General features: G+C 43.6%; 1 long non-coding RNA gene across 2 annotated transcripts; it reads left to right on the plus strand.

Moving 5' to 3' along the window:
* Positions 1-20,622: 20,622 nt before the first annotated feature.
* On the plus strand, positions 20,623-69,101 carry LOC146404982 (uncharacterized). Of its 2 annotated transcripts, XR_014839837.1 has the most exons (10): positions 20,623-20,814; positions 44,304-44,502; positions 46,828-46,964; positions 48,543-48,700; positions 49,260-49,484; positions 57,667-58,010; positions 58,972-59,138; positions 64,248-64,325; positions 64,413-64,663; positions 67,537-69,101. It is a non-coding gene; the product is annotated as an uncharacterized LOC146404982 (long non-coding RNA). The 2 variants fall into 2 exon arrangements; XR_014839836.1 differs by lacking the exons at positions 57,667-58,010; positions 58,972-59,138; positions 64,248-64,325; positions 64,413-64,663; positions 67,537-69,101 and adding exons at positions 30,655-30,829; positions 31,281-31,376; positions 41,386-42,296; positions 42,873-43,786 and having other exon boundaries at positions 49,260-49,612.
* Positions 69,102-144,179: the final 75,078 nt, after the last annotated feature.

Consider the following 144,179-nt stretch of genomic DNA (forward strand, 5'->3'; position numbering starts at 1 on the left):
CTGCCATCCTGGAACCTTCTCGGATGTGCTGACAGCTCAGGGTAGGTGTGACTCTCAGGGGAGCCTGCTGGGGAAGGAGCTTCTGTGGAAACTGTTCCAAGCTGCCTGCACTGTGCTTCATCCTCATGGCTGGAGCCCCGTCTTGGTCAGAGGGGCGCAGCAGAGGATCAGGTGTGAAGGCCACCTGGCAAGCTGGCCAAGTCCTGCTCTGCCTGAGACGTGCAAACTCCCAGGCTGTCGGAGCATGATTTAAACAAGAGCGGGAGTTCTGGCCAGGGCACTGTGGGTTAAGAATCCAATTACAGTGGCTCCGGTCTACCACGGGCCTGGTTCAAGGATCTGGCATGGCCACCGCTGCAGCATAGGTTGCAGGTGCTGTTCAGATTCGATCCCTGGTCTAGGAACTTCCATATGCCATGGGAGTGGCCATAAACAAACCAAAAAAAAAAAACAAAAAACAAAAAACAAAAAACAAACAAACAAACAAAAACACCAGCAATGCTTGCAGACATACAGACAGAAGGACCCTTTGTAATGAGGAAGAAGCCACATAGATATGTGCTGGGCCAAATGGATGAGGAATATGGCTTCCCTGACTGTTGTGGGCATTGGGTGAGCAGGTTTCCCTTCCTGGGAGCCCGTGGTAACCAGCTTCCCCTCCCCCCATCCTGAGGGTAAAGCCAACCCACAGGTGGGTCTTCTGGCAGAGTGCCTTGCCTGGCCCGTATGAGACTCACTGGCTGGAAATACATGGGCCAATTATTAAATGAAGAATTGAATGGATTGGGGGAATAAAATAAAAATAAATGCTATGGCCACAAATATCAGTGGTGAAATTCTTGACATGAAGTGCTAAATAAATGGGTTTCCTCACTGCACTGGTTGTTTGAATGAAATGTGTGCTTTATTATTTTTTTTCCACCCTTTGTGTGCCTTGAAAGCTGTCCATCCCCTTCAACAGGTGATGTTCTGGGGATCTGTCTGAGCAGAGACTTAGGGGTTTTCACACTCGCGTGAGCGCCCACGTGCACACCATCTTTTTCAAGGGATTCCACAACCCTCAGCCATTTTCCCCTCAGGAAGATCAAGTGCTGTGTCTTAGTCATTAACTCTAGTACACACTTGCATGGGAAAACATAGTATCACCAATTTTTCCATAAAAGGACTGGAGCAAATTTGGGATACTGTTATCAATGTTTTCCAAAAAAGTCCTTAGGTGTGGGAACCCATAAAAAACGGGGTTTATTAAAAATATCTTCAATATTTGAAAATACCTCAGGTGAATCAGATATTTACTCATGGTTGGGCTGCAGACTAATAAAATCATTGCTCTCTGCACTTGGAGAGAACCGTGTACCCCTGTGTAGCCCCATCATTTCCTGTGAAGACAGCCTTAGGGCCCCTGTAAGGACAGATTTATTTATTTTTTTTCTTTTTTGTCTTTTTAGGGTTGCACCTGCTGCATATGGAAGTACCGGGCTAGGGGTCGAATTGGAGCTGCAGTGGCCAACTCCACCATGGCTCACAGCAACACCAGACCCTCAACCCACTGAGTGAGGCCAGGGATTGAACCCACATCTTCATGGATACTCGCCAGGTTCTTAAGCCACTGAGCCACAATAGGAACTCCAGTAAGGACAAACTTAAACTTGCACGTGAGTCTGTAGAGATGATTATTTTCCTGGTTTGAATGAGGATGCTGAGATTCTAGTAGGTTAGGTACAATGTCCAAATCTATACAGCTCCTTAGCACTGGGGCTGGAGACTAAATACATCCTGCTTTAAACCCAGGGCTCTTGGATACGCCACGTGGCACCTACACAGAGACCATGCCTTGAATACACGTGGAGGTATTTGTAAGGTACTTAAACTTTTTCATTCACAGTATCTGGGGGGTAGGGTGGGGGAGCAAGCGAGGGCATGACATTGAACCAGAAGAGGTTGTAGCCATAAAACGTTTCTAGTTGAAAAATTACAATTTCACAGCATTTAGGCATGTAGATGAAATAATGAGGATTTACTAACAAAGAATGAAATGTTCAACGTCCTTATGGGATTTTAATGACCAGATGACAGAGTCTGAGTCTCCATGTCTGACTTGTGTGGGATTCGGTGCCTCCGTGGGGCTTGGTCTGCTAGAACGTCTATCAGATTGACCACAACAGAAACCAAATTCATTTGTGTCCCTTGCTTTCTTGTAAGGGGTTGCGAGGATAGCAGGTTCTTCATAAAGAAGCACTGGTCAGACAGTATTCAAAGCTATCACCCCCAAGCACACATCAGACTCAGAACTCAACAGCTGCCTCCTTGAGCACCCACAGGGATGACTGCCTGTCCACAGGCTAATCCTCAGTTCGTCCAGGGGAAGGCAGGGTCCCTTGCAAAGTGGCCACAGATCCTCTTTCAAGCCCCTCCTGTGGATTCTCTTGGGTTCTCAGGCAAATATACAGTCATGTTTAAAGCTGCCCTTCACCCGCATCTCCCTGCCCTTGATTGTGTGGCTGCTCCTGTCTTTTCTGCCCTTGCTTTCAGCTTCTGTATCAGGAAATTTTGTCCTAACTGTCAGAGATAAGGCTAAACACTATCTTCCCTATAGCTTCCCTTCAATCCACCCACTCCCCACTGGGGGCAATAAAGGTTTTTTTTGTTGTTATTTTTGTCTTTTCTATGGCCGCACCTGCTGCATATGGAGATTCCCAGGCTAGGTGTCGAATCGGAGCCGGCCTACACCACAGCCACAGCAACTCTGGATCCGAGCCGCGTCTTAGACCTACATTACAGCTCATGGCAACTCCAGATCCTTAACCCACTGAGCAAGGCCAGGTATCGAACACGCAACCTCATGGTTCCTAGTTGGATTCGTTAACCACTGAGCCACGATGGGAACTCCAGGCAACAAACTTAATTGTTCCTTCTTCAGCTTTTCCATAACCCTTTAAGGTAAGGGAATGAGTCTTATAAATCCCTGTGTCTTATGCAATTGGTGAGCAGGAATGAGCCCATGTTTTCTTTGCAAGGTAAGAGCCTGGAGCAGGAGTTGCTGTTGTGACTCAGTAGGTTAAGAACCTGACAAGTATCCATGAGGATGAGAGTTCGATCCCTGGCCTCGCTCAGTGGGTTAAGGATCCGCTTTCTGCATAGGGTGCAGAGGCAGCTTGGATCCTGAGTTGGTGCAGCTGTGGTGTAGACTGGTAGCTGCAGCTCTGATTTGGCCCTTATCCTGAGAACTTCCATATGCTGCAGGTGTGGCCCTTAAAAGAAAAAAAAAAAAAGTAAAAGAAAAGGAAAGAAAAGAATCTGGAGCAGAAGGTTGCCTGGGGGTGGTGGTGCCAAGGCCACGGGGAGTCCAGGATCTCCAGGAGGGCAGAGACAGAAACACCCCCACTTCTCCCCACAAGAGCGAATCAATGCCAACTGTATTCTTTGGGTTGGTCCTGGCCCTGGAGGCAGGAAAGGGCGGTGATGCGCCCCGAAGACAGACTGTTGAGAACTGGGGCTGGCGGCTGGCGCCCTCACAGGCCTGCGGGGCTCCAGGGAAGCGAGGATTCTGCAGCCCTGAGGCAGTTGTCATAGCAACTGGCCCAAACCCGGTCTCTGCGGTCAGTCAGGGCAACTGAATCCAAAAAGCTGTTTGCCAGTTTTGGGCTTGGCCACCCCCAAACCCCCTCATCCCACCCGACTGAGGTCTGGCTGAAAGTTTGTCCTCTGTCACATCAGAAAGCCTGCTGAGTTGGGGGCGGGGTGTGAGCTCAGCAGTGTCAGGGTGGCAGCTGAGGCCACATCCCCCCGAGGCTGGGTCTGGCTCAGAGGCTGTGGCTACCCTGTCACCTTAGTGCGACTGGGCCACATGGAGCCCAGGGTGCCCAGGAGATGTGTGAGCTGACCCTCTGCTCTGTGAGCACAGGCTGGTGGGAGGAAGCAGGATGTAGCAGCCCCAGGGCCGAGGTGTGCAGACAACTGGAATAGTGAGGTCCCGCCTTCCTGGAAGGGAACATCCTGATTTAGACAAGGGTTTTGATTCTGTTCTTATTGCTTCTAGACCCCCGCCTGGTATCAGGACACAGCCACAAGCAGGGGAGGGGAGGGAAGGGCTGACACATCTAATCAGCTCACTGTCTCTATTTTCCAGGAATTACACATAGTGGGTGGTTTGGGCATCTCACTAGAAGTCGGTTGTCAGGGATAAACAAGGCTTTGTGTCTATATGCGAAATTGTCAAAAAATACTCTTAACATTATATTAACCATGAGCTTTTCTCAGAGGCCATTCTGTCCTAGTGTCTGATTCCACCTGGTATGAATTAGGAAAATTTTTTCTTAGTAAATTTTTTCTTTTTGTCTTTTTGGGGATGCACCAGCAATATATGGAAGTTCCCAGGCTAGGGGTCAAATTGGAGCTACAGCTGCCAGCCTACACCATAGCCACAGCAACGAGGGATCTGAGTCGAGTCTGCAACTTAGACCACAGGTCATGGCAATGCTGGATCCTTAACCCACTGAGAGAGGCCAAGGATTGAACCTCCAACCTCGTAGTTCCTAGTCGGATTTGTTTCTGCTGTGCCACGATGGGAACTCCCAATGAGACTTTCATTCAACTTTCATCCTGTGCCATCTATGTATCAGGCGCTGTGCTAAGTCCTGAAAATACAGAGACCTCTTACCTCCACACCTGCCTCACAGAGCCTCGTTCCAACAAGTGAGATGGGGTTCGTTAACTGCTGAGCCACGATGGGAACTCCCAGTGAAATTCTAAAATTTTACTTATCCCTGTTCATTTGGGGGAAACTCTTTGTTTTAGCATCAGCTGAAAAGCAGCTTTCCTGCTCCTGCTTTAGGGATTTTATAGAGAAAATGACCAGAAGCATTTTGTTGGACCTAGTTTTTGCAGACTTTTCTTGGGAAATCCTGAGTCTTCTCAAGTAGTCTCTACCCACCTTTCCTTGAGGAGAGTCTTCTTATCTGGAAGATCTTATCTTAAATTGTTTTTTTATTTTATTTATTTTGCCACACCCAAGGCATACAGAAGTTCTGGGTCCAGGGATTGAACCCGTGCCACAGCACTAAGCAGAGTCACATCAGTGACAATGCAGGATCCTGAGTCTGCTGAGAGCCATGAGGAAACTCCTTGAATTGTTTTAAGTGTGTAATAAAATGATCATGAACAGATTAGATACATTTAATCAGGGCAGTCAACTCAATTGCTTTCAGTGCCCAGAGGGTAGCTGGAATAAGAGAAGGTTCTGGGAGCGAGATGGTGGGGACAGAGCAAGAGAGAACATATCTTGTCTATAAACATTCATGTTTAATATTACATAAAATACAGTCTGGCCAAAACCTGTCTGCAAGCCAGAGGGCTTCTAGTCAATGGACCCCAATTGATTTCTTGCATTGCGTCCCTGAGATTCGGAGTGACACAGATCCACAAGGTAGGGGGTGCCTCTGCAGGCTCCCAGGTGCACTTCTCAGTAGATGGCTCTGGTCCTAGGGGCACAGCTATGCAGCCTGCTCTGTGGCCTCGGTAAAGCGCAATCAGATACCCAGGGCCAGCAGTGGGGGTCCTTGCAGAGGTGTGAGAACTAAACTAATGGCATGGAAAGGGTTAACTAGAGGTTAAGTCAGGGCTCTGGGCAACTTTGCCTCTGTTGACCAGAACTCCGGTTGAAGTGCTGAATCTTGCTTGTCCTCAGCTCCTTTATTTGGAAAGACGGGAAGATGTCAGTCCTTCCTGGGGGGCTTTGCCGGGAGTGTCAATGCAGAGATTTGGAGTCTGCTCTGAGCTCAGTGAGGAGCACCCCTACTCCTGGGGTCCTTCCTTCTGTGATGGGAGGGGTGCAGACCAGGACCTCAGAGCTGATGGAAAGGCGTGGGAGGAAGTTTGTGTTGAAACAAAAGGACTTCCAACAAGCCCTGGGTGGTTCTCACCATCCTGTGATGCCTCGGCTTCCTCCTCTGGGGTTTCTGAGCCCCTGCTTCTCTACTGCTTCTCTTCTCGACGACAGGATCCTGCCTCTCATCCTCACCCCACAGGCCCATATCCATCAAGGATCTGACACGGTATTTGCTGAGTGGATCAGGGAGCCAAGCAGAGGTGCCCCTGTGGGATCATGGGCTTACTTTAGAAATGGACCTTCTTCCTTTCCAGACATCTGGGCCCAGATTTCTCACCCTCTAAGGAAGAGGGTAACATCTCAGCCTGGTTCCTGGGCCTCACCTGCCTCCTTGGTTCCAGGGATAAACCAGCTTTCCTTGTTATCTGACCCTGGATCTGCTGGCCTTTGCAAGTGCTTCACGATTCCTGCCCCAAATTTTAAATGTCTTAAACAAATCACATCAATTTTCTCTACTCCTTCCACCCAGCCCTTTGGTCTGCTTCTTTTTTTTTTTTTTTTTTTTTTTTTTGTCTTTTGTCTTTTTGTTGTTGTTGTTGTTGTTGTTGCTATTTCTTGGGCCGCTCCTGCGGCATATGGAGGTTCCCAGGCTAGGGGGTCGAATCGGAGCTGTAGCCACCGGCCTACGCCAGAGCCACAGCAATGCGGGATCCGAGCCGCGTCTGCAACCTACACCACAGCTCACGGCAACGCGGGATCCTTAACCCACTGAGCAAGGGCAGGGACCGAACCCGCAACCTCATGGTTCCTAGTCGGATTCGTTAACCACTGCGCCACGACGGGAACTCCTGGTCTGCTTCTGCTGATGAGCATCCACCTGGCCCAGGCTCCCTTCACAAGGTATCACAGACCAGGGGCATAGACACCAAAGACCCCACCTCCAAATACCATCCCACTGGGGGTAGACTTTCAATATGAGAAGTACCACCCCATCCTTCTAGTCTGTGTCAACCCCTTTATCATCGCCATTTCTTTTTGCTCCTGTTTGGTGACACACAGCCAGCCTGCCTCCCACTGAGCCTTCCAGGTTGATCTCCTCTGTCCTAGTCAGGGCCACCCCCCATGCCCCCAGCAGCCAGGTATTTACCTTCTGCACTGGAATTGACCTCTTTCTCTACCTGCAGGTCCTCTCCAGGTGCTTGTATGCTGCTTCTCACATGGGAACAGTGCTCACTACCCCGGGAGGAACTTACAGACAGGTAATGCGCCATTGCAACTTCATGGAAAGTCAAGTTTAATTTGGGGGAGATGCCATGACACTGGCTTTAAATTAAGATGTATATACACACATAGACTATACTAGATTCAGGCAGTTTTTAAAAATAAAACAATGTTTGAAGAAATGTCATACATCTTTTTCCTGGTTTGGACTGCACACCCAGATTCTTATGACTGGCCATTGTCTCTGCTGATCCATTGGAAGAACTCCAGGGGGTAGGTATTCCAGAAAACTTGTGGAGATACTTCATCTTGAAAATTAATTTCAAAAATCAAAAACATCATTTTTCCAACTCTCCCCACGACCTCTAAGCTTCTCCCTGTCGTAAACCCTAGCTCCCGCCTTTGAGTCTCTCTGATGCTCTGTCGAAAGACATGTTTCTACAATATTTTCTTAGCCTCTTTGCTTCTATCTTCTACGCTGAAAACTCCATCTTGTCCTGCCTTACTCTACCCCATATTCCTGCTTGGAAAACTGTTGCCGTGCTAGTAAATGACTTAAGCTTAAGAACAAAGACCTAAAGACATAAGTTATTCATGTGGTCAGCTGAAGGAGGACATAATGCGTTGGTCTCGGCAAGCTGGACCTGTGCAGATTTGCATGCCATTTGCACAGCATGATATGTTCTTCAAAGAATAAGAGGAAGATGAGCTTCATGGCCCCAAGGGGTTTATGAGGGGTCCTTAGCAGGATGTGCATTGGCAAGGAGAACCGAGGTGCAAACCTAGGCACGCTGGGTTGCTGCAGATAGGCACGTGGTCTGCAGAAGCACAATGGTGATTCTCTAGATGCTCTGCATAGATAGCTGAGGCCAAGCTTCCTCATATGCTAATGATTGTTAAATGCCTAAAGGTCAGAATAAAAGCTTAATCGGCAACCGGCTATGTGACTTTTAAAACAATTTAAAAAACCCCTATATCCTGCACCTACAACCCGCTCCTCACTTGAGGTCATCCTAAAGAGCACAATAAAAGCAGTGGGGTTTCTTGAGGCGGCGCTCTTGGTCCCCGAGACCTTGAGTCCCCTGGTTCCCACCTTTAATTAAGGTAAATGTCTTTGTGTCTTGTTTTATGTTAACTTTTTTCCTTACGTTTCGCAGCCCCCGTTCTTCAGCCCCAACCTGCTGAGCTGGTCTCGGCAATGCTCTTCCTCTTTTCTGCTCACAACCTGTGGCAAACACTAGTGATTCTTTACCTTTCCATGTCCCTGGGCCCTTCCCGTGTCTTTTTCGCTCCCAGAGCCACCGCCAGAGTTCAGGCCGTCAGACTCTCACCCAGAGGATTGTTTCCGTTTCCTACTGGCTGGTCGTTCTCCTGCTTCTCGGTTCATTGCATCATCAAATTTTAATTCTGTTTTGTTTGAGGTTGAAATGAAAAGACCCACAAAGCACAGAAATACGTACTTTCAGATCTCTGGAGGAAAGGGCTAATGTGATGTTTTTGTTTCTCAAGGTTATAAAGTCCTACAGCTAACGCTCAGGTTTTAATAAAAAATCATGGTAGCTTATTACACTGTGATCCTCCAAAGCTGCTGATTAAATTTTACCACAGAGGAAGGGAGCTACATGGGCGTCTGTCTGAGGGCGAGAAAATCGTGGTGGCCAAGGTGACTCCCGCCTGCACCGTCTACTATAGTGCCAACCACACTCTGTGACAGTCATTGTGTCATTGCATCCAGAAAACTGAGGCTTGGAAAGGTTGACTCAGAGTTCCCATTGAGGCTCAGCAGGTTAAGAACCCAACGGAGTCTCCATGAAGATGTGGGTTTGATCCCTGGCCTCACTCAGTGGGTTAAGGATCCTGTGTTGCTGCAAGCTGCTGCATAGGTCGCGGATGCAGCTCAGATCCAGCACTGTTGTGGCTGTGGCGTAGGTCTCAGCTGCAGCTCTAATTCGACCCCTAGCCTGGGAAATTCTATATCTCACAGGTGCGGCTTTAAAAAAAAATTAGGATTTCCTGTTGTGGCTCGGCAGTTAACAGACCCCAGTACTATCCATCATGATACAGGTTTGAACCCAGGCCTTGCTCAGTGGGTTAAGGAGCTGTCATTGCTGTGGCTGTGGTGCAGGCTGGCAGCAGCTCGGATTCGACCCCTAGCCTGGGAATTTCCATAGGCCACAGGTGAGGTACCCAAAGGCAAAAATAGATAAATAAATAAATAACATTTTAAAAAAAGAAAGATTGAGTCCCACCACAAACTGTTCAATTCCAAGTCCATCATCTTTCCTTGAAACTCTACTCTCTCGTGTCTGGTGAGCACAGTTGGCTTGGCGCTCAGCTCAGCACTCATCCTATGGGAGCTGCCAATATTTGTTTACTGAATGGATAGTTTCACTAACATGGAGCCCTACCTATGAATATGGATATTTACCTATTTCAACTTAAAAATCCTTCCTAACAGGAATGGAAAACTATGTAGAGTCCAAGCTAGGGTAACTGGAGAAGAATAACTTCTTTTTTACTTAAAGAAACAATATGAAAATGACAGTAGAGACAGAATTCTTATAGACTTGTTCACATTATTCTCTGCTTTGGCTTTTGTCAAAAGCTTTAAAAATTTAAGATTTGTGTGTAGCTCATTCGCTCCTGACCCATATCTGCTTATTACTGTAGGGACTAGAAAATAAAATACAGCCAAAGAAAAGATCCCTAACCCGTTTTGAAAAGTAGCTGGTTTCTTACAGCAACATTGATTCCAAGGGTGCCCAGGCCATAGCTGGAGAGTACTTTGTCTTTGTTGGGCATTGGGAACTTGTTCAGTTATTTTGCCTGGTCACTCACACCCTATCACACCACTCGCTATTGGGTCCAACATATCTCTTTTTTAGCAGGAAGTATTCAAGTTTCCAAAACATTGGAAAGTAGGAGCTTTGCTATTAAACACACAATTCCACTGAATCTGCCATTTTGGGGCTCCTTGGGAGATGGAAAAGCACTTATGAAGCATGTAGTTTCAAAACCAAGACGGAAGAGTTCCCATTGCGGATCAGCAGGTTACAAACCAGACTAGTATCTGTGAGGATGTAGGGTCGGTCCCTGGTCTCACCCAGTGGGTCAAAAGGTCTGGCATTGCCGTGAGCTGTGGTGTAGGTCGCAGATGTGGCTCAGATCCTGCATTGCTGTGGCTGTGGTGTAGGCCAGCCGCTGCAGCTCCGATTTGACCCCTAGCCTGGGAACTTCTATAAGCGGCAGGTGTGCCCCCCCACCCCCGCCAAAAAAAAAAAAAAAAAAAGCAATACTGAATGTGTCATATTTTCTTGACCCATTTATTTCCTAGTGGGGTTATGGAGTCAGCAGCTGGAAGTGCCCTGGGTTGCACATATTTCTAATACGAAATTCTATGCTTAGTTTGAAGCTGGTTCCCACACTTTAAAATCATAGGCAGATTTAGAAGAAATACAGTGAAGTTGTAGTAGTGAGGAAAAAAATAGCGTTCTTCATGGCAGACTTTACGGTGCTTGTATGAATCATCCATGTTTATGCTCATTTTTTTCAAAGAGGTGGGGACCAGTGCAGTTTGCTTTCACTTGAGGCAGCCCTGCCGTGTCGTCCAGAGATTCCCTCCTGAATCTCTCAGATGCACAAGGATCCCTGGAGCACAGGATAGTGGCTTCATGTCCTGTCCCTCACTCAGAAGGGCCTCGGAAGGCTGTTGGGTTCTCAGCATCTCGCCCAGACTAAATGAAGGGACATCTCTGCTTGCATTATGATGGTTTCTGTACCCACATCAAACAGCCCCTGCTGGTCTTTCCGCACTCATCCGCATCCCTTTATCTTTTATTTGACTCTTTGCCTTCTTTCTTGGGCTTTACTGCTGTCCTGTGGAGCAGTACTGACCCAAGGAACAGAAGCTTCCTCTCTAGGACCTGAGGGTTTTTTTTTTAAATTTTTTAAAGTTTCATTGAAGTATAGTTGATTTACAATGTTGCGATAATTTCTGCTGTGCAACAAAATGATTCCATTATACACATACACACATCCATTCTCTTTCAGATTCTTTTCCCACATAGATGATCACAGAATATTGGGTAGAGTTCTCTGTGCTATACAGTAGGTCCCTGTTGGCCAATCAGTCCATATACCTCAGTGTGCGTATGACAATCCCAAACCCCCACCCACCCCTCTTTAGTAACCATAAGTTTGTTTTCAAAGTCTGCATGTCTGTTTCTGTTCTGCTAATAAGTTTAGCTGTACCCTTTTTAAAGATTTCACTTATAAGTGATGGCATATGATGCTTATCTTTCACAGTCTGACTAATGGCACTCAGTGTGATAATTTCTAGGTCCATCTATGCTGCTACAAATGGCATTATTTCATTCTTTTTAAGACTGAGTAATACTCCACTGCATTTATGTACCACAACTTCTTTATCCATTCCTCTGCTGATGGACATTTAGGTTGCTTCCATGTCTCGGCTATTGTAAATAGTGGTGCAATGAACATTAAGATGCATGCATCTTTTTAAATTATGATTTTCTTCAGAGAGATGCCCAGGAGTAGGATTGCTCCATCATACGGTAGTTCTATTTTCAGTTTTTGAGGAACCTCCATACTGTTTTCGATAGTAATCGTATCAATTTACATTCCCACCAATACTGTATGAGGGTTCCTTTTTCTCTGCACCCTCTCCAACATGTATTGTTTGTAGATTTTTTTGATGAGGGCCATTCTGGCTGGTATAAGATGGTACCTCATAATAGCTTTGATGTGCATTTCTCTAATAATTAGCAATGTTGAGCATATTTTTATGTTTTGTTTGGCCACCTGTATGTCTTCTTGGGAGAAATGTCCAGTTAGATTTTCTGTCTGGGCTTTGAGTTTTAGAGAAACCCACTACTCACCTCTCCTGGCTGTGCCTCTTCCCGCAGGGTAAGGTGGCCAATGTGTCACCAGGACCCCCCTGCCCGCCCCTTCTGTACAATGCTCTGAGTACCCAGGTTTCCCTAACCAAACACCGTGAGTCTTATTTGAGCATATGTAGCATCCGTCCCTAGAGCAGGGCACTCCAGGGCTGCTTGGGGTCCCACCCTCACCCTCAGGGGATGGCCGGGCCTGGGCCCTGCAGGCCAGGTAGTCCGCACACAGGCTTGTGGGGCCCCTGTGCTGTGAGAGGGAGCAGGGGTGCCAGGAGATATGGACCAGCCTGGGGCCGGCAGAAGTGAGGGCAGGCTTGTGCTGGAGGATCCCGCCGAGCCATAGCCTCTTGTCACATCATGCCGTCAGCGGGGCCTGCTCCCTGGCTGTTTAGAAGGGCCTGACCCTCTGGTCTCCCCAGCAGTCGACCATCTCCCTGGCACACCCTCTAGGGGATAAGAAGCCACCCCTGACCCTAAAAGATCATCCGAAATGTTGAGTCTTTCTGACTCCCTGGTCCTCCTCTGGGAGGGAAGCCCCCTGGGGTCAGTGCCAGGTTGCCCTAAGGCTTTTTCACGTTAGTGGGGGGAGTGTCATTATTCACCTATTTCGTTATCATTTCCAACTCTCTTTACCCCTGGGCGGTATTTACACACCTTGAAAGAGTGGATAAGGTCACACCCCGACTCCAAGCCCTGGCCCGAACACCCCATTTCACCTCCTGTCCCTGCATCCTGCACACACTGGATGGACACCTGAGGGGTCTGGGCCCACCTGGCAGCAGGGAGGGTCCCTGACGGAGACAAGCTTGAGTCAGAGAGATACCTCGGAAGGGGCCTGGGGGCAGCGCGAGGAACCGGGCAGCACAGGAAACACGTGTGCAAGGACCCTCCAGAGCTTCAGGGGCTCCATGCACACATCAGACTCTCCACCCGTCCCGGGCGGCCGGGGGTGCGGCTGGGGGCTTGCATGTCTCTCTCAGCGGCTGCTGCTGACACCTGGGGTCTGCCCTCTGCTCTTTCTCAGCCCACATCCGTGCTCTTCTCACCCTTCAAAGGACATGGTCCTTCTGAAATTCTCTGTGTCCCAAGACGCAGGAACCCACTTCTCCTTAGCTCCCGCTGTGCCCCACACGGGACCTGGGCTGGGGCTTAGGGGACAAGGCAATTTGTTACGGCAGGAGGTGTGTACTTCTGAGGATTAGAGTGAAGTAACCTGGGGTGCCCGTGCGAGCATACACGCCACACACACCACACACATATCACAACATACTCAAGACACACACACACTCACAACACACACTGCATGCACACACACACACTACACATACACACACACCACACACACCACACACACAGCACCCACCCCCCCCACACACCACACACACACTCACATCACACATGCACACACACACACACCACACACACCGTACACACCCCACACACCCCACATATACCACATACCCTGCACGCATACCCCACACACCCCCACATGCACACAAACCACACATACACCACACTAAACACACACAAATACACACAGAGTTTCTGGACAAAGTAGCTGTTGTTTCTCAGGTTAGGAGTATTGATCTTTTTTGGCCTTAATCAGCGTATTCGCAAAAATCCCAGGCTTCTTAGGCTAACATGGAAGTAAAATCAGCTCTAACTAAACTCTTACTTGGTTCTATTTATTGAGAACCAGGGTAGATCTTTGATGAGTCCAGAAAGAGTTCTGGCTACGAGGTCTGCCTTCTCTGTCTGTGTGCTGCCTCCTCCTGGCCCCACAGGGACCCATACTCTCCACTGACCTGACTATTTTTAGAATATCTTGCAGCCAGTCACCATGGGTGCCCACTGTGTGTGTGATGGGACTTTGGGGCTGCCCATATGGAATGTCATTATGCACCCAACTCCCTCCGAGGCAGGCTCACCACCCCAGACACCCCTGGGAACCATGGTCCCAAAGCTGTACTCACGATGTGGTTTCCAGAACGCAGGACTTCTCAGAGGGAGGTCATTGTGTGCGAGAGCCATCCGGCCTGTGGCTCCTCTCCCAGCCACATTTCTCCTGCATCCCGGGGTTGAAACAGAAGGCCATTCGCCAGCTTTTGGTCCTGCCTGGGTGAGTCCTACGTCTCCTCCTACAGATCTTTTGAGTACAATCAAGCAGAAGCTCAAATTTCTCAATCTCTCCTCGTCAGTTGCCAGTTCCCAAGCCAACTCTTACCTCATCTGGGTAATAAAGTCCTTGGAACCCCTACTTACTCTTCAGTGGGTCTCTGGTACCTCATTTCTCAAGCAGCATCTCAACTGCTGGCTGGCTCTTGCTGGCCATCAACTCCAGTCCCGACTCCAGCCCTCTCCCCCGGGAGGCACACACAAGCTGGACTAACTCCATGTCCTCCGTGTTTGTTTATACTTGGTAGGGGTCTTATCAGTGATCCAAACAAGCCTTCCGTTTTTACCCTCAGTGAAGCTGGATTCCAGGGACGCGAGATCCTTCTGCCCAATGTTTCCACAATGCGGTTGGTCTCCCAGTTGGGACCAGAACAGAGGTGCGTAGCATCCATGCGGTGGTACTTCCCTCCCCACTGGTTTGGGCGCCAGTCTCATTTCTGTGACTGATCTCTGCTCTTTCCTTTTCACATTCTGCCAGCCTCCATGTACATATTCCTGCTCTTCTTTGTCTCCACCGCCCCCCAAATTGGTGTGCCTTGCAGGACTCTAATACAATAAAATAGCAATACATAGATAGATTTTTAAAGGTCTGCAGGAAGAGGAAAGACAGATAAAATGATACGATGAAGCCAGAGGGAAAGTTAGTCATGGGGATTTATGTCATAAGGTCCTACTCAGTGAAACTAGATTGCAAGTTAATGGGGTCCCCTGGTGGCTCAGTGGGCTGAGGATTTGGCACTGTCACTGCCTAGGCTTAGGTTAGATTCTTGACTCAGAAACTCCTGCATATTAGGGGAGTGGCCAACAAAAATGCAAGTTAAAATATGGGCTTCCTGGCAACCAAAGCAAAAAGGGAAAATGTGTAGTTGAAGCTTTACACTGTCCATAAAAGAAAATATAAATTGCTCAAAAGACAAAAGCCTTTCCTGGCTATATTCTGCTGTGCATTTTGGATTTGTTACTTTAATTTGAGGACATAAAAGTCATGTCCCTCATTAAATGCTGTGTAAGGTTTTAATTTTTTGCCACCTGTTCCTTCCAGGCTGCTTCCTTCTAACCAAAGGCCATTCTCCTTCTTGGAAAGATGGTTTGCAACTCCTCTTTGGTAACTGGGCTCCAGAGCTGCCCTATCTGAGCCCTCCTTGCTTCTTCCCAGGGCTGTCTCCTTCCTCTCAGGGCTACTGCTTGAGACGTCTGCTGTGGTCCATCTGCGTTTTCCTGGCGCCTGAAAGGAGCAGCTGGACACAGGGGCCAGGAGTCCCCACTGCCAACATTGTCCTACTGCTTGCTGGTGGCTGTAGTGGAAGATGCAGCCAGGAACTGGGGTCTCCTGTCACATCCCCTCCTGCCACCATCCACGGTCTGCAGACAAGCACCTCTGGGGAGCCTGGTCCTCCTGCCTGTTACCAGGAGCCAAAGGTGGAAATGGCAGCTGGGGGGCTATGAGGGGAGCACAGATTGTCCAGCAGGAAGCAGCCTAAAGTGATTTTTTTGTTTCGTTTTTTCTTTTTTTGGCTGCACCTGCGGCATGCTGATGTTCCTAGGTCAGGGATCAAGCCCGTGCCACAGCAGCGACCCAAGCAGCTGCAGTGACAGCGCAGGGTCCTTAACATGCTGAGCCACAAGAGAACTCCCGAGAATTGCTTTTCTAAAATTTTGATGTACCATCTATTTTTATTGCTTTTCTCTGCCTATATATCATCCATCTATGCATCTCTTGCCTGTTTCCACAAATGTCATGAAGTGACATAACATTTCAGACAATACAAAAGGAGAAGGGAATGCCTAAGGGACCTGGGGGCTAACTTACTTGCTTAGCCCTCCTGTCCTGGTCCTGGTTGCCGAGATGAATGGGGACTTTGGGGTAAGTGGAGTTCTGTTTCCCCCTAATGATCAGATGCTCTGTTCCTTCTTTTTCTCCTGGGCATCTTGTGGATTGACAAGTGTTCTCTGGCTGAGTGTGTTCCTGTTAACACACTCAGCTGGCACACGCTGTACAACCAGCCAGTCATAACACAGTTTTTGTGTAAAGCTTTACAACGCTGACTAATTGATTCTTGGGGGAAAAGGATTACTTCTGAGAGTGGGGATTTTTGTGTCCTGTTTTGTTTTCTGACCTCTGTTCACCAAAGTCAGAGGATAGAGCCAGAGGACCTCAGGGTTTGGACATTGCCATTTTTTTTTCCATATTTACCCTAGCTTGATCAAGGATGGGAGGGTGAGGGAGAGAGGGACTTTTATTTATGCTCAGCTATGAGCATGCAGAATGATCTAGGAGTGGTCGCTTCACCTCTGTTTCCTTAGCTGTAAAAAGATGGGATGAATTAGATGCTCTCGGTTATACCTCTTAAGGCAAAGAATTCAGGAGTCTGCATACTTCCCGATCAAGACCTTTCCTGAAAAAAACACATTCCTCCCAGCTTGCAAATCTCAGGATTCTGCCTCACATTCAGTTCTCAGTCCCTGGGCCTTATACCATTTTTACAGCCCACTACAAGAGCTGAAGGGGCAAAAACAAAGATCGTGAAACACAAAGCAAGGCGTGAATCAGTCACTGAATCCCTCACTCCATACAGAAAATTATCGCCAGCTGTTGCCCAATTAAAGGCAGCAATCTCGAGGAGCTCCAGCGGTTCAAAGGAGAACGCGCATGCTGCATGCCTAGCCAAACCACTTCCACAAACACCCAGAGGATTGCAACATGAAAACACATTTTTTTCATAAGCTACGTTTGCATTTGCGTTAGAAGCATTCAACTCCAGGCTTGGTCAACCAGCGAAGAGCCCTCTCCCCTCCAACCGGCCTTCAGCATCCACCAGAGGGGGGCTGAAAAGGACCCTCTTATTCTAAGTCTTATTCAAGACTGTCTTAAGCACTTACTTGTACTCTGCATGAGGAACAGATAAAGGCAGCATCTTGCCTTCTTGTGAATTCACCAAACACTCTATGTCTTCTGTGCCAGGTAGTTTGCTAAGTTTCCGAGTATAGAATCAATTAGACAGGTTTCCTGCTAGGAGGGAACACAAAGTCTGGCATAACTGACAGGTGTGGAGGCTGTAACACAATATTCCAACATTATCAGAGGTTTTCTAAGGAAGTTCTTTCAAATTCGCCTTTGTTCACAGTAATATTTCTATCATTTTAGGAACTTGGACCAAAAGGACATCATAATGCTTGGAAGAATCAGAGAAAGCTTCTAGAAGGAGCTGTATTCAGGCTGGGACAAAGGTGACGCATGCATGGCTAGTTTCTAAATTTACAATAATCCTCTATGATTAGGGATTTTTTTTTTTTCTGGTCTGTGTTAAGGAATATTTTCCTACCTTAAAATCATACAGACAGTTTCAAGGGACAAAGGTAGTACTTTCTGTTATTTTATAAAACCTCTATAGTTTTGTCTTCTATGTTTAGGTTTATAATATATCTGGAGTTAATTTTTGTGCAGAGTGTAGCATTCCATAATTCTAAAAGATACATGCACCTCAATATTCATTGTAGCACTGTTTATGATCGCCAAAACATGGAAGCAACCTAAATGTCCATCAACAGAGGAATGGATAAAGAAGATGTAGTGTGTATATACACAATGGAATATTACTCAGCCATGAAAAGAATGAAATCATGCCACATGCCAACATGGATGGACCTAGAGGAGATCATACTGATTGAACTCAGGTAGTGAAAGATACACATCACATGATATCACTTATATGTGGAATCTAAAAAAAGGATACAAATGAACTTATTTGCAGGATAGAAACAGACACAGATTTTGAAAACAAATTTATGGTTATCAAAGGGGACAGGTTGGGGGGAAGGACTGGGGATTTGAGATTGTCATATGCACACTAAGGTTTATGGAATGATTGGCCAAAGGTGACATGCTGTTTGGCACAGAGAACTCTCCCTAATATTCTGTGATCATCTATGTGGGAAAGGAATCTGAAAGAGAACGGATGTGTGTACATGTATAACTGACTCACTTTTTTTGTATAGCAGAAATTATCACAACATTGTAAATCAACTCTACTTCAATAAAACTTTAAAGATGAAAAAAATAGAGGTCCATTGTCATTTTTTTTTTCCAATGTAGACGCCTTCCTGTCCAAACATCAGAGTCACTTTGAAGGCAGATAATGAAAGTACTGATTCCATCCAGTTGACAGCCTCAGAGGAAATCTTTCAGTATTTCACTATAGGGTGTTCCGTCGAGGCTTAGTGGTTAAAGAACCCAACTAGTATCCGGGCGGACGAGGGTTCGATCCCTGGCCTCATTCAGTGGGTTAAAGATCCAGCATTGCCGCGAGCTGTGGTGTAGGTTGGATCCAAGACACAGCTTGGATCCAGTGTGGCTGTGGCTGTGGAGTAGGCCAGCAACTACAGCTCCTACTCAATCCGTAGCCTGGGAACATACATCCATATGCTGCAGGTAGGGCCCTAAATAGAAAAAAAGACAAAACAATTTTGTTTCATTATAGGTTTTAGAATTTTGGTAGTGTTTTGATTGATGTTTATTATTAATTAAGGAAATTCTTTCAAATTCCCCTTTGTTCATAGGAATATTTTTACCATGACAGATAATTAAACTTCATCAAATTGTTTTGATCCATTCATCAAAATCATCTAGGATTTCTCCATTAATCTGTTAAAAGTGGTGAATTATACTGAAGGAATTTCTAGTGTTGAAACAATCTTGAATTCTAGATATAAACTCAGCTCGGTCATAATGTATCAATTCCTGTATATGCTACTGGATTTGGAATGCTAAGATTTTTTTTTTTTTTAGGAGGATTGCATTTATGTTTAAATGTCAGATTGCTCTATAATTTTCCTTTTTTTTAAATTTTATTTTCCCACTATACAGCAAGGGGATCAGGTTATCCTTATATGTATACATTACAATTACAGTTTTTCCCCCACCCTTTCTTCTGTTGCAACATGAGTATCTAGACATAGTTCTCAATGCTATTCAGCAGGATCTCCTTGTAAATCTATTCTAGGTTGTGTCTGATAAGCCCAAGCTCCCGATCCCTCCCACTCCCTCCCCCTCCCATCAGGCAACCACAAGTCTCTTGTCCAAGTCCATGATTTTCTCTTCTGAGGAGATGTTCATTTGTGCTGGATATTAGATTCCAGTTATAAGTGATATCATGTGGTATTTGTCTTTGTCTTTCTGGCTCATTTCACTCAGGATGAGATTCTCTAGTTCCATCCATGTTGCTGCAAATGGCATGATGTCATCCTTTTTTATGGCTGAGTAGTATTCCATTGTGTATATATACCACTCTTCCGAATCCAGTCATCTGTCGATGGACATTTGGATTGTTTCCATGTCCTGGCTATTGTGAATAGTGCTGCAATGAACATGCGGGTGCATGTGTCTCTTTTAAGTAGAGCTTTGTCCGGATAAATGCCAAAGAGTGGAATTGCGGGGTCATATGGAAGTTCTATGTATAGATTTCTAAGGTATCTCCAGACTGTTCTCCATAGTGGCTGTACCAGTTTACATTCCCACCAGCAGTGCAGGAGGGTTCCCTTTTTTTTTTTTAAGACGTAATTGAGTTTCGGTTATCAAAGATCTTCTAACCTCTTATTTGGGAAGAATATATTTTTACTTCTTTTTTCCCCATTTATCCTCTGGAAGACTTTGGGAATGATTGGTTGAATTTGTTGTTGCAGCCATCTGGGTCTGAAATATTCTTTCTAGAGAAAAATTTGGGTATTAACTTATTGAAGTTAATGGCATCCATTTTGTTAAGTCATAGTTTTCTAGGCGTTTGCTCATCTCGTTTAAATTTTTGTCCTTGGCCTAACGTGCTAAACCTCCTCCTCTTTCTTTCTGGATCATACTTTGTCCTCCTTGCTTTTTCTTCCTTCTTTCTCAACTAGTGTTGCCACACGTTTTCTCAAATATTGTGCCCTCTGTGCATGCCCTTCAACTGTCCCTTCATGGTTTGGGGGTTGTGACACTTTATCGATTGCACTCCGCACGCCCTAGGCTCTCTGAGCTCCCTTCTCTGCTGTTCAGTGATGGCACCTTCATTGCCAATTGGCCAACAAGTTGTCCAGTTCCAGGATCCCACTGTAGAGCCAGCTTCTTCAGACCAGTCCTGGAACCAGCTGTCATACATCAGGTTCCTGGAAAAGTAAACGCCAAGTTATAAAAAACGAGGGCAGGAATTCAATGGGGGTGTGTCCTTGGGATCAATATTTGTGGGGAGCAAAGCCAATAAAATTAAACAAATGGCAGAGTGTAACTGAAATGCAGTCAATGCAAAACAACCCCCAGGGGAGTTATTTCTATCATTTATTCCTGTTTGTTTATTTATGCCTTAAGAAGACCTTGAAGAGCAGAGAGGATTGATAACTCGGTGACGTGGGCTGAGCGGTGTCCTGCTCACAGTTGATATGCAGAAGCCCCGCCCCCCCAGTGTGACTGGATTTGGAAACAGGTCCTTTAAGAAGGTAAGTACGGTTAATGAGGTCACAAGGGTGAGCCCTAATCTCATGGGACTGAGTCTTTCAAAGAAGAGAAAGAGACACCAGAGAAGCTTCCTGCAGAGGAAAGATCACAAGAGGACACGGAGAGAAGGTGGTCCTTGGCAAGGCTGGGAGAGAGACCTCACCAGAACCCAACCCTGCTGGCACTTCGATCCTGAACTTCTGGCCTCCAGAACTGTGAGAAAAGATGCTTCTGTTGTTTGAGACGCTTGGCCTATGGTATTTTGCTATGGTGGCTTAAGCAGGATGAATTTTGGTGATTCATGACCTATTCCAGCCACACCAGTGTGTCTCAAGATAGCGGCCATAAAGTTTGCCTATATGGAAATGTTGCCTAGAAATACATGCATATGAAGGAAAGGGAAAAAAAGGCAAAAGTACTGAAGTGATAAAAATCTAATTCAATATAGAGGTTATGTCTGGGTGATTGCCTCTGATGATGGTAGAGGGGGATGGGGAAAGAATAGGTACAAGGTGAGCTTCAGCTGTAATATTTAATTTCATCAGCTGGTTGGTGTCTATATTTCCTTTTATGCCATTATATCATTCTGTATACTGAAGATATTTCATAATAATACTAGAAAAAGAATAGTAATATATTTTGAATAGTTACTGGTAAATTCAATACATATTTATTGCATCCCTTTTTTATAATACTGATAGAATAGAGGGAAGAAGAATCAAACACATGCTTGGCTCTCTTTGTCTTTCCCGTTTTCCAGCTTCTTTGGTATATTACTGACATATATATATATATATACATAAATATATATATATATATATATAAACTTAAGGTGCAAAATGTGATGAGTTGATACACACACACACACACACACACACACACACACTGTATATGTAAAGTGTCTTTAGGAGACACTGGGTACCAGCTCTTAGAACCCTTACTCCTGTTTCTTGCTATGACATGATGGATATATATGATAACCACAATAAATAAAACAGCCCCTCCCTCATATAATTATCATTTTTGGTGTGTCCAGTAATAGCATCTAAGATCTACGTTCTTGGAGGTCCCATCATGGCTCAGTGGAAACCAATCTGACTAGCATCCATGAGGACACATGTTCAGTCCCTGGCCTTGCTCAGTGGGTTAAGGATCCAGTGATGCCATGAGCTGTGGTGTAGGTTGCAGACAAGGCTCAGATGTGGTGTTGCTGGGCTGTGGTGTACACCAGCAGCTGCAGCTCCAATTTGACCCCTAGTCTGGGAACCTCCATATGTCGTGGGTGCCCCCCTAAAAAGACACACACACAAAATCTACTCTCTTAAGAACTTTCCAGTATACAATGCCATATTGTTAACTATGGTCATCAGACTTGTAGCTGGAAGTTTTTTCTCTCTCATTATTTTTTTTCCAGCTGTACACATGGCATGCGGAAGTTCCCAGGCCAAGGATCGAATCTGAATTGCAGCCGTGACTTATGCCTCAGCTGCAGCAACGCTGGATCCTTAACCCTCTGTGCCATAGTGGGAACTCCTGGAAGTTTGTTCTCTTTGACCAATGTCTTCACATCTCCCCACCAGTCCCTCAACCACCAGATCCTGGTAACCACCATTCTACTCTCCAGTTCTTTGAGGTTGGCTTTTTTAGATTCCACATATAAGTGAGAATATACAGTATTTACCTTTCTCTGCCAAACTTATTTCACTTAGCCTAAGGCCCTCAGGTCCACCCATGCTGTTGTAAAAGGCAGGATTTCCATCTTTTTTATGACTGGCTAATATTTCATTGTATATGTAGACTACATTTTCTTTATCCATTCATCTGTTGATAGATCCTTAGGTTATTTCTATGTCTTGTTTATTGAGAATGATGGTTCAATGAACACAGAAGTGCAGGCATCTCTTTGACAGAGTGAGTTCATTTTCTTTGGAGAGGTACCAGAAGTGGGATTGCTGGACTGCATGATAGTTGTATTGTTAATTTTTTGAGGAACCTCCATACTGCTTTCCATAGTGACTGCACCAATTTCTATCCCCACCAACAGTGCACAAGCATTCCCTTTCTCCACATCTGGGCCAGCACTTGATGTCTCTTGTATTTTTGATGACAGCCATTCTCATAGGTATGAGGTGACATCTCAGTGAAGTTTGATTTGTTTTTCTCTGATGATTATTGATGTCAAGTACCTTTTAATGTTTCATGTGTATCTTCTTTGGAAAAATGTCTATTCAAATTCTTTGACCTTTTTTTTTTTCTTTTTAGGGCCACACTCAAGGCATATGAAAATTTCCAGGCTAGGGGTCAAATAGGAGCTACAGCTGCCAGCCTACACCACAGCCACAGCAATGCCAGATCCCTAACCCACTGAACAAAGCCAGGGATTGAACCCGCATCCTCATGGATACTAGTTGGATTTGTTTCTGCTGCACCACAACAGGAACTCTCTCTTTGCCCATTTTTTAAATCAGATTTTTCTTCTTCTTTTTTTTTTTTTTTTGCTATTGAGCTGTGTGAGTTCTTTCCTTATATATTTTGGATATTAAGTTCTTTTTGGATAGATGGTTTGAAAATATTTTCTCCTATTCTGTAGGCTACCTTTTAATGTACGGATCATTTATTTAGCTATGCACAAGCATTTTAATTTTATATTGATTTTACTTTTTCAAAGTGGTTATATTGTCATTAACCCAACCATCCTCTCTGGATTGTCTTAAAGTTAGGCTATTGCTTTTTTGAGGTGACCGGGGTTATGTTGTGGGGCTTGCTTATTTGAAGGACGTACCTGCAAAGACTGTTGCCTCAATCAAAAGATGCACATTTCATGCAGAAGTTTTATTTCTGCCTCGAGGATGACCATCAGGGAGATTTTCTGCTGATTCCATTGCCCTTGCAAAAGGTTTCCTTCCCCATGATGCTTAAAATAATGCTAATTATACCTGACATTTATTAATAGCTTCATGATTATCACAGTGGTTCCAGAGGCCTTAATAACTAGCCAAAGCCAACCGTCGTGAGAGACTCTGTCACTTGGGCTGCTGCTGTCGCTGAAGAAGACCCAGGCTGGGGAACTGGACATTGCTCCCTTGGCAGCCCATTCCGTTCCTGAAGGCTCAGAGGAAAGGCGGAGCCAAACGGCAGAGGCTATGCCTTATAGGATGTGATAGTACCAATAGCCTCCGTCTTTAGTGATGTTGCTAAGCTGAAATGCCAAAGGTGATTGGACTGGATGATAAAAGCTAAACATGAATGTTTGATGCTGGGCATCGTATACAATGCAATGGAACTGCTGGGACTCACAGAAATCGGCTTTGAGCTCTTACTCTGGATTCAGAGTTTAAGCTGATTTTAACCAGCTTCGAAATTCAGGGAAAGTCCCATCTGACTTCGGGTCCCATGGACAACAGTGATGGGAGGAAAGCAGGCACATAGTGGACTGACTGTCCTGCTGTGAAGGTCACAAACAAACCCCAAGTGGGTAAAGGGACAAATGACAGTCTCCCCGTGGTGATGCTAGTGGTTAAAACCAAGGTTCCTGCCTGCTCTTCATTCCCCTTCTTAAACCCAAACGACCACCAGGGACAAGGCAGGGGCTGTGAAAACGCTGCTCCGAGGTTCCTCAGAGATTCTTGCAGATTCCTTGGTCCTCAGCAAGGAAGGATGGTGGAAAAGGAGAGGAAAGCAGATGGAGGCAAGAGTTGGGGTCGTGGGGTGTGAGAGAATGGTGCTAAAGGGGATTTTTCTCTCAGATTCTCCGGGCCCCCCATGGCATTTCCCAAGGCATTGTCTCCAACAATCAGCCAGAATCGCAGCCCTTCCCGGGGCCCTGCTTCCCCAATCAGCGCCAGTGATGCACTGAGTCATCAGCTCGGTGGGAAGTGCCCACATTGTAACGGAGAGAACATAATCCAAATAGATGGGGTTGAAAAGAAAGTCCTCAATGAGAACGGGAGTTTGCAGCATCGGAGGGAACTGTGGCCGTCGTCTGTGGGAAACCTTATTAACTTTGATTTAGGAGAAGACGGCTCGGTAGAAAACAAAGCAGATACAGGCGCTCAGATCGAAGGCTCTTTTATTTTCGTCATACTTACCATGTCTATGACCTAGAACTTACAAAATGATATAATTCTCTCAGACTATAGGCTTTGAAATTCTTTTATGACTCTTTTATGAAGACGACGAGGAATTTTCCTTAATAGAAGAGGTAGCTACTGGGCCTGCATTTGATTTATATGCTAAAAAAAAAAAAAAAAAAAAAAAAAAAGTTGTCCCTTAACTTCTTGTTTCCAAGGGGATTTTTTTTCCCCAGAAATATATTTCTTGTTGGAAACTGCTTCTCTAATTTTGGAGACCATATGTTCTAGGTATTCTGGGAAGGGCCTGGGCTTCAAATACTGTGTCCATTGTTCCCAGAAGCACAACAAACTTGAGAATCCCGGGGGTGAGAGTCGTCCCTGAGCAAATACATTCTACGTCCAAGGACTTACGAGCAGTAAGTCATTTATTTTTTTCATGGCAATTCTTGAAGTGGACATCACTGTTATTTCATTCTTATTGATTTGGAAACTAAGATTTGGAGACTGAGTTACTGAGTATCGCCCAAGTTGGCACATGGGCAGAGTTCTTTGGGTTTGGTCTGATATTTTCGTTTTGTCTTTTTTTTTTTAGGGCTGCACCCACAGCATATGAAGGTTCCCAGGCTAGGGGTCTGATTGGGTCCACCAGAGCCACAGCAACACCACATCTGAGCTGTATTTGCGACCTCCACCACAGCTCACAGCAACACTGGATCCTTAACCCACTGAGTGAGGCCAGGGATCGAACCTGCAACCTCATGGTTCCTAGTCGGATTCATTTCCGCTGCGCCATGACAGGACCTCCCAGTCTGATATTTTAACCCATGTGGGAGAATGATGATGTGCTTCCCTTTGATTGTCACATCATGTGTGGTGCGGCGATCAGCAGAGTTTTAAGATGACCCCAGGACCCTTCCACACCCCCGCCCTGAGTGGCAGGTGTAGAACCTTTGACTGAAGGTGGAACCTGGGAAGATGATGAGGTGTCAGACTCCTGTGATGAGACTCCTCATCAGATGACTTTGAGTTAATCAAAACAGAGATTATCCAGGTGGGTCTGACTCGATGGAGCCATCCCTTGACAGGCCTTAAAATGGAGAAATGGGAAACCTGCCGGGACCTAAGGTGGGGTCAACTGACTCGACCTCTGGGAGCTTTGTTCCCCAGACTGACAGCTAGCAAGCAAGCCAGCACCGTGCTTCCTCCTTAGCCTCCACATGAGGCTAAAGCTGGGAGTTGCCTTAATGTCAGTCCTATGACACCCTGAGCAAGGGACCCGCTAGAATAGGCCAGACTCCCCAGGAAGCTGTGTGAGGTGGTGAATCCGTGCTCAGGCACAGGTATGTGGAAATCTGTTATGTGCAATAGAAAATAAAAAACAACTACGCCTCCCTCCTCTTCTGAGATCACCTTTTATCTTTCCTCCTACGGAAACTTATGGAGCATTGACTATGTATTAGATTACATGATTATAAATTGATTATGTATTAGAATGCGGTCCGCAAAATCAGATGAGGTCCCTGGCCCTGGGAAGCTTACGATAGGGTGAAGGGGACAGATGCGAATCATGGCAGGAGGGATGGACTGGGGGTTTGGGTCTGGCTTGTGCACGCCGAGGCACATGGAATGACTGGCCAGCGGGGACCTGCTGTGGAGCCCGGGGAGCTCTGCCCACTATGCCGTGATGGTCGATGCGGGAAAGGGAAGGAGAATGGAGGTGTGCGCGTGGGTAACTGAGTCGCTCTGCTGTACAGCAGAGATGATGACAACCTTGTAGGTCCACAATAGTTCAATGAACCTTTGCAATTGGAAAGAAAAGAAATACATTTGTCATAAAAACAAGAACAACAAATAACCACGCCACAGCTGGGCAACCGTGCCTGAGGTTGTGGAGACCCCCCAAGGCACAGTGAGAGTGGGCGCACAGCTACCTACTTGCCTGAGAAGAGCGCAGGCGGCAGCAGTTAGGCAGGGGCTGAGGTGTGTGCAGTGATCGTCCCGTCCCCAAGGGGCGGGGAAGGGTATTATAGGTAGAGGGAACTGCGGGCCAGGTCCCTGTGCAAGGAAACACTACCTGCAGGACACTACCTCAGGACAGCCTGAGGCTGTAGGTGGAGAAGGAGATGGGGGATGCGGGGGCAATGGGTGGGGCCTCAAAGCCACAGGCACTGAGGGGCTTCCTCTGGCATAATGACAGGGAGGGAAGGGGTGGTGGAAGGAAGGAGGGCTGAAGGGGGAAATCACAGAGGTCAGCCTGCAGGAGGAAGACCAGGGTCTGTCCGAGATCTGTGGCTTAAGAGCGCACACAGGCAGGTGGCAGGGGGAGGGAGGACATAGGTGTGGGGTTCCAGGAGAAGCGAGTTAGCGAGGGCTCCAGTGTTTTGCGGTCTGGCCGTGAGCAGGAAGGAGGTGCAGAGGCCTTGAGAAGGAAGGGCTGGGTCCCGCTTCAGGCTGCGGAGTATCCGGGGGCCCTCTCTGCAGACTCAGAGCCAACGTTATGATCACAGACTTTCAATCCGCCGTAGAGGCAGCTGCAGTTATGAGAAAGAGTGGGATCTCTGGAGATGAGGACGCCCAGAGAAGAGGTCAAGGACAGAACTACCTGGGGACCAACCAGTTCCTTCTCACCTGCCTGGGCAACTCCCACGTTCTCCTTTGGAAATAATGGAAGAGTGGGTAGCAGGCCCTCTGTTCCTTTACGTATACAAATAATGGCAAATGTAAATCACATAAATGACAGAATATAAATCATGTTACAACACGTTTCTATAATTTAAATAACTGACTTTCAGAAGCTAGCATGTGATGTAATGGTTAAGACTATTACGATGGCCTCAAGACAACATAAATTCTCAGAACATTACTACCTGTTTAACTTAGGTAACTTTACTAAGTTTAAGTCCTTGGATTAACCAGTCAAGATCCAGGGACCTACAGGTGTACTGACTCCACCAGATACTCTTTGGTTTGTTTTCAGTCAAAATTCTCTGTATTGTGAATTTTTTATTCAAGCACATCTGGAAAAGAATTTTTAAATTTTGATTGGAAAATGCGTGAAGATTTCACATTTAATGATGGATACAGTGAACTCTTGGAGATAATTTAGGCTTTAGAAGTAAAATGGAAGGCTGTGTTCAGCCAGGAGATGCTGTGGCCAGGATCACTTGCCTCCTCGACTCCACGCCAATCTTTTTCCCAGGATATTTTCCATCTGGAATCAGACAGGATGGCTTTAGATCTTGGCTCTGTCACAGACCCTTCCTATGGTTCCATGGAAATTATTTATTATTTAAAATACTTAGCTCTTAGAGATTCACTGAAGGTTGCAGCGGATGAAATAAGCAATGTGTCTAGAAAATACTGACTGCTTGATAAGTGGAAATTTCCTTCCCTGGTTGTGTCTTTTTATCTAAAAGGGGCTGATTTAAACTCCAGTTTTAGGTCCATCCCCCCGCCTCTGCCCCAGATAAAATCCTATTCTCTGAAGAAGTAAAGAAACAAAAAAAGTGAGATTTTTACAATATTACCTAAATGCCTCCTCCTGGGAGACTGTGGATTGAGTGGGGGAGCTTGTAAAAAAGTTCCGGCATTTCATTCATTTTCAGCTGCTGTCTCTGACATATGGAAGGCTGCAATTTCACAAGGAAGTAAAAACTTACCTCCTACCAGGTGCCAATATATTTTAAGCAAAGAGATATCACAACTCTGGAATTATTGAAAGAAAACCTATGTTCTTCCTCTCTGCCTGCTTGAGGCAGACGTAAAAAGTCACCTTTTTGGAATCAGCGTATGACATCACTGGGACCCGGCTAGCAGGGAGGTGACTTGGTGGGCTGAGCAAATCTGGGGCAGAGCTACTTTTAGAATTTTGTTCCACAAGGCTATTCGGACGCTCTAAAATTTGTATAACACTCTCATCTCTCAAAGGGAACCGAGAGTTCATTGCCCTGCAGCCTAAAGTCTTCTTTTAAACTGGTTTTTGCTCTTTCCTTCAGTTCTCAATCTCTCTTGAGGTTAAAAATCAGAAGGCAAATTGCCTGTGCCCTCTCTCTGCACCCAATTCCAGCCCATTTTAAGGGTCCAATTGACTTAGGTAGCCTTCAATGCATCTTGGAATGATTTCAACCTAGCAGGAACATGGAAGGACGAATGACCTGCTGGCATAATAGCGTCTTCAGAAGGATTTGGAGTGTATGTGAGTGTGTAGGTGTGCACGTGAGTATGTAGGTGTGCACACATAAGAGTATGTGTAGGTGTGCATGTGAGTGTGTAGGTGGGCATGCATGCGAGTGTGGGGATGCACACACGTGAGTGTATAGGTGTGCACACATGTGAGTGTGCCCATGAGTGTGTGTAGGTGTGCATGCATGTGAGTGTGGGTGTTTACCTCCCCTGAGGAGCAGTGGAGGCCCCTATTTACTCCGATCTTATTTTGGCCCCTTGTCCCCCCTCCTGTAATGGAGCCCGCTGTCGTCTGATAGGACTTTTTGCACGCTGGATGGGAGGGAGGGCACATCCGGAGTCTAGACTTGGTGGCTCTGGGGGCAGGCTCCTGTCCCAGAGCTCTGTGGGCCCAGGGCTCCATCCCCCCTGGCGTCTGCTCTGCTGACAGAGCTGGGGGAGGGGGAGGGCTACCTCCTCTGTCTCAACTGCCTCTCCTCCCTGGACGCCCCCGCGACTCCACCCAGCCTCTGGCATCCCGTGTCGTAGCTCTGACTGTACTTGGGAGGAGAGCCACTGGAGGACCGCTCCCTGCTCCCTTCCATGACGCCCTCCCTCCCATCATGATCAGGAGGCTTTGCCAGTGGAAGTGAGAAGGAGGGAGGACTTTAACTCAGGGGTCGGCACCAATGAGAAACTTGAGGATTGGTGATTCTGCTTGTCAATTTGTTAAATCTGATGGGTCATAGTGAGTTCACGAGAAAGAGTTTTAATAGGAGAGAAAGAATCTGAGGTGAAAAGGACCCGTCTGTTGGCATATAAGATTTGGGTTCAAATCTTATACTCAGCCATCAAGCCAGATGTGTGACTTTGCAGGTTTCTGAGGTTCAACTTCATTATCTGTAAATGTGGGGAAAGAACGACCACTTCATAAAATTGTTGGGAGGAATACATAGGTCAGTAAAGGTAAAATTTGTTAAAGTGGGGAATAAAACTAGTTCCCCTCTTTCTAACATGTAGACCACACAGAGAGGCAAGAAAGTGATTCTTTGAGCCAAGGCAAGAAAAATAACCTTGAGAATTGCTGAAAATATAGGGTCATAGTTTGTCTGGGGCAGGGTAGGGCAGAGTAGGGGCTGCTGAAATCTTCATGTGAGATGAGGTGTTTTCAAAGCTGGTCCAACGGCAGTGCCTATTTTAGATGTAAGGTAACAGAGAAAAAAGGCAACCACATTCTTGTGGCTACAACATTTCCCATGTGGGATCTCTTGCTTCTTTTTATAAAGTGAAAGTACTGTGAGGCCCTGATAATGGGTTGGTGACTTCTATAAAATTAGGCTGGAGTTGAGCCTCCCCTGGCATGTCATGCTTGGCATCTGAGAAATCCTTCAAGCACATGCATGGCTGTATTTTTTTTTTTTTTTAAAGCGATGGGTCATTTTTAGTCTATTTCCTTCACACAGGTACTCTAGCAAATGTAATGAGTAGCCTTATCTGAACCTAATTAATTATACTTGTATTCTGGTGACACCTAAATAACTCTCCTGTGAAAAATAATTATTTGGATGTCTCCCCCGCAAAGCAAATCTTTGAGCAACTTTAGTTTTCTTGCAGAAAAGTTTTTTTACTATATTGAGGTCAGCAAACCAAGGGGCCTGCAGCCCACAAGACAGAAACTATGTATCTCCTGCCAAACCTAAAATATTTACTCTCTCACCCTTTGCAGAAAACATTTGTCCACACTTGCAATGGTATAAATACATAGAACTTAAAAGCATGGTTCTCTGCTTTAAAATAAGGAATATGTATCTGTCCGTATAGTCTTCTCATGGTACCACCTGACTGAAGAGACACCCAGCACTGTCACTCACTGCTGTCTTCGCTTGGGCTGCTGCAACAAAATACATCCGACTGGAGACTGAAAGAGTAGACACTGATTTCTCACAGTTCTGGCACCTGACGTCCAAGATTGGGGTGCCAGTGTTTTCAGGTCCTGGTAAGAACCCTCTTCCTGGCTTGTAGACACTGTCTTCTTACTGTGTCCTCACGTGGGGAAACAGCAATGCCTGATCCTTAACCCACTGAGCAAGGCCAGGGATCGAATCCACTGAGTGAGGCCAGGGATTGAACCCAAAGCTCATGCGTTGAAGCCCTCACCCCCCAGTGTGAGAGTGGCTGTGGGTGGAGGCCTCAAGATGGGATACGTGTCCTTATAAAATAAGGAAAAGCCACTGGAGAACTTATCCCATCTTGGGGCCTCCACCCATGACTTCATCTAAACCTAATTATTTCCCAAAGTCCCCACCCACAGTGACTCTCACACTGGGGGTGAGGGCTTCAATGTATGAGTTTTTTTTGGGGGGGATGCAGTCCGTCCATAGAAACCACACAGTAAATTCCACGGTGTAGAAAGTCCTTCCCTTCCTGATTATTTTTCTTCTTTTTAGATCTACATGTGTGGCATATGGAAGTTCCTAAACTAGGGGTTGAATCGGAGCTGCAGCTTCCAGTCTACACCACAGCCTCAGCAACCAGAATCCGAGGTATGTCTGTGATCTACACCACCACTCACAGCAATACCTGATCCTTAACACACTGAGCGAGGCCAGGGATCGAACTTGCATCCTCGTGCGTACTAGTCAGGTTCATAACCTGCTGAACCGCAACAGGACCTCTCCCTTCCTGATATTAAGTGGTCTTATTCTATGGCATGTGATGCTATCTGCCTTATGTTCCAGACATGAGTCCCTGTAAGATCCAACGGGAATAGACTTGAGGGAGAAGACAGTTTGGCCTGAGGTCATCAGAGGTGTAAGAGTGGAGTATATTTGACTTGGGTGCTGAAGGACAGTGGTGAAGGGTCCACGGGTCTTGGAGCTGGTAAGGCAGGGGGTGCTGTGGTGTGTCTGCTGCAGGAAACCAGGGCATCGTGGAGCAGGGCATTGGCATATGATGCCCATCTAGAGTCCCGGCTCTGCTCTTCTGCTCCCTCCACACCTGTGTTTGTGGAAGAACGTAGGTTTAAAGTGTCAACATTCTCATCTGTGAAATGGGAATAATGACAATACTTACAGTGTCTTGTAAGGGCTGTTGGGAAGGAGAAAAAGGAGAGAGGTGGCAACGTGCAGTGAGCACTCATGAATGTGAGCTGCAACTGCTCTGCCTTGACCTTGTCATGCACCATGTCATCACCTTCTGCTCCTCCACGCCCCCACCCCCATCAGAGCCCCCTCTGCACGTTCTGCCTGCTGCTAGAGGTCCAGCCCACAAAGGTCTTCCCGCTCCTCAGAATCCCCAATATGATGCTGTGATGCGGTCTCGCTTCCAAAACCATACAACCTAGGACGTCAGAAATTATAACCAGCGAGTTGTCGGCCTGCCATTTCAGTACAAATGTATGCTGTGGCCTTTGAGAGACATTTCAAATCCTTAACAGATTCCAACACTTTGGTTTGGGTTTGGTTTTTTCCCCTATCATTTTCCAGTTTGGTAACTAGTAGTGGAAATCCAGCAGGTTGACCAGACCTAGCATTTAAGCATTAGCAACATGAAAGTTTATGAAAGTGTCATCGCTCAAGGCCTAATGTAACATAGTAACCCCTTATTACGTTTGAACATCTCTGGACTGCACAATGAGGAGTATACATATATTGTAAAAATTAAGTGCTTTCAAAATGAGCCACCTGGGACTCTTTTTTAGACCAATAGGTATCATATATTTTAAGCCTGGAATAATTTTTTAACAGTTACAGTGAAAATTTTCTAGCACCTAAGCTAACCATTTGTTTTTATTTGTTTCTTTTTCATGTAGGTAAAACCTGAACATAAATAAATAAAGAGGTATAGAGTAGGGTTTCTTTTCACAGTCACAGGAATTTGCCAGTGTGCGAGGCAAAATCTGGATCATGAGGGATTCGGTGTGTCAACAGTTCAATGGTTGTGTGTGGATGCATCCGTGGATCCATGTGTATGCACACGTGTGTGGTGTGTGCATGCACCCACGTGCAAGTGTGCGTGTGCCGGTGGGTCTAAGTGTGAGGTGTACTGACACTTGCAGATGAGTAAATAGTTGAATGATAGCAGTGACACCAGTGAAGGTTTGCTGACTCAAGAGCTGGACGGAAAGTGGAACTCTTGTCCCTATTGATTGTGACAAGTCCCAGCATCCCCTGATTACACTCTTGCCTCTGGATAGAGGTCTTGCTGCGTTAGCAGCAGGATCTGATTTTGAGTCATGCGTTCTTCTCCCCAGTTCCTTCTGGGCCTGATGGATAGAAGCCAGAAGTCTACGGAGATCTGGCTCACACCACACTTATCTGTGACAAGCCTGTTTGGCACATGAAGTGGGAATGTCTTCATTGTCACCAGCCACGGTCACAGCAGCAGCAGAATCTTCTTTTCTGTGCCATGACCAGCTCTGCACTAGGATTTCTTGGGTGGAGTCTCAAACCAAACTTCTCCTCCCAGGGGCCAGTCCCAGATAAAATCAGTCTTTGGGGGGGTGGGGAGGTGAGAGTGGAGTTCATCAAGCAGCATTATTTTACAGATGAAGGATTTGAGGCTCAGAGAAGGGCTTGGCCCCACAGAAGGCCAGACTGCTGTTGGGAGAACCAGAAATAGAAATAGCATCACCAGACTTCGGTCTAGAGCTTTTTCTACCACTGCATGCTTCCTGATCTTCTAAAGAGACTGGTAAGAAGGTCGCATATCTTTTTCTTTCTTTCGATGGCTGTACCCTGAGGTATGTGGAAGTTCCTCATCCAGGGGCTGAATGGAGTTGCAGCTGGAGCCACAGCCACACCCACCGCAACATCAGATCTTAGCCTCATCTGTAGCCTATGCCATGGCTTGCAGCAACAGCAGATCCTTAATCAACTGAGGGAGGCCAGGAGCAAGCTTGCATCCTCACAGAGACAACAGTGGGCCCTTAACCTCTGAGCCAAAATGGGAACTCCAGAAGGTCACATATTTGAGCTGATTTTATACTTTGTGGGCCACTGAACATGGTATCTGTCATAGAATACACTTTCAAAAATTGTTATTTGAATAATTCTTTGAATTAATGAAAGAATCGATGAAATGATATTCGAATTATCTAGAGAAGCTAAGAAAAGGCAGATACATGTCCATGTTACCTCCTTCTATAAGAAGAAATAATTTAGATCTCACACCTAGCATGGCATTCAGTTAATGCTGGCCATGGTGACCGTTACTGTCAAGACTGGGCCTGTAACATTCTGCTGCAGTGCTGTCCTGCCTACAGCCAGCTTTGCAGTTGGCATTAGAATGAGAAGATTCTCAATGAGTTTTCTTGGTAAAAGAAGGTAGTGAAAACCAGGTCCTAGATTTGTCCCTGAAGCATTCACGGAAGGGGAGCTTCCTGCACGTGGCTTTAGGCTGCACGTCCCACATTCGGCTATGTCATCTTCCTTCATGGGGCACGATGACCTTTGCTACTAGCAAGGTGGGCGCCCAACAGAAGAGCCCATGTTTTCCCTCCATCTCCGCTGGCACTGGTGAACCCCCACCAGTCCAGAGCAGGTGACCAACGTTCAAGGTATTTCGATTGGGGAAATCCGAACAGCTGTAAGCTGATGTAGAACAGACTATTTTCCAGATCCCGTCCTTGCGTGATAATAAGTACAAATAATAACAAACATGAATTTTTGACTTGCTCCATAGTTTAAAAAAAAATGGTTTCACCCCAATCATCTCATTTATTCATAATTATCATGGGATATATTAATCCCATTTTACAAATTAAAAACAGGGCCTCAGAGAGGCTTTGATGAGCACAGAGTAGGGCCAATGTTTTTAGTTCTTTTAGTTAGTTTGTTGGTTTTTGTTTTTAGCTCTACTGTGTTGTCATGGTAAGCACGGTTCTTCCTGCTGTGGGGGCTGTTCTGAGATGGGGTCTGAGCTGATGGCGTCAGGAATCCACAGCATCTTCTTTCCTGGCACCTGCTCTGCTATGCACACAACTACCTGCTATTATATATGTTGCAATACTTACTTTATCTACTGAGATTAGAATGCGGTAAAGAGAAAAAGAAAATGGCAGCTTCAAGAGAGCAAGGTGAAGGGAAATTATTAGTCAAATATATTCAAGTTAGTGTACAGAAAGCTGGAGCTCCCATTGTGGCTCAGCAGAAATGAATCTGACTAGTATCCATGAGGACACAGGTTTGATCCCTGGCTTTGCTCAGTGGGTTAAGGATCTGGTGTTTCTGTGGCTGTGGCGTAGGACAGCAGCTACAACTCCAAGTCGACCCCTAGCCTGGGAACCGCCACATGCCATGGCTGCAGCCCTGAAAGAAAAAAAAAAGATGAAAAAATAAAGAAAGAAAGAAAGCTAAGTTCTTTCTTAGAATTTCCTCTTTCAATTTATTAGTTGTGTACAAGTTGCTTTCATTTCTACAGGAGTTTCCTCATATATATATATATATATATTCTTTTTATGGCTGCATTTATAGCAAATGAAAGTTCCTGGGTGGGCTAGGGGTCAAATTGGAGCTGCAGTTTCTGGCCTAAACCATAGCCACAACAATGCAGGATTAGAACTTCATCTGCAACCTACATCACAGCTTGCAGTAATGCTGGATCCTTAACCCAGTGAGTGAGGCCAGGATCAAAGCTGCATCCACACAGAGACAGTGTTTTGTTCTTAACCCTCTGAGCCACAACGGGAACTCCAGTTTCCTCATTTATACATCGAAAGGATTGAATAATCATTCAGGTATTTCAGCGTCTAGAAGCTCATCTTTCTATTAACTGCAGTAGGTACTTGGTCTTTTAAAGGTCTTTATAATATCAAATTGCATCTCATATCTCCTCTGAAACACCCGGCTGGGAAAATTGACATTTATAGAAAAGTTCAAGGCCAGATGCACAGTGGTTGCCACAGAGATGCCTAGGTTTCTGTTCAGCCACTCTTTAGGTGTGTGAACTTGGACCTGTAGAAATGAAATCTTTCTGTTCTTATTTTCCAATGCTGAAATTGGAGACTCACAACTTTAAAGAGCTATTAAAAGAATCGAAGGAACTGGGGAATGCAAAATTTGCAGTGACATCTAGCTCATGATAAGTGTTTTCTATATTTTAAGACTTTCTATGGTCATTATTATTTTTTTCATCCTATACATGGTAGATATCTCAGCCTGTAGCCAAAACCCAGCCTCTGTACACCAGTACCAATTGAGTCAGGGACAGAGTTTTGATTGAAGCAGGAAGAACAGCTTTATTGCTTTGCCAGCTAAAGGAGGCCACTGCAGCCTAACAACCCAAAACTGTGTCCTCCTTTGAGAGGGGAGAGCAGAGTTTATATATATACAGCTTATAAAAACAGGGCTGTTGGTAAGGATTAGGATATCTGCATTCTTCTCCCTCCATAGATCGGACAGGGTCAAGGGGGCACAGGGGCATTTTAGTGTTTCTGACCTCTAGCTCTTCTGATAAATTCTGAAAAAAAAAAAAAAATCTGACCTTTATCCCAAAAAGTCTGACCCTATATGGAGAACATAGGAGACAGAAAAAAACAAGTTTCTAAATTAGCCCCAGGATGTGGTGCTAGAAAATGGGCTGAGGAAAAGGGGTCTTTGTGTAAAATGGCCTTTCCGTGGTCAGAGTTCGTTGAGTTTAGAAGGGCGGTCGGGGGGTGGAGGGGGAAAGACCTCCACTGGATTCTGACCTGGGAAGTGTTTCAGGAAACTCAGACTGATGAAAGAACGGATGAAGTGGATGCTTGCAGGACCTGGAGGTATTCAGGACTCAAAAGGCTATAGGTGTTGAATTACGCATTGGCCAGAAGGAGGCTGAAGTCTCCTGCGACCAGAAGCCGGTGGCCACGCAGCCCCAGGGGTCAGTGCCTATGAGGTGCGGGGCAGCCACATGTGTCCACAGGAAGTCGGCAAGCCTCAGCTTGGCCTTCTGTGTCATTGAAAAGGTGGGAAAATAAACTCTTACTGTTATGTATTCCATTGCACTGAACACAAGGTTTGGGGAGAAAATATGAAGGAAGAAAAGCTCTGGGAGAGCCCGGAGGAGACGAGCTTGGACCAAATTTGACTGGGAAGTAGTGTGGAGAGGGTCTGAGTGGAGGGCACGGGAGTGGTCCTCAAAGACCACTTGCCACCATTGGGAAGCGTCGTGGGCAGGTGTGGCTTGTGGTAGAAACAGCAAGTCCACTGGCAGAGAAGAGGAATCCCACGTCCCAGCAGGGTGACCTTGACCACGACCCCTCTCCTCTCTGACCCTTTCTTCTTACATGGGAAGGGCGACGCCAAACTCTGAGCTGGCGTGAGGAGTAGAGAGAGTCCTCATAGGGCAGACAGTGTGCCTGCACGTGGGAGGCCCTCGGGGAAGGAGAACCGGCTTGTTCTGATTATGGCTGAATTCAGCTCGCCGTTTGGCACAGGAGGAAAACAAGACAGTGGAGGCGTGCGCTTTGCCCAGGGTGACCGTGCTGCTCCCGGGCACAGTCAGCAGGGTTGGGCATATTCTGAATTACACCATATGTGTAGTCTATTGGTGTTCCCTCGTGGTGCAGCCAGCTGAGGATCCAGCCTTGTCACTGCTGTGGCTCTGGTTACAACTGTGGCTCCGGTTCAGTCCCTGGCCTGGGAACGTCCACACCCCCACAGATGTGGCCAAAAAATAAAAGTAAAATAAAAATAATATACATGTATATATATATATATATATATATATTATAAACGTGTTGGACGGGAGCTCCCACTGTGGCTCAGTGGCCTATGAAACTGATGAGTATTGGTGGGGATGTGGGTTCGATCCCTGGCCTCACTCAGTGGGTTAAGAGTCCAGCTTTGCTGTGAGCTGTGGTGCAGGTCATAGACATGGCTCTGATCCCACCTTGCTGTGTCTGTGGCATAGGCTGGCTGCTACAGCTCCAATTTGACCCCTAGGCTGGTAACTTCCATATGCTTCAGGTGCAGCCCTTAAAAAAATAAAGCAATAAATAAATAAATAAATAAAATAAATGAAGTTGGTATAAGAAAAACAAATTGAGTGCAAAAGAGTTTGAAGGAAAATATATTTTGGTGTATTAGCTGAGAGTCTTTCCTGTTTCACGTTCAGAAGAACTGCATGTCGTGTGATTTTGACCTTCAGACCTTGGTGACATGGCAGAAAGTTCATTTTGCAAGAAAATATTGTTATCTGTACCATGTTATTCCTGCTTGAGGCTTAAAATTGAATGACGTTATAAAGAATTAGATGAATAATCTTCAAAAGAGAAGTAACAGGAAAAATCTGTTTGCAATTACCTCCTTCAGTTAAGGATAACTTTCCTTAGCAACTAAATATAAAACATCCTAAGTTTAGGTAATCTGCAGATTTTACTGCAGTCGACAAAAGCTGCAATCAATTCTTAAAACCCGGTCACAGCGTAGATATGTAGGACACAGGCTGGTGATGCAGGACGTATGGTTTGGTCATGCTGATGTCTGAACTCTTTTGTAACTTTGCACTTGAAGCCCCATCAGGGAGTATTGAGGCAGAAGCAGAGTGTAATTAACTCGCTGAGGTTCCTCTTAGTTGCAATTAGAGTTGCATCCTTACCCAACCGATAAGGATGTCTGTTGGGTGACAAGAAGAAAGCACATTTACATATTAGAATCCCATGGCCAAGGTCCCAGCTTTGCAGAAGAAAACTATAGAGAATTGCAGAAGGGGCTGCTGTCAACCACCCCGTAGCCTTCTTTAGAAAATGTGGACTCATTTGGAGGATAAGAGATTGTAGCAGAAGTTACCTTAGACACCATCAAAGTGGTTTTTTTTAAAAGATGGATTTTTTTTTTTTTTAAGATCAGCATTGTGCTCTCAGCCCAATTGAGAGGAAGACTCAGAGATTTCCCACACACTTCCTGACCTACAAGCACACGATCTCCCATGTTAGCAGCATTCTCCACCAGATTTGTTACAGGTGATGGACCTACAGAGACACATCATAATCCCCAAAGGGTCAACGATAGGGTTCACTCTTGGTGTGGTTGAGCCTATAGTTTGGACAGGTGTATAATGGCAGGTAACAGTCATCATGGCATCATGCAGAATATTCTCACTGCCTTAAAAAGGGTCTCTGTTCTGCCTGTTCTCCAACCCACCACCCCTGTTGACCACTGATATTTCAGTGTCTCTGTAGCTTTGCCTTTTCTAGACTGTCCCATAGTTGGAATCATAGAGTATGTAGCCTTCTCAGATTGGCTCCTTTCACTAAATCATAGGCATTCAAGTTTCTACTGTGTCTTTCCACAGCGTGATAGCTCCCTTCTCTGTGGCAGTGAGTGGTGGTCTACTGTCGGGATGTACTCAAGAAATCCCCTCTCTCCAGATCCTTTTCTTTCCTCCACAACCCATGGAAACCCGCTAACCATTGGTTCTACAAAGCAGACTCGCCCTCCTAGGAGTTCTACCTATTTTTCTCTCAAAAGTTTCATAAGAGGTTGTAGGGGAACCCAATTTGACATCCCAAAATGTCTCCTTGGCATGCAAATTATTTCGAGCTGAAATGTATCAAGGCCCAAAAGACTCAGGAAGAAAGCTTGATCTTCCCCTTCACTGTGTAAAGCCCAGGGTCACCCCTGCCTCCACAGTCCTCCCGCTGGGTGGGGAAGACCCTCAGTGAGTGAGGTCAGGGTCTTCCCAAGAGTAGCGTCAGTCTCAGAGGCAGAGGCTGAGACCCTGGGAGGACACCCATCCTCACCCATCTCTGCTGGACCAAAGGTGGGTAGATTCCCCTCACCCAGAGTGCCCGGCTGGCCCAGCATCATCTGCTTCTTGAGTACTTACACAATTACCTTGCATCAGAAGTTCTGCTCATCTCGGGGGCACTGGCCTCTAATTAATACAGCACCCACACTTAAGATGCTTCCAGTCTATGGAGATTCTAAGAGATGAGAGATGCCTGGTATATAGTATGTGCTGTGTAGGGTCCTGGACCACACCTCACTCTCAGTATCACCAGTCTTTTTTTTTTTCCTGGCTGGTGAAGCCCCTGGGAAAACAAACCTGTTCCCAGCCGGAGACAACAGGCCTCATGGAGCTAGAGCCCGGAGAGGAGGAAGCTTGTTTACTGGTGCAGGTGGTACAGTCTCCATCTCCCCCCATGCACACACCACCTGTGTTCTACTTGTGCAGACAAGGGAACAGAGCACTATCCACAAAGCTTATAGAGCACAATTCAGCTGGAAAGATCTTTAGACATTGGCTAGCAGGTCCTCACTACTAAATAGTACCATCAACCAAAACACACTCATGGTGAAATAGTCACAGTTTGTAGAAAGGATTCAAACACAGGTCCCCAATGCTTCCCAAACCTAACGGCGACACACAGGAGTTAATAGGAGAGGAGCACATGTCTTCGGAGACTTTGAGCTAGTGGGGTCAGCCCAAAAGCCCATTCCTGGACCTGTGCATCCAGGTACACCCTCTCTAGGATCCTGTGCTCAATTCCACCCCCCTTTTACCGAGACTTTTTCTACTCTCATCTGCAAGCAGTTTTGCCTGAATGCAGTTTGCACACTTAGTAAGATGTCATTATGTGATATATTTCCCTAAGGCCTCTCTCCCAACTCCTGGCAAGGAACAGTTCTGTTATCCTAATTTTAACCCATTTATTCCTCAAGGAAATTTTATAGTAAAGGTTTTATTGTGGATAGCTCTTGTATGGACAAGAAAACCAAAGCATCAGCACTAAAGATTTCCCTGAGTATTAAGAAGTGGAATTCTGGAGTTCCCTTCATGGCGCAGTGGTTAACGAATCTGACTAGGAACCATGAGGTTTCAGGTTCGATCCCTACCCTTGATCACTGGGTTAAGGATCCGGTGTTGCCGTGAGCTGTGGTGTGGGTTGCAGACATGGCTCGGATCACGCGTTGCTGCAGCTCTGGTGTAGGCCGGCGGCTACAGCTCCGATTCAACTCCTAGCCTGGGAACCTCCATATGCCGCGGGAGCAGCTCAAGAAAAGGCAAAAAGACAAAAAAAAAAAAAAAAAAAAAAAAAAAAAAAAAAAAAAGAAGAAGTGGAGTTCCGATAGTGATGCATTGGAAACGAATCCGACTAGTATCCATGAGGATTCGGGTTCGATCCCTGGCCTCACTCAATGGGTTGGGGATCCAGCATTGCTGTGAGCTGTGGTGTAGGTCACAGACACTGCTCAGATCCCACATTGCTGTGGCTGTGGTGTAGGCCGGCAGCTCTGGCTCCGATTTGAACCTTCGCCTGGGAACTTCGATATGCCATGGGTATGGCCCTAGCTGTGTGCCTCTGTCTCCTCCACTGACCCCATCAACTATGAGTTGCTCTGGAGCTGGAATCACCATGGCTTCTGTCTTTTCTTTCTCATAGCCCAATACCTGGTACATGGCAAGTGCTCAATTAACATTCAGTGTCAATTGAATGAATTCGTTTCTAATGAGAAGTGGCCTTTCCATATTAGTCTCTTGTTTTGTTAGATATCACTTGTTGTAAATTATTTATGAATTAAATTATTCGAATGTTTCCCTGTCTACCTTGCTTGGCTCGTCCAAGTCCAGGAAGGAAAGCAAGCTGTCACCGACTCACAGCCTCCGCGTGGGTTCTGCTGTCCTGCGGACGAATGGGAGATGGGATTTTAAAAAGGAGCAACCTTTCCACCCTGCAGGAAAACATCACTTCAAAGATTTCCTGAGTTGTGTGCCTTAAGAATACATGCTCTGGGAACCATCTTGGAATGGGAAGGAAAGATTCCGGGGCTGGGGGTGGGGTGGGGAGACTCTTAAGTTTTTGGTACAAGGGAGTTGGCTACTTATTTTGAATTTATGGAGAGGTCAGGAAGATGGGAACTCTCATGTCCTGCCTCCTCTCCTCCAACCCCTTGAATTCCCTCACCAACTTGCTCAATCCAAATGGGCAGCCGACATGTGCCAAGGCTCATGTGAGCTTTGGATCAGCGTTTGAACTGTGGACACTCCTTTGGCCAGTGTTGATAAGGTTATACAGATGTGTTCTCCCAGCACAACGGGTGCTGTGCTGAATTAGGCCATGAGTTGGTATTTAGACAAATTGGGCAGTATTTTCTAAACTTTCTGTGCCATATGTCCACACGAGAAAGGGATAATGAGTGCGTGTGCGGAGGCCGCGGCACTAGACTTCAACAAAAATAACACTTCCAAACTGGCAAGACTGCAAACATGCAGAAGGCAAACATCTCTACACCAAATTTTGGTACCTTCCCATGTGCTAAACTACAGCGTGAAATCATTATTCTCATTATTACATGATTCCTCATTTGTCTTGATTATCCCTGGAAATGAAGGAGTCTTTGTAAAGTGATTTTCAGATATAGATTTTCTATTCTAAGTAGCAAGGAAGGACTTCCCATTGTGGCTCGGGGATTAAGAGCCTGACTAGTATCCATGAAGATGCAGGTTCCATCCCTGGCCTTGCTCAGTGGCCTGAGGATCCAGCATTGCCAGTATTGCTGTGGCTGTGGTGTAGGCCAGCATCTGCAGCTCTGATTCTATCCCTGGCCTGAGAACTTCTATATGCTGCAGGTGTGGTGATAAAAAGAAAAAAAATGTATCAATGAAGACCTTTCTAAGTAATTTGCTGTCTTCTCTGCCTGCCTAGTCTCTGAAGGTAAAAAGCCAACGGTTTCACTGACTATTCTAAATTTCACGTTTACCCGGAATCTGCACATCAGCTTTAGTCAGTTCAGGCCCCCATGACAGAACACCATGGACTGGGGGGCTTAGATGCCAGATGTTTACTTTCTCACAGCTCTAGAGGCTGAAGGCCAAGAACAAGGTATCAGCAGGGCTGGGGGCTGCGAGGGCTCTCTTCTTGGTTTGTGTGCAGCTGCCTCTTTAGTCTGTCCTCACCTGGTGGAGAAAGAGTACCCTGGGGTTTCTCTCTCTCTCTCTTTTTTTTTTTTTTTTGTTTGTCTTTTTTGTCTTTCTAGGGCTGCACTAATGGCGTATGGAGGTTCCCGTGCTAGGGGTCGAATTGGAGCTGTAGCCGCCAGCCTACACCACAGCCACAGCAACTCGGGATCCAAGCCGTGTCTACACCACAACACTGGAGCCTTAACCCACTGAGTGAGGCCAGGGGTTGAACGCCCATCCTCATGGATACTAGTTGGGTTCTTTAACCGCTGAGCCAGGATGGGAACTCCAGGAGTCTCTTTTTCTTCCTAGAAAGACACCGCTCCTATCAGAGTAGAGCCCCGCTCTTATGACCCTCCTTTAAGCTTAGTTACCTCCCGAAGGTCCTCACCTCAAATACAGTCACATTGGTGGTTCTGGCGTCAATATTCGAATCTTGGGGAAGACACACTCCAGTCCATAGCAGTGACCTCATTTGGAAGTGGTGTCGTTGCAGAGGTGAGCAGTTCAGATGAGGCCATTCTGGGTCAGAGAGGGTCCTAACCTCATGGGTGGGGTCCTTAGAAGAACTGAAGACAGGTAAGAGAGGACCAGGAATGCCCCGTGAAGACGGAGTCAGAGACGGAGATGCCCCACGAGGCAAGGGATGCCCGGGGGGCTGGCAGCCGCCAGTAGAAGAGGCCAGGGACTGACTCTGCCTCCAAATTCCCAAGGGGACCAGCCCAGCCCACGTCTTGATTTCAGATTCTCAGTTTCCAGAACCGTGAGAGGATAGACTTATGTTGTTCAAAGCCATCTGTTTGTGGTATTTTGTTATGGCCACCCCTGGGGGCAAGCACCCTGACTCCACTGCCACAGTGGCCCTCTGCTGCCCACAATGGCAGCCATGGTGGTGTTGGCTGGGCGGGTTCTATGCTGCCGCCTGGCAGCACCAAGGGGTGAGGCTGAATGAAAAAAATGGAAACTCTTAAGATGTGTTTTCCTGGTTTGTGTTTGTTTTTGTTTGTTACTGTCCCCATGTCTGCAGGCTTGGAAGACAACTCATTATGCCTCTGACAGTTGGAAAGAATCTGTGAGTAGGACATAGAATAGAGAGTCCCTGGCACATAGTAAACGCTCAGTAAGTGTTAACTGATATTTCATGGAGTTGAGGTTGATGGTATTCTTTTTTCATTTGTTTGCTTCTTTTTTTTTTTTTTAGATCAATAAAATACTAGTTTTTTTTTTTTTTTTTTTGAGCACTTTAGAGTTTATGGCGCATTTTCACATTATCTCGTTAGAGCCTCACAATATCCCTGAGTGGAAGACAGGGCAGGTGTGACCATCCCACTTTACCGATAAGGAAACTGAGGCTCAAGGAGCTTGTTTTCTGATGAAGGTCACTTGGCTCACTGTGATGCTGCTGAGACGCAATCCTAGACCCCAGCTTATTTCTCTAACCTGCGTTAACAAGAGTATTAGATGAGATGGAAGAGATCTAATTCTCACTCCACCAGCCGTTATCTGGGCTTGCTAAGCGCTCTGCCGTCAGACGGGAAGCTCCCGTTTTTATGGATGTTTCAGTGTTTGACATTCATTTGTTTCTACAGGAAACGCTAGTCAGGTACATGATGTACCCACTGCTGCCTTAAGCACTGGAACTGGAACTGGGAGAAAGACACGGAATCTTCTTTCATGGAGCTTGTGGCTCACAGCGCAGACACCACACAGAGTCTAGAGAGGGCACAGGAACATCTTCCCGGCAAAGGGCACCATTCGTCCAGCATCTGAAAGTTGAAGAGCAGCTGGGTAGGTGTTAGGAAGAGTGAAGAGGCAGGGTCTATTTTGCTTGGAAAGAAAGAAGGAGGGATGGAGAAAGGGAGGATGGAAGGGAAGGAGGGGAGGAGGGAAGGAGAAAGACCCTGAGCCTCAAGTTTAGAAGGTGGCATGGGGTTGTAGGGAGATATGGAGCTTGTGAGGAGCTGGGCAGGAGAAAGAATCTGGAGGCAGCCCTCTGTATGGATTTACAGGCTCTGTAGAGTCAGGATGCGGTGAGCACCAAAGGGAGTTCTGCAGGGAGGAACCTGGAAGCCTTGCTCCGGGCTCTGGGTGGCGTCTGGGCTGGGATAGAGGCTGAGACAAGTCCATTGGCTGCCATGACTTTTAGTGAAAAACTCTGGGGACCCAGGCTGCTCAGTGACCCCAGGGAAGGGGACCCCCAGGAAGGAAGCGGAGGGACAGGACGGGGTCTTGCAGAGCTCGGGCGGAGGGTAAGGAAGCATCCAGGAAGATCTCTTCCTGAGCGAGGAAGCAGCCCACAGGCAGATTTTCCAATAAATTGTGTCTTCGTAACCACAGGAGCAAAGCGAAAAGGGGTTAGTGGAGAAGCGGGAATTGGATTCTATCGGGGTTTTTTTTATTTATTTATTTATTTATTTTTTATTTTCCCACTGTACAGCAAGGGGGTCAGGTTATCTTTACATGTATACATTACAATTACAGTTTTTCCCCCACCCTTTGTTCTGTTGCAACATGAGTATCTAGACATAGTTCTCAATGCTATTCAGCAGGATCTCCTTGTAAATCTATTCTAAGTTGTGTCTGATAAGCCCAAGCTCCCCATCCCTCCCACTCCCTCCCCCTCCCAACAGGCTTTAAGAGAATGAGTGAGTTTGCCTTTGCACTGTATGTCCCCTGTTCATTTCTTCATGCGTCTTATTCACACAGTTGTGTTTCTAATACTTCTGTATGGACTTTCTGGGAGGGGATTTGATTTGGGCTTGTCCCTAAGACAGTCCCTTTACGTGGAATCGTCATTTACGTTTTCCTTATGAAGACATCTCAGGTGTAGATGGCAGGCTGGGGCTGATCTGAACGCCTTATGAACTGAGATACACATTGGAGACAGGCAAGGTGGGGACGAGGACTTACCTGGGCGACAGACAATTTTCCTGGGGAGGGATTTGATTCCTTAAAAATGTCTTCTGGGACTTCCTGATAAGATTCATTAGAAAACACATTAGGGAAAGCCAGCCGACAAACAGATTTTATCCCCTGTGCACGAGAGGAGCAGTGTGATCTGGCCAAGTGAAAAAGACGCGGGGTTTGATGGGGAAAGGCTTTGGTTTGCGTCTTCCTCCATCGTGATCTGATCTTATAAAAGCTAGATAATTTCTCTGAATCTCCGCTCCTACAGCTATAAAACAGAGTTAATTGCATTCACATTAAAATTGTTAAGTTGAGTATAACCTGGTGCCTGGCACATAATAAGCTCTTCAAGGCCTAAGCATAATAACTCTTCACAGGATTGTTTTCCTGCATTCTTTAGATGCCAGAGGCATCTCCCATTTAAGACAGCATGGCCCCTTGTGTAGATATCTATCAGATGCCTTCTGGCGTTCACAAAGCAAACAAAGCAAAACTCTTCCTTAAGGGTGGAAACGTCTCCAGTGTAACTGAAGCCAAAACATAGATTTATTTTGGAAAGATTCTTTAAAAATGCATCAGGCTATTGTTTCTGGGGCTGGAGTTTGATTTGGTTTAAATTACGGCAGTGCCAAATAAATAGTATAAATAAATAACAGAGAGACCCTTTAATTTTGGAGCTGAGGAATCTGAGTACACTCTGTGCTGAATTTCTAAACAGCCGGCTGGTTTCCAGATAGGGTTACTGAGGCCCAGGGCCCTTCTGCTTGCTTCCGTGAGAAAGCCGGGCAGTGCAGCAAGAGTCCTAGAGTCCTAGAGTCCTAGAGCCAGCACCTGGCCGATCAAAGGTCACAGAACAAGTCCTACAGGTCCTCAAGTCAGAGTGTTACTGCACTTCTTCTGAGATATTAAACATCACCAACACCGTGCCGTTGGATCTAGTGGTCAATGAAGCTGGAAGGGGCCTCGGTGACTCTCAGATGTGGACCCATCATTGATGGCGGTTGAGGTTCCACAGCGAGTTATTCGTGGAGTCTGTGGTGCTGTCTCTTGCTTTGCCATTTGCAAAGGGTGCCCGTGTACCTGATTTCCCATGCCCTTCAGAGAGTCACAGTCCCCTGCTGGCACAGTGTGGGCGCTTATTTCATGAGGTATGTCAGAACTTCCTTCACATATATCCCCTCTCTTGAAATTATTCCCAATTTCCAGGCACGGGATGTTGGTGTGATCTGCCTGCCTTGTGTGCTGAGAACTGGGATGCCAAGACAGGGATTGAACACACCTCCCTTCCTGACTGCAAACCTGGTCATTTTCTCACTACAACATTAGAGTAAATTGCAGATAGGGTAAGTTGTTATTTATTTGCGTACTTCCGTGCTGCCTCCCACTTTAAAGCAGAACAAAGGAGAAGGAGGAGGAGGAAGAGAAGCAAACACAAAAGCAAGGCACATTGAAAATCTATAGCAGCTCACTGAGGAAGAAACTGCTGTATGGCCAAGAGGTGAGGTTAAAGCTAAGCTCCCAGGGGTGAGGACTGCTCCCCTCTTTCTGTAAAACTGTTTGCTTTTATTTCTGAACTCCTCACCTGTTTCCCCACTTAGGAATCTCTAGCTCTGGTGAGGATTTGCGGATGCTTTTCTTGGAATGTGCCCCTTCCCTTACTCAGAAATGGCTCAGATGATAGGACAAGGGTATGATAGGGACCAGAGGTAGTCCTGGGGTCCATCCCTGGATGGGACCAGCACGCAGCCTCCTTTGGTTTCTCCTGCCAACATATAGATAGGTGGGAGGGACAGTGGGGGGCAGAGTGGCTCTCTGCCCTTGGGAATGACATCCATGGCTCATGAGTACATGAACAACTGATGGGCACCTTGCTTGGTGGAAACTGATGGTGGGAGGTCCCAGCTGTGTCTCAGCAGAGCCCAAGGGCGATGCTTTGGGATAGTGAAGAATCCAGGTGATGGATGTCTGGCCAGGCTCCAGTCCGAGGTAACAAGAGAGGTTGGACTTCCTTAGCCTGGAGGTTCTGTAATCACCAGACTCCTGTGTGAAGCTGATTCTCTACAACAGATGAGAAAGTAGGGAAGCCTGGTGAGCTGTAGAATGGAAGGAAACATCTTGTTTACAAATGTCAGGCAGTAATTAGCATATTTTAAAGAGCAGAGCCACAACTGCTGGATTTTGTTAGTTGAAAACCTCAGTGCTTTCTTGTGGCTCTGCTTTAAGGGGCCTGGGTAGACATGGAGACTCTGAACCCGGTTCATAAATAGTTGATTTCATATTTCAAAATCTTGCACTAAAACTGTCACCCCCTCGCGTGGATCACAGATGGTGAAGAGCTAATTTGTTACTGTTTGATAACTGCTTTTATGTATCAAAGCTCTTATTTACTGCTCTGTGGGGGAAATGACAGACTAAGAGCGATTGGTGTGTTTTCTCTCCCTTTTTCTTTAACTGCGAAGCTTCTTGTTTCCCTGTCGCGTGTGTTTCATTGGAAATATAAAATTGTGAATCTTTTGCATATGCTGGCTTGATTGAACCCACTTTTGGGGGGATCTGAAGATGTCTCTTCCTGCGCAGACCCACGGCCTCCTGTCCTGATCCAAGAAATGTCCCAGGGCTGCATAATAACACGCAGACCAGTCTCTCCCTCTCAAGTCAGGGAATGTTTCTAATTAGAGATGTGTGTGGGGGGCTTTGCTTTTGAAAACTGTCGGGGAAATGTATGAAGGTGCAAGAACCGTCATGAGGTGGTTCCAGATCCTACACTCGTGGTTTCCAGGCAAACACGCTCTCCTTTATGTCGTTTCATTCATGAACTCATTTATTCATTCACTTACTCACTTTCTTTATGCAGTCATTTCTTTCCTGCTTAATTCACGTTTTCACTCAGTCAACCAGTGGAATGCTTTCCTTTGTGGTAGGAGCTTCTGGCTAGATCTGACCTTAGCTGCAGGTGCCTCGGAGGATGACCCTGGTATACACTCCAAACTGTCCTTACCCCTGACCTTGGGATGCCCGGGGCATAACACAGAATGTCTAGAAGATGGTTCAACAATCAGCTAGCTGCCAACTACAGCGCGTAAGCAGAGATTAATTTTTATATTTTCAAATGGTTGAAAAAAATCAAAAGATTTCCTGATGTGAAAATTACAGGAAAGGCGGTTTTCAGTTTGTTGGAACTCTGTGCCATGTGCATGTTGACATCCGTCACTTACGGCCACTTTCCCGCTACGGAGAGCTGAGTGGTGGTGATGGGGTCTGTGGTCCACGAGGACTGAAATATTTATCATCTGGCTTTTCACAGAAAAGAGTTAGGGACCCCTGAGCTAGCTTGCTCCCTGATTTCCTTGACACCATGGAAAAGAACTCGAACCACATCTCTGTTTTTAATTCAGGTGTATAGAAAACTTCCTGGTAATGTGTGTGTGTGTGTGTGTGTGTGTGTGTGTGTGTGTGTGTGTGTGTGTGCTCGTGCATATATGCTAGGGTGAAGCTGGTGTGGGGGGCCAGAAGAGGTGTGGGTATGATACCTCTACAACAGTAGAGCCTTTGTAGGCATAAAAGCAGAATTTGAGAGTGTGAGCTAATCCTTGAACTCAAATGAACCCATCTTCCCCACCCACTTCTCCCAAACACAGAAAGAAGCCTGATTATCAGAGCTGAGATAATTGTATCCTAGAAATCACGTTGCCTCTACTCTCAGACCTCAACTCTAGAACTCCGTCAATTAAAAGAAGATCTTTCTCTGGTGGTGGATAGAGGCCCACACCCCATTCAGGCAGCGTGGGGGAGGAAACCCCAAGCCACGCAGCGGAGAAGATCTGGGACAGGTGGCCCACGCATGGGAAAGAGTGGCAGCCAGGGTCGGTGACTCCAAAAGATTGAGGGACCTCGTCCTAAAGGAACATCACTTAAAGCAGGACTAACAAGCGGTTAAATTGAGGGGACTTTCAAGCTTTACACACTCTCATTAAACATGGTTCCAAAGGTTGTCCTAGGTGTTAGGAATAATTGAAGGCGCCTCTCCAAGGAGGCGCCTGTGGTATATTCCTTATTGCAGGAGAAAAAAGATGAAATGCAATCCAATAAGTCAGGGAAGAGGAGAGGCTCTGTGCACATTTTGGCCTCACCCTTGTCACTCCCCTTCTGCTCGGTGGACACCAGCCATCCTGCCAAAGTTGCCTCCTGCACCCACGCCTTTGCAAACCTTGCTCTGTTTGCATCCACAGATACTCTTTCTCCACACCAATGTTCTCTGTTCTTTTCTGATTTTAGAGGGAATGTAACTTTATCTGAGGAGACCCCGCACCTCTTCAGACTAAATTAGGTCTTTGTCTTTTGCGCTTTCATTGACCTTCATTTGTTTCTTCTTTTCTTTGATAAGGGCACTTCTCGAAGGTTGCAGTCATGTGTATCAGTGCTATTATTTATTAAATATCCTGGTACTAGCGCTAAGATCCCAGAAAACTAAAGCAATGGGTGTTCCTTCTGTCCCCATGCCCCAGGTATGCAGGAGAGGGCTGGCACGGGGCCGTAAGTTCCAGTTTCTGGCTGAGCAAATTAGACCTTCCTCTGAGGCTTTCCATGTTCCAGGCACGGGGCTTAGTGCTGTCCACATTTTAGCCATGGGCCACTCCATGGCAAGGCAGGAATCTCATTTCACAGATCGAGAAAGTAAGGATGCTTTCGAGGACTTGGCAGAGTTCGGTCTGACTCCACATCTCTCAGGACTATTTTATGGATAAGGGGGATTGTAACACATCATGATTCAAATCAATTCCCACTGGGAAAGAAAGAGGCCATAGAAAATATTTTATTCTATACACAAAAAGGTTTTCTCAGCATGTTTTATCAACATAATCATCGTCACTTTATCATCATTAAGACATGAAAGAGGAGCACACAATTGAGAGGCTCTCCTTTCTTCTCAGTTACTCGGGGAGCGGAACGGTGAACAGAATGATGAGCTATGTTGTGCTCGACTTTGAATTGTGTCTCTTTTCTTGAATAATCACAAGACGCTGGAGTGTTAGAAGGAGACTTGGAGGAGATCTAACTTAGCCTGCTGAGTAGTTGCCCCCATGTGAGGGGAAACACAGCCCTGGACCTCTTCTTAGGCCCTCGGAATAGACTTTGTCCTGCAGCATTTGTTCCCAGGACCCCCTCCTGAAAATCTCTATGGTTTTTGCTATAGCTGGGAATAAATGGCCCACTTTCTTTTGCTTTTTTTTTTTTTTGGTCTTTTTAGGGCTGCACCGGTGACATATGGAAGTTCCCAGGCTAGGGGTCGAACTGGAGAATCAGAGCTATAGCTGCCGGCCTACACCACAGCCACAGCAACTCGGGATCTGAGAATCATCTGTGACCTACACTGCAGCTCATGGCAAAGGGGGATCCCTAACCCACTGAACAAGGCCAGGGATCAAACCCGCATCCTCATGGATACTAGTTGGGTTTGTTATAGCTGAGCCACGATGGGAACTCAACAGCTCTCTTCCAACGGTGTCATGTTGCATTTGGAGATGGGACATGTTCACTACATTGTCCTGTAAGTTATTTAAATGACCCCCGAAGCTACCCCCTCCCCAATCTGCTGTCCAGGATCTGATTTCAGAGAACATAAGAAATGAAGACACAGGATTTTACAGGTGGATCCTGCCTCATCACCCGTGACGTCACCCAGGAGTCAACATGCTGGACGGTCTTGCCCATCCTAGCTCACATTTCCGTGACACTTTGCCCAGAGGGATTCCTTAATAGTATGAGGCCATTTACAAAAGAAGTAGGGATGGAGATCAAGAATCCATCTTGTGGTTTCAGAGTGTCCTTGGCCTTCCTTAGAGCAGAGGGTGACGATGGTGGACAGCGACCCTAATGAAAACAGGCGTTTAAGGAGGTTTTGCATTCTGCAAAGCCCTTTCTGCTGACTTTCCTCATGAGGTCTTCAGACTCTTCTGGTTAGTGTGATCTAGTGTTATTGCCTCACTACGTCCACGAGGAAATGGAGCTTCAGAGGGCTTATGGGAAGCTCTGCAAATCATACACTAAATAAGTGACAAAGCCAAGGAAACTGGTTCACTGTCTTCGGAGGAGCAGAGGGATAGTTCACTGTGGCTGAGAATATCTCTAATCTGCTCTCTGATTCCTAAAACCACAATCATAGGAGAGAAAATCTACACAAGAAACTTGCTGTATTTAATGAAAGCCTAAAACACTGACTTAAACTCACATCAAAGTAAAAATAGGATGACCACACACATGCCGGGGGGAGCCGGTCTACACCTGCATAATTGTCTTTTTATTAATTTTTTATTAAAGCTGATTTATGGTCTTGTACCAACTTCTACTCTACAGCAAAGTGACTCAGTTATACATGAAATACATTCTTTTTTTTTATATATTCTTTTCCATCATGGTCTATCCCAGGAGATTTGAAATAGTTCCCTGTGCTGTACCGTAGGACCTGGTGGCATGTATCGTTGTTCTACTGCAAAACTGTGCAGATTTGGGCAATCGATTATACACCATGCGGACAACAAATGAAATATCAGTGTTTCACATGACCACTCTAGACATAAAAGGCTGAGCAGGCTTGGGTGGGGAAGGAGAGGAAGAGGGGGCCATCAGGAGTAGCTGCTGCCGGAGTGAGAGTAGGGGGCGGGGCTGCTGTTTCCTCAGGTTTTCCTCAGGCTGGTTCTGAAGTTTTGCAAGAGCGAGACACATTCCACAGCAGCTGCCAAAATCCTGGTGACGTCTCTCTTGTTTCATTTTGCAATTGCAATTTTATTACCAATGAGTCTAAACATTATTCATCAGAGGGTTAAAAATATGATAGTACAATAGGAAATAATCAGCACCACCTATATATATATGTATGTATATATATATATATATACACATACATATATAGTTCTGTGTGTGTGCATGTGTGCATATATATATATAGGCATATGTATATAGTGGACACTCTAGGGCCAGGGATTGAGCCCTCGCCATAGCAATAACCAGAGCCACAGCAGTGACAATGCAGAATCCTTAATCTGCTGAGACATTAGGGAACTCCCTGTGTATATTTTTTTATTGAGTGTGGTTGATTTACATGTGGTGTTAATTTCCTTCCTTTCTTTTTTTTTCTCTCTCTCTCTCTGTTTTTTTTTTTTTTTTTTTTTTTTTTTTTTTTTTTTTTGTCTTAGAGCTGCGCCCACAGCATATGGAAGTTCCCAGGCTAGGGATCTAATCAAAGCTGTAGCCCCCCCGGCCTACACCACAGCCATAGCAACTCAGAATCCGAGCTGTGTCTGCAGCCTCCACCACAGCTCAAGGCAATGCCAAATCCTTAACCCCTTGAGTGAGGCCAGGGATCGAACCTGCAACCTCATAGTTCCTAGTTGGATTCATTTCTGCTGGGCCACGACAGGAACTCCTCTCTTTCTTTCTACAAAATATTATTCTTATCACCTTTTTTCCGGTTTCACTGAGGTAAAACTGACAAGTAGAATTGCAGACATTTGCAGTATATGTCACATAGGTGCACATGTGATGACACGTGTTGACACACGTGTATGTCATGAAAGACCTCCTCATCTGGTTAATGACCCCATTCCTTACCCAACGTATTTATTTTTTATTCTTCTTTTTCTTCTTCTTTTTTTGGTGAGAATATTTAAGTTCTACTCCTTCAGCAAATTTCAATTATACAACACACGGCTATTGTCTATACTTGCTACATTTTACATAGATCCTCAGACCTGATTCGTCTTGTAGTGGAAAGCTTGTCCCCTTTAACCAGGCTCTCCTTGGTTTCCTCATCCTCCAGCCCCTGACAACCACTTTTCTACCCTCTGTTTCTATATTAGTTTGACTTTTTTTTGAAGACTCCACTTATAAGTGATACCATACAGTATTTGTCGTTCTCTGTCTAGCTTATTTTACTTACCATAATGCTCTCCCCTCCCCCGTCAGGGTACCTCTCTGTTACTGAAAACAGCTGAATTTCCTTCTTCATGGCAGAATAAGGCTCCATTGTGTATCCATTCAGGGGATGTCTTTTTTATTTTATTTTATTTTATTTATTTATTTATTTATTTATTTTTTTTTTGTCTTTTTGCTATTTCTTTGGGCCGCTTCTGCGGCATATGGAGGTTCCCAGGCTAGGGGTCTAATCGGAGCTGTTGCCACCAGCCTATGCCAGAGCCACAGCAACACAGGATCCAAGCCGCGTCTGCAACCTACACCACAGCTCACGGCAACGCCGGATGGTTAACCCACTGAGCAAGGGCAGGGACCGAACCCGCAACCTCATGGTTCCTAGTCGGATTCGTTAACCACTGCGCCACGACGGGAACTCCCGGGATGTCTTTCTTGATAGGACTTGAGGCTTTTGGAGCCTCCGTGAGCCCCCATCTAGATGCTGCTGTCACAGCCCCACTGTGAGTGTCCCATCCCCCACCCTAGTTCCTTCGTGTCCTTCTGGCCTTGCACACGTCTCTGTCCATCTCCAGCCACGGCTCGCACTCAGATTTGGTCACAGTGTGTGCAAACCCCTTCCTCTCCAAGCCATGGTCTTTTATCTGATTCATACTCGCGACGTCTATAGCCGCCCTCGTCCCGTCTCCCTTCATGATCAACTGCACCTAGTCTGAGTCCCCATGAGGCTCCCACCTCTGGCCACAGTGGGTGAGATCAGATTCCTCACCCACAGCCGAGAGGGCCCATGTGGCTCGCGTAGACTTCTGCTCCCCAGCCCCTCCCTTGCCCTCTGAGCCTCCCCTGAACTCTCCCACAGCCCCGCACCACACCATTGCAGCTGTAGGCACACAGCACGTGTGTGGGCGTGTGTGTGTGTGCACGTGCATGGTGGGGGGGGGGGCGGTGGCTGGCCAGACACTAGAAGCCACAGATAAGAACACATTCTAAGGTCACCCTCCTCCCCTCATGTGCTTCTGTTTGGGGGAGAGAAGGGACAGGGTGTTCAATATTCCACAGAGCCCGCATGGCAAGAGAAAGTCCCGCATTGCATGTTTCTCGCACGTTTTTTCCTGGGAAGCCCCTCCGAATGTGTGTCTCAAATGTACGGATGCACAGCAAAGATGTCTGTGTTCCTTGAAGATGTTTATGTTCTAACATGGAAAACAGATGTGAATATAAAAGCGAAGGGGTGTGTTTCCACCAAGCTTAGAGTATGTGAGAAATGTTTACAAGAGTCACCCAACTGCTCTCGTGAGGCCTGAGGGAGGACCCCGGCCAGCACGTTCCTCAGCGCCCTTGCCCTTCGTAGGACCCTCCGGGGACCCTTAGGATTTGCCCTCTGGATACTTCATTCCCCGACCAAGGCGCTGCCTTCGCAGCAAGGGCATCCTGAGTGCTTCTGGGTTTGCTGACTTCGTTGTCCCTGGCAGGAGGTTTATGACTTTTAGTATCGGTCTCCACTTAAGTGGAGGGCTTAGAGTGTGCCAGGCCAAAGCATTATTTGCCTGCATTTCAACATTATACGCAAATCAGCCCAGAATTTCTGCTTGGAAACAGGAAAAGGGTCATTTAAACAGTTTAAATATCATTAACTTGCTTAGAAAATGAAAGAAAGAAAGAAAGAAAGAAAGAAAGAAAGAAGAAAGAAAGAAAGAAAGAGAAAAGAAAGAAAGAAAGAGAGAGAGAGAGAAAGAAAAGAACCCTGAAGCTATAAAGGCATTTGCAGCTAACTGGATAGATTTATTGAAGTTTTTGTTCCATGTTAGAAATATATCTGCAGATGCCCTGTGGTAAAATTAGGTAGGCTTATGGCACTTAGAAAACTGAAATCTAGAAACACATGGAATGAGTAAGATGATATTTCCAGCAATCAATGCATTCTATAAAGTGATTGAAGAAAGCTTCCTCTATGCCACAGTTTTGGACTTAAGGCTCCAGTGCTCTGTTTCTTGCCCTTAATTATGGTAAAGGCCAAATCCCATTAGGACAAACTGTAATAGATCATCAAAATTCCTGAGTTAGACCTAGAAATCTGTTATGTTAATGCGCCTTGATCTAAATGTGACTAGGACTTGGCACTCTTTTTGTTATACTGAAAATCCTGGCTATAGAGCTGCTTGGCAGAGGTATACCGTTCTTCCCATTCCTAGAGCAGGAGAAGTCCTAGAGTAGAAGCAGGGAAGATTGTTTGGTGAGCCTGCCTGGACCACACAGTTGGGCTGTGGTCTCAGGGAAGGTTGCCTTCCTGTCTGCAGCAGAGGTGTGAGAACGTGCAGACCTGTGGGTGAATCTGATCCCCCGGGATCCCTTGATTCTCACAGAGGCAGGACTCACAGCCCTGCAGAGAGTAGCAGCTGCTGGAGCTCGGGGCTGGTGAATGCCGGGCAGGATCCCTTTCAGCAATCTGGGGGGCACTTATTACTCCAAAAATAATTCTTCCTGCACCACCATCTCACACAAACATCAGTGGCTCTACTCCAGCTTTCGGTGCAGGACTAGCCAATAAGATAACTGTTGGACTTCAAGGCCCCTTAAAGGAGACTGAACTCAAAGCCTCTGGTCAAGACAAGAATTACCAGACCTTGATCATCACCCCACCCATCTTACTGTAGTACCCACCCCCCAACCCCACCTTTGAGCAACCTGTCTTACTCCTTCCTGCTCCCTACTAGGAAAGGTATGTGGCCCACTCCTCACCTCGCCCCATAGGGACCTTATATGACATCCCCCCACCAACCAGCAGTGTATCATAAGACCCCTCTTTCCCCAACCAATCAGCAGGTCAGCAGGTATATCCTGAGACCTCTCCTCTCCATGGGCTATAAAAACAGACATGACAACGTGCCTGGGATCGGCTCTCCCTGATTATCAAGAAGTTTTCCTGCTGTACTAGCAGCACCTCTTGTCTCAATACACTCTTATTTCTCTTCACCTTACTATGCTGGAAAGTTTTCTTTTCCCAACCCGCTTGCATAGACCACATCAGTAACTGCTCGCTAAGATAATCTGAAATAAAAGCTTATACTGAGACCTGTGTCAGAAAACCCTTCTCTTCTGGAGGGTAAGATATTAAAGGCACATTGAAAAGGAGGCCAGTGTTCTGGGGCCCAGTGGTTCCTTTTCAATGATAGAAAAAGCCAAGAAAAAAATGAACATGGATTGGGCAATTTTCCCTAGATGGGTAGTTTAGTGTCTGTGTCTTACCTGGAAAAAAAAGATCATATTCACCCACTAGACACTAGCCAAAGAATGCATTCCTTTGGGAGTTTGGGCTCCAAGAAATTTTCTGTCTGTGCAAGGAGGGAAAGAAATATCCCTTCATACATGTGCTACTGAGCAATCTGTTCCTTTCACTCACCCAAATGTTGTCTGGGTTCTTCTCGGAGCTTCATTTGCTAGAACATTTGTTTCTATATCTATTCCTACCTTAAAGTATTATGAGAAATTAATAGGGTCTTTGAGTGGTCTTTTGTAGTCCATGCTAAAACCATCCTGTCTGAAGATCCTAAGAGGAGACACCTGAGAGCTTTCTAGTGTGAGAAAAGTTATCTGAAATTTGGAAATAAGCAACACACATTAGGAGGTGGTTTCTCAGATCAGTGTTGGGTCTGCACTTTTGACTGACTTCTTGACGGGACAGTTTTACAACTCCCCAGGGGCAGAGTTTAACACGTAGACCTTTATCTGGTGGAGATGCAAATCATTTCTTTCCAGTGGGAAAAATTAGCCCCAAAGATTCTGGTACATGGATTTAGAGAATATCAATCAATTAGATAGGCAACCCAGCAATCTTTTTCTGACGGTCCTTTAAAATGCTTCTAAATATCCCAGTCCTCAAATTTTCATTTGAACCAGTATTAACATCTTAGTAGCTTCCTCATTAATTAATGGCAGGAATAAAAAATTTTTGGCACGTGTTTATATTTATAGTGAGAGAGTTATGTTTTCTTTAACTTTTTGAAAGTTGGACTCTAGTACTAGGAAATAGCATGGCCCAGGTGCCTGGAAAATTCTCTTAAAATTGTTGCAGGATTCTCTGAATAACATGCCATTTCTATCCCTATTCTCTACCCGAAGAGCTTTTCTGAGAAGGATTCAATAGCTTCTACTCTTCCCAAGAAACTGTTCATCTATATCTGCACATGCCAGTACCATATGGATGGAACTCAAACTTCAAAGAAGAGAAAGATAAAGAAAGAAAGTCTGATGGCTATTCTCTCACAGAGAAACTCTGGCAGCAGGATCTGGAAGCCCTGATCAGAATCAGAATCAAGCTGTCACTTGGAAATCTGCCACCACACCCTGGGTCCCTCCCAGTGTCCCTGTGAGATCAGCCACTACCTAAAACGACGTGTGTTTGCCACACTGACCTAAAGTAGCTTCTCTCCGCCTGCCCTACTGGGACAGCTTTCCCCCGGAAGGTTTGGCCTCACTGCCCAGGGACCCTTTTGTGTCTGCCCTCTGTCTGTTACTGTTACAGCTCTGCCTTCTCTCCGAATTGCACAGGCCCACTTGTGCAACTTTTCCTGATGGCTGTTTATGATAATTTTCTCCTTGAATTCACCATTTTCTACAAAATGTGCTCCATGAACTGTTACGCATCTCCTCTTTCTTTTTTGCTTTTTCTTCCTGGGGCTTGTTACCCTCTTAGGGTGCTCAAGCGTTGTCCAAATCCTTTTATTTTGTATGGTTGAGTAAGTCACCTCTTCCTTTCCAGACGACCTCTTGGGGGTTTCAACGTCCAATGTGCCCTAAGCCAGGGAAGGGCTTTTGCTAAGGGAGCAAATTATGGTCTGTAAGGGAGAAAGTCGGGCCCTGCTCTCAGAGTCAGAAATGGCTGCCATCAGTGCTTTCATCAGTCTGAAGAGTGACATCTTTAGCCTTTATCCAGCACTAGACGTCTGGGTGGGCGGTGGTACCAGCAACTGAGGAAGAATCCCAGAGAAGGACCAGATTTGGAGGGAAGGTGGGAAGTTCGACTCCGGAATGGTTCTGAGTGAGGTTCCTATGAGACGTCACAGTATCGTCTCATAGGACTGGTTTTCGAGACTTGGAGACAGCTGCTTTGATGTTGACACTTTCTACTCTTCCTTGGTGATGCGGAAAACCTAGCCCCTCGTTTCAGCTTCCAGTCATGGGAAACCATTTGCTTCTTTCTTCCCAAGCCTGTCTCATTTGGTTCTGAATTAGAAAGAGGTAGTTGTTTTTCCAGGCTGAGGGTCTTATTAAATAACTGGAGTTACAGACTCCTGAGCATAACCTACTATCAAACCCCCAGCCCGTGCCCACAGCAGGCTGCCCCACGTTTTGCAGGCATGCCCACCCCGTTGTGTGGTCTTGGCTGCAGTGGCCGGACATAAAGCTTCAGCTGCTGTTTCACAGCTTGGATTTTAAAGAGCCCAGAAGGAGAGATTGAAACCTGAATGACGAATGTGGCCTTCGGATGCGCTATCCATCACCCAAACAGTCTGCGTGGAGTGCTCGTGGCTAGAAAACCCTCCCAAACATGCTGTTTATATCTCATCTTCAACCAGATGAACCCCTCAACGGTACTCATCAACCAATCAGTGCAGAGATTTACACTGTTGGGCCAGAGCAAATCCAAATGCTCTAGGTCTAAACCTGCATTATGGGCAGTGAAATTTCCCTAAGCTATTGTGTCTGGTCTTGTAAAAATGATTTCCTGGAGGGTCTGGGCTATTTCCTGGGAAATATTTAATTTTGTACTTTAGAGTCCAAGAGTTAGACGTAGTTATTATGGACCAGGTTTCCTTCTTACCATTTTGACCCATCACAGACCAATCTGCACAGAAATTTACATTGTGCCAAGGATTTTTCAGAGGGAACTTGTAGAGTAAACATTTTCCCAAAACCTAATTAGGAGAAAAATAACTAGAAAGAGAGCTGGAGATTTCAGTACTAGTTTGAACTTGACTCTCACCCAGCTGTGTGCCCTGAGTGAGACCCTTATCCTTTCAAGCTCCCAGTGTAATACCTAAGATGAGACTGTTAAACTAAATACTTTCTAGAGCTCCTCTCCATCCCCCTGTAATTCTATGTCCGTTTCTCTCTGCAGCCCTTTTAGGGAGAAGGAGAAAGCTAGGTCCCCATTCTTCTCCCCAATCCCCTCCCCTATCTGATCTAACAGACTGTCAAGGCCTGGCCTTCAAGTGGACATTGGCCTCTGCCATTGTCTCCTCCAATTGTCTGCTTCCATAACAAGGAGTTTGTCATCTTGGAGACATCTTGTTTTTCTTGGCTGCCTGGAACTGGGGCACCTCTCTCTCTTTTGAGATCTTTATAACTTGCATAGGGCCCTGAGAGCCTTGAAGGGTCCTAGAACGTGCCTCCAGTGCAAAAGCTTCACACGTCAGGTTCTTCCTCTGATGACCTTCTTTGCAGCTTGCATGCAGACTTAGGATCTACCATCAGACAAACTTGCCAGGGTGTAAGGACTCAGTGAGGCAAAGACCACAGGGAACCCAGGGCATGGCCATGGTGGCTGCAACCTCACTGCATACTGGAAAGCAGTGCTGAGAGCAGCATCCACGGCCCAGCTGGGTGGCATGGGGGTGCAAGATGTGAAGGCCATAACGGGGTAGCAGCAACAGGGCTATTCCCAGCAGACCAGTTCATGGTGTGGTTTGGAGGCATTTCCCACAAGTCTGGTGTTCATATCCTCCCAATGATTTTTGCAAGTTCATCTGCAGTATTTTCATACAGTTCCTTTTTGCTTAACTCAGCCAGACTCAGTTTCTTCGGTGTACAACTAAGTATTCAGACTTACATCATTAGCCAGGGATCAAAACTAGATTAAATCATAAAATGACTCTTTGCATTCCTACCTCCTCCACTTCTGCTCCTCTGGTCCTTGAAGAGCAGAAGTGATGCTTTATCTATCTCTATAGCCCTAGAACTTAAGACTCTGTAACCTTGCACAAAACGAGTTCTTTCACAGGAATAAGAGCAAAGTGTAAAAGGCATTCAAAAGAGTTGCCTATGGGATTCAAGAAGAGCTTATGATGCGTATTATTTGGTATTATTATTATGTAGTATTATTTGGCTCCTAAAACAAGATTAAATGTATGTTAAGTAGGCGAGTCTGGAGAAAGCATTCTGGTAGCAAGATGACTTAAGGACCAAATGGGACATTCTGTGTAGAGCAGTGATTTTGATGCTTGTGGCCTATACCAAGACGTTTCTTTGCCCACAAATCTAGTGATAGAACTTAGTGGTCCCAGTGCAACCAGCCTAGGTCAGGAGAGGTCCAGAGGAAAGAGTACTTTCTATCATCAGAATAGCCCTCGTTTGCAAATCTTAGCTGCAGTGAAGTGAATGCCTTAGGCGTCTACATTGACACATCGAAAGGCAGAATTGGCACGAAAAGTGGGTGGATCAGCCACAAATTGGCCTCTGGTTTATAAATCCATTTTGCTAGCTTGGTTAATGGGAGCCTATCACAAAAAATAAATCTCTGTTTTGATGATGATAAATTAAGGTTTCCACACAGGTAGGGCTCTGGGGAGACTGGGGGTAGAGGATGTCTCACTAAGGACGTGCTGTCTTATGAGAGATGACCAGTTAGGCCATCCATTGTGCAACATTTGGCTATTTGCAAAAGAGAGCTTTGTTTTGATCTTTGCATTTTGCATGGCTAGAAAGTAGGGTTTCTGGAAGGGGGTGGTATCTATGAGTAGGAGGGTTGGAAGGAGAACATGGGGGCTAAATATTTGAGGGGCAGCAGCCCCAAGTATGTTTGCATCATATGCAGGGTAAAAGAGAAGCTTCCAGTCCATGGATTGCAATGAAAGAAAATTAGAAAAATCTATTTCCTTCAACAAACTCTATTTGAGCAGCCCCTGGAGATGATGCGTTTAGCATGATGACAAAAGCTTGGGCTTTGGGTCGGACTTCGAAGCCTTTTTAAGGAGATAGAACTAAAAGTCTCTGGCCAAGACAAAAATTACCAGACCCTGTCATCCCTCCAACCAACCAGCAAGTGTATCATAAGAACCCTCTTTCTCCAATTAATCAGCATGTCCGTACGTCTATCTTAAGACCTCTCCTCTCCCTGGGCTATAAAAACAGACACAACCAAGCACCTGCAGTCAGCTCTCCCTGATCATCAGGAAGCTATCCTGTTGCACTAGCAATGTCTCTTATCTAAATATAAACTCTTCTTTCTACTCACCAAGCTATGAGTCCAGAAATTATTCTTCTGACCCACCTGCTTAGGCCATGTCACTTTGCATGCCAGGAGTTATTGGTTTAGAGACAGATAAATATCCCAGAATTGCATGACAAGTTCAACAGTAGTTGTGTACATGAGGCATGGAAACCAGGCTGATGGATCATCTATGAGAGAATAGAACGGGACACCATGGAAACCTAGCTGGCAGCCTCTCCTTGGGCAGGCTTGGGCATATGGGTACTGAGTGGTACTGTGGCTGGTGGTTAAATGCTAGCAATTCTAGCTCCACATCTACCCCATCTCCTAACCCCATGTGCTCTCAACACAGAACCTCCCAGGGGTGACCTTGGGAGGACAGGTCTCATCTCATTCCAACTCCGGGTCCCTGTCCTGAGTGTTCTCCGGGTATGACTTCCCCTGCTCCTTTGGTTGCCAAGAAGCCTCTAACCATTTCCCATCTTTCAGAAGTTGGTTGACATTCTGTACTGGCTGACAGCCCACTCTTGCCTCTTTCCCATTCTGAAGACAGTTTTGGTTTCATAAAAATTTCTTTATTGGAGTTTCCATTGGGCACAGTGGAAACGAATCTAACTAGGAATGATGAGGTTGCAGGTTCAATCCCTGGCCTCACTCAGTGGTTAGAGATCTGGCATTGCCCAGAGCTGTGGTGTAGGTTGCAGATGCAGCTCGGATCTGGTGTTGCTGCGGCTGTGGCATAGACCAGCGGCAACAGCTCCAGTTATACCCTTAGCCTGGGAACCTCCATATGCCGAGGGTATGACCCTAAAAAGACAAAAGACAAAAACGAAATTCTTTAGTATTTGTTCAATGGTTATTTATTTATTTATTTATTTGGCTGCACTCACAGCATGTGGAAGTTCTTGGGCAGGGAATGCATCCTAGCCACAGCTTCAATCTGTGTGGCAGTGCGCCATCCTTGAACTGGGCATTGAACCCACACCTCCTCAGGGACTCCAGCTGCTGCAGTTGGGTCCTTAACCCCCCAGCAGGAACGCCGATAGTTCTTTACAGGGAGAGGGTTGAAAGGTCTTGTTCAGCCTGCCATCATGGCATCTTTTATTAAGAGGCAGGTACGTTATTAACCTTACTTAAAGACAAACTGAACCCCAAGCTGAACCTCTTGCAAAGCTGTACGGCAGAGCCAGAGTAGGGTCTCTCACTCTGCTTCTCTGTGCAAGCTGGACAAGGCCGGGGGCTGCAGGGCGGGTGCAGCCGGGAGAACATAGCGGTTGCATCAGTGTGAGCTTCAAGGAGGTGATGAGGGTGACAGGTGTCCAGGAGACCTGGAGGCTGGGGGTGTGCCTTGGAATAGTAGTTCTCACATACTGCTGAACATGAGAGATTTGAAAATGCATACCGGACCAATTAAAAGAGAATTTTAGGAGGCTAATCCAGGTACCTGAAAACTTTTGAAGCTCCCCAGGCAAGTCCCCTCAACCTGTTTTGAGAACCAAGGCTTAATGTTCTTCTCCAATGTCCATGGGCCCCTGGAAGACCTGAAGACCTTGTTAAAATGCAGATTCAGCATAAGTAAGTTTCTGATGGGACTTGCAAGTCTGAATTTTTCCCAGGCTTCCAGGCAATGCCAGGGTGCCTGGCCCCAGATCCCAGGTTTGGTAGCAATATCTCAGAATGGTGCCAGGCCTTGTGATCCAGAATTAATTTTGGAGGAATGGACCTGGCTTCCTTGGCTTCTGTGTGGGCTTGATTCCATCTTCAGCCGACTCTGTGTCCCCAGCCCACACTCTTAGCTCCTGAGCATCAGAGCTGCTCACATATTGAAGACAGTGGGAGCATACCCACCCCCCCGCCCCAGGTCCAGCTGTAAGCCACTGCGGAGGGTGTCAGACAAGTGCACAATAAGGAAAAGTCATTTTATAGGGAAGCCCCTTCACCTGAGAGTTAACAGAATCATATTAGAAGAGGAACGTTTCAGTCAGAAGCTAGAGAGGGGTTTTTACTGGTAGCATTTTACTAGACCATGGAAGGATTCCCCTGGGCAGAGGCGGCTGGCCACTTGTTTCATTTAAAAAGTCACTTAGATGATGTACAAGAGGTGCTGGCAGAGGGATAGATGAGGTGACCTAAGAGGGTTTTTATTGCTCCAATTTCTGCTGCCAAATGAAACTTGGACAGCTTTTCCACGTCTTAAATAGACCAACGTAAATCAATTAGGAAGATTCCATCTATTATAAAATATGTCTGTTAATAGCACACTAGAAATGTGCCACGTGAGTCCGGCTAAATCCCCAGTGAGTGGGATGTGGACGATCAGGTGGGAAAGAACTTGAAACACGGGGCAGGTGACATAGGAGAAGGAAGGTGGGTGTAGGGTGGTCCTTGCCCAGGTCCCTACGCTTGAAATCCTCACCAGGGCAGTGGGGAGGGTGGTGCGTGGAAGCAGGGAGCGTAATGATTTCTTCATCTTTTCTATGTCGTTTTGCAGAATGATGCTACCATATGTGCTGTTATATTTAAGTAGCAGATGCAGAAAACTCACAAAGTGGGAAAGTGCAGAAGAAAGGTACCATTTGCAAACAGGTTTTCCAGAGACAGCTGACTTCCTCCCAAGGTTTGGAATTCATCTCATCCATTTTGTTTCTTATTACAGTGGTCGGCAGCAAGGAGGGTCAGTGGTCCTCTCTCTCGGACTAATGGATGGAGCATGCAGCTCTAAAGTGGGCTTGTGTGAAATAGCTTTTCACACTTTAGGGAGCCGAGATGATCTCTTTCCAGTGCGACAGTACTTGAACTTTGGCTGGGATGCTGTCCTTTTAGAAAAGAGGAAGGCGAAGTTCTCAGTTTTACATCTGAGAGAAGCAAGCATGAGGAGGCTGCAGGCTTCGTATTCTCATTAACAAGGTAAGAGAAGCACTCAGGAAAAAGGCAAGACACAGAGTAGACTTGACAATAAAAAAAACAACTGTCCTGCCCCACTCAGATGTATGTATTTAATTAGAGAGGCAAACATATAAAAAGCAGAACAGTGACAGATTTGGGTTCAAAATTTGTTTCCATAACATATTTACTGTGGGATTTGGGGCATATACCTCACATTGACTGAGTTTCCAATTCTTGTTAAATACAGCAGGAATAACCATATCTACCCTTCATGGTTGTGGTCAGAGTTCAAGGTGATGGCATTTGTAATGACTCCTGTTCATTCCTGTTCACTCCTGTACAAGCTAATGGCTATTACTGACAATTAAATATGTCTCATTGCCTTAATTCCGAGAGAAAGAACACTACCAATCATTATAAAGTTTATCACAAGTTTAAATCCATGTTATAATAGGCTCATTTTATAATATTATTAATACCTCTTCTACAGCAACTAGAAAAACAGTTTAAGGTATTACTATTACAGAAAATACCATAAAAGTAAACATCAGTGAAAAAAAGTTTAGATAGATAATGAGAAAAATTAGTCACTCTCACTTAATCATATATAATATATATATATATGTACCTAATATAAGTAAAAGTGATTATAGTGAATGTGTAAAGGAAAGGCTGGTTTGGCTCTACGGGCATTTTAATATTCACATGTATTTCACTATTTACGATACAACCACTAAATTATCATTAAGCACAAGGCATCTTGAAGTAACGCATGTTACGGAAATCCTCCCTCCTTCTGACCTTGAGCCCCTTGCGAATCCTCGGGCGAGGGCTGGACTTCAGGAGGGGCCAAGACATACACGGTGATTAGGGATTGGGTAATAGGTAACTTAAAAAATATAATCGAATTTACATAGAGTTAATGAGTATACACTTTACTATATTCATAGAACACCTGTTACGATACTTATGGTACACAACACTGAGACTTTAAAGAGAAACACTGAATGGCTTGTTTTTAGATTTAACATAGGTATTCTTGTCCCAGTACCCACAGAGACAGAGCTGACAAAGCTTGAGGTTGAACCGACGTTTATGCTCTGGTGAGAATGACCCCAAGGTCATTCAAGGAGGATGGGGTGCTCCCTAACTCCTCTTTATGGAGGTCACTGTACCACTTACAGATGATTACGAAGATAATAATACTGTACAGTATATATGCAGGAGCATTGGGGGTAGTATCTGAAATTAAAGTGTGTGATTTAAATTGTTTCTCTCTCGGGAGTTCCCATTGCAATTCAGCAGGTTATGAACCCAACTAGTACCCATGCAGATGCAGGTTTGACCCCTGGCCCCACTCATTGGGTTAAGGATCCTGTTTTGCTGTGAGCTGTGGTGTAGGCCGGCAGCTGCAGCTCTGATTTGATCCCTGGCCTAGGACCTTCCATATGCTATAGGTGCAGCCCTAAAAAGCAAGAAAAGAAAAAAATAAATAAATCGTTTCCTTCCATATCTCTCCACTGCCCCTACCGGTTAGAGCAGCACGTCAGAGAGAAAGTCATTGCCCAGATCTTAGCTTTGCGCTTTCAAATTTAGTTTTGATTATCAGGAGCCAGAATTTGAAGGGATTCAGTTTATCTCCAAAGGATAGGATTTCAGAGGACATCTACCTAACTGGTCCTTTTTCTCATCTCTATCCCACCTGTATCCCAGGAAAGGGGGTCTAAATTCTTCATAGGCTAGTTGTGCCTGTTGGATTTGCTCTCAAGAGCTGAATACAAGCAAGAATTAGATGGAGTGTTGGTTTCCCACTTTCTCTGATCACTGTAGCTTCCATCCTAGAAAGGAGGTTCTGGGGGTTAGTCACTGAACCCCCCTCAGTGTGGGACATCCCACATCCTGCTTTTACAGAATCTAGTCCAGGGCCTCTTAGTGGAGGCAAATTTACATAACTGAACTCTTTTGAGAAAGCAGGAACCAAAGGCCCAAGCCATTCACCCCAAGATTCAGTGATAACACACTGAGCCATCAACTTAATGTAGCTCTTCGTACAACAACACTGCCCGGGGAGGCTCTGACCAAGTTTTCCTGGAAGAGAAGTTTGATGAGACTCCTCAGTAGGAACACCACTGGATATCAGGAGAGACAGCAGTGGCCTACTCCCCGTAGAGGATCTTCCATTCAAAGGAAAATGTGGGTCATTTTCCCCGAGGAGGTAAATCCCCAAACCTACCCAGATGCAGCTCTCCTGGGAGGCAGGCTGAAGTTGGTGCACTCCTGCAGAGCTGGCTTCTGTGGGAAAGACTCTTCCATGTCTCAGCTTGAAGAACCAGGGTGCCTGGTCCAATGAACCCTCCAAAAAACTTGAGTGTGGCCTAAAGTAAGAGTCTGGGTCCAGATGCATCGCCTTGGGGGCTCTGGAGCACTTGCTTGGGAGGTGGTGGAGAGGCCTCCACTTCTGATATCAATCTCTAAAATAAGAAGGAAGCCTCGACGATGACCTACATTCCAGCAGCAAAAACACCCAGGAGGTTCAGGAGATGTTCCTAAGAAATGGTGCCTGAGGACCTTGAGTCTCAGGGCAGTTAATGGAACATTTAAACAGCTGAGACCTGTGTTACACCCTGCTCTCCGGCAAGTAGGACACAGTGGTTTATATTTACATTGTCTTTGAGCTTCTAAAGTACCTGTGGGTAACAGCCCAACTGCCCACCCAAGAAAGGGAGGAGCTGTACTTTCTGCTGGGAGTGCCGGACAATACAGGAATCAAGCTGTTATGATTTTCTTACCTTGATGTTCACGACTTCATGTGATTATCACAAACTCAAATTTTATTTTACTTTATTTTTTTTTTCTGTAACCTTCTGCCTACTGTATTTCTCTTTTTGGCGAAGAGAAAGATGGAAGAAGCCCGTCTTATGGGGTCCAAACCTCGCCACGCTGCAGCCCAGGCTTTCAGGGCCTCGCCACAGGATTTCCAGTATAATTGCTCACCCAAGTATCTGTGTGCATCTCAGAAAATCTGCCCCAATTTTAATTAAAAAAAAACTTTCCATACACAAATGTAATAAGCACAGCATCTCCGTAAGACCTTTGTGCTAAAATAGTTTTAGATTTATCATTTGATCAAGAGATTTTATACAAGTTCATAACATTTTATTATATATATCCACACATCTATGATATTTTGTACACTTTTTATTCTGAGGATTCTCAACAAGCATTTTAACCGTAGCCATCACCGATCCCCATTTCAGAAAGAGCATCTCTGGACTCAAAGTGAAAATTTAAGGCATACATTTTAAAGTACCTGCCTCTTTGTATATACACATATACTGTGCCTTTGAACTTAGAAGACTCCGTAAGATGGTGGTGACCACTTTTGAATAAGGAAACAAACCTACAGCAGCTAGGTGACCTGGCCAAGTTCAAATACTAATGAAGCGAGAGCCAGAATTTGAACCCAGGATTCATTCTTATAAACTCAGGGCTTTTTCTTGGGATTGTTTCGAAGAAAAAGCACTTCTGCCCTAATTGCATATTTAACCGATGTGCCAGAACCCTGCACTGTTCTTCATTTTGACGGGGAAGAGTCGTTTGCCAAAGACCACACAGCGGTATTTGGGCAGCCTGGACCAGAATCCACTGTGCTGATTCTAAGCCCCTCTTTGTTTCTTCACTGGTTTCACCACTTTTGCTCTTTCCTACTCACTTCCTTACCTTCTTGGAAAGGACTTGCTTACTTATCCCAAACTCTTCCGAAAAGAAAATGAGAGATTTATATTCCGAAATTCCCTGTTGATGTGTGAATACTTTTTTTAAAATTTCCTCCCCAACACCCTTTTTTTTCCCCACTGTGCAGCATGGAGACCCAGTCACACATACATGTACACATAATTTTTTCTCCCATTGTCGTGCTCCACTGTAAGTATCTAGACGTGGTTCTCAGTGCCGCACCGCAGGATCCCATTGTTAATCCATTCCAAAAGCAGTAGTTTTCATCTGTTAACCTCAAGCTCCCAATCCGTCCCACTTCCTCCCCCTCCCCCCAAGACTTGTGGATTCTTTTGAATAATATAATTGTAATGTCTTAATTTTTTTCTGATTATAAATGTAACGTGTGTTCATTTTGTGGAAAATTTGAAAAATATGAGAAGGCTAAAGAATAAAACACATATCTCATAATTCCTTCAACCTAAAAACAACTGCTGGTGTATCTAGCTGTCCATTTATTTGTTTATGTTTGTCTCCTTTCATATTTTCCATCCTTTTAGATAGTCTACTATTTATGTCTATTTTTTATTTATATTTCTAGACCTGTGTAAGTATAATCTCTAAAAATTCCTATCATAACAAATACATGTTTTTATTCATAAATATATAATGAATAGTTGCCTTGTAATAAATAATTTTCAGATATGTGATTTTAATTGCTACTCAATACAATGTATTTAATCAATTTCCTATTGCCGGCTGTTTCTGATGCTTCCAGTTTTTTCTTCTGTAATAAATAACATTGCAACAAGCAGCCTTCCCAGACATGCCACAGCTTTCTCAAAGAATCAGACATTTTCACAGTTGCTTGCGAAGTAGCTGTTCTTTCTAATACAGGTGGCATATGGACCCAGCGCGACCCTGGATTGAACAACGAGGGGCTTGATGAAGTCGTCAAGCTTGGAGCTGGCTGCACACAGGCCATTGGATGTGCTGCGTCCACACGTTGGATGGTTTGGGGGCAGCCTTTGGCCCCATCACTTTATAAAAGCAGCCACCAGAGTCAATTAGATTATCAAATGGATAATGATTATTTTCTGAAAATGAGTTCTTCTGGCCTCGGATTCCGGTTGGGTAGAAGGGTGGTTTCTGATCCTCCTGGGGCATAACATGACTTGAACGCTCTTGTTTCTAATTCAAAGCCTGTTGATACCTCAGGGTTCTTTGCCATGTGCTGGATTTACAGGAGCTTAGGGAGAGAAGTTCCATGTTCTTATTCAACAATTTTTTTTTTTGTCTTTTCTAGGGCTGCACCTGTGGCATATGGAGGTTTCCCAGGCTAGGGGTTGAATTAGAGCTATAGCTGCCAGCCTACACCACAGCCACAACAAAACAGGATCCAGCCACGTCTGTGACCTACACCACAGCTCACAGCAACACCGGATCCTTAACCTACTGAGCAAGGCCAGGGATCGAACTTGGCAACCTCATGGTTCCTAGTCGGATTCATTAACCACTGAGCCACAATGGGAACTCGACAAATATTTTTAAAGTGCCTCCCACGGGCAGGGCATTTCCAGGGTGCTGGGAGTGTCCTAGGCCCTTGACTTTCATGAACTCTCTCCTATCCTTCACGACCACTCAAATGAGGGAAGGTTACTCACCCTCCTTGATTTAGGGTAAGAAGACTGAGGCTCAGCTAAGTTGAAGGATGTGCTGTCAGGTCAGACATAGTCTGTAAGTGGTGACGCCGATCACAGGTGCAGGTTTGTTTAATTCAGGTTTCTCTGTTTCGCTCCGTGGATATTTTGGACCGCATCCTTCTTTGTCGTGGGGAGGGGAGAGTTTGTGACGGGGCTGTCCATGCATCTGAGATGACAGCAGCATTCTCAGCCTCTACTCCCGGGATGTCAGTGGCGTCTCACCACCTTCCCCAGCCTCTACTCCCGGGACGTCAGTGGCGTCTCACCACCTTCCCCAGCCTCTACTCCCGGGATGTCAGTGGCGTCTCACCACCTTCCCCAGCCTCTACTCCCCGGATGTCAGTGGCGTCTCACCACCTTCCCCAGCCTCTACTCCCCGGATGTCAGTGGCGTCTCACCACCTTCCCCAGCCTCTACTCCCGGGATGTCAGTGGCGTCTCACCACCTTCCCCAGCCTCTACTCCCGGGATGTCAGTGGCGTCTCACCACCTTCCCCAGCCTCTACTCCTGGGATGTCAGTGGCATCTCACCACCTTCCCCAGTGTGACAACCAAAAATATCTCCAGACACGGCGAAAGGTCCTGTGGGGGCAAACACACTGCCCAAGCTGAAACCACTGGCTCGATTCCATCGCCTGGTTTTGACCACTGGGCAGTATTTAATCTCAGGAGAAAACAAATTTTACCTAATAAGTTCAGTTTGGTGGAAAATTCATTTCTCCCGCCGGGGGTCTCAAGATGATCAGTGACCTCTCACAGGAAGTGCCTGGGGAGAGGGAAGAACAGCAGATGACACGGTCGGGTTTACTGGTCTCTCCTTTTTCCACCTATAGAGAAGGTTTTCCTTCTCAGTGTGGATAATTTCATCCCAGGCTTCAGAGAAAGCCCTTCTTTTCCCCCCAACAAGTAACAAGATGGTCAAAATAGGAATCTTTTTATTAGCATTCTGCACGTCTGATCATTTTATGCGTTTCTGTCTTCATTCTCCAGATTGCTGCCTTTTTCTTTTTTTACAAGCTGCTTTGATGTTTCCCAATCATTGCATACCTGGCACTATGGGGGAAAAAAGGCAGCTTGTGAAATGCCTAGTCTTGTTTCCAAGTTAACGTGGAGAAGAATGGAAGTTTACATGAGTTGAAAAAGTCATTCCCTGAAATTGAAAAAGTCATTCCCTGAAATTAAATGGTAATTGCTTCTCCTTAGTTGTCCAGGGAGGGACCAGAAGTTGCCAATGATCTCTGTCCAAATTGGTCGTTAAGGGGGTCTGATAGCAAAGTGAATATTACCACCAGAAACTGCAAATTTTATTGCTACGTGGGCCTGAAAGACCGTGCTCTGCATTCAAATGTAGCTGCAAAACAGCTGTGATGGAAAATTGGTCATTTACCAGTGCTTAATGACTAATGCCCTACCCAATCTGAATTAGCAAGATTTATGACAGAATTGCTTTGTTCAGCTGAACTCTCTGCTGTTCCCTGAGAAATCACAAAGCCCAACGTGAGCGGGTGATGGTGTTGTTTGTGCCTGCTGGGGAGGGACAGTATTTGCCCCATACCCCAGAGGGAAGGGGACTCTGGACAAGCCAAAAGACTGGGCCACACATCTCAAGAACTGAGTCCGTGAATCTTGAAGGTCACCTTAGACAGTCCTGGCCAGTGTCAACTTCACAACTGTCATCAAGGGGAAGGAATGGACTCACCTACTCAGGCCAGATCCCAGCTCACCCACTGCTACCCAGAGGTATGTCACAGAGAAGGGCTCCACAAATTGAGAGGTAGGCTCTAACGGAGTGGTGAGAGATCCACGTTGAAGCCAGACGGCCCGGCTCTGCACGATACTTCGCCTCTCTGTGTCTCAGCTTCCTCATCCACAACAGGACGTTTCCTTTCTGGAAAGGCGGGGAGCATTGAGTGGCGTGAGCGATGCAAAGCTCTTAGAACACTTCTGGGCTCACGGTGTGTGTTCAACAGTGAACAGTTATTGTCATCGTTATCAATGTCATGATCGTTGATTTGCTTTTGTTTTCAAAATGGTGATCTCCGATAATGTGAAGTGAGCTTTTAGACGTAGTCTCAATTCTTTCTTGACTTCCTTGATGCACTTGTCTGTTTATTTACTCTTTTAATCATCCATGGGTGTATTCACTTCATCTTTGTTCCTTATTTGTCAATAAATATACGCCCTCACCAAGTTAGGCTCTGCAGCTGCAGAGGGAAGAAAGAACCCCTGCTTTCCTGCCTTTGTAAAGTTCAGACATTAGTGGAAAAACCAGCATGGACAAGATCGGGTGCGATGAGCGGTGTCAGGCGCTGAGATGGAGGCGAGCATGCCACCGCGGGAAAACTAAGGGGGCCACAGTGCCTTGAGGAAACACTGATGCACGCTCCCAGAGGGGAGGCTGTGCCTACATACCACCTGCTTGTGTCAGAGCTGTAGTCACCCCAGACCTGGGGTCCTAGCCCAGGGTGCTGGTTCTCACCACGTGTCCAGATTGATGAGGAGAGGTAGAAACGCGTCACCAATTGCACCCAATTAGAGTTCCTTATTCCGTTTGTTTCATAGTCTCGTTCGTTATGAGCCAAGGATTCTTGAAACGGTCTCTTCGATGATTTTGCAATAGGTGATATTGGATATTGATTATGGAGAGCCACCATTCACTTCATCTTTCCCCCGACAGCACACCAGACAGCCTTCCAAGTCTGTCAGAGGCATTTACAGCACACACGTGAAATGAACCTGTGCATATATACATGTGTTCCCCTGTATCACTGTTAGTCACCAATCAGATTTTCAGAGCTTGTGAGTGGATGGACAAGGAGGTATCTCTCCCCATATCTTTTACCAGCTTGACTTTTCCACACAACCAACATTTATTTCTACATTTTACCTGCTTGGGCAAAGATCCCCCCAAGCCAAAGTAGAAGACCACCATAACCTGAGGGCTTGAGCCCTTCGAGCCGCCTATGAGGGTAACAGTACATTGCGGCCACACTGCATGTTCAGAAATCCTGAGCATACATCTCCCAGGAGCAAAGGACACCCACGGGGAAAAAGTCTGCTCTAGCAGAATTAATAAATAACACAATTGCTTCCTTTTAATGCCTCTCAGCCCCGCGCCAGGTGGCAGGCTCTTGATAGGCAGCCTTTCCTCCTGGAATGCTTTGGTCTCCAGCCATGGGAGGTGACCCACTGGGCCACCCACACCTGTCCGGCTGGAGTGGTTGTCATGGATGAGACCATCCCTCCAGGCTGGCTGGAGCCATAAGTGCATCTGGTAGAGGAATGGACAAAGGCTTCCCAGAACAGATGTTGCTGCTGGAAGTGAGGAAACCTCACTCTCGGCCTAGTGCTGCTGGAGCCCAGCTGGGCACACGAGCCAGGCTCCAGACATGCGAGCACGTGTGCATAAACACACACACACACCCCACACACACACACACACACACACACACACACCCTGGGCTCCAGCCCCTTGCAGGTAGCCAGACAGGCAGAGGCCAGCGGATGAAAGGCTGTTCTCCAGATGTCCCCTGCTGAGGGTGAGACAGCCTGTCCAGAAATGTCATGTTTGGCAGCTGCTGAAAACCTCCTCCTACTGCTACTGGCTCATAGCTCCTACAGGGCAGGAAAGATGCTTGCAATAAAGTCTCCTAAAGAGACAACATTAAAAGGAAATTTTGGCTTCACTCATATCGATACTAAGCTGACGACGTGATGTGCCTTCTTGGTATCTTGTTAGCGGCATTTTATGATGTAATGAGAGGCGTTGTGACTCCGGCCGAGTGTCTCTGATCGTGTTCTTCATCCACGGCTTCCCAGGGGGTGGGCGCCAGGACAGAGTTCACCTCATGTTCATGGCTCCCGTTACTCGAGAGTCACATCTGCAAATTGAGCGTAGCCTTTTGAATTTCTTTTTTATGAGCCCTCACCCTGCTGGGCAGCTGAGAAACTTAAGAATTTGCCAGTTGACGCGTGTGAAATCTCTCCTAGTCTGAATGTATGCTTTTCATTGAAATACTGGCCTTTACCAAAAATTCAACTCATTGCCTCTCTCGAAGGCTGCTTCACCCAGGTTTTTCTAGATGCCCTTTCTATCCCTTCTCCCTGACATGGCACCTGGGTGAATGCGGGCCCCTGCCTGTTCTTGTGGACTTGGGAAGACGAGGGCCTGGGTCCGTGGGGCCTCATTCGGATCTTTGCTGTTCTCTGCCTCAGGGCTTTATGGGCTGGTGACCAGAGGCACAATTTGACCTTCGAAGTAACTTGCTGGCATCCACTGCAGATGTGGTCCCATCTTTACTCTGGCCTAGAAGCTCCATATATTTCATCCTCTCCAGCTCCGACCAGAAGCCTGTGTGTGCTCTCAACTTCCTGGCCCCTGTGCATATCTGAGTTGGCCCACCGAGACTTCACGATGCTACATACAGCCATGGGGGCAGAAGCTCTGCACCAGACGCATCCATCTGTGAGCCCCCCGCCCCCCAGCTTCTCTGCACCATCTCCGCTGCTGGGCCTGGTGCAGGTTCCCAGGGAGGTGTGTGGGGGAGTGTCTACAACCCTCCTGACATGTGCCCACTCTGACAGGTGGGCCTCCAGCCCAGGTGATTTCATGCTATTTTCTGCTTATCTAGATATTTCTAATGCCAACCCTACCTCCCAAGACATAACCCCATGGGAGCTGGTGGATAGCGAACCTGAAGTCTGACCTCACTGCACTGCATTTATTTCCTCCCTTCCTCCCACTGACTCTTTGAGCCGATGGCTCAGAATTTGTTCCAAACATCATTTCTTCTTTTCTAATTCAAACCTCATGGGGACTGGAGGAGAATTTGACTCTCAGAAAACATTTCAAAAAGAGCACACACATACCTGTACGTGTACTTATCATGTCCTTTCTCTCTCTCTCTCTCTCTCTCTCACACACACACACACACACACACACACGTCTCTTAATTTCTTAGCTCCCCTCCTCTCTCCGGCCCCCTCTCGTCTCCCCTCTCCCACCACTTGTGCTCTAGCTGCAAGGATTCTTCTCTGAGCTACCCTGCTCTCTGAGCTCCAGGGCTTCACAGTCTTTCTTTCTCCTCCTCTCTGGCTCCTTGCTTTTCGCCCTCCAGTTCATACTCCAGCAGCACTTTTCTAGGTGTCCTTCCCTGAACGGGGATGGGGGTGGGCTACTCCCCATGTGACTCTGGGTGACCCCCAGGATGACCTGTCCATGCCATGATGTCACCGTCCGTGACCCACATTAACTGTCCAAATCAAGGGTCCATGCCCAGGTCGTTGATCCCTGACGGATAAGGGCTGACTGGCCTAAGGGCCCATGAATAAACAAATGGAAGAACTGACAGGAGTCATGGAGAATCGAGAGTGGCTGAGTCTGCCAGGATCTTCAAGGGGTTAGATTGGGTGGAGCTTATCAGGAGGCTGGAGGGCTGGAGGGGAAACAGGACTATAGAATCTCCATGGTGATACAGCCCCAAGGATCCTGAATGGCTGGATTCTCGGTACCAGTTTTCTTTTTTGGTTGTTGTTTCTTTTCCTCTTTTTTTTTTTTTGTTTTTGTTTTGTTTCTAGAAATATGAGTCCAAAACTTACCATGGTCAGACAGCTCCCCTTGTGCTCAGAAGCGGGGGTGGCAGGTGCCTCTGTGAAGCCTGTGTCCAGCTGGAACCTGGGGTGGGGAAGGGAGCAAGGGAGGGGTTGAGAAAGTGCTGCCAGGGCTCAGGGGGGACACAAGGTCCCATGGTGGGAGGGGCAGAGACAGGGCCATTTGGGACACAGTGGATGGGATGAGTTCATTCTCTTCGTCCCACTCCGGGTGACAGCTGCACAACCGGCTTTCACAAAAGGCACCCAGACAAGACGGAGCTCGGATGAGAAGAATTGATTTCCACTATTTTCATGGTAATAGGGAATCTAAGAAGTTTGGGTTCACTTCTCTTTAACCTTTCTCTTCTGTCATGGCATCATCATCTTAATGATAATGTTCACATCAACTTGATAAGAAACAAATATTTCAATCTGTTGCTGTTTGTCTCTTTAGTGTTCCCTGAAATATTTAAAAATATACCAATAACAAACACTTAGTTGATATTTGTCACCATCTTAAGTTCTAAGTATCTTACAGTCATGGGCTCATTTAATGCTCACAACTGTATGAGGTAAGTCCTCTTATTACCAATTACAGATGAGGAAAACCTAGGCACAGAGAAGTTAAGCAACTTTCCTGGGGTCACACAGCTGGGAAGTGGCAGGATCATGCTTCAAACATGGTGTTCTGGCCCAGAGTCTGCTCTCCTCAGGGCCTCACTATATTGTCTCTCAAAAGGAAACTCCATATGATGTCATTTCCAGGAGTATGGCCATGACTGCAGGTTTGTTTGCACTTTGAGGGCTGAGACAATGAGCTGATGTCTCTCCTCTCTCTGCCCTTTGACGGGGAGTAGCTAGAGCCTTTAGAATAATTGGGGAACCCAGAGGTTCAGCGATGCAGACCCTAGAAGAACCCAAATGTCAATGTCCTACAGAAGGCCTTGGGTAGCTAAACAGAGCTCAAGAGAAGCCCTTCCTTGTCTCTTGGCACCAGACGCTACCTGCCAACTGAAGGATGCTCTGTAGTGGGATGAAGGCTCAGTCACACAAGATTAGACCAATGGGGGATGCCTTTGAAGTGGGCATGATACATGCATCACACAAACGCAGTGGAAGTGACCAGGGTTCCCTCTGCACAGCTGGTCACGGCCCCCGTGCTGAGAGGTCCCCTTCCGTCCCAGCTGCATACCTATTGTGGTGAAAGGTCCGACAAGGAAGTGACTGGCCTTTTGACGGGTGCGGGGAAACATGCCTCTGGTCTGTACTTTCCACTCACGTGGAGAAAGCGTGTCGTGATCAGGGAGAACAGAACAAGGACCACGGTATCCGTTCCTTCCTGCCCATTCCATGTGTCACATGCCCGGCGGATGCTCTCACAGGACTGCCTTTACTCATGTCACAACCTTCTAAGCTGGCATCACTGGCTTCCTGGTCTCAGATAAAGAAGCAACCACAGAGACATAAACATTACAGCTGAGGAAATCATAGTTATTGGAAGTGGGATGAACTTTTCGGGTCCCACAGAACCCACACCCTCGCTTCTCCCCGTATACCACATGGATTTTTAAGTCATCCTTAGTGATAACCCAGAGGGGAAAAAGACGGTGAAAGACAGAGGGCTTATTTTTAAATTTTTTTTGGCTGTGCCCATGGCTTGTGGAAGTTCCTGGGCCAGGGATTGAACCCCAGCCACAGAGGTGACATTGCCAGATCCTTAACCCACTGTGCCACAAGGGAACTCCCTACTTTTCTATTTTAATAGGGATCTGAGCCCCCCAAATCAGAATAATAAAGCTGATAAGCTCTCTCTCTTTTGTGGAGAAATAAAACTTGATTTTCACCAGGCCTATTACCTTCCCACCTCTGTGTTATAGAAAAATATGACAATAGAGAGAAAAAAATTAAAAAGACAATACGTGCCCACACCCTCTGTGGCTGACTCAAAAATTTCTCCGAGTGCCCTGTATTTATAGCTGGAAAGAAGGAAGCAGAGAGAAGCAGCTGCTAGCTGTTATTTCGAAGAACTTCAGGCTTCTGACCAAAATAGTCCCTGAACTTTTGAAACTCCCATTCTAATAGTCTCGAGGAGGAGTGAACCAATATCCTAGAATTTGAGATGATATTTTTAGTCTTGAAATAATTTGTGCACTTTCCTCCCTCCTGCCATCACTGTTCCCTCCCGCTGGCATTGAGCTCTGCTGTTTTCCAGAGCAGAGGGTCTTCCGTGGGACCAGTGCTGAGCAAAAATGTGGATTTAGGGCTCCATTAAAAACATAAAAAGAGGGAGAAGAAGACCTCAAAATATTTATAAGTTAAAACAATGCTTTGTTAAGAAATAATTTAGAATACATTCATCAAATTAAAAAAACATAAATGGGAAAGCTTGTTTTTCGGCTTAATAAAAATGCTTATTAAAATAGATTTGCAGATGCTGTGGTCCATATGCATGTTACATAGCTCTGTTCCCTATATGAATACATTAAGCTCAAAATGTTATATGCCATATGCACACATTCTTTCCTTTAATAAAGGCAGTGGTAGAGATAAGATTAAGCTGAATCACAGACAACTGAGTCCATTGATTGCTGTCTTCAATAAGAAAACGCTGGCTGGCATCGTACTTTCTTCTTCCCCCTTCTTACCTCCCACATGTAGCCCGTCAGCAGGACCTGCTGGATCTCCTGAACTGTTTCGAATCTGGCTCTTGTCCTTTCCTCCTCTGCCATCAGTAAGTCCAGGTCATGTTGAGCTCCTGCCTGGATCTCTGAAGCACCCTTCCAGTCCAACCCTTCTCCACTCCTGAGTCTCTTCTCCCCATTATCTGCAAATCAACAAACCTGATGATGGCTGTCAGTGCTGACTTTTTCCTTTTTTTTTTTTTTTTTTTTTTTTTTTTTTTTTTGCTTTTTAAGGCTACACTTCACTTTACTTCCCCAGATTTGATTTCTTTAGTTTGTAACTGAAAAAAACCCTCACTGATCTAGGGGTCTTTGAGAATGCAGTGAGGAAACATCACTCCTCGGTTCAAAATTTAATGGTTTCACAATGTAGAATAAAATGCAAGTATTATCACAGTGCTGGATGATCTGGCCCTGCCTATGCCCTCAGTGGCAGATGTGATTATCAGATGGGTTCAATGGCTTGTATTAAATTCACAACTAGCAACTATAAACAATAGAACAAAGACAGAAATTTTCTGACTCCAACATTGTATTAGTTGGAGTTCTCCAGAAGAAAAAAAAAAAGAACTAACAGAATATATCTTTATATATCTATAGTTATGGAGGCTGAGAAGTTCCACGATCTGCCTCAGCAAGTTGGAGAACCAGGAAAGTTTATGGTGTCATTCAGTGTGCGTCCCAAAGCCTGAGGACCAGGAGCGTGGATGTCTGAGGGTGGAAGAAAGGGATGTTCCAGCTTAAGCACAGAGCAAATGCTCTTTTCCTCCATTGTTGCTTCTGTTCAGGCCCTCACCGGATTGGATGGTGCCCATGGCATGGGTGAAGGAGCTTGATTTGCTCTGTCTGCTGTTTCAAATGCCAGTGTCTTCTGGAAAAACCCTCCCAGACACACCCAGAAAAAATGTTTACCAGTTATGTGGGCATCCCTTAGTCCAGCCAAGTTTATGCATGAAATTAATCACCACAAAATTCTTTGCTCTTTCATTCATTTCATAGGATACTTGGTCTCTGTTTCTTACTAACTTATTCCCTCAGAGAAGCACACTGCAAGCCACATTCCATCTTGCATATGGTAGGTCTTATATTCAGAGATTCTGGCTTATGTATCATTCTTCCATCAAACTCAACAACTGTCAAATGGCCACGAACTCCAAATTCCTTGAAAGTTTACCCTAATATCAAATTACTCTTTTAGTTTGTGTAACATTTCTGAAGATTCTGTGTAAATCTTTTTAATTACATGGAAAATTATGTTTGCGACAGAGTGATTATGCAGGAATTAGTTCAGTATGGCACCATTTGGGGGTATGAAATAGGCATGGCAGAGATCTTGTCACAGACCATCAAATATTTGTCCCTCAGAGTGAAAGGCCATTGTGAAATGCACCCCCACTCATCGATCCCAGTTTTCTTTTCTTGGATACGTTATTTGCATAAAATTTAAAGACGACTTTATGGGAACCAAGGCTGGGAACAAAGTGGGCCATGTCTCACTCGTTTCGCTTCTGCCAAATAATCTGTAAATTATAGTCCACTGCCGTTTTTTCATTAATTGCACATATTCTTTTTCATTTGGCTGCAAATTCCATCACTTTGGCCAAAAATGTGTACTTCTGCGACAGCACAAAGTAAGCACTTTGAAAGGACAAGCAGTTCAGAGAGAGGAGGTAATTATACCAAGGAAACCGAACGCAAGAGGAGAATAAAGCCCCCAAGATTGAAATGGGAGAAAAATATGAGATACAATGAAGTCACCTTACAGTGTTTTGAGGAACCAGATGATGGACAGGAGTGAAGGGTCAAGAGAGGCTGCTCCCATCACACCCTCTACTCACTTACTGCTTCCTGGTCTGTGCGGTGGGATGCTTCCCTTTCATCCTCCTTTCTCTAGGACCAGCTGCAACAGAAGCAGCGTCACCTGAGAAACGCAGCATAGCACCCACCCCAGAGCCTCTGGATGTCACCTTGGGGCACTTTCTGCGTGAGAGACTTCACTCTGTGCTGTGTCTGCAAGGTGGCCCGGACGCCTCTCTGTTACGTGGAATACTAGCCATTGCTGTGACCCTCTTTTTTTCCAGAGGAAAAACTAAGAGTTAGAAACACCAGTGGGTTTTCCTAGGGATTCACTGAGCACTCTGACAAAATCAGCCATTCAGCCTGGATGGTCTGACTGCAGGGCTGGAAAGGCTTATTACTTGAGCCCAGAATGAATATGCCATTCTCTGCCTTCATTGAAGATATCCCGAGGCAGTGCTGGTTGACTTGGAGAAGGTGCCCCAGCTCACATTCCCAAAGAAGGCTCTGGACCTCTATGTTTCAAATCAGCCAATTAAACTCTTCTGGGGCTTTATCGCGTCGGGGGGATGGGCAGGGTGGAAGGTAGGGCAGTGTTGAGGAGAGTTATTCTCCATCTTGACTTTGCTCCCTTTCTCCAACTTGCAAACTCTGCACTGAAAGGGTGAATTTTATTCTATGTCAATTATACCTTAGCCATAAAAATAGAAATAAATGTCTCGGTGTTGCTTCTTTCTGAGTTATGAAACCAGAGCTGGCCGACACAGGCCTTGTTATCGAGCAAAGTCCGAGTGAAGTCCCCGTAACGTATGGGATCATCACTTGTTTCATGTGTGTCTCATTCTCTGAGCCTGGACACCTTTACGAACTCAGTCTTATTGGAAAAGAATAAAATTGACAGTTGGTTAAAAGCATATGCAAATCCTCAAATCTATATCCTTGGTCCATTCGAGAGAGGAGAATCCTTTTTTTTTTCCTATTTAAACAAACTATTTGAGTTGCTGTAGGATTACTAGACTGGAAATGTTTTACAGGACATTACTTCCCCATATTTAATCACATAATTATATGTATTTTAATGGAAAGCTAATTCGTAATTTCTAAACAATCCGCATCCTCCCCAGTGAGGGTGTTGGGAACAGTGGAGCAGTTTTCCTTGACATAGTACACTTTTCCCAGAGTCTTCAGGGCTCATTCCAACATGTCAGCAGAGGAGGAAAAAGACATTTTATGTTTCTGCATAACTTCTCCCTCCCTTTAGAAAAAGATCAGCGTAGAGAAAGACCAACAATATTGGAACATTTCAGACATGTTGGATCTTTACTGCTTACTGGAAGTGAAAGCTTATTGAAAAAGAAAATGAATGCATACCATTTCCAAATGCTTCGGGGATAGGGACTGGATTTGACATGGAATAGTCTCAGGATAACTTTCTAAGTCAATATCGATTTGCTTTTTATTGGCATTCATTTCCTTGACTATGCTGAGGGTTTCCTTCCTTAAGACCTTTGCATGTTATATCAGTGTGGGTTTGGATAGGTAAATAGAGCCGCTGTGAATATTTTGGGAATAACGGGTCTTAACATGGACATTGGGGCTTACACGAATATTGCGATACTTGGAAGAAAAGAGCAGGAGAGGTCCAGCTGGAAGATGGGGACAGACACTGGGTCCTCAGCCTGAAATGTCGAAGGCGGTCATTCCCAACAGCTCACTGGAAAATGTCGTGGTTTGTCAAGACTGCCTGAGAAAGTTCCTGCTGACCGCCTTCGTCTGTGGCAGCCAGGCAGGTGTGGAGAAGCCTCAGTGAATCCCAGCTCTGCTCTCAGGTTTCGTGCAACCACCTTTGGAGAATGATGGAGTCAGCTCTTCTTCCGCTTCCAGATCTACATGGTTTTCTTCCATTGGCAAACTCTATCCTGGACCACACAGGGGATGGGGTATTGGCAGGTATCATTGTTCTCATCCTCTGCTCCCATTGTGGAGAACCGGGGAGCTTTGGGTGGGGTAATGCCTTCAAAAGATCCTCCATCACACACTTGCTGTTCCATCCTCCCAGAACACCATTCCCCTCACACCTACACTTTGTCTCCCTTAGTGCAGCCTTCCTGGAAAACCCAACCTATCGTTTCTGTTTAATCTTTTATTGAACCTCATTTTTCCCCACATAGAGCTTATTGCAATTTGCAATATGTGACTGGTGGCTTCATCGTTTGCTTTCTGTCTCCACCCTAGGACACAAGTTTTCACGAGGGCTGGTATCAAATTAGCTCTTTGTCTAAATCCTGGCACAGTTTCTATACGTACATGTATGTTAATTACATTTCTAAAGGGTATCTTTCTTGAAGTTATTCTGAGGCCACTCTTTATCAATTTACAAAGTATATGGGAACAGGATGTATGAGCTGAGAAATTTGGAATTGGTCTGTGTAGCCAGGGTTTCTGACCAACACAAATACTGTTGCCTCAAGGAAAAAAAAAAAAAAAACAGTACTTATAAAAATCACCGCTATAGTGCCAGCTTGATGGGTCTTCAAGCTATGTATTACTATTCCAAACTTAGTTTTAGTCACATTTAGTAAGTTCTTGACTCGGGGAGAAAATAAAATTGTATGAAACTCTTCTTTGGGTTTTGGTAAAGGCAGAAACCCTGTAACTACATTTTTTTTTTTTTCCAGTGAGAGTAGAGGAGATTTACAAAAAAAGTCTTCAGATGTAGTATCACACCCACCAGGTTAGATGTCTATCTAGTTAAGAGGGGGATTTTAATTAAAGAACATAAAATTTAAATGGTTTGGAAAATGTCAACATGGTTTCCTATTTTGAGCCCAACACAGATGATAGAACAAGAGGGTATAAATGAAAATTAAAGAAAAACAAATTCAGAACAGATGTCAGGAAGTGTTTCTTTTTTTTTTTTTCCCATGCAGAGAATCATAAATGCGTGGAATAGCTTACCAGGCAAGATAGTTAAGGCAAAACGAGGGAGGTCATTAAATAAACAATGAGATTGCAAATAGATTGCAAAAACAATGAGCTGTGGTGAACCAAATAGTCTATCTCTTCCCCAGTGTTTGGATGTTTTTGGATAAAATGAAATCATGGGCCACCCCTCAAGCCTTAAATGTCTAGACCATGCAAAGAGAACTCACAAATATTCTAATGTCTTTATTTCCAAGCTTCAAATGTGAGATTGTTGAGTGTCATCTTGACGATTTCCGTGTTGGAATTCTTCCACGCAAACACATGTGCTTCAGGAGAAACATGAAGTGTGAAAACATTAAGTTCCAAGTAAGAGAGTGAAATGGTGGATAGAGATGGACCAAGAGCTGCATCTACTGCCTCTATTAAATAATCATACTTCATCTTAACATTTTACCTAATTGCACCGGTGATTGTACATCTTGAAATAAGTAACATACTGACAAAATGTCTGGTAGTAATGCCTTACTGTAGGGTTGATAGGCATCAGCTGATAAAGGGTGCATCTTGTAGTTAATGATTTTAGTCTTGTGTCCTATATTGACTTTGTCAGGAAATCCTAAATGTCCCATATTCAGCCTTTGTCAATAAATTACAAAAATCAGTAGAGTTATTTTCCCACCTCAGGAATTGAGGTTTGGATCATAAGTGGCCACACTAGCCAGAATCACACCTCTGCACACAAATTATGGACAATCTTTGGGGTCTCTCCTTTAGGTTTGGCTGAGTGAAAACCCAAAGAAGCAAATGAGAAGAATTAAAAATCCTTTTTTTTTAATATTCAGAAAGGAAAAACAATTTTTTTTGGTCTAAGTCCCAAGTTATAAATATAAGTAACCACTGTTAATTAGATGTAAACTTACGTCACTACACATGCTCTGTAAATCAACCAAGCCGTAACCACTTCCCTCTCCTGGGTGGGGTGGGGGGTGTGGATGATGCTTTGAAAATAACCAAATCAATAACAGCCTCAAGCTGTGGTAAATAAATCAAAGACAGTCCTGCCCCTGGAGGCAACGATCCATCATCAACTGCTTCATTCCAGGGACACCGTTTCTGAAAGTCAGCTTCACACCAGGACGACAGTTTCACAGGTCAAAGTTCTCAAGGTGAAAACATGTCCGCTTCTCAAAGTCCACCAAACCTCCTCTGAGAGCATCTCCGACTTTGTTTGGGATGCTGTGTACAATCTTCCCTCAAAAGCTAACTGTGAAGTTTACTGCTTTCACTTCAGATGTAGAGTTTACTTTATTGTGCGTCTGCACATTTGCAACCCTTTTAACGATTCCTTCAGCTCCTGTTTACGATTAGATTAGTTATGGGTCGGAACTTATGAGTGGCAGATACACTGATGGGGCACTGATAAGCTCAAATCCAAACTTTTCAATTCCTATAGTGGTTGCTCTATTCGTTCTTCAATTTTAAGGCATTTTTGGAGCAATTTCGGGCTCACGGCAAACCCCAGAGGAAGGTACAGCAGTTTCCCTTATACCTCTGCCACCACACATAGATAGCTATCCCCAATATCTCCTACCAGAGGGTATATTTATTCCAGTGGAGGAAGTTGCACCGACATAGTCATAGTCACCTAAATTTCATAGTTTAGGTTAGAGTTCATTCTTAGTGGTGTACTTACTACGAATTTGGGCAAATATATAATGACATGTATCCAGCATTTCGGTATGAGGTGAAGTATTTTTCACTCCCCTAAAGTTTCTCTGTGTTCTGCCTACTCAACTCTGAAACCCCTGGCACCCCCCCCCCAACCCCTGGCAACCACTGGTCTTTTTACTGTCTCCATGGTTTTGCTTTTTCCAGAATGCTATAGAGTTGGAAACATTCAGTATGCAGCTTTTTCAGATTAGCATCTTTCACTTAGTGATATACATTTATGGTTTCTCCATGAATTTTCATGGCTTGATAGCTCTTTTCTTTTTAGCTCTGAATAATATTCCCTTGCCTAGATGGACCCATAGTTGATTTATCCTTTCACCAACCGAAGGACATCTTGGTGGCTTCCAAGTTTGGCAATTATGACTAAAGCTGCTATAAACATAAGTGTGCAGATTTTTGTTTGAACATAAGCTCTCAACTACTTTGAGTAAATACCAAAGAATCTGGTAGCTGGATTGTATGTTAAGAGTATTTAGTGTTGTAAGAAATTATTAGATTGTCTTCCATAGTGGTTCTATTTTGCATCTCTACCGATAATGTGTAAGAGTTCTTGTTGCTGCACAGCCTCACCAGCATTTGCTGTTGTCAATATTCCTCGTTCTGGCTCTTCATATAGGTGTGTAATAGCATTTTATTTTTAAAATTTTCATTTCCTTGATGACATGATACGAAGCATTTTTACATGTACCTATTTTTCATCTGTATATCTTCTGTGGCGAGGTGTATGTTCAGGTCTTTGGTATATTATGCAATGAGTTCTTGTTTTTTTATGGTTGGGTTTAAAGTGTTCTTGATATATTTGAAATAAAAGTACTTTATCAATTGCATCTTTTGTAAGCATTTTTTCTCAGGCAGTGGCTTGTCTTATTCTCTTGATATTATCTTTCACAGAGGAGAAAATTTTAACTTTAATGAAGTCCAACTTATCAATTACTTCTTTTACGAATCAAATCTCTGGTGTCATATATAAAAATGTATCACTGTACCCAAGGTCATCTGAGTTTATGTCTATGTTATCTTATAGGGGCTTTATGCTTTTGCACTTTACATTTGGATCTATGACACATTATGAGCCAAATTTTATGAAGGTTTTTAGATCTGCGTCTGGATTTTTTTTTCATGTGGATGTTCAGTTGTCTTAGCACCAATTCTTGAAAAGACCATCCTAGCTCTATTGCATTATATTTGCTTCTTTATCAAATATCAGTTGACTATATTTATGTGGGTCTATTTCTGGGCTCTCTATTCTGTTACATTTGTCTATTTTCCTGTTCTTTCATCAATGCATTATTGTCTTGATTATTGTAGCTTTATAATACATCTTGAAGTCAAGTAGCATCAGTCCTCCAATTTTGTTCTTCAAGACTCTGTTGCATATACCCTTTTGTCTTTGCATACAGACTTTAAAATCTGTTCATTGACATTTTCAAAGTAACTTTCTAGGATTTTGATTGGAATTGCATGGAATCTATATATCGATATGAGCAGAACTAACATCTGGATAATATTGAGTCTTTTTATCCATGAATATGTAACGTCTCTTCATTTACTTTATTCTTATTTTAACACTTCTGCTTAAGTATTTCTTTTTTTGGGGGTGTTAATGTAAATGGTATTATGTTTTTAATTTAAAATCACACTTGTTCATTGCTAGTGTATAGGAAAGTATGTAACTTTTGTACATTAACCTTATGTCTTCTACTTTGCTGTAATCAGTTCCAGAAATTTTTTTTTTCAGATTTCCCATATAGATGATCATGCCTTCTGTGAACAAAGATAGTTTTATTTGTTTCATCTTAATCTGTAAACTTTTAAATTTCCTTTTCTTGTCTTATTGTGTTAACAAGAATTTCCAGTACAATGTTGAAAAGGAGTGAGGAGAGGGAACATCCTTCACTTGCACATGATATTAATGGGAAAGCTTCATATTTCTCATCGAGTATGGTGTAAGCTGTAGGTTTTTTGTTTTTTGGTTTTTGTTTGCTTTTTTTTTGGTAAATCTTCTTTATCAAGCTCAGGAAATTCCCTTCTATTTCTAGTTTACTGAGAGTTTTTAATCATGAATGAGTGTTGAATTTTTAAACACTCATCAAATGATTTTTCTGAATCTATTGATATAATTATGTGGGTTTTCTTTTTTAGCCTGTAATGTAACATATAGCATTGCTTTTGGGATGTGGAATCAGCCTTGCATAACTCGGAGAACTCCCACTTGGTTGCAGTGTAGAAGTTTTTCCACACTGTTGGTTCATTTTCTTAGTAGTTTTTTGAGGATATTTTCCTCTATGTGTATAAGAGCTGTTGGTCTGTAGTTTGCCTATCTTGCAATAGATTTGGACTTTGGTATTAGGATAATGCTGCATCATAAAATGAGCTGGGAAGTATACCATGCATTTTTGTATCTATATATCTGGGCTCCAAAATGTATGTGTAGATTTAATAGTGGATTTTCTGAACTGCTGCCCTCATTAAACAAGAACATGTCCTGAAGCCTTCTGTGCAGGACACAACTGTTCATGGTACAAAGTAAGATATACACCAGCAAATACTAACAGTTAAGCATGAGAGATGTATGATTTCCTCAACCAGTATCCAGGGCAGTGATAAATAACAAATTTTCATTTGAGGAAAATTTAGGTATAGAAAGGAAAGAATAAGAGCATAAATTTTAATGGTCTTCTACAGTATCATCATCAGTCTTTCAGATTAAATACATATTTGAATGCTCTTCTAGCAAAACTACCTCCTGATCCCAAAATAGGAAACAAATTTTTCAGTGCCAAGATAAAATCTACTTCAATAATAAAGCATATAATAGTTCCACTTACTATTATAGAGATTATCAAAGATTCAAATGCCTCACCTTTTTATGACCACAGGTGCAAGTAATCACATCGCAGATTTTTTTTTCCTTTACTTGTGCAATATTTCTTCTCATATGAAAGTTTTCCTTATAAGGCTATTGAGAGCAAAAACCTTTCCAGATGACTTTTCAGAAATAATAGTGAAATCTTGCAGAGACTCATGTGTAGTGTTGAATAAAGGAATGAAAACTGGTATATATACATATATATATATATATATATATATATATATATATATATATATATATTGGTCAGTGAACAATATTTTAAAAAGTTGATCAGGATACTCCATTAAATCCTTAAGAATGAAATAAAACAAGTTATGCCATAAAGAAGGGCATTATGCACTCAAGCAAATCCAATCTGTGGAGCAATTCTCAGAGTGTCAGTGTGTATTCAGTGCACTGGTTTACAATACGAATATTCACTGTGATCTTTGATGGACCAAAAATGAACTAAGTTGGCTGTGACCACTGTAGGAGCAAATTAATCCATCATACATATAAATATATCCATTATTTTTTCCGTATTGGTTATGACAAACTATTGAGTAGATTTTCGGGTTCTATACAGTAGCTTCTCATTGATCATATATTTTATACAGTAGTGTGTTTATTTTACTCCCACCCTCCCAATTCTTCCCCCCAACGGCTTCCACTATGGTGACCATAAGATTCGTTTTGAAATCGGTGATTTTGTTTCTGTTTTTTAAACAAGTTATTTTTTATCATTTTATTAGATTTCATATATATGTACTATCATGTGATATTTGTCTTTCTCTGTCTGACTTCAGTCAGTGTGATAATCTCTAGGTTCATCCATGTTTCTGCAAAAAGCATTATTTCCTTCTTTTTATGGCTGAATACTCTTCCATTGTGTCTATGTGTGACATCTTAATCCATTCATCTGTCAATGGACATTTAGGTTGTTTCCATGTCTTGGCTGTTGTGAACAGTGCTGCAATGAACATAGGGGTACATGCATCTTTTCAAATTAGAGTTTCCTCTGGACATATGCCCAGGAGTGGGATAAGCAGCCTAATTAGGAGAAAGTGGGCTAGAGCTGGAGATACATAAACAGCAGGTGGAGATGCTTCTGTGAATCCTGCCCCTAGAGATGGTGGGAGACACTGAGCCCCAAGCAGTTTGAGGGACAGGAGAAACACGGGGATGACTGAGTCTCTACTGAGCCCAGTCTTGGAGGTTCTTGCACTGGAGTGTAAGACAGAACTATTCTCCCAGTGCCACTCCGAGTGTAGGAATATCCACATCAGCATGCTCCCAAAGCACTGAACCATTGTCAGTCTCGATGCGTGGCAGTGAGGAAGAACTCCTTCACATGAGCATAGACGGAGGAGCAGAGGCTTGAGTTGTCCTCCCTTAGGAAACTGGCCTTGTGTTTCTCTTCCACTGCTTCCAGCACTAATTCAGATCCACTGTTTGTGGCAGCTCCTGATTTCAGGATCGGTTTAACAGAATTATGGGCTGTCCAGGACAATCAGACATGTACGAGGAAGCAGTGAAAGACCGAGCTTGCTACTCTGCTATTTAAAGGTGATTAACTTTGTCTAGAGATCAGGAACAATTTTTTTTTTTGGTCTATTCTATGGCCACACCATGGCATATGGAGGTTCCCAGGCCAGGGGTCTAATTGGAACTGTAGACACCAGCCTACGCCAGAGCCACAGCAACTCAGGATCCCAGCCACATCTGCGACCTACACCAGCAGCACTGGATCCTTAACCCACTGAGCAAGGCCAGGGATTGAACCCACTACCTCATGGTTCCTAGTCGGATTCTTTAACCACTGCGCCACGACAGGCACTCTAGGAACAATTTTTATAGTCCAGGCCAGGAACAATTAGGAGATGAAAGATCCAAACAAGATGAAGGTGAAGGTAATTGTTCACTCCTGTTCATACCTTCCAAAGAAGTAACTCAGGCATTTCACAGAGATTGAATTTTTTTTTTTTAATTTTGAGAGTTGGTTTTTATAGGAATGTTTTAAACATTGATTCTCACGTTATCATTCTCCTAATGCAATCTGTCAGGATGTTCCATTCGGCTGCTGCAATCTGCTCATCCTTGTTTTATAAGGGGGAAGCTATTCTCAAATGAAACACACATTCTTTCTCTCTCTGTACAAAGAAATGAAAGTGTCAAATTTCAGTTTTCTTGTAACCTAAAAAATACAAGCATTTCCTAAAACCTGTCTTTAGATGATCAAATTTATATACATTTCCTTTTCTTAGGTACCATTTTTCCTCCTCACACATTATTATTTTTTTCTTGTAGAGGACACTTACGCTGTGTGAGACAATAGGCACCATGCCAAGTACTGGGGTCAGAGATCCAAAAAAGATATGTTCTCTCTTGGCATGGAGCTTGTGGTCAAGGGGAGAAACACTTTCTTTGTTTCTCTGAGAAATTTTGTCCTGTGAAAGAGAAATCTGAAAGAGCAATTAAATCCAAGACTGTATGAGTTCACTTTGAAGTTCTCTTACCTGAGTACCTCAAGACTGAGTAAAAGAGGTGAAACAGTTCTGAATTTGGACCCTTCCATCACTTAGCCATGGACTTGTAGCCATGCATTTGATTTCTTAGAGCCCAGGGTTCTCCTGCTATGATTTGGATAGCTTGCCCTGTTATTGTAGGAGATGAGAAAGATGCCATACAGCCAATTACTGTGGTAGGTGATAAAAAACCTTAGTGATCTTTCCTTTGCCCTCCTTAAGAACTCCAAGGATATCCTCACATCCCACTTTATCCTGTTCATATTACTTTATTTTCCTGGTCAGCACAACCATTTTATTGTTCTACTAAAGGGATAAATGCCTTCAAAATATTTATAATTACTGAATAAAAATGGGAAGATAAGAAACATATCATTGAGATATTTGAGCCATTCAGTAGGATATGAATCATTACCAAAGTGTGTTTATATGATTGAAATAAATATATGATGCAGTGTTTTTCTGCTGTTAACAAGCTTCTGATCTAGTTTGTAAGTATATGCACAGGAAGTTTCCCACCCACGAAGATTTCTTCATTTCTTCATCTATATGTTCAACACATTTACAGAAAAACTGTGTTGGTGTATTTAACACATATGTATGACAAGAGGTTATAGAGGATTTTACTAGTCTAGATACCCTGTCTGGTGCTCAGAAAGAAGAAGTGGTTAGAAGTCACTGACAGGGAAGCCTCCTCCTTCCCCTCTCAGCAGCCTAAGCCCAGGTAGTGACAAAGCCAGCACCAGGGGACCTGCACTCCCCGTGGTGTGGTAGGGACAGGGGGGTTCCCCGGGATGAGTGGGTGCTGAAGACAGCAGCCAAGATTGATTTGCTCTGAAGAGATGGAGACCACAAGAGTACCTGGCTTTACAAGGCCGTGGAGTCGAGCTGTGGGAGGAGGAACAGCACTGGAAGTGAGTTGGGGTGTCTGCTCATGCGTCTGGGATGCCTGCACGGCTCACATTCTATGAGGCCTCAGAGGAGCCCACGTATCTGCACCTAAGGAAAAGCCCAGCATTTGGACACCTATTACCCTTAGCCTAGTAGTCATATTAAAACAAAAACAATCAAGTTAGAAGTTGGTATGTTTCCTCAAGTCTCCCCTCAGCCTCACTAAGGAGAAGAAAACTGAAGAAGTAAGAACAGCCCATATCTCCTTCTGCACTGAAGGTCCCTGAGCCCAACATCAGACTTAAGCTAGACATTGGAAGACGGCTTGTATATGATGAGAGGGACTTTCACATACTTCAAAGTCAGTCAGTCTTACTTTCCCAAGGAAATGCTCACAATAGAAACCAGCCAGAAATTAATATAGGGTGAAAGAAAAGGGTGAGGCTTCAAAGCACGCTGGAAGGCAGTGATAAGAGAAAAGTCAAGCTCTTCGTTTACTGCACCCATCCGAGTTCAAGCCTTCAGAACAATGCAGAGCCCTTCACTGAACTCTGATTCTTGACCATGAGGGGCCCAGTCTGCAGATGCTACTGGAGCTGAGGCAATCAGCCTGACTCAGAGGAGGAAACTCATGCTCCAAACTCAGTTCTCATTAGGGTTCAATCACTTAAAGATCCCTCACTCCTGTGTCGCTTTTTGCAAAGACAATCAGACTTTGTATTATTTTCCTCATCCTTCACATTGGCCCCAAATCAGTCTGATCAGACTTGGGTAACAAGGTCTACATAATCAAAGCTATTTATTACTCAAGGGCTACCAGCCCACTCTGCCCGCCTTCTCCTATTCCCATCACTCACGGAGCCTTGGGTTCTTCTGAGGGTGCTCTGGGCCCACCCGATGAGACCTGTCATTCAAGATACCCGCTTCTGCCAACACAGTGACTGCACATATACATGCATTGTCCTCATGGATTTGCAGGAAGAGGATGTGTCAGAGCAAAGGACCTCTTCCGGAGAGGATAGAAATCCGACACAAAGATGGAATTGACTGCATGTGCCTTCTTTCAACTCTGAATTCTTTGGAGGGAGGAGCTTAGGAAATACAGTTGCACACTTAGAGCCTTAGACTCTAGAAACAAAGTATCTCAACTAAGGGCTTTATATAAACACACACACACACATATACACCATTATATATATATATATATATATATATATATACACACACACACATATATATATATACTCTCTATTGTATATATATATACACACACATATACACAGACACATACATATATATAGAGAGATAAATATTTGTATATATTTAAACCTTAAATCTTATATATATTTAAGTTTTGCTAATATAGTTTATAGGAGTAATTGAGAGGATAAAATATATCTGGTAATAAAAGAGAAAGAAGAATTTCTTATTCTGTTATCATCTGCATAGTAGTTAGTGTGTACAAACTGAATGAATATAAACCTCTTCCTTGGTGTACCTGATTGGACTTCGTCCTCATAATAGATATTATCCCTAGAGGGAGACTACAATTTAGCGTCATTGGATAATTTTTCCAAGATCTCATAGCTACTTGGTGGCAAAGACTAGGTTCTGTTCCAACTGTAGCTGATTCTAAAGTATATGCTCTTAATCACAGTTACAGTACCAGTCATGTTTGGGTGGAGCGTGGGGCAAGACCTTTCCAATTAAACCTCAGAAGACACCTTTTCATTATTTCTTAAAACAGTTGGCCTCACTTACAAATATTTATTAGTTGCCTATTACTGCAATAATTTGCCATCCCTTACAATCCATTTCCCTAATGAGATAAACAATCTGAATGTCTTTTAGCCAACAGGGGATGTTGGCTGCTAGGTGTTAGGGTTGCAGGTTATCTCTACTGAGGGAAATTTCAAGAATAAGAGAGAAATAACATCATCAAGGGAAAATAAAACTAGAATGGCAACAGAAAGAAGGTAATGCTTTATAGCTAGTCACTTGTGATGGAACATGATGGAGGTTAATTTGAGGAAAAAAAGTATATATGTATATATATATATATATATATATATATATATATATATATATATGTAAGTATGACTGGTCATTTTGCTGTAAGCAGAAATTGACAGAACTTTGCAAATCAACTATAATATAAAAAATAAAAAGTCTTAAAAAAGAAGGTAATGCTTGCAATGAAGTCTTGAAAGAGAAAGAAGGAAAGATAAGGTGGAGAAATCCTGTCCCAAGGCTGCATGGCTAGCCAGAATGGAGGAAAGGAGGAGTTGGGACTAAACCGGGGGGGTGCGGTGGCAGGGGCTCTAACCTGGATTTACATGGAGAAAGAAAGAGAAGACTAGAGAGAGGCTGAAAAAACAAACTCTTTTCAATCTCACAAATCCACAAAATGTGAATCGTTTTGGAAATCCTGGAACAATCCAAGAGGCAAAAGGAAAACATTCTCAGACATAAGACCAGGAATTTATTGAGCATTTTGATGGAGGACCAGATAAAGGCAAAATAAATGATCCCTAATCTATTTAGAATCTACAGCTAAGGCAGATGTATAACCATTGACACTATAAACAATTGATAAGAGGAGGGAGAAAAAGAATGATAAAGCATTTAACTTATAAAATATTATTACTCACTTAAGATGATTAGCATGACATTAATATTGATTTGTTTGGTATAGGTACTTTGAAGTTTGCATTTTATTTTTTACCGTGAAAGCTAGAACATAAAATTTACCATTTTAAGAGTCAATTGGCTGGCACTAGGTTCAGTCACATTTTTGTGCAGCCTTCACCACACTTCACCTCCAGAATTTTCCATCTTCTCAAACTGAAACTCTTTCCACTAAACAAAAACATCCCCCCTCCCCACCACCCAGCCCCTGGTCAATACCATTCTACTTTCTATCTGTATGAATTTGACCTCATGTAACTGGAATTATACAATATTTGTCCTTTGGAGGCTGGATTATTTCACTGAGAAAATGTCTTCAAGGTTCATCCATGTTGTAGCCTGTATCATTTCGTGCCATTTTTTAAAGCTAAATAATATTTCATTGTGTATATATACTTCATTTTTGTATCTCTTCATCTGTCAGTGGACATTTGGGTCATTTTTACTTTTGGCTAGAGTGAAGAATGCTGCTTTGAACAGAGGTGTACAAGTTTATGTTCAACCCCCCACCTTCAAGTCTTTTGGGTATGCATGCAGAAGAGAAATTTCTGGACCATAAGATCATTCTATGTACATTTCTGACTTAGTCCTGCCATACTGCTTTCCACAGTGGCTGAACCATTTCACATGCCGACTAGCAATGTCCCATGTTTTGTTTCATTGGTTGTAAAAACACTTATTTTTTTAAAAAGATTTGTAAAATTTCACACACACCCCCATTACATTTTCTCCACACAGGTTCTACGCTAGCGCTTAAACCGTGGATACTTCTTGGCTGGTGGCAGAATGGGGAGGGGTTCTTCTGGAATAGAATTTCCGTAGCAGGAAAGAAAACCCTCTAATGGATGAGTACTTTCCAAACATTTTTCACAAATATTATTTTATTTGATCTTTGCAATATTGTGAAATGGGAATCATTATTATGATTTTTCATCTTACAGGTCATTTGAGGCTGGCTGGCTTATGTGATTCACAGTGAGCTGGGGAGAAGTGTGGGGTTTGAAGTTGAATGGATCTACCTGCCTCTCCCACGCCTACCTTAGACAAATATTGTGGTATCTTCCTATGGTAAGTATCTATCTGTGCCCCATGGCTGGGGTCTAGGGTTGAGCTAGCCTGATGTCTATGCCAGCAAACCCATTCTTTATGGCTTAAAACATCTCACTTGCTGCTATAGGCAGTCATTTCTATTCACTTATTAAAATTTAGTTCTTTGTGAAATAATTGCACCTACCCCCCACAAAAAAAGCCAACTGCTAGTATGTATGATGAAAATTAAGAAAAAGTGCGACAAGCTAAGCCACTTAGGATTCTTCACCAGAATATAAAAATGAGTAAATTAAAGAGAGAAATGAATTCAGCGGTGGCTCAGATCTGAGGAATGAAGAAGTTCACCAATTTCTCCCTACAGAAATGAGAAAAAGACATTTGTGAAACTGTTGTAAATGATCCAGCCAGTGAAAAAATTGCTCATCAAGTGAGAGATAAGACTTAAGTGAAAACTGAAAAGGGGGTTAATGTGTAGAGTGAGAATATGCACAGGAAACACAAGACTTATGATGGAAATGGGACTCGGCAGAAAGCCCAGATCCTGTACAAACATTTCCACGAAGCAACAGATGGGGCAGACTACAGCGTGGCTCCTCAACCAGGCTTTGCTGTGAGGGAAGTTGATTGGAAAGCTTGAAGAAGCATTTTTTTTTTCTTGGATGACACAAAGTAAGTAGGAGAAATGGCTCCTGTAAACCTCTTGGTTGATGACCAGTTTTCTCCTACAACCAGAGGGATTCTAAAAGGGAGACATGAAAGACCAGAACAAGACTCCAAGATTGGTTTAACAACCTTGACTGGAGCTCCAGGGTCTTCATGAACAAAGAAGTCCAAGAAGAAAGCAGACACTAAGATGAACAGCAGCTGAAGACTGCCTCCTGGACTTTGGGAGTTCACCATCTTTGTGGTTGAGCCAAGTTTGCTAGACTACTCCCCAAACCCCAAGGCAGTGGGAATAAAGGATGAGGACTCCATGTCCACACAATGATGAGGCTGGACACACTATGAGGGGGACATGGCATATTTCCTTTTCTGTAGGACAACCCTTGTCAAAGTGGAAGTTGGGTTTCAAAAGTTCTTGGGACCCTATCTCCGATTATAGATGGGGACAGGGAGTTGAAAACCACACTGGTGAGAGATGACTGGGCCATGCTTCAACTTCAGTGTAACTTGACTCCTACATCTATGCTCTTTCAACCATTCCCTGCCCACTTTCTGAGGCTGTGTCAGACAAACACATTTCCCCAAAACTTGAATTCAGGGCTGAGAAGAGAATAGATGTGGGGCCCTTTTCCAGTCCCCATCAACACACTCCTTTCCTAGTCAACTGCTGGGAGCAGTAGGGTGTTGGCAAAGTGGTCCATCCACCTAGGGACATCATATATGATAGAGCAGACTCCCTTAATGTGATAAGCTCCATTTTGATTTTATATGTTTTAAAGATATTTTTCTATCAATACTGTTCACAATTTAATTACAATAATTAAACATAGTTTTCCAATATTATTTTTGCATTTGATTATATGCCTAAAAATGTTGCAGCTGTGTTTACCTATATGCCTTTTGTCTTAGGCTTCATTTAAAATGAGAAGTAAATATCATTTTTATATATAGCTTTCTACTTGCTTTGTGAACTATTTTCATAACACCCCAATTTAGCCACACAGATCCTCTGGTGTGCTCAGATCTCTCCAATTAGGGTACAAGTGGGACAGAAACCAGGGGACAACATCAGTTCCCTGGCCCTAGCAAGCGATGCTTCCAAGTGCTAGGAAAATAAATATATTTTTCTTCATAAAAACAATGTAGATAATTTGCAGTCATATTTGGCTACCCATAGCTTTGCAGGCAAAATGGAACAAAACAAAATCCTTTTTGGCTACTCTACCTCAGAGGAGGGAAAAAGAAAACGAGTTGCTGACCAGAAGCCAATTTCATCTTGACTGTTCAAAAAAAAAAAAAAAAAAAAAAAGAAAAGAAAAAAAAAAAAAAAGAAAGAAAGAAAAAAGCCGTTTAAAGACCACATGGCACAATTAAACAGCAGAGCAGAACATCAAGCTGCTTCTCAACTGCTTCTCAATTTAGAGTCTGGGTTTGGGCTGAAACACGTTGGTGGTTGATATACAGCAGGGAGGAAGCAGGGATCACACCTGTCAGTTCAGCCTGCTTCCCGGACCTAGACTGCAGGTGTTTGTACCTGAAACTGTAGACAGAATCCTGGGTCCTGAATGCAGAGAAATACTAGTGACTAATTCAAACACACGTAGAGAATTTTGAACACATTCATTGCTGACTGTGATTAATTACTCCAGCTGTCCTAACAAAATACATTTGCTAAGAAGCCTGGGAAGTAGAATATTGGTCCTTAACCTGGTTCAGTTAGCATTTCAAAAAAGTATAATGTATTGATCATGGTCGTCACAGGATGGTTTTATGTAATTCTGCAGTGGAAGAGTAGACAGTGATAGGACTGGGTTAGGCTGTAGAAGGTGAGCAGGTTGGGGCTGAGAGGCAGGAAGAAAGGGAACTGAGAAGAAGCCAGGAAGGTGGGAGGAGCAGGTTGTACACACACAGACTGAGCCACAGGCACTCCTTCCAGCCAATAGCTTGATCAAGCTGTAACTATGGCATTTTTAACCAACAGGTAAGATAACCCCCTTATCTGCGTGTTCTAGAGGCCATGGTGCCTGAACGGCCCCTCTCCCCCCAAGTTAACATCCAATGGAGGGCAAGAGTTGTTCTGAGGATATTTAGTAGCTGCAGCTTCTAGCTTCCATTTAGAAGATAAGAGGATAGTTCTGGAACTCAACATACTGAGGTTCTGTTTCTGATGCAGATGCTTAGACTGCACCTTCTGACTTGAAGATCCCAGGCAGGTCACCTTGGCCCCTTGAACCTCAGATTCTTAACTGCATAGTGGGGATTCCAGTTGTGTAGAATATGTTGGGAATGAATGACATCATGTGTGCAGACTATTTAGCATGGTGTCTTGGACTCAGGAAATGGTGGTTATTCAAATAATAATTGTTTGTCAGACAAATCCAACAAGAGAGAGGGAGTGAGTCCTCTGGGAAACACAACCATTAAAATCAAACGTCTAAAACGTTATTGCTGATCACTCTGGTTATACTTGTAAACTCCTGTATAAGGAGCTGAGAACTCTTTTGTACATTGTGAAGAGAGAGTTGAAGGGTCTAATGCACAGTGTTCATGGATATTTTCTCAAGTCAGATGAGGACTGTGAATGCTGGATTGGATATCCTTCCTTCTATCCTTTTCAGGCATTTTCATGTAAACACGTAAGTGAACCTGTTCAGCAGAAGACACAATTGTGTGGGCTGTGCCCAAGTCTTTCTGAGTGAAGGTGTATTGGACAACTCACTTCTTTTGGAAAAGCAATGAACTCGTAGTGCTGAACCTTGTCAGAGGAGTGTGCTACCCTTCCAACCACATGTGGATGACATAACTTGAGACTGACTAGTTAAACTGAAGAAATTAACTAGAGTATGGACATATACGTCCTAAGTGCTCAGTGCATACATGTTTTATCTAACTGGTCAAAAACATCTGCCTCTTTCTCATTAAGAGACTTATTTTCAGGCAGTCATTACTAAAAAAGTTTGTTGTTTATTACATTTGCATTATGCAATCTATGATTTAGTTGCACAATCTTTTAAATTGAATAATCTTTTGCATTTGTCTTTGTAGTTATCACTCACTTGTGCAATGGCTTAAACTTTTAAAAATAAATTTATGTGAGAATGAAAGAGAGTTGATTTAAAGGAAAAGAATATGTGAATATAAGTATGCACAACATTGCAAAACTGAGAACTATATTATAATAACAACTGGAGTTTGGGAACAATAATCAAAACTATAACATTCACTATTGATTCAACAGAAGGATCTACATGTTATTTTTCATATAAATGATTTTCAAAAAAATTGTTATTGAAATATAGTTGATTTACAGTGTTTTGTTAATTGCAGGTGTACAGCAAAGTGATTCAGTTATAGGTAGGTAGGTAGGTAGGTAGATAGCTAGCTAGATACGTAGATATGTAGATACATAGATGCATAGATAGATCTGTTCTTTTTCAGATTCTTTTCCCTTAGAGGTTATTACAAAATACTGAGTAGAGTTCCCTGTGCTATACTATAGGTCCTTATTGGTTACTATTTTATATGTAATAGTGTGTATATTTTAATCCCAAACTCCTAATTTATCCTTCTCTCCCCCATTCCCTTTTAGTAACCACAAATTTCTTTTCTATGTCTGTGAGTCTATTGATTTTTTATAACTAATATGTTCCCATTTTAATAAATTACATAAAGTGTAGTATGATATTTCTAGATCCACAGGTTAATATTATATACTATCTGCTTTTAGTCATATTCATTTATATAAGAGATTGAACTATGATCATTGAATGCAACTTGTATTTTTCACTAATACTAAATCTGATACATTCTACCATGTCAGTAAACATGTGTCTTATTTAATTTTTAAATACCTACATAGTATTCTTCAATATAAATGCAATTAATATATTTCATGTCTCCTTTTTGATGTGCATTATATTTGTAATTTAGAAATGTTACAAATAATGTTACATTGAATATTATTATAAAATCTCTGCATATAGTTAAATATTGCTTTGTTCTTAGAAATGGAATTGCTGAATTATTTTTTTTTAGTTGATAGATAATATGAAATTGTCCTCAAGAGGTTTTTTTTTCTTCTTTTATTTAAAGAATCCAACACTGTATGATATGGCCTGATTTTCACCTCTGTCTTTATTTATTATTTGTCTTTGAATATTTTACCAGTTTAAAAAATAAAAATAATATACTCTTAATTTAAATTTTTCTGATTATAAGGAAGATGGGTTTCTGTAAATATCCTTACTATCTATTTGGGTGTCTTCATTTGTAACATATCTGTTCATATCTTTTCTCCATTATTATTTTATATTTACTAGGTGCTTACTTATTCTTACTTGATATATTAAATTTATTTGTAGTTATTTTTGATATAAATTATGTTTGGTGTGTGTATGTGCACACAGGTATATAGCAAATGTTTCTACAACTGCAAAATTGTTTTTTTCTTTATTTTTTATTTTTTTTTTTTTTTTGCTTTTTAGGGCCACACTCACAGCATATGGAATTTCCCAGGCTAGGGGTCAAATTGGATCTACAGCTGCCAGTCTACACTACAGCCATAGCAATGTGGGATCCTAGCCGTGTCTGTGACCTACACTACAGCTCAGGCAATGCTGGATCCTTAACCCACTGAGAATGTCCAGGAATCGAACCCGCATCCTCATGGATACTAGTCAGATTTGTCCTTGCTGTGCCACGGTGCCTACTTTTTCATCTTTAAAATGTCTTTCTTGGAGTTCCCGTCGTGGCACAGTGGTTAACGAATCCGACTAGGAACCATGAGGTTGCAGGTTCGATCCCTGCCCTTGCTCAGTGGGTTAACGATCTGATGTTGCCATGAGCTGTGGTGTAGGTCACAGACACGGCTCAGATCCTGCGTTGCTGTGGCTCTGGCATAGGCTGGCAGCTACGGATCCGATTAGCCTGGGAACCTCCATATGCTGCAGGAGTGGCCCTAGAAAAGGCAAAAAAAAAAGAGACAAAAAAAAAAAATGTCTTTCTTCATGAGAAGATTTCACATTTTTATGTAGCTCTATCTGTCATTCTTTTCTTTAACATCTGAATTTGGCAACTTGTATAAAAAAACTATTTTCTTACCGAAATGTTACTGAAATAGGCTCTTATATTTTCTTTTAATATTTTCCTTGTATTTTCATCAGGAGTTAATTTTTGTGTTATATGGATGAAGGCTAATTCCACTTTAAAATTTTCAGTACTTTTCTTTTCTTTACCTAGTTTATTCTTTCCCACTGATAGGAGATCTAGTAAATACTTGCCATGTTAGTCAAGATAGGTTTGACCACACTGTGGCAACACATTAGCTCCAAAATCTCAGTGGTTACACATGGCAACATTTTTTTCCTTCTCTCACTTGTACCAGTGTCCTTGGGAGGCAGAGTGGGCTCAGCTTCACATGTTTGCTGGGGAGTCAGGCTGATGCCAAAGGTCACAGTACCACCACATCCTCAGTTTGAGCCTGGAGGCGGCCCTGGCAGGTCCCTCTCACTCATATACATTGGCCAGAATTAGCCCAAGGGCCTTGCCTGATATTGAGAAGATGAAGATAAGATGGGTCTCAGGTTTTCGTGCATATCCAATCAGTTCTGTTCCTGAAGCTGGAGAGTAAGAATTCCCAGAGCAGCCACACTGATAGTGAGGAAAACCGTTTCTCCAAGCCTCCTTGGTCCTTGAGTTTTCCAAGTACAGAGGATTCTGTTAGCATGGGATCATCTGAACATTGATTTGATTTATTTAGTTTCTCAATTTAGAAACCAAGGGTTGGGAGAACAGTCTTTTTCTGTCACAGGTATATATAAAAATAAGTAAATGCTTAAAAGGACAACCAAATAAAGTGATTTGTAAATAAAGTGATTAGCTGCTTTGATGTTTTGATGAACTTCATGTTTTGATAAACCCTTATTTGCATTTAAAAATTTTGACTGTGGCATTTTAAATTTCTATTATTTCACCGTCATTAGTAAAATAAAATTATATTTGAACCTTTACCTTTCACCCAACTAATAAAGATCTTTAACTCTGCAGCATTGTGAAAGCTATTAAATTTCTCTGCATCTAGGTTTCCTCATCTATAAAATGGGGATAATAATAAATTATCTGTCAGAATAATGAGAACATTAAGTGATTTAATATATAGAAGGATCTTGGCATATAGCATTACATAGGGGGGTGTGTGTGTGTGTATATATATATATATATATATATATAAAGAACATATAGAGAGAATATGTAAGTATAGAATATACATGCATATATACATATATATAGAGAGAATAATGTAATTATAAATAGTTTCACTATTGATTATTTAAAAAATTCTAGGTATAAAACAATAGTGTTCAAAATCGGGGTCTCAGCTTGGATTATCTAGAAGCAGAGCTTGCTTTCTAAGAGAAGGTGTGATCTCAGGTTGCACCTGTGGGAGAGCCAGGGAAGCAGGCCAGGGAAGGGAAGGACGCTGGGCAAAGACAGGGCTCAGCTGTGGTCCAGCCTCAGTCTGACCCCTTAGGACCTTTTGGATGGTGAATGGCCGCACAGAATCCTGTGACCTGGAAGCCAGAGGATCTCTGATACCTCCTATCAGTCAGGCATTGGTGGCTGCAGGCTACCCCAGATATAAGATAGACTCTAGGCATTTCTGAGCACGTGGCTCTCTTCCATTAAGGACAGTTATCAGGATAACAGAAGCAGCTGCAAACGTTTGGAAGCAACACTCACAGCCAGGGATTGGGGGGGTCACAGGGTCCTGGCTGGACAGGAGACCTGGGTAGGCATCAACATCACTACCTACCGTGAGGTTCTCAAAACTTAGCACACATTGGAGCCCTACCCTCCACTCTTCGTCCCTTGGGGACTTATTAAAACAAGATGTTTTTTCCAGTCTAAGAGTCTGTAATTCAGGCCATGGGTGGGGTGGGGGAGGGTGCTGATGGTTTGTTCTGACAAACTGACACCAGCGGTATGGGGGCTGCACTTCAAAAAATACTATTCTATGCTTTTCCATACTTTTTTTTTCTTATCTCATTTATGGTTTGCAACTTTTAGTTTCTGTGACAGTTTCTTGTTTCAGTCCTTGATTGGTTCTAATGATTCATCTTTCCTACAATGCTGGTTGTGGTTAACTGGGAGATTCCTTTCAGCAGGCTTAGAAAATTCCCTTCTGTTTCCAGTGAAAGCTGCTTACCAGGAAGAGATGCTGAATTTTATGAAGTGTTTTTCCAGTAATGATTGTGATAATCATGTTTCTTTTTCTCTATTTATTCAGATTACCAAATATTATTAAAGCTTTGACATTTTTGCTTGTTTATAGGGTATTTTATTCTCTAAATAGACCGATTAATGTGATTTATTAATATCTGTTTTAAGGATACAAGTAAATAAATGGCCATGAGGTATTGTTTTCTTTTCCTTGCTTCCTGTCCCTTCCTTCCTTCTTTCCTTAGTATAGAGGCAGGCACACTTGTGGTGTGAGATAAATGTGGAAGTTGAGCCAACAGGATCAAATGATGATTATACATGAGGTATGGGGAATAATAAAGAATTTTAAATGACTCCTAAGTTGTCTGAGCAACTGAATCGATGATGGTGCCATATACTGTGATGTGGAAGACTCAGGAAGAAACAGATTTGATGGTTGCATAAGTTGGGAGTTCTATTTGACAATGTTAAGTTTTAAGACACTCAAGTGTATAGCGTATGTCAAGTAGGCAATTACATCCACAAATATGGAGGACAGGGGACAAGTCAGAGCTGGGATGCAATTGTGAGCTATCTTGTAGATGATATTAATTACTTAACTTGAATTGAACTCCTTAATCAAAATTGCTCTTGAAATTCTCCATGGAAGATGCCTTGTTTGAGACTGACATACCACCTCTTAGGTCCAGCATAGCCAGATTTTCCTCCTATGTTGGAACATTCAACTGTTCAGCTTTTTTGCCTCTTTTTTTTTTTTGGTTTGTTTGTTTTTTGGTGAGGTCACTGGCTTGTGCTTAGCAGCCATGTTGAAAGAAAACTCTGTATCTTAAGAACCTGTCATCACACCCAGCATGAACATCCAAGAGGCATCTAAACAAAGTATTTTCAAAACAGAATTGTTTTCGAAAGCTCTTATGAAATGTGTTTCTACCCAGTGAGTTCATCTTAGTAAATGGTGGCACAAATATTCTATCCAAGAATAATTTTTTCTAGAGGGGTTCACAGAAACGGTCAAACTGAAGGACCATTGAAGACTGCAGTTCTGCTTCCATTTACTTGGGGCTTAAATGGGCAGATGTGGTAGGCAGTTCCCAGGGAATCCCCTTCCCAGTGTTCTCGCCTTTGCATTGTCCCTTCCCACACTGTTCCAGAGTTGGTCTGCATGACTAAATAGAAAAGGTAGAACTGGGTATTGCACACCCAAGATTAGGTTACGAAAGACTCCAGCTTCTCTCCAGGGCTCTCTCTTTCTTTGATAACCAATCTTACCCACTAACCTTGGATCTCATCCTGCTCTGGGAAGCCATCTGCCTTATCTTGAGGATACTCAGGTGGCTGCCCTGTGGACAGACCCATGTGAAAAAAAAGACTGGTACTTGCAGCCAAAAGCCATGTGATTGAGGCCCCTCAAGGTGGATCCTTTAGGTTTTTGATGACGCAGATCTGAGCAACAGTCTGACTGCAACCTCAGGAGAGACCTTGAGCCAGAGGCCCGCACCAAGCCACTCCCAGGCTTCTGACCCTTAGAAATTGTTTGAGATGATCAATTTCTGTTGCTTTAAAGCAGACATTAGGCTAGTGTGTTGCACAGCAATATATAACTACTACAGTAAGAGGGAGTGCTGGTCTACCCAAATTATCTCTGACTTTAACTTGGTTTCTCTCCCTTACTATTTCTCTCTCCATCAACTGGCCACATTGTCACTTGAGCCGTTGCTCCATTGTAACACTTCCTCTCTTTGTAACCAGCCTTTTACATCTTAATAAAGGAAACATTTCACTTAGTTTTGGCTGAAGGACACCCCACAATAAGTTGGCACCAAATCACTGACAATGTCCCTCACCTGGCTCAACGCCTCAGTTGCTTTTGTATCACGTCAATGAAAGAGAAAATGATAAATGAATTCTCTTCACTCCACAATTAAAGAGCTTGTCAGTTCTTCAAAATGGGGGCGGGAGTCATTTCTGAAAATTGGCTCTTTATTTCCGAAAGAAATTGTGGCATACGCCAATTGGAATGGAAATTGGAGATCCTTCAATCCCGTTTGCCCATTTTTTCCCAGAGGGCCACTGAGGTAAGAGGAAGGGACTTACCTCACCACTGAGTGAGAATTGGGTTGAAGACGCAGGCGTTCCAAGCTGTGCTTCAACCACGCCACCCTGTGTGCCGACCTGCACGGTAGGTATCATTATCATTAATGCTAAGGGCTGACACAAAGAATTCACTCTGTTCAGCACATTTCTAAGTATGTTAGATTTGTGAATTCACTCATTTCTCATAGCAACCTTGTCAGGTATTACTACTCCCATTTTGCAGATGAGACAAGGAGACACAGTTAGAGGCCTCAGTCAAGGTTAAGAGTCTCGGCAAGAATTTGCCCTCTTCCCAACTGGTGAGTCTGAGATTTGAATACAGGCAGCCTGACTCCAAAAGCTGTCTTTTCTGTATTTACATCATGGTCACGTCCTAACAGAGGACTTTGCTTTTTCTTCTCTGCATTCACATACATCAATATATTACATATTCGACTCTAAACTATGGATCAGCCCTAAAGTTCTGTGGGTCTGGGTTTAACAATTTTCCACCATCAATACTGCTATATCATTTGAAATTGGAAACTGCCAAATTTTGCCTCAAACTTTTTTTTCTTATTAGAATGAGATATTTATACATTTCTTTATTGCAGGGAAAAATAGTACCTGGTGTAGAAGTGTTATTAAAATATGCTGTGAGGGTTATTTTTACCTTCTTTCGCTTAGATGGCAATAGCTTCTGTCTTTGGTTCTTTTGATGAGGGCGTCCTAGAGTGGGAGGCAGGCTTGTGGAGTTAGGTGAAAGCCAATTACAAACCACCTCTCAGGGCTCCTGAGCCAGTCTAGATGCAGTCTTATAAATACACCTTCATCTCCTCTCAGAACTCTGTATTGGCCCCTCAAAAGGCATTTTGGAGAGCTGGTGCTAATTATAATATGGTGCTAATGGCCTTAAAAGAGGCTGAAATGACAGAAGTAAACTTGCTTTTACTTTACATTCTGGCCCAGGAGACCCCGCGGCTGGTCTACAAATGCACCAGCCATCTGTCCAGAGTGATCGTTTGGTTTTTACCTTCAGCTCCTTCATTACTCATTTAAGAATGAGCTGGAAGATTACTTTTTAATGTTGGTTGAAGAACCGTTTAGTGTGTGGTCTGGGGAGAATGAGAACGATTTCAGATTTGCCTGAAGAACGAGTTAGTAGGAAGGCAGGCAACGGCTTGTTATTTCTAAGCACAGCAGAATGATGGTGCCTGATCTTTTCCAGAAGGGCTGCTGTCTGTCTGAGATGCCAGCCTGCTGAGTTGGGCTCTCAAGACACTGCCACTTTGGATTTGTTCTGGAAAGAAGCTGGAGTGGAGCTCTTCTTGCTGAACTACTGTTTCCTGAGAATATACTGGGACTGGGCTCTGTGTGAGGAGCTCAGGGAGCAGCCATGAGAGGGATAGGGTTCTGTGCTCAGCACTCATAGGCAGACACAGAAACTGCCTGGCCCTCCAGTCATATGGGGGTTTTTTTTCAAAGGCAAGGATCCCAGTTTCCTTTAACATGCCTATAACACGTGGCCCCTGAGCTCTGGCAGTTGAGAAAGCCACGAGACCAAGTTAAACACAACAGGAACTCAATTGTTTACGTGGTGTGAAAATAAGATGCATTTATTCAATCACCACGCATGTAGGTATATACAGCCCTATGTGGTGGCCCCAAACTAGATACCACTGGGAACTAAAGAGGCAGCAGGCTGACAGGTGGAGAACTCAAGTTAGCAGGTGCAGGAGAACATGGCAATGAGGATTGAAGCAGGGGCAGGGAATGAAGAGGACCTCTGTCTGTGAAACTGGAGGAGGATTCGCACATCTCTCTACAAGATATTCTGACTGTGCTGGAGGGACAGGTGAGGCCAGCAAGGATGGGGGGGCAGGTGGCAGGGTGCACTGCAGGCTCTGTGCTCCCCGAAGGGATTGGCAAAACTGTATTCAGCCTGTTCCTTCTGGAGTAATGCTGGTGCCAAATATCGGCCCCTCTTCCTTCTTCATCTCACCTGTAGCTCCTCATCCTCCACCCTAGCTCCAGCTCTGGGCTGCTTGATGGATGCTCTTTCCTCTCCTGCATCTGAAATCCTCTCTTTTCTTGTCCTCAGCATCTCTAAACACTTGCATCTTATAAAATCCTGGCTCAATTCCTCACCCACTCTACTTACTCCTTTTGTACTCACTTCCATTTCACATTCAAACTTCAAGAAGGGCTGCCAACACTCCTCCTTCTCCATACAGACACACAGATACACAGTATATGTATATATAAGTAAAAAAAGTTGCAATTGTACAAACATATCCAGTGAAAAGTCAATGTCTGTCTCAACAGAAGCTTCTAGCCATGCAGGTCCCCTCCTAGGTGAAATATTTTGTGTATCCTTCCGGAGCTATGACATGTATACACAAGTATAAACAATACACATACACACATTTACTATGTACACAGGGTGTTATACATTGCTTTTTTTCATTTAAGGACATATTCAAGATTGCTTCCTTTCTGCATATGTAGACCTTCCTCACTATTTTTCATGACTGCATAGTATTCCATTGCAAGAATGAATCACAAAATACTTTCCCAATTAAGTATTGAGAGATATTCCATTTATTCCAGTCTTCAGTTGTTACAACATTGTTCCAATTTATATATATATATATATATATAGATATAGATATAGGTATGGATGATTTAAAACATGTGAAATTATACCTGATGAATAAATTCCCAAGAGTAAATTGCTAGATCAAAGAATATGTGCATTTAAAATTGATAGACTATATTAAATTACAAGTTTCTATCATTACTGCAATAAGATAGGGCTTTTTCTCTATACCATTACTAGCAGAATATATTGTTAAACTTTTTTACCTTGCTAGTTTGATAAGTAAAAAATAATATCTTGTTAATTCATCTTTATCTTATTATGAGGTGGAATCTCATAAAGTGTTTAAAAGCCATTTGTGTATGTGTGTGTGTGTGTGTCTGTTATCTTGTTCTTTGTTCATCTTTCTACTAGGTTTTGTCATTTTTAAAATTTTATTTTAGTTTAAGAAAATTAGTACTTTATTTAAATTTCCAACTGTATCTTTTATATTTAACTTTGTTTAGGGTGATTTTGTCATCATAAATTTTTTTTTTGATTTTTTTTTTTTAGGGCCACACCTGCAGCATATGGAAATTCCCAGGTTGGGGGTCAAATCAGAGTTGCAGCTACAGCCTTCGCCACAGCCATAGCAACACCAGATCTGAGCTGCCTCTGTGACCTATACTGCAGTTTGTGGCAACACTGGATCCTTAACCCACCAAGTGAAGCCAGGGATTGAACCCACACCCTCATGGATACAAGTTTGGTTCTTAACCGACTGAGCTACAACAGGAACTCTGAGAAATATTTTATTTTTGTATAGTCTACTTTATCAATCTTTCCTTTCTGGTTTCTGCTTTTGCTCCAAAGTTAAAAAGGTCTTTCCCATTATTTTTAGTGGCTACTGATATTGTCAGATTTGACTCTTGCGAAGATCAGTTTGGCTCCAGTTCAGAAAACAGAAGTGAGGTGGGGATGCAATGCTGAACTTGAGGATAACAATTAGAAGGCGATGGCAGAAGTCCATGTGAGTGATATTATTAGCCACGCTTATGATGGTGGCAGTGGAGTTGGAAATCATGGATGGATTCAAGATCTATTTAGGAAGCAAAATAGGCAGGCAGGGAATTGGATATGGGGGAGGAGATAGGCTTTTGTTTTGAACAAATAGAAAATGTCATTCATTGAGCTAAGGAACCCTGGGAAAGGACCAGATTTGGATTCTTTTTCTTTTTTTTTCCTCTTAGTGCAGGGGGTTGAAGGAGGACATCACTGATATGGCCTAATACACATCTTACTTACATGGTTTGAGGATTTCCTAAAGGAGTAGCTGAGTACACACCTCAGGCATGTTCCCAGAAGACGGCTTCTGGTTGGATCTGGAAACTGAGAGGTTGGGAGATAATCAATGTGTTTGGAGTCACGAGTGTGGAGGAGATTACTCATGAAGACAACGTGGAGTAAAAGACATGCAGCCCTTGAAGAGGCTTGAAGAATTCCAACATTTCATGGATGGGTGCAAGACCATGACCCTACCGAGAGCACTGGATGTTAAGTGAGCACCTCCTCCATCCTATGTGCCAACTGGGGAGTAAGAGATGGGAGCATCTTGAGAGGGCTGCCTACCTCATCCAGCTGGGCTGGGTGCCACGCAAGAACCTGAGAGAGTCCCACTGGAGAACCCACTGGGTTGGGCAGTTTTGTTGGGAAACTCTGGGACATCCCACCTTTTGTCTTTGTATTCTTTCTGCCTTTGTTACCGTTTCCACATTATGAGAGGGTATTCAAGCAGGTAGATTCCTCTCACTCTTCCCCAACATTAGACATCAAGTGTTTTCTTCCCACCTTGCCTTGCTAGAGAGTCAAAAAGACTTCTTCAAGAAAAGTATACTTCGGGAGTTCCCGTCATGGTTCAGTGGTTACCAAATCCGACGAGGAACCATGAGGTTGCGGGTCCGATTCCTGGCTTTGCTCAGTGGGTTAAGGATCTGGCGTTGCCATGAGCTGTGGTGTAGGTCACAGATGCGGCTCGGATCCTGCGTTGCAGTGGCTCTGGTGTAGGCAGGTGGCTATGGCTCTGATTTGACTCCTAGCCTGGGAACCTCCATATTCCGTGGGAGCAGCCCAAGAAATGGCAAAAAGACAAAAAAAGAAAAGAAAAGAAAAGAAAAGAGAAGGATACTTTGTTCTTTCCAGGCAATATGGTAGACTACATGAAAGACACAGCATGTACTTCCAGATCGAGTTGTGAAGAACATGGAGTAACGTGTTTTCTGTTTTGGTTTGTTCGTTTGTTTGTTTTTTAGGATTTCTACCTAAATGCCAATGATCATTTTTCTTGCTGTTGGTGTGATATCATGGAAAGAGCCTGGATGTTAGAAATATCCAGACTTTGACTCAAACCCTAGCACTATCTCAACAGCACTGCAACAGCTGTAACTCAAGTGATTTAATCTTTTAAACCTCACTTTTCTCCTCTACAAGATGAGGATAATCGTACTTAATCCCCAGGGCCCATGGAAGAAGTGAAGGAAGGAACCTAAAGAAGGGCTTGTCCCAAGATGGTATTTGACTGCCTCTTCCTTCCTCTCCATTATCTACGCTCTGGATCTCAAATCTCAGGCTCATACTTTTCATACTCATTCTTTTCTTCTCTCATGAAACCACCCAAATCCTCTGTATTTCCCTCTAAGGAACAGATTTCTTGGGTGAAATGGTACATTTGTATTCTGACTAACTTTGCCACTGGTTCCTAAATAATTGTAGCTGGCAAGTAAAATATTCTGAGAGCAGAAAGGGCCCAAGACCCATGCATTTAGAATAAGAAGACAGCCAGTGACAAGCGTGGTGTGAAAGGGAGCTTGGATTTAGGTAGAGGTCTCTTCTGCCTGGGGACTGGCCCTCTGGTCAACCTACTCATCTTCTGAGAGGTTTATGCTATTAACATGACCTCAGCCACCCCATAGAGGAAATCTTGGTACATCCTCCTCCAGAATCTGATTGTTTCAAACTTTTGTGCATGAGACTACACTGCATCCAAACACATACGTTTTACCCTGTTTTGAGAGAAAAGAGCATCTCTTCAAAAACGTGTGTTTGGAAAATATCCTAAGTGGGGACCAATGCATTGGTACTGCATCCCAGGCTCTGACACTCTCTTGCTGATGGGTTGGGATGGTACTAATCATTTGTCTTCTCTGGGCCTAAGAGCACTTTCCTTGCAAGTGGCAAAGGATGTGCCCTTTGATCTCTCAAATCTCTTCCAGTTCCGAAGAGCTATGAAACTAAAGGCCTAGAGGTCTTTGTAGCAACATGAGAGCTAGTATTTGTTTCCCAATCCCAAGGATGTTCGAGCTCTCATATTAGCAAATTTCACATTTTTATATTATTTGCAACTCATTGTGCAGCAAAGCATGCATCATTGGTAATTAATGCTGCCAGCACAGCATTCTGCTAAACGATTGTTTAGCCTGGAGTGGAATAAAACACTACAATGACTAGTACAGTATCATTATGTAACAGAAAATTAAAAATCTGATAATTTGATTGGAAGTCTCAGGTGAGTTTTTGTATAAAAACGTTAACCTCAAGTAGCTATAAGCAGGTAAATGTTTTATTCATTCCACTGATATGAAATAAATGCTTATGATATAAATTATGTATAATTAATACTCCTGGGATAAAAAAAATGTATGCTAATAGGTTGTCAGTTAATTATGAAAGGAATAGGAGGTAAACAAAGGTGATTATAATTTATCCTGGGACCATAAACAGCAATCGTGCCTTAAATAATCTCTGTAAAAAAATACATTCGAAAACAAATCCTTCTTTTTCATCCAGAGCAGCCGCCTAATGGTTCACAGCAACTGTTCAGTGGAGAAGTTAAATGAGAAAACAGCTTGTTATAGCTGGCTGGGCCTGGCTCCCCCCAGCCGCTGGGACCCAGCTGAGGTGGTCTTCCATGAGCAGTCCTGGTCTCTTCAGGAACATTTGTGGAAATATAGCTTTTTTGGAAACCAAGGGCTACATTTAAAAGACCAAAAAAGGCATCTGAAAACTTGAAAATGTAAACCTGTATTAAATGACAGTTTCATGCTTCCCAGCTAATTGAATCCTCTTCTTTGAAACAGGGTAAGAGAGTCATGGCACTTGCCCACATGCATGGCTGGATGAAGTCACAGTGATGGATGGTAAAGACCAGAAAAAGACACAGCTGAGTGTCTCTGAGCCCTTCACTATCCCCCTCTGCCGTCTTCCTTCCTTCCTTCCTTCCTTCCTTCCTTCCTTCCTTATTTCCACAGACATTTATTGACACCTACTCTGTCCCAGGCACAGTGGAGAGACACACCCTGGATGTCACCAGTCTTTTCTTTTTCCTCCCCTTGAGTGGTGGTCCCCACTTACCCACAGGGGCTGAATATTCAGATGACAATATCCAGCAAAGAGCTGGGTATGAAAATGGGAAGCTCTGAATAAATGCTGGGATCAAAATAAAGATTTTCTGAGTGGTGTGAGCTGTGGATGGAGGGAGAGACTCCTGGTAATCTGAACATTCAGGTGCAAGAAGAACCAGATCCCTGCTAGAAAGGAGGACCAACAAGCAGATCAGAAGAGTACTTGGAGATGGAAGTGTCACAGACACTAACAAAGACTCAAGGTGGATGGAGTAATCCACAATGTCCTGGGAAGGGATTGGACTGTGAATAAAGAATGAGATATTTTCAATGGATTCTGAAACTATGGGGGCTGAGAGAAGCAGCTGCATCAAAGTGGTGAGGTGCACTCTTGACTCCAGAACCCAGGCAAATTATCACTGGATAAATTTGAATATGAAATGGGTGAGAGGATTTGGATAGCAAAACAGATATAAGAAGAGTAAGTTTAGAGGGTAATTCAGTTCAAGGGTGATAAATAAGGGAGTAACAAAAATTGGGGGCTTGTAGAGACACAGTTAAAAATAAAACTGCTAGAGAAGCCATTGAAGGAAGATGGAAAGGCAGTAAGGTAGACAGAGAAGGTGTGTCCTCCAAGAGCATAAGGGCATCCTTCACCTCTGAGGCAGGAGAAAGATTGGTGAGAAGGGGGAGCTTCTCTGTAGGTATGCAAGTGGAGGGCCTTGGAGTGCCTGATGAGCCTCAAATCCCTCTGACGCAGGAGTTCAAGATTAAATGTTGAAGCGAGGTGAAGGGGTGAGTAAGAAGCTGGGCTCAGGTGGACATTCAGACTTGTCATTGAGAGGGAGAGTCTCCTCTCCCTGAGAGCAAGTCCTCCAGGGGCAAACAGTAGGTTGAGTGCCTCTCCCAAAGTGATCCTTAAACTTTACACAAATGGAATGGATCAAATGTATCCATTTACATCTGAGTTCTTTTCATTGCAATTCATCCATTTGTTGAAAGAAGTTGTAGTTCTTTCTTTCTCATCGCTTTATAGTGTTCCAATTATGAATACAATCTGTATTTATTCTACTATTGATTGATTGATAGGATTTTTTTCCTAATATGAGCCTATTCAAATATTGATGCTAGGAGTATTCTTGAGTATGTTTTTTTGTGTGTGTGTGTGTATGAATACATGTGCACATTTCTTTTTTTTTTTTTTTTTTTTTTTTTGTCTTTCTGCTATTTCTTTGGCCGCTCCTGCAGCATATGGAGGTTCCCAAGCTAGGGGTCGAATCGGAGCTGTAGCTGCCGGCCTACACCAGAGCCGCAGCAACGTGGGATCCGAGCCGCTTCTGCAACCTACACCACAGCTTGTGGCAATGCCGGATCGTTAACCCACTGAGCAAGAGCAGGGACCGAACCTGCAACCTCATGGTTCCTAGTCGGATTCGTTAACCACTGCGCCACGACGGGAACTCCCATGTGCACATTTCTATTGATGTATAGGTAGAGGTAGAATTGCTAGGATGTAGAACACAAGTTTGTTCAATTTGAGTATATAATGCCAGTTTTCCAACACATGCAAGCATGATTGTCCTAATTCAGTCTCCTATAAATATGTGAATTACATTTGCTCCAAACACAACACTTGGTCTGTCTGTTTTTTAAACTGTAAATTTCAATCTGTACAGTGGTTTTAATTTGCATTTTATCTGATGACTAATGAAGTTGATCACGTTCTAACGTATTTTCTTGCTACTTATATATTCTTTTTTCAAGCACCTCTTCAAGTCTTTCTATTGTTCTGCCATGTCTGTCTTTTTCTTACTGATTCATAAAAGTTTATTTTATGTTCTAGATAGCCTTTGGGCAGATATAAGTCATACAAATATCTTTTCCTATGTGGCAGCTTGCATTTTCCTCCTCTTAACAGTATATTTTGATTTTTAGAGGATCCTAATTTTAATGGAGTCCTGTTCACATTTTTGTCATTTATGGCTAGCAGATTTTTGTATGTCTTGTCTAAGGTTTGCATCCCTCAAGCTTATGGAGAAGTTCTTGTATATTTTATTTTAAAACTTTATGTTTTACTTTTCACATTTAGTTCTACAATCATTTTGATTTGATTTTTATGTATGGTGTGAGGTAGGGAATCAAGATTCATTGTTACTGTCCCCCTCACCGTAGATATCTAGTTGACCCAGAACCATGTATTGTGAAAATGACTCTTTGCTCATAGGAAGGCTATCACACAAGGAATTAAAATCTAACAAAACATTTGAATGGGTTAAGGGAACAAATGATGGGGAAACCATTGCCAGGGTTCTCAGCTGGCAGCATTAACAAGGAGATGAGCAGGAGATTACCTGAAAACTGCTAGCAAGTAATAACTTTCTCCCCTTATTTTCACCTGTAAGTGGTACTATACTTCCACCTGCCACTGCCACTGCCACGAGAAAATACTGCCATCTCTTCTCCTGCTTTTACCCCAAAACCAGTGGTGAAAGGGAGTTTGGAAATATCATGCTAGGATTATTTTCTGGGCTGTAGAGAAGACTGGAGAAGGGGCTGTTGATGATGCCAGATCAGAATATAGTTCAGCATAGTCAGTTCATGTTTTTGTGTCCCAGACGAGGCAATTTAATTTGAGGTCAGACTACAGAGTCTCTAAGGACCTCCTAGCACTAACATTTATTAACAGCATTGGATATTAGGACAGCTCCCTTAGTATATTTGTTCATTCATTCACGTATGTGCGAGGCTAAAACTATTAAAGGAAAGGAAGCTCCTTTGATTGGGGGTTTCCAATACCACTGAAACAGTGTGTGCAAACAGATGATATGGCATAGTAAAATAGCGGCTATGACTGTAAATATATGAAGTGCAGTAGAACACAGGCAAAAAGGCAGCTAGATCAGCCTACTGGTGATCATGGAAGGCTGGGTAAGATCCTGCCTGGAGGAGCAGGAGAGGGATTGTGAGCCCCCAGGAAAGAGCAGCGCAGGTGTGCTCAGGGAAGCCATGATATTACCTGGGAAAGATGTAAACCCAAGCTTTGTTTCCTTTTATCTTGAATTTTTTTGAGGAAAACCACAGGTGCCTTCAAGGAAACAGATGGGAGCTGTAATCTGTTTTGTGTAACAGAAACATTAGGCAGTGTTTCTATGGCTTTGGGCAAGTTACTTCCTCTTTGTGCTAAGATCTCTCTCAGTAAAATCTTCTCCATCCTCTGCAGTTCTTTGTCATCACAAAATGCAGGCGCCTCAGCTTGCTAGGTAGATTTCAGTGATGTCCATATTGGCCCAATCTTCTTCATAGGTTTCTCTCCAGAATCCTTGGGAAGTGGGGTGCAGCCGTGGCAGAAAGAGGAAGAATGAACTCGGGGTGGGTGTCAGTCAATCACAGCGTCTTTCATTTTACAGGGATGGCAAAATGTTGAATCATCAGGAGGCTGGAAAAGGGCCTGCTCCTCATGAGGTCTGGTTAATATTAGGAATTATTGCCTCAAACACTGCAGGTGTGGATCGATGTCTTTCAGCCCCAGTAAATGGGATGGCAACAGCCTTTGACAGCCTCCAAGTCGCATAGTGCTCAGGCCCCAGGGCAGACAATGATGCCGGGGAGTTGCTGATTTTAGGATAGAAAATTACAATGCTTGTATAGTAAACAGCACCTGGAAGTTTACTAATGATTTTTACAATTAACAGCAGCAGTGTGGTCTGATTATTCATGCGCTCTTTCTATGAAAGAAAAGAAAGGAAGCAGATGTTGAAAAAAGTCACATGGCTTAGATTTTACTGGGAGGGGGGACGTGGTGTTGAAAGAAGAGGATGGAAGGATAGGAGCCAGAGGAAGCCAGGAGTGTGAGGTGGAGACTGCTTCCTGTTCTTTGCTTTAGACCTGTATATGCAAATTCCCCCCTTCCGAATCCAAATCCAGAAAGTGACCTTTGGATGTGTGGTATGTAATGACATTTTCCTGCATTATGCATATCTAAAACCCTATATATTTTATAGCATTTGGACGATTTTATAGGAGCCTTGTGTTTTCGACAGAAACAAATATGATTGGGCATTTTTCTATGTTCATGAGGATTCGGTTGCCCTAACAAACCCACACAATGCTGGCTGAATTCTTCCAAATCCCACCAGGTGGGCTCATGGTTAATGTTAGAGGACTCCTATTTTCAACCAGGAAGGCATCTGTATTATATTTTAAAGCTTGATGACTGATTCCATTTTTCTTCACCCATCACTGATCAATTTTTTTTAAATCCCTTGCTCAGCCTATGGTAAATTCCATTTCCTTTATCTATTCTTGCATCTATTTACCTTATATATTGGAAAGATGATGCAACAATGTGAAATAATGTTCTGAGGAATTAAATGTGCTCTTATCTCAATATACACATGCAACAAATCATTTCATTTTTCCTTATTTTTTCCTGGCCTTTGTCTAGGCAGTCCTCTTTCATATAGTTGCCATACTAGGAAAAATGTTACTTTGAATTCTCCTTTTTAAAATTTAAAAATACATGGAAATGTTTCTATTCCCACACAGCGTATTTTATGTAGAAAAATTAACAAATTATTGATGGGGAATTTTGTATTTTAAGGAAACTTTGTAGTGAATGCAGTTGAGTAGATTGGTTGCTTCTGGTTTTGTTTTTTGTTTGTTTGCTTTGCTTTTTAGGGCTACACATGCTGCATATGGAAGTTCCCAGGCTAGGGATCCAATCTGAGCTGCAGCTGCTGGCCTAAGCCACAGCCACAGCAATGCAGGATTCAAGCCGTGTCTGAGACCAACACCACAGCTCGTGGCAGTGCTGCATCCTTGACCCACTGAGCGAGGCCAGGGATCAAACTCTCATCCTCATGGATACTAGTTGGGTTTGTTTCCACTGAACCACAATGGGAACTCCTGTTATTTCTGTTAAATTGTCCCTGAGGGAAAATTCCTAATGATGAAATCACTAGGTCACAAGAAAGGGGAAACCATCAAAGGGGCTCCATATTCTAATTATTCTATTGGACTAGAAAGTATTCTCTATGTTGCTAAATTCAGCAGACTCAATTTTGGTGTGAGTGTGTGTACATGTTAACTTTTCTATCACAGGTTGTTTTAATTCTATTATCTTTGGTTATTAGCCAAGGAATTAAAAATATTTATTGAGTTTTCTTTCATATGTCAAGGGACTGTTCATATTCTCCCATTTATCCACAACTAGACTCTTAACATGTCATTTAAATTGTTCAGTAGATAATAATCTCTGTGAAGGCAGGAATATACACATATTTTTCTTTATTTTTGGTTCTACCAGTGTGTAGATGTGTACCTGGCAAAACATGATGCTGAAAAAATACTTGTGGAATTATTGACTTGGATGCACACACATAAAATCCCTCCAATTCCTAGATATTTGAGAAGAAAATGGTTAATTTTTAAAACAAACTTTCTGTGTGCGCTAAGCTTGGAAATTACCCAATTACTGTTTATTAAATACTAACCCTAATTACTGTCACTTTTATGACCAAATTCATTTTCATAATCTTTTAACAATTATCTTCATTATGCATACTAAAGTATACTTTCAAATTTCAAACATTTTTGATCTCTGCTCCCCTAAAATGTTGGTAATATACCCAAGAAGGATTATAAACTGTTGGCTGGACTTGCCTGCCTGCCTCCCTTCCTCCTTCCTCCCTTCCTCCTTCATTCCTCCCTTCCTTCCTTCCTTTCTCCTTCCTTCCTTCCTTCCTTCCTTCCTTCCTTCCTTCCTTCCTTCCTTCCTTCCTTCCTTCCTTCCTCAGTATCTCTGCTTCCAAGGACCCTATTGGGAATATTGCTTATAGTTAAGATTCCTAATTAACAAAACCATATGGCTTGATTTGAATTTAGATCTGGGTCCAACTTCAATCAGATGCCAAACTCTATGCTGCACTTAGGAGGGATGACAAATATTTCTGTGTTTCTGATCTTTCAACTTATGGTAGATCTTCTTCCATTTCCAATGGGCAATTTGGTTTATCACATCACTCTATAGCTTTTGGAATCCCTATAATTGTCTGTGACATCTGTGCATTCCCAGTGAAGAGAAAACCATGTGTAAGAGATAGAGCCATTCGGAGACTGTCTACTGCATGAAATAGCAGCACAGGGGCAAACAGCATGGTGACCAATGACTCATCTCTGTCATTTGCCTTCTTCTCTTCTTTAAAATGTAGCATACATTAGGTTGGTGCTCACTTAAATGTATTTCACATATATTACAGTGGATATTCAGTGGAAATTTCATAGGCAAAAAGAAAGAAAAGAATGATATCTTGCATGTCTTCATCAGCATTTTTTCAGTGTATCTTAGGGCTGGACCAGTTCACTATCATATTGGAGTCCCAGTTTCTTCATCTATAGATTGAGAATGATATTAAATGCCTCACAAAATTCTTGGGTCTTTATATGTGGAAATGTGTACAAAGCACTTATGTACCGCTTAGCACATGGAAATCTCTGTAACTATTTGTTTTCTTTTCCTTTCTTAGTAGACAGATGGAGAATGAAGACAACTTCGTGCACACAGTGGTCAGTAGGGTTCCAAAACCAGCAGCCCAATGATCTAAGTATATATTCTGCTTAGTTATACCTATAAATTTGCTAGGTAATTGTCTCATATGCATGGGAAAAGCCATGGTCTTTGGTCACTTAGAGGAGCTAAATCTGGATACTCAACGTCACATAATTTTATTCCTCACAAAGTATCAAAGTTTACAGAAACATAAAAGATGAGAATTGGAAATTGGTCTCTAGTCTTTCTGGACTTGGCTATGCTCTCAGGATAAAATCAGAGGAGTATGGAGGCATTTTCTGTTTGGCATGGAATTCTGTTCTCATTGTCATCGTTTTTCTTTTTTTTTTTCCTTTTTTTTTTTTTTTTTGTCATTTTGCTATTTCTTTGGGCCACTCCTGCGGCATATGGAGGTTCCCAGGCTAGGGGTCGAATCGGAGCTGTAGCCACTGGCCTACACCAGAGCCACAGCCACGCGGGATCCGAGCCGCGTCTGCAACCTACACCACAGCTCAAGGCAACGCCGGATCATTAACCCACTAAGCAAGGGCAGGGACCGAACCCACAACCTCATGGTTCCTAGTCGGATTCGTTAACCACTGCGCCACGACGGGAACTCCCCTCATTGTCATCGTTTTTCAACCCCAGGGGTTATCAATAGAAACATCCCTATTGAGAAATGTGGCAGCTTCTTCTGGCAGGCTTCTAAAGGGTACGTTCATTCTTTTTTTTTTTTTTTTTCCTATCACACTATTATTTTATTTATTTATTTATTATTAAAGTGTAGTTGGTTTATAAAAAGGGGACCCTCCTTCACTGTTGGTGGGGATGTAAATTGGTACAACCACTATGGTACATTCATCCTTATTACTCCGTATGTACTAAAGTCCATTGGTTTCACCATATTTTCAGGAACTCAGCTGCAGGATGGGCAAACAAACAGACAGTGGTGATATCGTAACAGAACATTTTCTACTTGGTTCAGATTGGTCTGCTAATCCCTGCTCCAATCTTATCAGCTAAAGGTCAGCATTCTCTCCAGAGACAGACAAAATACTTCTCCCTAACTGCTCCAGTTGGAGAGACAAGGGAGAGGCACCAGGGAAGTATGGGATTGCCTGGGCCAATGGCAGCCTGAGTCTGCACATCAAACATATTCCAAACACAGATGTCTATTCCCAAGGTACCATAACTCCATCAGACAAAATCTCACTGCTGTCTGTGATTACACTATCAAGTTCTCATGATGAAAACAAGTTTTCGCCTTAAACACACCAATCTCTAATCCTACAGTAGAAGCCTGCAAGCCCCGCTCTCCCTGCACTAAGCCCCGTTGCATCTGAGTGAGAGTTGGATTAAGAGTGGCTGTCGGTTTATTCATTACTCCAGAATTTTCACACACTACATTTTCCCAAGAATCTCCAGCTGAGGCCCATTTTTATAGCCATCACCACCCTACAACTTGTACCCTGGACTCCTCCCTCCTGAGAATTATTCAATAGGGGATTAAGAGGTTCCAGAAAGGACATGAATTACATGGGTATTTAGGGTAAACCTTGGGAGACCATGGATGATATGTACAGCCTGATGTATCTCAGGAAATTATAAATCCTACAAAAATTTTGAGAATCCCTTGGGAAAGAAAAGCTTTTTGAGTTCCTATGGCAGCAGCAGAAGGTGGAGGAGGGAGGATATAGCAGCCTGGAATCAAAGAAACTCCACAGGCAAGGGGAGGGATGGGATGATTGGGCTTTGACTTTTTTTTTTAACTTTATCTCTTGTTTCCCTGGATGGATGTCTGTCAGCTTTAAGATCAACGTCATTGGTCATCCTCCTTCTAGAGGTGGAAGGGTGACATTAATTCCATGCTAGACCAGAATATGGACAGGCAGTGCACATCAGGCAGTGCCCCATAGCTGACCAGACTTGGCATAGCCTCTGAACCCCCACATCTACTCCACACAACAAGCAATTATGGAGACGCTGTTAGTGGCAGAATAAGAGCAATGCTGGGGAGAGAATCCAAGAAGATCTACGGTAAAGAGGGAGCTATAAGGACAGACTCAGAGCCTGGAATACAAAGCTGGGGATACTATTCCCTGAGACATTCCAAAACTTAACTAAAGAGAATTAACTAATGGTCCGCTTTCACTCCATCACCCAGAAGACATTACTAACAACGTGGCTTGTAGTCCCACAGGGATGAAAGATAAGCTCATAGAAACATTACCCGGTCAAAGCTATATGGAAAAGAGTGAATACACAGAACAATCAATACCTGTAGAATCAAAATGAACAGCGTGTTATACATTAAGAATTTACATATACATAAGGATATTCTCAGACAGAATAGAAAAGATATTAGAAGCAGGAACAAGTATACAAGAAGATTTTTGGCTATGAAAAAATTAAATATAGAAATCAAGAACTCCATGAACAGAATTTTTTTTTGCAGAAGAATAGATATAGCTGAAGAATAAATTAGTAGGTTGAATACTGCTTTCAAATAATTCTCCCAGAATGCATCTGAAAGCAATAGCGTAATATTATAATTGGGAGAAAAAGTGGAAAGATATGAAAGCTAAAAGTGATGACATTAATTCAACAAGCTTTCCAAAGATAAGAAGGGAGTCTTTTGATGGAAAGAAATGCTGTCACTATGTATTAGAATATTTATCCTTGTTTCCATGCTTCAAAGCAATTATTAATTTGTATCTTCTCTTTTAGAATTGCATTATCTGTATCCTACCTTGATACCAGTCAAAAGTCCCAGCTCTGGAGTTCCTGTCATGGCTCAGTGGTTAACTAACCTGATTGGTATCCATGAAGGCATGGGTTCAATCCCTGGCCTTGCTCAGTGAGTTAAGGATCTGGCATTGTTGTGGCTGTGAAATAGGTTGGCAGCTGTAGCTCTGATTCAACCCCTAGCCTAGGAACCTCCATATGCCTCGGGTTTGGTCCTAAAAAGACAAAAGACAAAAAATATAAAATAAAAAATTAAAAGAAATTCAATTAAAAAAAAAATCCCAAATCCTTTCTGCCCTTCTATCTCCCTGCTCAATTCTATCTTTTCCAGTATTCCTTGTATGTGCCTTTATTATAATAACATTCATATAAAATATATAGGAATATAAATATGAAAATATATAGTCAATAAATTAGGGATAACTGTCAAAATAATAGAAATAAAATGCATATTTTTTCAAATCCATGATATAACATTAATTCCTTCCAAACATAAAAGAGAAGAAGCACACACACACAAACATGCAATAATTAATATATCCCTCAGTGTAGTCACTAGAAATACTAAAAAACTAATTACATCTCTGACAAGACTGAACCTCCAAATTAGAGAGAAGATGAAAATAAAATGCACTATGAAAAAATGGAAAATTATGGCACACTCTACAAGTTACTAAAATTAGTACATAATAATATTTTAAAAAGAACTCTCTGCCAATAAATTTGAAATCCTATTGATAACAGAAAGATTTATGAAGAAAAATCCAAATCAGTATTTGTAATATATATGTGCATATATCTTTGGCCAATAAGAATATACATTGGTATGTACATATACATTATACATATGTTTTAATTATAAATGATCATGAAATAAAATGAAATATTAATAAGAATTTTCTGTCAATAACTATGTTCTTTTAAACACTCAGGATAGAGATAATCTCTATCAAATGGAATTTACCTCATAAAAAATTGAATGAAACTTCTCAACACCATCCTGAAGGATTTCTATAACCTTAATCCCAAAACTGGATGGAAGCATTACAAAAAAAGAAAATAATATACAGACTGATTTCTCTTGTGAATATAGACGTTTAAATAATAAATAAAATATAAACTTACCGATTCTATCTGAATATTAAAACATAGCAGATCATGATCAAGCTGCATTCATAGCTGAAATGCAAGTTACGTCTTAGCATCAGGAAATCTAGTTATTTAATTAATTTCATAATAGTATGTGGCAAAATAACCCACAAAGTCACTTTAATAGAAACAAATGCAAAAAAAAAAATAGAACATGAAGGAAGATAGTACGAGAAAAAGAATATATGTACATGTATGCCTGGGTCACTATGCTGTACAGTGGAAATTGATCCAACACTGTAAATCAACTACACTCTAACTAAAAAATAAACATAAGATAAAATTCAGCACCAATTTATGATTCTTAAAAAATAAAATTAGAGAAGTAGAAAAGAAAGTGGATCTTTCTAATTTGTTAGAAATTATTTGCCAACCCCCTACATCCAGTATTATATTTGATAGAAGATTGTCACGTTCACTCCAGACACGTGATAATGAAAACACTCAACGTATGTGCAAATGTGCAACATTTGTGTGATGAAAGTCAGTCCACTGGAGGGATGGACTGATTTAGAAAAGAAAAAGAAATATGCTTATCGATTAGAAAGGAATGAAAATGTTGTTATGTGCAGATCACATGATCATTTCAATAGAAATCCCCAGAGAGGTGTGGATAATCCAGTGGTTCATCAGTCGATGAGCCATTACTCCTGTCGTGAAATTCAGCCAGATGGTCAGAGAGATAATCAACAAGCAGAGCCCAGCAGTGCTCCTCCACGCAGATCTGATGCCCAGAAAATGTTACACAAAACCGTAAATGTAACCATTCATCACTGCAACAGAAAACACAGTATGTGAGGGATAATCAAAACTACATACAAAATCATTACCGGGAAAAACTAACCTGAGAGAGAGAGAGAGAGTTCTTGATCGGATGAGCCTTCTGAATTTGCCGTCCCACTGCCTTCTGGCTTCCATGCTTCTGAGGAGAAATCATCTATTCGTCTTATTGAGGATTCTTTGCACATGGTGAATTCTCTGGATACGGGTCTTTGAAGGCACTCCACACCCATTCTGCCTCCTCTGGTGGTTGCCAAGCTACTGATTTTCACTGTGATTGCAGCGTATTGGTTTTCAAGGCACCCAGGAAGCTGAAGAAAGGAGGAAGGCAATGGGGCCTTCCAAAGGTTATAATACAACTTGCTTTTCTTACTGAGAGAACAGTCGTTTTTCTTGAATAAATGTTCCCCAGATTGCTTCAAGTCTCTGGATAATTTTTAGAGTTCTGAAAATGTTGATTAGGACCCTTTTTGGCCAAGGTTTTTATTGCTTTCATGGAGGAGGGAATGTCTAAAAGTCCTCATCCTGTCTTTTTTTTGTTGTTGTTGACATCACCCCCATGTGAGTTAATTTAAAAGCTATATAGTTTCTATCAGTGTAATGCAATTTCAAGTACATTCTCAATAGCAGTGTTTTTGGAAGGTGACAAACGGATTCGATAATGTTTTTAATAGTTGGGAAATGTTGAAGGGGAAGAGAAGCGAAGCAATGGGGGCAGAGTCTACCAGATAATGAGATGTTTCAGAACAATAATTAAAACCATATTGTGGAGTGCACATTGACAAATAGGGGCAAGGAACAGACCTAGTCGCATGTAAATGTGGTGTATGCTAGAGGTGGCCACTCACATCAGCGGTACATGGGTAGATGTTTAGGACTTGGAAATCCTGGTCACATCGCTAACTCACATCACTTACAAGGTAAACTGCAAATGTAATAAAGACCTAAATGTGAAAGGTAAAGCTAGAAAGCACCAGAAAATTGAGAAAGACAGTCACTGTGACCTTGAGACTAGGAAAGTTTTCCATAAAACTTCAAAGCCACTAACCATGGAGAGAAAATGAATAGTTAGGGCCATAGCCACATATAAATTTGTATTTAACCAAGCACGTTGAAGACAACATTGTAAGAAGGGATACCAATGAAAAGCTATTCATAAAATATTAAGTCTGCAAAAGAGTTACATCTAGACCATAAAGGAAATCTTTCAACTCATCAAAGAAAGAAAAACGCATCAGAAAAAAACGGCCAAAGGCTATGAATAGTCAGTTGATAGGTCTGGCAGTACATGTGATTAATAGATAAAAGAAATCCAAATTCAGTAATAATAAGAGGGATGATGATTTGAGGAAGCAAATGGGAATATTCATTATACTTTTGGCATATGATATCATACATGTAATAAGGGACACTACTCAGTAACCTGAATATAGAAAGACTGGAAAAATGTAATACTGAATTTAAAATAAAAACATTGATGGCTCAGCAGGAATGAATCTCATTAGCATGCATGAGGACGCAGGTTTGATCCCTGGCCTTGCTTAGTGGGTTAAGGATCTGGCATTGCTGTGAGCTGTCGTGTAGGTTGCAGAGGCAACTCAGATCCCATGTTGCTGTGGCTGTGGTATAGGACAGCAGCTACAGCTCTAATTCAATCCCTAGCTTGGAAACCTCCATACGCCATGGATGTGGCCCTAAAAAGACAAAAAGACAAAGTAATAATAATAATAATAAATATAAAAATTAAAAAACAACCAAACAAGTTGAATTTATATTTAACATGATCACAAATCTTGGTTTGACAAAGACAGCCCCCATTTTTGCCTGTTCTCTTGGGATAATTATTATTAGCTCCCTTTTCAAATGTCAAGTATCTTGGTTTGGAAAATAAGTTATGAGGTCATTGTTTTTATTATACAGTACCCTTTATTAAATTAAATTGCAACCACCTCAGAATATATTTGTCAAAGATATACTGGTTGTATAAATATGAGATCCAAAGACAAAGAAATGAACAAAAAGTATCTCTGGGTGATGGTGGTGGAGGTGAAGAGGGTGGGGGAAGGGTCATGAAATCTTTAATATTAATGTAGAACATCTGTGACTTGGCATTCATGTTTGAAGTCAGGAATTTCCTATGGCCCCCTTCTTGCCACAGCCCATAGTTAGTTTCCAAATTTGTAAGGGCCACCCATGTTGCTCTGGGTAATCCTGAAAAGGGTGGTACTTTGGGACACACAATGGGTAGTGACATGGATTCTTTGCTTAAAAGTATGTAGTAGTGTACCTAGGATCCAAATCCATCTTGGGTGTTAATAAGAAGTCTCAGCTGTGTAAACCAAAGTTAAAGAGTTTAAATCCTGGAAATCTCATTTTACACTGAACAAACAAGGAAAAGAGTTTAAATGGGTCCTACTGAACTCTGTTCCTATTGCCTTAGGCTTACAAAGTTGGGTCAAGGACTGGCCTATGGGAACTCATGCTGCCTTGGGGCCATTGTCTATTTCTCAAGAGGTTGTACCAGAACAAAGAAAACGATCTGGAATAGAAGTCTCAAAGACCTATGAAGAAAGATAAAGCTCTCAGAAGTATGAGTTCCATCTGAAAGAGGTCTGAAGAGACGTTTATGGAGATGGTGGAAAGAAAGAAGTCTTGGAAAGGGCAGTTTACCCACTAGGTAGAACATGTATTTTCCCTTGATATTATAGGGTCTGCAGTGCGCCATCATTTCTTATTTAATTCTCTCAACAACGCTATGATGTAAGTCAAACCATTATCCCCACTTTATCATAAGGAGGCTGAGGCTGTAGAAAAGTTGTTACCTAAACCCTCATTTCTCAAATATCCAAGTCCCTTATGTCATGTTTTTTTTACCTGTCAGGACTTGGTCAGGGATACAGAACAAACTCTGCATTTTAGATAAGAGAACATTTAGGCTCAAATTTCTAATTGAAAAAATAAAACAAAGAAGAAGCATGATTTCCAAACAAATATTTTATCACAGAAAATGCTTTTAATCATTGTACTATCTGGTCTACTTTTGCAGGTCTTTGATCTACCTTTTGGAATAGACCATGGAAGGGGCAAAATTGGGTTCTACACATTGTGGCTTTTCCTGGGATCTCAGGAGAAGGACATTTTTAGTCTCCCCTGAAATTGGGAGGTGGCTGCATGACTCAGTTCTGGCCAGTGGGACCCGGGAGATGTGAAGGTTTCCGGTTCCAGGTCTCGCCCTCACCCACATCCTGTGCTATGTCTCGTCCTCTTTTCCCTGCCTCTGAGCCTCTGGATTCCACGTTCTCCAGATGCAGAACTGCAAGGCTGGGGAGAGCTGCCTGACCTGTGAGATTCTTGAGAAAACAGACATAAGCTTGAGGGTGTGAAGCCAGGCAGACTTGGCTGTTTTTGCTATGGCAGCTACCTGGTATTAACTACCTTAACTCTTAAAGGGATGCCAAAACCTGGCACTGTTTATGTTGCCAAAGAACATGGACAGTGGTCCATCTATTTCTTCTCCTTTCCATTAAGAGAAAGTAAACAGCACATGAGGGAATCTGAAAGGATCCCTGACTGGTCTGTGAACTCCTTGTCCACAGGGATTTTGTAATGTCCATTCTGTAATGTGTTTCATATTCTCTCTTTCCCCCAGCAGAGCACCTGGCACATGGTGCTAGAGGGCCCGAAGGAGGCTTTAGGAGAAATCGTAAGAAGATATATGTGTTGACTACTTTTGGGGAGCAGTGTTGATCTCTAAGAAGACATTAGAGGCAACAAGGACTCAAAAATACGACTTTCAAGAGTTCCTGTTGTGATGCAAGAATCTGACATAGCGTTGCTGAGGATGCGGGTTCGATCCATGGCCTCGCTCATTGGGTTTAGGATCCGGGGTTGCCTCAGTCTGTGGCATAGGTCACAGATGCAGCTCCAGTTTGACCACTAGCCTGGGGAACTTCCATATGCCGCAGGTATAGCTGTAAACAAACAAACAAAAACTCACTCTCATTTGTATTCTTTGCAATTGCTGTGAATAACAATAATGAAAAATACAGTAAGTTTGAGAAATAATCTTGCTAAAGAGTTGTCCACCAAATCTCATCCTTTTGGACATTTGTCCCCCCAGTGACCTATTACTGATGGATAAGAAGCAGAAGTGACCAGGAGATACCCATTCATCCATGCATATTTCCCAAGAACCTTCTAGGTGCCAAGGACGCTAAAATGCATTGATGGCACAAAACCAAGGGAGGCCCTTAACGGCTCGGATTTAATGTAAATACAATCTTGAGAACTCTCTGCTTCAGCAGAAAGAGTTTTCGGGTCTTAAACTGTTGCTCTCCTGAGATATGACTCGGCCCAGAAGAAATATGTGTGCCACTCTGAAGGATTTTACCATCAGGAATTCTCTTCACTGTTTTCACGGATGCCCACATGCCTAAATGTGAGTGTAAAAGTTTAACTTCTCCTTTTCTTACATACACGCTTGTCTTGCCAAGCAGATAATAGAGTCTGGCGACTATTAGGAGATATAGGAGAATATTCAAAAAAATGAACTTTTGCCCTTTACAACCCCACGGAGGGAGCTGGAGGGTATTGTGCTTAGTTAAATAGGTCAGGCAGAGAAAGACAAATGTATGTTTTCACCTATGTGTGGAATCTAAGCAATTAAGCAAACGAACAAATATAGCCAATTAGAATCAGACTTGCGGATACAAAGAACAGAGCAGAGGTTACCAGAGAGGCGAGGGTTGGGGGAGGGGCAAAAAGAGGTGAAGAGGATTCAGAGGTACAAACTACAGGGTATAAAATAAATAAGGTACAAGGAGGTAACAGCTACAGCCCAGGATTTATAGCTGCTATTTTTAACACTTTCATAATTATTTTGTGGACTATAAGCTGTAAAAACTTCACAGCACTAAGTCACACACCTGAAATGTAACATTTAAGTCAACTATAATTTACAATAGCATAGAAATTCAATGGACAATTATGTCTTTGCCAGCTGTTGTTGTAGCCATCAAAGCTGTGAGCTCAAAAGGAATCACAAGCCTTCTAGTGACAGATGTCTAGGGGTCCCTCTCAAACTCCACTGGCTGCCCTGCTAAACCTTCTTACCTATGAACCCCTCTTCTCCCCAATTAGCCCGACACCATTCTCTACGCTTTAGGGGATTCTGTCCCTAAACTTTGACTGTGGAGAAGGACACCACCTGTTGCTGCCCCAGAGACTGGTCCATCTATTTTTATCGTTTAGAGATTGAAGCATGGGCTCTGGGACAAGCAAACCTGGATTTGAGCCCTATGTCCCTTACACTAGTTGTGTGGCTTTAGGCGAGATATGCATCTCCTTGGAGACATTCGGCTTTAGCTTCTCATCTTTAAAAGCAAAAATGAGAGAGGGCGCCTGAGTGTATCCAGGTGGCATCTTGGTACACAGGTCAGTGTACCTCACGGCCCCCCAGTTCCCTTCTGGTGCTTCCCAGCTCCAGCTGCTCTTTCCTCGGCCAAGATGGCTTTGGCCAGGCCAGGCCAGGCCAGAACTGAAGGGGCCCCATAGGAGATGCTCCAATTCCCCTCCCTCTCTTTTTGCACGATGAGGCCGTGTTTCACATGTTGGTTGTATGTTCTTGTTTTGTCACCTTTAGGTCCCAAATGCTGATGTTTGACCACAATATTGGATGAGTTTCTCTCTTATGGTTAATCTTGTCCTGAGGTTTCTCAACGAATCTCTTCTTTAGGCACCAGGCGGATTCATCTTTGCTGTCATTGTTTATTTCTCATCTCTTCTTAACAACTATGGGGCTGCCATGAGCAATAGGCTCTAGAGTCAGCTTAACTGAATTTGAATCTTGTTTCTGCTCCCAACTGGCCACGATTTAGGATGAGTTACTGAACTTTTTTGTGCCTCAGTTTACTCACCTATCTATACAATGGGGATAATCACACTGAGTGAGTTTCCCAGTGTTACTGTAATGAGGCACCACAGGCGGGGGGGGGGGGAGGAGCCTAAACAATATAAATGTATCATTGCACAGTTCTGGAGGCCAGACATCTAAGACAAAGGAGTTGGTAGGTTAGATTTCTTCGGGAGGCTGTGAGGGAGAACCTGTCTCAAGCTCTCTCCTTGGCTTGTAGGTGGCTGTCTTTTCCCCGGGTCTCTCCCATTGTCTTCCCTCTATGTGCCTCTGTCCCCAAATGCCCCCTTCTTGGAATGATGCCAGGCATGTCGGGTTAGGCCCAGCACGAGACACCGGAAGCTAGAAATCTGATATATGAGGTTTGGAAGATTCAATTCAACCCATAACACATAGTAATCTCCATTATAACCTCTTTGGGAGGCAAAGTGATGTGCACATTTAGAGCAGATGCTGGTTTGTGGTCAGCAGAGGAGTGATTTATTATTAATAAGGTGGTTCTCCAAGTTCTCCTATAGGAAAGCTTTCCACACCTTCAGTCTTTTCTCTGGGTTGTTTCTGTTTCTCTCAGCATCTCCAGAGCTCTCTCCAAATACCCCTTGATTTTCTAGTTGCCAAGCCCAGGAACAGGAGATGGAGGGTGAGAGATAGTATGTGGGCCACCCTGGCTTCCCAGAGGGTCTGCTTGCACACGCAGACTGGGGGTCTCATGGCTGTATTTGGGCTTTCGCTTTGCTGGCCGCTCTGCCCTGCTTGCTCCAAATAGCCACTTTGCACCTGCTTCTACCCAGATCACCTCCCCTCTGAGGGCCCTTTGCTCCCCTTCACTCTCCAGGCAGGACCTGCCCTCTCCAGCTACTATCTAGCAGGTGGAACTCGTCTGCCTGTGAAGCATGGTCCCAGTTTCCTGGGAAGAAATTTCAGACCTGCCCCTAGTGGGTGTGGCTTTCACCACCCAAGCGCTCTGGCTGGTGAACCCTCTAGGCCAGGGGTGTTCTAGCAATGTCCACTTGTCCCTTCTTGTTTGTCCTTTATTCATAAAGGGTACACTTTCCAGACACCTACTGGCCTCCTGGCACTAGTTCTGGTACAGGTGCATCAGGCATGGTCCCGGTACTCAGGTTTTCAGTCTGGTGGTGGAGACACACTGATTTCCGGGGCTGGACCCTCACCCTGCACACCATGCCCACCCTCCAGCTCCCTGTCTTAGCCCTTCCCTAGGAAGCCTTCCCTGACCTGGGAGTTAGGTGGGTTCCTTTTCTTTCCTAAATTCCTCTTGCACTTGTCTTTACCATTCCAGGCACAGCCCTCACCTCAGTGGACTCGCTGAGGTTCACCCTGGCAGACTCTGCCTCAGCCATTGTGTTTAAGTGACCGAAATTCTGCTCAGTTAAGTAATAGACACAGTAGAGGCTCTGCGGGCTCCTCTGTGTTGGGCCAGTTCCTGTGCTGACCTGGACCACTGCTTACGTGGAGGAGGGTATCCTAGCAACAAAGGCACTGAGTGTCCCATCTGACACGGGGCGGGTGTCTTAGACAGAGAGACCTTCAAGAACAGACAAGGAACCATCCTCTGCCTTATGTTGTAGGACTATCCTTCTGTCCCAGCCCAGGAGTCAGCCTGGTGTCCCATTGCCCCCAAGAGCACCACGGACCTGCACTAGTCTTGCAATCCTCTCAGTCCTGTAAGATGTCCACAAAGGGGCTCAAGTCTTTTAAACATTATGGAGAAGAGGCAGCCTTGCCTCTGCCTGGCACTCAGCAGGGATGGGAGACCAGCTTGCTGAGGAAGTTGTTTCCTGATGTTGACCCCCTAAAGCAGCTGGATCTTTGGGTTGAGTGTACCAGTGGCATTTTACCCTTGAGAGTGAGTCGACAGCTCTGATGAGAGAGGAACTCACAGGAAGTCAGAAATTCTGTCTCAGCACCAGGATTCTACCCCCAAGAAACAATATCCCTCTGCCCTCTGGGATGCTGGCACCCATTTATGCAGGGGGACCCACAGTACAGACCTTTCCTAGCTCATAGCCTCATGAGAGGGTGGGCAACATATCCTGGGAAAAGATGAAGCCTTCAAGAAGTGATTTGTCTAATCCTTCAGTTTCCAGCCTGATACTGGCCTATGGATTCCCAAGCCAGTCCAACATGCCTCCATTGGCCAGTCCAACTCAAACAGGTCAGTGGGCAAGATTTTATCACATCACTTTATTGTTGTTAGGGTCTTTGGAGGAGTTAAGAAGGGACAGAGAAGAAAGGCTGAGTTGCCCGTGCAGACTCGCAGAAGAAAAAGACTTGTGGAGCTTTTGTTCTGTACTCAACCAAAGTCCTTCTTCCTTGACTGCTATTCCAAGTAGAGAATATTCAAGAAAAATAAGCCACAGGATGCATTTCCGTTCTGTTTGGGAATAATGTCTTCTCATTCTATGCTGGAGAAGGAGCTTATTGTTTTACTATTTACCCCCTCATGACAGTTTTATTTTCTTATGAAAGCAATTATTCTGTTACACTGGGGAGACCAGACGCTAGTATTAGACAGAAGCATAAACTCTGTTTTATTGGTTTTTAACACAGTAGCACTTAATATCAATTATATATGGTAATGCCCTCTTCTCTCCTCTGAATGTCTTCCACCCTCTTCAAACTATTACTGCTCTTAAATATGCACACACAAACACACCCACACAAAACACATACAGGCACTACGGACACTCACACACGTACCACATGCCCCAAACACACACACACATCACATACCACGTACAACATATACACACCACACACACACACACTACATGTCACGCACACATCACATGCACACCACACACAGGAAAAAGAGGAATCTGCCTTTGTTTTCCAGTTTCCCAAGTATCCACGCCAGTGATTCTTGATTCTTAAATTCAGTGTGCATATTCCTGCAGTACCCAGGAATATTTTAACTTGCAGATTGGGGGCTCAAACCCCCTAGAGGCATTCATTTAGCTATAACATCAGGAAGAGCCCTTGCGTATACATTTTTGGCAGTGTCAGGGGGATTGTCATGCAGATGGTCTGTGGGCTTTGCTTTCATAAATACCACTCTACACCAACAGATTCACTGCTGACCAATTCCAAATGGATTCTGCCTGGAGTCAGGCCCTCGGTAAGGGCTCCACCACCTCGGGGCAGAGGTTTTCAGGAGCCGAGCTTCCAGGATCTTGGTCAAAGGTGTCTGCTCTTTAGTTACCACAGATCCTCTTGTGCTCTGAGTACTCTCTCTTCCTAGGGATGGTATGAAAATAAATGCCACGCCTCTTGATGCTTTACTCAATATTACATGAGTTGCTTTGCAGACCTAACAACCTCTCACACAAGACGTGGTATGGTGCTTACATATGAAAGACCCTCAGTCAGAACCCCGAAGTCAGATCACAACTGGGCAGGGTTTGTGAACTGTCTAGAGAGACTTCTCAATTCTGGAGACTTTCATATGCCTTCTTCTGAGGCACCTGTCACTCTGCCAGGCATCACGATGCATTTAGGGTACATTCCTGGAGTTTTGATTAGACTTAGTTTGCACCTTACTTAACGTGGCACCTGACATCAACACTGAAATCAATAACTGAATCAATAAATTAATTCAAATGAAAAGCAACCATGCTTTCAATCTCTCTGGCCTCTAAGAAGACAGGCTAATAATTCATAAACTCACTCAACCCAAGCTACATCTTGATTAAAGTGACTCTCTCATTATCTGAGTATTTAGGTATCCTTCAAGGCCAATCGATTAGTCAATGGATTGATTTGCTTGGAGAGACAGCAGGTTTCTGCTCTATCCTCACAAACTAAATGGCTTAAACTCTTCACCTTGTCATATGACAAATAGGTACCAGACTGTAATTTTGTGACAGACAATGGTCTAAACAAGAGGGATACAAGAAAGGAAATAGGTAATTTCTGTCCAGAAGGAGTTATCTAGAAGGACCACCTGAAATCTGGGGTCAACTCTTTCTAGGGAGTCAAGGAGAAACTTGGGAAGAACCCTAATGAAGAAGCATGGATCTGATCGGGGAGAAGGGCATTCTGGGTAAATGCCATTTATAAACCTGGAAATGAGAAGGTGCACAGCATAATACAGCAATCACAAGTGACTTGGGGCTGGTTTCCCCAAAGACAGCTCCTTGAGATGGCAATAAGCCTGTGGTACATCTCTCCAGGGGCTCCCCAGGGTCATTTGTGGGAGAGAGGGAGTAGGATTGGTCAGGAAGAGCCTGTGGGCTGTCATGCACCTGCAGTACAAGCCAATCTCAAAGACAACTCTGAGGCTGGGGCCATCCTTCTGAGTTGTCCTGCTTGGGGCCAGGGCCAGGGTCTCATTTCTCACACTGAGCCATCATAAGGCTCACTGCTCCTACCCTAAAGGATGTTACTTTAAGCTAGGGAGCTGGGGACAATTCTTGCAGAAGGATTTACCTGAGAGCTGTTGGTTGCCAAGATCCCCCACATCCCAGGAATCAGTGCTTTTGTTCTTCCTGGGATCTGGACCACATGACAACATCCACCAGCCAGCCCAGGAAGTGGGATGGTGAGAAGGCAGCTGCCTGAAGGACAGGTGGGGAAAGGGGGAGGGGTCAGATTAAAAAGGACCCTGTTCATTAGAAGCTTGGGTTTATCCTTAGAATCATGGGGCCACTCACAAATTTGAAGAAAATCAACCAATGAACAAACAAAACCCGTGATCATTAGGACCCTCTGGGTGTGGCGTTATGGAGATGGTTTGGACGTCAGGAAAGTCTTGAAAATATTGAGAAAAACGGTAGAGGAGAGCCAAGGATTGGAAAAAGCTCTTTGGAATGGAGAAGACCTAAGAGTGAGGACATGATTTTTGTGATTGGCGAGGAGAGGAATGGAGTTATGGGTTCTTGTGAACAGGAGGAAGTGAAGTATCCACAACAAAGGAATAGGAAGCCCCGTGCTCCTTAGTGTCTGGAGACGAGTCCACTTCAGAGGTGGGCAAAGAGGCCCACCCTGCATTCATTACCCAGTCGCACGAGAGTGAAGAATACAGTGGCTCAGTACAAGGGAGTATTTTCCTTTGGTCTCAGTAATTTAAGTATGACCATGTTTGAGGAGATTGGTGAGCATTTGATGAACACATTCATATTTTTCAAGCGAGCCAAGTCAAACCAAATTAGAAGTATTACTAATCAAGATTGTGTGGCTAAATCTGACTACCTAAGTGTGGGTGAGGTTTTATACTTATTATCCTGATGGTCTCAGACTAATAGATTCCTCAACTCTCCAGCAATTCCTTTTTGGGGGTCAGCTAGTGGAGGAAGGAGCAGCAGAGGAATTAAGGAGGGAAGATGTGCAATTAATTAAGAGGGTGCTAGTTCTTGCTTCTAATTAAAATCAAGTAAAAATAAGAATTTGACAGGTGTTTGGCCAGAAAGAGCATATTAAACAATTTTATTTTTTTCCTTTTTTTTTTTGGTCTTTTTAGGGCCTCACTTGCAGCATACTGAAGTTCCCAGGCTAGGCGTTGAATCCGAACTGTGGCTGCCAGCCTATGCCACAGCTACAAGAAACGTGGGATCCAAGTGGCATCTGTAATCTATACCAGAGCTGATGATGGCAACGCTGGATCCTTAACCCATTGAGCAAGGCCAGGGATCAAACTCACAACCTCATGGATAATAGTCGGGTTCGTTACCACTGAGCCATGATGGGAACTCCCCAAACAATTTTCAGTCTTTAGGGAGAGAACAGGGAAAACCCACAGAAAGCATTCCAAGGCCCTTTCTTAATTGTTACTCTTTTGTGTGATATGATGCTTTCAACTCTTCCTAGAGATTCTCTTCCTTTTCTCCATAACCAGTGGACACCTACTGTACTCTCCGTGGCTAGATCAAAGGTTTTCATACGACAGCATGAGGCAGTTAAATTATCTGATTAGAATCCCACATCATAACTGAACAGAAATTACACATGAGCTGTCAATTTGATGATTCCTAAAAATCAAAGTTTTTCATCAACTACCACTAGAAAGTAAATGTCACGAGGGTGGGGATATTCCCTCTTTGTTCACTGATTTATCTTCAGTGCTAAGAATAGTGCTAGTATAAAGTACACACTCAGCAAATATTTGTCCAATGAATGAATCAAAGAATGAATGAATTTCTCTTAAAAAAAGATTATCCAGGGGGTTGAAGTGCTAAGGGCATGAAACTGTAATTTTCAGTGTGTTTAGATGCTCTTCCCATTTTGACACCAACTATCAGACTGAATAATGATGTTATGGTTTAGGTTCTTTGCAGGTACCTGGGATCTGAGTATAGGGGGGCTATATTTTACATTTTACAGTTGCTATTGAAATCAGTTTCCTAGAACTGCTGTAGCAAATTATCAGAGACTGGATGGCTTAAAACAGTAGAAATACGCTGTCTTATGGGTTTGGAAGCCAAATGTTTCAAATCAAGGCTTGGGGATCTATCACTCCCCTCTCTGCCTCCGTCCTCACTTGGCCTCTGGCTGTGTTTGTGTCTGTTACTCACTCTGCAGAGAGGAGCACCGGCCTAGTCCAGGGTGCAGACTGGCTGGAGGGGAGGATGGAGGAGGGGGTGGAGGAGGTATATGCCTGGGGGCTTCCCCACACCCACATGGTGAGCCCCCGGATGAGCAAAGGTGGGCACAACTGCAGCAGCACCAGGTGGCACACCAACCCCTCAGGCAGGACCGTGGCTGCTGCAACTTCTGGTTTCCATGTTGCACATGGATTCCTCCCATAGAAAAACCTGAACATTCAGAGAAAGTGATTCCAGAACAGCAGTTTCAGGGCAAAGCCACACCCTCCCCAACCCCCGGTTTCCAGGCAGTGTCGTTCAGTTTGCAGACCTTCCAGACCACCGCTGGAAGGTGGTGTTTCTCTGCTGTGTCTTCAGGAAGGAGGGGAAGGCTTGAGCCAGCTTGGCTGTGACTGATAGGATAAGGGGAGACCACAGGGGTTAGTTCAGGAGCTGCAAGGGTTGAAGGGTGGGACGTTGAGTGTGGGGTGACTGTGTTTGGAAAATGTGAGTATTGGCACAGACAATCCACTAGGACGTGCCCCAGAGCCCTCTCCGCCTCTCTTCTCCACAGATGTGCATCTGGAGGTGATTTCTGTTGAAAAGCTCGGTCAATTCAGAGCAGAGGTTCAGAGACTGTAGGAGGGAGAAATGTGCAGCTCACAGGTGCTAACTTACCTGAATCTCTGAAGTTCCTATGATTTGAACATTTGACTTGATTTAAATTAAAATGCTCAACACCACTGATTATTAGAGAAATGCAAATCAAAACCACTATGAGGTACACCTCACACTGGTCGAATGGCCGTCATTAATAAGTCCACAATAACATAGGCTGGAGAGGGTGTGAAGAAAAGGGAACCCTCCTGTACTGTTGGTGGGAATGTAAATTAGTACAACAACTGTGGAAGACAGTAGGGACGTACCTCACAAAACTAATAAGAACTGCCATATGATCCATCAATCCCACTCTTGGGCATATATCCAGAAAAAACTTTCCTTGAAAAAGATACATGCACCCATATGTTTACTGCAGCACTGTTCACAGCAGCCAAGACATGGAAACAACCTAAATGTCCATCAACAGATGAATGGATTAAGAAGATGTGGTCCATATACACAACGCAATACTACTCAGCCATAAAAAGAACAAAATAATGCCATTTGCAACAACATGGATGAAATTAGAGACTCTCATACTAAGTGAAGTAAGTCAGAAAGAGAAAGACAAATACTATGTGATATCATTTATATTTGGAATCTAATATACGGCAAAAATGAGCCTTTCTGCAGAAAAGAAACTCATGGATTTGGAGAAGAGAATTGTGGTTGCCAAGGGGAAGGGGGAGGGAGTGGAATAACTGGGCCTCTGGGGTTAATAGATGCAAACTATCCACTGGAGGGGATAAGCAATGAGATCCTGCTATATAGCACAAGGAACTTGTGATGGAAGTGACATCTATATCTAGTCACTTGTGATGGAACATGATGGAGTATTATGTGAGAAAAAGAATATATGTATGTGTGTGTGTGTGTGTGTGTGACTGGGTCACTTTGCTGTACAGTAGAAATTGACAGAACACAAAATCAACTATAGTGGAAAAATAAAAATCATAAAAATATTTCATATACATTAATAAAGAAATGAAGTTTGTATGTTTATAAAAGAGGACAAGGTCTTGAGAAATTTTCATATATAAATTAAAAGGATTTATGAAGAGAAGCCTGGGTTCAAGGAAGGTGACTCTTTTGATTCAATCCAATCCCTTAGAGCCTACTTGCTCAAGGCTGCTTTTGACTTACGGCTCAGGGCTGACATGCAAATTAATCCAGCAAAGGACACTTTAATTAAAACCGGCACAACTTAGTGAATATATAGTTCATAGGTTTTATTAATGAGTGCTATATGCATATAGTTTCAAGTCTCTAGGACAATGCTATAATATTGCTTTATAGTCACTATTTCATAGATGAGAAACTGGTTCTCACTAAGGTTGAGTAACTTGCCTCAAATCACCCAACATGTAAATGGCTAAATGAGGAACCACGTCATGAATCTGCCTCTGAAACACAAATTTAAAATGCATGGATGTCCCTGATTCTTCCTTTTCTTATGTTCCTGGGGCCAACCTGAGGCTCATATGAAGAACGTGTATGAGCTCTATGCACAAAAGTGAGGAACTGCTAAATTCACTATGATTTATTGTGTGGATAGGTATGAATTGTGAGTGTGTGTGTGTATGTGTGTGTACACGCATGAGCGCATGAGCACACATACAGGATAGGGACAATGTCTAATTGAGACGTTGATGTCCTGCGATGCTTAAAGCAAAAAGTATTTTCTTGTTCGTTTATATACCAGGTACTGTGTCAGGTGCTGGGTAGATGATGGAGAACATGATCAGAGGTGTCCCCTCCTGCAAGGAGCTGGTAATCAAATGGGGAAGGGAAAAATAATCAAATGCCCTCCTAATACAGATGTAGTTACAGTTCGTCTTGTTGTAATCTCAATACAACAGAGATCTAGGAGAATTTGTTGCACAGGAATTTGACCTGGTCTGGGAAAGTCAAGTAAAATTGCCTTGGGGAAAGAGGGTCCAAGTTCACCTGAAAGAAGAGTCAGGGGAGACAGGGGTCTGAGCCAGTAGAATATTGAATGTGGATGGAAAATTGTCTATCATGCTAAATCCTGTGTCAGAAGGAACAAGGGGATTTTGGCAATTAATTAACACCTGGAAGTGTGACTGCCAGAATTTTTATTGGCAGAGGGGTGGGGGTGGCACTAACCATTGCCTGCAGTTCACTGGGCAGCACCCTCCTGGGATTTTATGTAGGGATAACTGACACAAAGTCACCAATGGTGTGAAATAAAAATTACTGCAAACATAGCGGACGGAGAAAGGTTTCCCAAGGAGGTCAAGAGTGAAGCATGCGTGAGGGACCAGAGATAAACTTTGGGGGATTTATTGCTGACAGGGGGTGAAGCTGGGGTCCAGCTGCTTGTATTGTTTGAAATGGCTGTTGGTCAACTAAAGGAGAGCATGGAGCTCTCAAGTTTCCAAGATGTGGGAAAAAGGGAAAAGGGAGGCTGACTGGAAAGCTGGCAGCAACTGCCAGAGACGGAATCTTGGTCACACAGTGGGATTCCTGGCAGGGTGAGTTTTTGTGATTTCAGTGCAACACAAGACAACACTCGTAAGTCACCATCCAAGGTAAGATAGGTAGCCCAAAGTCAAAGTCACATAGAAAGAAATGGTTTTTGTTATTGTCAAAATAACTATCTGAAAAGGAAGGAAATGTCATGGGTGCTTTAGTGTGTGTGTGTGTGTGTGTGTGTGTGTGTGTGTGTGTGTGTGTGTGTGTGTCAGAGAGAGAGACAGAGGGAGAGAAAGATAGATACAGAGGTTAAATCAATTTTAGGAGAAGCAGAATGAAGAAAACATTATTTACATCAACATTTCTTCTGGTAAGGGCATTATAGAAGTAAAAAAAAAAAAGGAGAAAGAAATAAGAGGGAAAGTATTAGTTTTGGGGTCCTTACAATATACTACTGTCTGCCAGGTTCTTTGCACAGGTCAACTCTTTAATCCTTCATTAAAACCTACTATGTGAATTTTCATTTGGTTTTACAAATAAGTAACCTAAAGTGCAAAGAGTTTTGAAATATCAATAAGTGATAGAATCGGGGTTTGAATTTACATTTGGGTAATTATTACTAGATTACCCCCAGAGTTAACTTTTTTTTTTCAACTGTGCTATGTTGCATTTACCCAGATTTTTTTCTCAAAAAAATTCATTAAAAGTTTCAAGGAACTCTCTTCAGCTGACTCTTACCACTGATTAATTGAAAGGAATTTTCCTGCCTGTACAAAACTTTACATTTCCCAACTTGTCCATGAATTCAAAGTTATTTTGAAACACAAATCTTCTTAAAACTCAATAAACACTTTTTAATTTATTCCAGGAAACCATACCCATTTTCTCACTCTAGGAAATAATCATAAAATGCTAATTTGGTCAATTTTGCTCTAAATTTTTTTTTCAGAGCTCTGTTTGGGAAATATATTGGCATTACATCTAATTGTACAATATTCTGCTGAGAACAACAATAAAAATATATCACCTACCCCTGAAGTCTCAACACATTTTTCTTTTCTTTTCAAGTTTCATTTTGTTTATAATTCCATTCCAGTCGCGCTTCTTCTCCTTTGCACCTATGTCTTTATTCCTCCTGAAGGAAGGAAGGAAACTGAGATTTCGTGAAATTTGTCGTTTAGAAATCCCTTAAAAGATTTATGTCAGGAGATTCGTCTTCCCAAATTTCTTTGTTTGAACGTGTGTGTTGATAATCGGGGGCTCCTGCTTGCTGAAGTCATTTTCTTTGTTGTGTTGGCACAGATTATAAGGTTCACCATTTTTGAGAGTTAGAAAACCCAGCGGTATGTACCCATCCCTCCACTCATCACTGTGCAATACCCTTGAAAGCCACCCCAACCTCCAACGTGTGGGTCTGCTTGCATCCTCATCTGTGTATAGACTTAGATGTTACATTGCTATAATGGAAGGACTGCTTCTCTGCATTCGAGCTCATCCTCTTTTGTCCTGAAATCATGCCCTCCCATCCCGATCAAAATTATTCCCTTCTTTACTAGGTGGTCCCCATCAGCAGAAAACACCTTTGATATGCTTAATTAACAACGAAATCACAGAGACCGCACCATCCTTCCGAGTACCACTTTCTTCCTCTTCTCTCCTTGAGGGCACCATTCCTTGAGAACGCCGGCTTCACTTGGTCCTCCACTGCTGATGTTTCGTGTTCACCTGAATCAGTTCCTTTTGGGCTTTTCTCCCCTTTCTTCCAATTGAAAGTAATTTTCTTCAAGGAATTAGTGATCCATTTCCAACCTTCATATATTCTTTCTGACAATGGGATTTAGCCCCTTATTCCTGAAGCACTTTTTGTATTTCCCTTCCAGGGCCCAGTACTCACTGGTTTATGTTTTACCTCAATGATCTATTCTTTTTACTTTCCTTTATTACCTGTCTTTTCTCTCCTGGACCTCTGAAAGTTGTGTTCCATAGGACTCACCTTATCCCCCTCTCTTCTCTAATTATGCTCACTCCTTAGGTGACATCATCTAGCCCCATATCTTTATGGGTTGGTGAATCTCAAAATTCCACCTCCCGCCCCGACCTGCCCTCTGATTTATAACTTCCTCCCTGACATCTCTAATTGGATATATAATTGGTATCTCAAATGTGGCATACCCCAAATAATTTTTTGACATTTTTTCCATTTCTTGCTCATCTTAGAAAATGACATCAACATTCATTCCAGAGGTCAGGCCAAAAAAAGAAGCTCATTCTTGAACCCCAAATTTGCAAGTCCTCTGGGATCTTCCTCCCAAGTGAGGCACAAATGCAAACCTCTTTCCACCATCTCTATCCTCTCCTCCTTATCCCCAACGTGTCTTCTGCTGTCAATCTTGCCTCCCATCACAGTCCATTCTCCACACAGTAGAATGAGTGGAAAACATAAGTCAAGTCATTAAACCACAGCTCACCAATCCCCACCCTCACACCCATCTTCTTATTACAAGTAGAGCATAATCCCCAGTGGAATCTATGGTCACACAGCCAGTAGACTCGAGACGTCAGATTCCTGTTGGTGCCAAGTCCAACACGGTTCCCTATGTCCCTGTTTTCCATGCACGTTCCAGGCAAAGAAACAGGAATCTAAATCCTTGGAGTGTGCCCTAAATTATTCATAATTCTGGATTTGACCTTACTTCTCTTTTGCCAAATTGAATGATCCCCTCTGCATTGCCTCCTCGAACAGTGGACACAACAGGTGGACTGGGAGGTGCAAGGTGGCCTCAGTCTCTGCTCCTTCATGTGCTGAGGTCTGCAGCAGGAATCTGCATTAGTCTCAGAATCAACTCAGATCCACTTGAGAATCTACTGCTGGCCAAGCATAATGTGGCCAGAAGTTACTCGAGCTACATTTTGATGGATGGTTAACATCTCAACCAAAATTCAAATGTGATTGCAACTAGCCACCCTCTCTCTGTGCTCGCAGGGCTGTTTATTTCCGTCTTCTGGCATCTGCCTTACTTTGGTTTAATTCAGGGGTGTACCCAGCTATGACCTCATGCAGAGGAAGCTCCAATTATTTCCTATTTTTCAATCACCATCTTGCTTATCACAGGTTCTTGCCTGGAGTAGTTGCTCCATTTAAAAAAATCATAAATAAAAATAAAACAAAGAAGCTTTCCATTGGCCGCCAACTCCATTCTTTACGCTCTATCCAATTATTCTCATAGCAGAATCATTTTATTTTCACATGGAAGGAGCAACCACCCGTGGGGTTTTTTCTTTTCCTACAAGGGTGGGAGAGAAAAGGAGAAATAAATAATATACTTCCACAGCCTTCTCATTATTATTTCTGGGAAAACATAATAATGCTACAGCTGGCAGGCACTTATTTTTTTCTTAGCATTTAATAATAGAATTAATTGCTAAGTGGAAAGCTTGCAACCCCCTTTCTGTTGTGCATTGCCCTCTGCTATCATTATGAATAGATGTAAAAATCAAAGCTAATTATCATTCAGAATGTTTGAAGAAATAGGTTGAATCACACACAAAAAACTCATTTTACCCCTACCCCAGCCCCAGGTTACAAAGTTCACACACACACACACACACACACACACACAGAGACACACACACACACACACACACGCAGGGTAGGGGCAATTCCCATGGATATCCACGAGTTCCTTGGGTTTAGTTCTTTTGCTGTAAACATTGACTGTATTCTCCCAATTTCATGTGGTCCTGACACAACCTATTGTTTACTGGGAGGTGGATCTGAGTCAGCTGGAGGTCAAGGACTTGGGTTATCTCAAGAAGCTCTTTATAGACAAGTGTGGGGCTTATCTGCCTCTGACATGACATGAGTGGCCTTCGGAGTTACAAAGGCCACCTGGCAATGTGAAACAAAGCAAGAGTGGAGCCCACAAACATGCGCAGGTGCAGTGGATATGTAACTTCCTGTAAGGGGGAAGCCAGTCCAGGGAACAAGGGAGGTTAGAAAGCGAGAACCTTTTAATGGTGCAGGACATGCAAATATGACAGAGAAAATAGTCAGATCATAAGATCATAAGAAAATTCCCCCCTTAACTCTAAAAGCCCTGAAACCCCCCTAAAGAGCGCTGGAATCATTAAGGGCTAATTTAAAAAAACAATAGTGGGTTGAGGAAATGATTTTTAGGAATAGAGGTGGAAAAGCTAATATCAAGGTTTTTTTTAAAAATCTATGTTAAATAAGGGACATTAAAATATAATTTTCAAAAAGTTATAGTCACTGTTCTCAAGTAAATAACATATAAGCACAGGACAAAGATTAGATTAACACATTAATTAATGCGTGAGCCAGTAAGATGTTACACCATATTCAAAGAGTATTATGAAAATAAATAGTGATACCAGCCATGGCTGGAGCACAAAATTGGTTAATACCCAGCAGGTCCACAGCCACTGAGGTTATACATTCTGTCAGAGAAAGCACTAACATCTCCAATAGGCAGACATTTATAACATGATTTTATAAGTCAAGAGCTTTTAATTGATGGGAAACTCAGCCCATTTTTCTATATCTTTTTTGGTGGCCTCTGTCCCCCTATGACATTGAGAGGTCATGGTACCCATCTCTGCCTTATTTTCAGATTTTGGATCTTTTTCTGACTAACCATGGGGGTTGCTGCCAACAGTATGTGGGGGCAGGGAATGTGTGGTTTGTGCAGGAAGCTGCTGGCCTCTGCAAAGGCAAGTGGCAGGAGAATGATGTCATGGGGATAGAGATGCTTTGCTCCATGTGATATTAGCTTCATTTTCTAAAGAAAAATCTGTCCTTGAAATCTTTAACACATTTTCATGACTTGGTAACATTTTGGAGAGTTGATTGGGATCCAAACAAGTCAGTGGTGGCACGACAGAACAAACAAGGGGGCCACCTGGGGGAGGCAGCCATGCTTTCTGTCCCTCACACTAGAGGACAGGAGTTTTACCCACTACATTATTAGATATCAGTCTTCATAAGAGACTGCAGGTGAATTTCCTTCTCACCATGTTGGAGATGAAGTAGCTGGGACATAGAGAGGTTTAGCGACCTGCCGTACACACAGCAGGTGCCAAGCCAAGCAAAATTCCTTCCCCTGGACTTGGCAGATGACCAGACGCAGGTAAATGAGGGAAAACTCTGCCACTTTTCAGCTCGGAAGTAAAGCAGGCTAATGGTGCAGGATAGTCCATGAAACGGATGTAGCACTGAGGTAATTTGAAATATCACTTTGTGTATTTTCCCTCAGCCATTTTGTCATGAGAACTAAGCCAAAAGTCCCAGTTGGTTGCCCCAGACAGTAAAGACCACGTAGAACCTGCAGCCTTTGCTCAGCTTCAGATTTCATACCATGTTTTTAAAATCTGGAAGCAGACAATAGCATTTCAAAAAAGAAAATGTTTTGCTAGAAACTCTTAAAATTGGAATTTTGCTCAGGAACCAAAGCTGGAAAATGCCCCACAGAGCCCCATGCAGGGATGGGGGTGAGAAGGGAAGGAGGAGGAATCTTCTGGGAGATAGCAGGGCTTCCAGTAGGTCCCAGGGTGCTCAGAAGACAGGATGACCAGAAGGGTCCAGAGAAGGGGGTTCCAGAGCATGGTGGACTGGGAACCACAAGCAATGGAAGGGTTACAATCACCATCAGTGGGCACCTGGCCAGTCTAAAAAGA

This window comes from Sus scrofa, chromosome 3 (genome assembly GCF_054392235.1).
Source record: "Sus scrofa isolate SSC_HxYL_T2T_F1_AM1 chromosome 3, Sscrofa_HxYL_maternal_Yorkshire_Landrace_v2.0, whole genome shotgun sequence".
Classification (NCBI taxonomy): Eukaryota; Metazoa; Chordata; class Mammalia; order Artiodactyla; family Suidae; genus Sus; species Sus scrofa.